General features: G+C 37.6%; 2 protein-coding genes and 1 non-coding gene across 4 annotated transcripts; 1 reads left to right on the top strand and 2 right to left on the bottom strand.

Moving 5' to 3' along the window:
* Positions 1-37,425: 37,425 nt before the first annotated feature.
* On the bottom strand, positions 37,426-37,534 carry LOC119870624. The gene has a single exon (XR_005356269.1). It is a non-coding gene; the product is annotated as a U6 spliceosomal RNA (small nuclear RNA).
* Positions 37,535-44,895: 7,361 nt separating this feature from the next.
* On the bottom strand, positions 44,896-89,848 carry KIF5B (kinesin family member 5B). Of its 2 annotated transcripts, none has more exons than XR_005355202.1 (26): positions 89,255-89,848; positions 82,348-82,435; positions 73,792-73,865; positions 72,777-72,881; positions 72,242-72,290; positions 71,642-71,697; positions 71,459-71,546; positions 71,175-71,299; positions 69,967-70,071; positions 69,415-69,560; positions 68,399-68,547; positions 67,778-67,971; positions 66,676-66,744; positions 64,787-64,993; positions 62,087-62,230; positions 57,512-57,700; positions 56,821-56,938; positions 56,239-56,300; positions 56,034-56,143; positions 55,209-55,310; positions 53,700-53,760; positions 53,517-53,588; positions 53,233-53,338; positions 52,122-52,338; positions 51,443-51,593; positions 44,896-47,732 (listed from the first exon to the last, which is right to left on the bottom strand). XR_005355202.1 is itself a non-coding variant. In XM_038529873.1 (26 exons), exons 1-25 carry the CDS (start codon positions 89,378-89,380, stop codon positions 51,463-51,465), a joined length of 2,883 nt encoding a protein of 960 aa, XP_038385801.1. In that variant the 5' UTR covers positions 89,381-89,848; the 3' UTR covers positions 44,896-47,732; positions 51,443-51,462. The 2 variants fall into 2 exon arrangements, 1 of the variants encoding a protein (XP_038385801.1); XM_038529873.1 differs by having other exon boundaries at positions 53,233-53,328.
* LOC608816 (phosphate carrier protein, mitochondrial-like) lies at positions 89,833-125,267 on the top strand. The gene is made up of 6 exons (XM_038532062.1): positions 89,833-90,003; positions 90,137-90,233; positions 100,847-100,971; positions 121,042-121,125; positions 124,019-124,029; positions 124,429-125,267. The coding sequence occupies exons 1-6, from the start codon at positions 89,833-89,835 to the stop codon at positions 125,081-125,083; spliced, it is 1,143 nt and encodes a 380-aa protein (XP_038387990.1). The 3' UTR covers positions 125,084-125,267.
* The last annotated feature ends 18,912 nt before the right edge of the window (positions 125,268-144,179 follow it).

The raw sequence follows: 144,179 nt of genomic DNA, 5'->3' as shown, positions 1-144,179 counted from the left end.
AGAATTACAGACCAATATCCCTGATGAACATGGATGCAAAAATTCTCAACAAGATACTAGCCAATAGGATCCAACAATACATTAAGAAGATTATTCACCAGGACCAAGTGAGATTTATCCCTGGGATGCAAGGCTGGTTCAACACTGGTAAAACAATCAACGTGTTGATCATATCAGCAAGAGAAAAAACAAGAACCATATGATTCTCTCAATAGATGCAGAGAAAACATTGGACAAAATACAGCATCCATTCCTGATCAAAACTCTTCAGAGTGTAGGGATAGAGGGAACATGCCTCAGCATCTTAAAAGCCATCTATGAAAAGCCCACAGCAAATATCATTCTCAATGGGGAAGCACTGGGAGCCTTTCCCCTAAGATCAGGAACAAGACAGGGATGTCCACTCTCACCACTGCTATTCAACTAGCACTAGAAGTCCTAGCCTCAGCAATCAGACAACAAAAAGAAATAAAAGGCATTCAAATCGGCAAAGAAGAAGTCAAACTCTCCCTCTTTGCAGATGACATGATACTGTACTTAGAAAACCCAAAAGACTCCACCCCCAAGATTGCTAGAACTCATCCAGCAATTCGGCAGTGTGGCAGGATACAAAATCAACGCCCAGAAGTCAGTGGCATTTTAATACACTAACAATGAGACTGAAGAAAGAGAAATTAAGGAGTCAATCCCATTTACAATTGCACCCAAAAGCATAAGATACTTGGGAATAAACCTAACCAAAGAGGTAAAGGATCTATACCCTAAAAACTATAGAACACTTCTGAAAGAAATTGAGGAAGACACAAAGAGATGGAAAAATATTCCTTGCTCATGGATTGGAAGAATTAATATTGTGAAAATGTCAATGTTACCCAGGGCAATATACACGTTTAATGCAATCCATATCAAAATACTTTCTTCAGAGAGTTAGAACAAATCATGTTAAGATTTATGTGGAATCAGAAAAGACCCCGAATAGCCAGGGGAATTTTAAAAAAGAAAACCATATCTGGGGGCATCACAATGCCAGATTTCAGGTTGTACTACAAAGCTGTGGTCATCAAGACAGTGTGGTACTGGCAAAAACAGACACATAGATCAATGGAAGAGAATAGAGAATCCAGAAGTGGACCCTGAACTTTATGGGCAACTAATATTCGATAAGGAGGAAAGACTATCCATTGGAAGAAAGACAGTCTCTTCAATAAATGGTGCTGGGAAAATTGGACATCCACATGCAGAAGAATGAAACTAGACCACTCTCTTTCACCAGACACAAAGATAAACTCAAAATGGATGAAAGATCTAAATGTGAGACAAGATTCCATCAAAATCCTAGAGGAGAACACAGGCAACACCCTTTTTGAACTCAGCCACAGTAACTTCTTGCAAGATACATCCACGAAGGCAAAAGAAACAAAAGCAAAAATGAACTATTGGGACTTCATCAAGATAAGAAGCTTTTGCACAGCAAAGGATACAGTCAACAAAACTCAAAGACAACCTACAGAATGGGAGAAGATATTTGCAAATGACATATCAGATAAAGGGCTAGTTTCCAAGATCTATAAAGAACTTATTAAACTCAACAGCAAAGAAACAAACAATCCAATCATGAAATGGGCAAAAGACATGAAGAGAAATCTCACAGAGGAAGACATAGACATGGCCAACATGCATATGAGAAAATGCTCCACATCACTGGCCATCAGGGAAATACAAATCAAAACCACAATGAGATACCACCTCACACCAGTGAGAATGGGGCAAATTAACAAGGCAGGAAACCACAAAAGTTGGAGAGGATGCAGAGAAAAGGGAACCCTCTTACACTGTTGGTGGGAATGTGAACTGGGGCAGCCACCTGGAAAACTGTGTGGAGGTTCCTCAAAGAGTTAAAAATAGATCTGCCCTACGACCCAGCAATTGCACTGTTGGGGTTTTACCCCAAAGATACAGATGCAATGAAATGCCGGAACACCTGCACCCCGATGTTTCTAGCAGCAATGTCCACAATAGCCAAGCTGTGGAAGGAGCCTCGGTGTCTATCAAGAGATGAATGGATAAAGAAAATGTGGTTTTTGTACCCAATGGAATATTACTCAGCCCTTACCCACCCTTTTGCTTCGACATGGAGGGACCCTGGAGGGTATTATGCTGAATGAAATAAGTCAATCAGCGAAGGACAAACATTATATGGTCTCATTCATTTGGGGAATATAAAAATAGTGAAAGGGAATAAAGGGGAAAGGAGAGAAAATTAGTGGGAAATATCAGTGAGGGTGACAGAACATGAGAGACTCCTAACTCTGGAAAACGAACAAGGGGTGGTGGAAAGGGAGGTGGGCGGGGGTTGGGGGTGACTGGGTGACGGGCACTGAGGGGGGCACTTGATGAGATGAGCACTGGGTGTTATGCTATATGTTGTCAAATTGAACTCCAATAATAAATTAAAAAAAAAAGAAAAACCCAAGGGAATGGAGCTTTTAATTTTAAGTCTGTGTGTGTTGCTTTGTTGTCTTACAGTCATACAAACTTGTGAGCACAGAGTCAGTCTATCTAGAATCTTTTTTTTTAAGATTTATTTATTTATTTGAGAGAGAGAGAGAGAAAGAGAGAGAGAGAGAGAGAGAGAGAGAGAGAGAGAACATGAGCAAGGGAGGGGCAGAGAGATAAGGGGAGAGAGAATCCCAAGCAGACCCTCCATAGAGCATGAAGCCTGATGGGGGCTCAGTTCCACAACTCTGAGATCATGACCCAAGCCAAAATCAAGTCAGATGTTTAACTGACTGAGCCACCCAGGCACCCTACACTTCCTAGACTGTTATCCAAGCTCTACCACTTCTTAGCTGAATGTTCTTGAGCAGGTCATGTAATCTCTTGCCACAGCTTCCTCAGCTATAAAATGAGAATAATAAAATACCTATCCTATGTAGTTGAAGATTAAATTATATGCATGGGAAAATATCTGGCAGAGTATAAATGTTATGTAAGTACAATTAGTTGGCCCTTGAACAATGTGGAGTTCAGGGGCGCCAACCCCCTGCACAGGCAAAAATCCTGCCTCCCCCAAAACTTGACTACTAATTGTCTACCATTGACCAAAAGCCTTATTGATAACACAGAAAATCAATGAACACATATTTTGTATATGTGTTATATATTGTATTCTTAAAATAAAGTAGTATAGAGAAAAGAATGTTACTAAGAAAAGCATAAGAGGAAATATATTTACAATACTGTACTATATTTATTTTGAAAATCCACATATTACCCAGCCACTAGAAATGACAAATACCCACCATTTGCTTCGACATGGATGGAACTGGAGGGTATTATGCTGAGTGAAGTAAGTCAATCGGAGAAGGACTCATTTGGGGAATATAAATAATAGTGAAAGGGATTATAGGGGAAAGGAGAGAAAATGAGTGGGAAATATCAGAGAGGGTGACAAAACATGAGCGACTCCTAACTCTGGGAAATGATCTAGGGGTAGTGAAAGGGGAGGTGGGTGGGGGGATGGGGTGACTGGGTGACGGGCACTGAGGGGGGCACTTGGTTGGATGAGCATTGGGTGTTATGCTATATGTTGGTAAATCGAACTCCAATTAAAAAAATAAAAAATCCACATTTAATTGGACCTTGGCAGTGTAAACTCATGTTATTCAGGTGTCAGTTTACTTTTTATTGTTCTTGTTATTGTTTTGATTCATACAGAAAAAAAATATTACCTGAAAAAAGTGAATTTAAAATTGCTTTTTAACCTGGGGAGGAGGACATTGAGAATCTGTGAAGGCCACTGTTGTTCTTTTCTCAGGAATTCTTTTATTTTTAAAGCAATCTCTACACCCAGTTTGGGACTTGACTTCATGACCTTGAGAGAGGAATCGTGTGCTCTACCAACTGAGCCAGTCAGGTGTCCCTTTCCCAGGAATTCTTAATTTTTTATTTATATTAAAGAAAATAGAATGATAGTATAAAAAGAATAGTCACCTGTATATATCCAATTATATTTTACATAAGCTAATCTCAAAATTAGTTTATTTTGCTTACTGTAAGTTAGTGGAATGGATTTGCCTTTGCCAAAAATAACGTATATCAAGGAAAGAGAAAAATGGGTCATCTGGTATGAAAGACTGGTTACAATTGGTAGATGTTAATGCTATAATTAACATTCATTGGGCATTCTTTGAGTGTCAGTCATTGTTCTGACTTGCAGTTAGTCTTTCAGGTCTGACAACACATTTAGGAGTAGATATTAGTATTATCTCTGTTTTGCAGGTGAAGGAACTGAGGCCCTGTGTATGTAAACTTTTTGCCAAAAATCATATAGCTAGTCACTGACAGAACCAGAATAATCAATGCATGGATCATTGCGGATTAATTTTTACATGGTGAAGAAAACAAGAATGTCATTAATTAGGAAAAAATTTGAATTTGAAGAAATTTAAATGTAATCTAGCTGAATCACTAAGATATTGGTGCCTATTTGATTTCAGATGATATTTTTCTGAAAGTTCAAGTACATAAATAATTGGATGCATAAAATTAATGCCTATTTCAAAGGGGTTGTTTTTTACATAGTACAGGTCTTCCTATTTTTGAAGACTCAGTTAATATTGTCAAGATAACTAGCCATTTTTCTGCAAATTGAAGTAAATATTCCTACTTCTGGAAGTAATCTTTCCTTTTCTTTTAGTTTTTATGTACTCATTTATTTTTTAAAGGCTGTTTGTTTGCTTATTTATTTTATTAATATTTTTAAGATTTTATTTAATTATTTGAGAAAGAGAGAGCATGTGAGAGAGAGCACACAAGGGGGAGGATGAGGAAGGGGAGGAGCAGAGGGAGAAGCAGACTCATCTCTGAGCAGGGAGCCCTATGGTGCAGGTGGGCTTGATCCCATGACCCTAGGGTCTTGACCTGAGCCTAAGGTAGCCGCTCAATCAACTGAGCCACCCAGGTACCCCTTATTTATTTATTTTTATTTAAAATTTAACTTTTTAAAAAAGATTTTATTTACTTATTCAGGAGAGACACGGGAGCAGGGGTAGGCAGAGACATAGGCAGAGGGAGAAGCAGGCTTCATGTAGGAACCCGATGTGGGACTCAATCCTGGGACTAAACCACTGAGCTACCCAGAAGTCCCTATTTATTTATTTATTTATTTATTTTAAAGTAAGCTCTACACCCAACATATGGCTGAAACTCATGACCCGAAGATTAAGAGTGGCACCCTCTACCAACTGACCCACCCAGGTGTCCTGATAATCTTTCTTTTGAATTGATGTGCTACTGGTAATATGTCACTTGAATGATCTGTCCTTTTAAAGAGTCCTTGTAATTGTTTCTGAACAATCCTGACTTCGTGTGTGTGTGTGTGTGTGTGTGTGTGTGTGTGAAAGAGACAGAGAGAGAGTCATTCTCAACTAAAGGCAATCCCCCCATCCAGGGGACATTAGACAATGTCTGGAAACATTTTTAATTGTCATAACTCGGAGGGGAGTGAGGTGCTACTGGAGTTTAGTTGGGGCCAGAGAGACTACTAACCATCCTACAGTGCACAGCACAGCTCTCCACAACAAAGAATGTTAATAGTACCAAGTTAGAAACCCTGATGTGTGTATGTGGAATATGTATGTATATTGAATGTCATTCTAAAACATAGGGATAAGAAATTAATTTTTAGGTGATACTTTGTTTTCAAATGCAAATATTGATTCTATTCTCTTTCATTTGATTATAGTTGTTTACAAACATACTGACATTTGATAAGATTCTATAAATATGTATTGAGCACCTATTCCTTGCCAAGCACCCTTTTAGACACTGGAAGTAGATGTCATTCCTGCCATTATGGAACTTAGTATATCTTCCCAGAGACCTGAACATTGATGTTTTTATATGCCTAGATAATACCATTTCAAAGATTGATCTTTTCCCCCAAAAGAGGGAAGATAATAGGTGGTAGACTGCCTCAAGATACAAATGTAAAATAAAATTAAATTAATTAGACTGCTCATTGTTGGCTTTAGTATGTTGTTGGAAAATGTTGGAAATGTCAAGACACTGATTTTTCTTTTCTCTTTCTCTTTAGGTAGTAAAATTTCACAAATATCATTGTTGTTGCTAAAAGCAGCGGTCTCTTAGGATAAAGTGGAACATTACATTTGGAATTTTAAAAATGGTCTTTTGGGACACCTGGGTGGCTCAGCAGTTGAGCATCTGCCTTTGGCTCAGGGTGTGATCCTGCGGTTCCGGGATCAAGTTCCACATCGGGCTCCCTGCATGGAGCCTGCTTCTCCCTCTGCCTGTCTCTCTGCCTCTCTCTCTTTCTCTCTGTCTCTCATGAATAAGTAAATAAAATATTTTTTAAAAATAAAAATGGTCTCTTCTAGTTCTGCTGTTTTTATTTAGTGACACTCATAATATGGTGCAGCTAGCCTTATGTATGAATTAAATGAGTGCAACAACTTAAAAACACTCAAAATATCTATTCCCATCATGCCTGAAATTCTGGCACTTGAGGGTAATACCTTTATATCAGGCATTATGCCTTTCAGAGTTTTTTTTTTATTATTAAAATGCAGGTACTTCAGAAAGAAAGAGAGGTAGGGAGAGGACATAGCAAAATGTAATGTTTGTAGAAGATTTTATTTTGAATTTTACTGCTGAGGAATTAAAAAAGATGTTTATTGGCTTGGAAGGATGTGGAGGAGGGTGGAAAGCAGATTACCATTTAGGAAGTAGTGGGTAAATATAAGATATATAATATGTATAATATGTGATATGCAGTATATCCTGACTGGCATGATTATAGATGATACTTATTATTCATTCGCTCATACACAAATATTCTGTTTCATGTACAGATACTAGTGGCCCTATTTGTTAGTTTTTTATAAAATAACAATTTAGATCAAAAAAAAGAAAGCACCAAGGCCTCACACATGTTTAAGCTAAGAATGCCCCAGAGATCTAGGGAGGGTGGACTGGGGAGAGGTGTCACATTTTAACAAAAAAAGAATATGTATGGCCCAAGAAGGACTTATAGAATCTCAGAGATCTGGGATGCCTGGATGGCTCAGCGGTTGACTGTCTGCCATCAGCTCTGAGCATGATCCCAGGATCCAGGATCAAGTCCCACATCGGGATCTCTGCAGGGAGCCTGCTTCTCCCTCTACCTGTGTTTCTGCCTCTCTCTCATGTCTCTCATGAGTAAAGAAATAAATCTTAAAAAAAAAAAAAAAGAATCTCAAGATCTAATTCTTGACAAATCTAAAGTTTTACATATATTTGCGCTGAGCAGCCCATGGAACTTCCAAGGGATATAATGCACAGCTAGATGTTGTGGTGTGACCTTGTTTGGAGTTTAGAGTCAGAGAAGGCTTACATGAGAAGCAAATCATGAGATTGTATGTTTGGCACGCTGTGGTTACATTATGCTCAGCATGAGCTGTAAATACACAAACCCTTTTTCAAAATCTATGACACACTGAAAAGATTTCATGCTCAATATGTGCAAACAAACCAAGTGCACAGACATGTGCCAAACAATCCCCAGCCCTCCTCAAAGAAAGGCTACGAATAGACACAATTCTAACTAAACCACTTTTGTTGAGAAGCATCTAATGGCTGAGAATTTTGCTAGTGACATACTTGATTCAAAGAAATGTAACATTAGAAATTCAGAATATAGATATGTTTAAATTATAGCTTATTTTACAGGTAACAGCTGATAAATACTCTGAAATAAATATTGACTATTGTTCTGTATTTTGGTATAATTGTATACAATGTTTTATTTATTTTGCCAAGCATGTGCTAAGCACCTGTTATGTTTCATCCCTGCTAAGTTAAAAGATAAAACGGTGAATATGGGGATCCCTGGGTGGCGCAGCGGTTTAGCGCCTGCCTTTGGCCCAGGGCGCGATCCTGGAGACGCTGGATCGAATCCCACGTCGGGCTCCCAGTGCATGGAGCCTGCTTCTCCCTCTCCCTCTGCCTATGTCTCTGCCTCTCTCTCTCTCTCTCTGTGTGACTATCATAAATAAATAAAAAAATTTAAAAAACGGTGAATATGTTATGATCTGTGGACATAGAACTTAGAGTTTTGTGAGGGGAACCAACTCAGATCGGGGTGTGTTTGATGCCATGGAGCACAGAAAAGGGATGCTGAACATTCAAGAGCCCAGGGTTCGAAAAAACTGCCAATAGTTCTAAAAGATCAAATTGGACTTCCACTTCTGACTATGATGGATTGAGAAGGAACTGGATTTACCTTCCTGTCATCTGAAACAACTTTAAAAACAGGAAGAATATAGAAAACAACTGTTCTCAGGCACTGCCTATCAGGCAACAGAGGGCAGTGATTTCTGAGATTGGGAAAATAAATGAGGGGAGTCCTGGGAATGTCCTAGCTTACTGCTTGGAGACAGTCTCCAGGGTGCCAATAAGAGAGTGGGAATCTGTGTGGGCCCTGTGTGTCCAGGGAGGCTGTAGTGTCATGAGTTCTCAGGCAGAGTAGCCAGGAGAGGAGCATTACACAAGACGAAAGCTCCAAAGACTGAGAAGGCCCCCAAGAGTCTTCAGCTGAGTACTGATCAGCACCTGAGTATGGGGAAACTACTCAAGGATAAGAACAGAGGGAATAACCCTAGAGTGAAAAGTCTTGTAATTTACAAGGTATTACAGAGAGTAGTCAAGAGCATTGCCTCAAGTAGTGTGGCAAAATTAGCTCTGAACTAAAAACGTGCTCATCCTGCCTAACAAAGCCTAAAAGAAGCTTTGACAACAGCCAACCATTTCCAAGGAATTCAACTACTTCCCTGACTAAAGCTCAAGGAAATATTCATGGAGATGAAAAAGGGCACCTAAGAAGGTAAAATTCATAATGTCTGGCATCCAGTGAAAAAGGGCCAGGCATGCAAACAAGTAGGAAAATACAATGAATCGTGACGGGAAAAAAATCAGTTGATAGAAACAAACCCAGGAATGATGCAGATATCAAAATATACAAAGAAAGAATTAGTAGACAAAGACATTAAAGCAGTTATTATTACTTTATTCCCTAAGTACAAGAATCTAAAGGAAAGATTGAGTATGTTAAGTAGATAAATGAAAGCTATTAAGAAAAAAACTGAACTTGTAGGCATGAAAAATACATTTGTGGTGGAAAATATACTGGCTGGTGTTACTTTCAGATTAGACACAACAGAAAAAGAGTAGTTAAGTTGGATACATAGCAATAGAAACTATCAAGAATGAAACACCCAGGGATCCCTGGGTGGCGCAGCGGTTTAGCGCCTGCCTTTGGCCCAGGGCGCGAACCTGGAGACCCGGGATTGAGTCCCACGTCAGGCTCCCGGTGCATGGAGCCTGCTTCTCCCTCTGCCTATGTCTCTGCCTCTCTCTCTGTGTGTGACTATCATAAATAAATAAAAAAATTTTTTAAAAAAGCACCCAGAGAAAAACAGTTGAAAGCAAAATGACCAGAGCATCTCTGAGCTATGGGACAATTTCAAGCTGCATACATTATAACTGTACCTGAGGCCAACGTTGATTGGTTTATGGGTGGACACCTTGACCATGGCTGAGCTAAGGACTTTCTTCCTTGGAATTTTGAATTTAGAACCCAAAGAGAATCAAGCCAGTCTCATTCTGTGAAGTAAGAACATAGAAATCTCCATTGTTTCTCACCAGGTAGTCTGAAAAGCAGAAGTTAGTCTGTAACAAGGGAAAAAAGAGGCATATAGAGGAACGTAGAAGTATAATCTGGGAAGAGAAATCATCAAGTTTTCCAGATCCAGGTCCTGTTGTTTCTGAGCTAAGTTGTATCCTTATCTGTTCAGCTTCATCTTAGATTCCACAAGGTATAAGTTTTTGTCACATATAATGAAAAAAGGTCTTAAATTATATAGAGATGATGCATTTGATTTTGGACATGTTAAAATGTATCCAATGATTTGTGGATGCATGGTTGGAGTGTCTATGGAATATCGATGTGGAAATATCAATTGTAGGGGAATAGATTTATCTGAAGCTCAGAGAAGCAGTATGTGCCCCAAATTTACATTTTGGTTCTACAGAATAGAGTACCTAAATCCATAAGAGTTTACCTAAATCCATGAGATTATATGAAACCAAGAATGGAGAATATATAGAGGGGAACACAAAACCAGTGATGGAATCTGGAAAACCACCATATTTAAAAAGACAAAAAGAGCATCCAGGGAAAGACTCTGAGAAAGAATGTTTACCAATTTAGGGTGAGAGCATGATTTTGAGAAAATTAAAGGAAGGGAGACTAGAGAAAAGAGACATTGGTAACATTGTCCATTTCCTGAAGGACCAAAGACATTCCTGACCCTTGGCTTCCTACATTTCTAAGCTTACTTCCTTTTATCTGCCCATATTTACCACATATGAGTCCATATTTCCCTGTTTCTCACCTCAATGTGCTAACTTAATAATAGTTATGAATCTCTTAGGATAGTTTGATTTGGGCTAGCTTAGCTGTACATTATTCTACAATACATAATAAGGATTAAAGACCCAATCAGAGCAGATCAACAGAAAAGATCTTTTCCCCCAGAAAGACAATTGTATGGCAGTATGACTGGAGGAGGCAAGGAAGGATCTGTAGAAAAACATATGGTCTCCATAAGAGGAAATGAGGCTCATCAGTTTATTAAAATTCTTTTTAGGAGGCACAAATGCATATGGACAAAGCTCATGAATAGCGTCTATGTAGACTTTCAAAAAGCCTTTCACAAAGTTCCACACAAAAGGCTATTTTAAAAATTGAGTCATCATAGTATGATGGAGACTGGTGTAACGCACAGGGAAGTTGCTTAGAGACAAGAAACAATGGTTTAGGATAAAAGGGCACTTCTTGGAGGAAGAAGTGTAAACATGGCTCTCAAACTTGCTTTGTTTAATATTTTTATCAGTTATTTGGAGGAGGGAAGACATAATGACTCAAAGTTCTGAGTATGAAAAGCTCAAGTATTTGGGGATAACCTGAAGTTAGTATGAGGCGATATGAATAGGCTGAAAATATTGAATTGAATGAGCAAAAATAAAGTATTGAACTTAGACCAAAATAATCTAAAGTATACTGAGAAGACTTATGTACTCATTCATTCATTAAATGGCTATTGAGGATCGGTCATGTGGCTTAGCTGTTATGCTACAATTTGGGGAGAAAATTGATAATTAAAAAGGCATTTCTCCTTGCTTTTAGAGAACTTAAACACAATCATAGGATTCTTTCTGAATCTTGGGAGAAGTACATTTAAGGTGAATAAAGGAAGTAGTTCACATGATAGGATACACATGGAGCTTAGGTTTCTAAGTTCAGCTGACAAAGTTGAAAAATGTAAATATTCTCAATATTTAGATAATTTCATAAAAGGCTTTGCTGTGTTGGTATTGTTAAGGTAACAGAATATTTGGCACTACATCCATAATATCTGGATATATTAGGATAGTAAGACTCTTTTTATTGGAAGTGACAAAAATCCAAATAATAACTAATTAAAACAAAACAAAAGAGTAAGCCTGGCTTTAGGGATAGCTGGGTGTAGAGAGGCAGGCCATGTTATGAGAACTTGGGGAAGCTCACTCACTTTCCACCTCTCAGCTCTGTTTTCTTCCGTATGATTTCATTCTAAGAATATTTCCACATGGAGCAAAGGTAGCCTGTATATAAGTACGGGAGATGGAAGAAATTTCAATTTTCAATGTTCTACTGCACCTGTGATCTTAGAAAACCCTTTATCTCCCAGCGCCCATAACAGTTCCTTAAAAGAGAAACAAAATGGCCCTTCCTTGAACCAGTCAATGTGGCCAGAAGTTGAAGTATTCTTACTGGTCAGGCCAGGGCACCACAATGCCTCCCACAAAAGCTAGGTTGAAGGGGAGTAGTCAGACTCTCAGAGCCATACAGACTTAGAATGAGGAAGAAGTCATTTCCCAAAAAGATGGTAGGCAGACAAAAAATAAGAGAGAACAATTACCCAATTCTCTAAAAGAGCATCATTGAACTGATTACAGTTATCATAGGAACCTTAAAGATACCCTGACTCCCATGATTCCCACCTCCTGGAATTCATGCACTTTTGTAATCCCCTGTCTCTCAAAAGTAGGCTAGATTTAGTGACTCACTTCTAAAGGAAAAGAGTATGATAGAAGTGATGGTATGTCACTTCTGAGATTTGGTTATAAAAGACTACAGGTTATCTGGGATGTTCCGATTCTTTCTAGCTTTCTCTTGGATTGTTCCCCCTGTAGGGAAGCCAGCCACCGCTTTGAGTCAGTACTGTGGAAAGGCTTATGTAAGTGAGCTTGGAAGTGGGTTTTCTTGATAATAACCAAGTGTACAAGCTTGGAAGTGGCTCCTTCTCCACTCTGGTCTTTAGATGAGACAACAGGCCTGGCTGACAGCTCAACTGCAACCTCATGGGAGACCTGGAGCCAGAGCACCCAGCTCTGGACCTGGCACCCAGCTACGTGGTGCCCAGAATCCTGAAACTGAGAAAACCTATGGAAAATCCAGAACCCATGGAAACTGAGAGATCATAAATTTTTGTTGTTAGAAGCCACCAAGTTTGAGGGCAATTGTTAAACAGCAATAGATAAAAAATATACTGGGGTTGGTACAAGAAGGAAATATTTATGGTCTTATTTACAAATGACCAAAAATAGATAAGTACATATAGGATAAGGCCAAAAAAATCTGTTCAAATATCAAATGTGATTTCTGTCATATTTGAATATTGTCTGTGTTGAATGTGAAGAAAACTAACTTTCTGCCCCTAGAAGAAACTATCAGGTATTATTTTTGTCCATGAACAGACTGGAAACATAGCAGCTACATTACAGCTAATTTATTAAATTTATCTTTTAAGTAATTTCTACACCCAATGTGGGGCTCAAACTCACGATTCTGAGATTAAGAGTCCTAAAAATCAAGAGATGCATGGTTTATCTACAGAGCCAACCAGGCACCATTAAATTTAAATCTTAAATAGAGATACAGCAATTATAGCATTTTGTAAATAGGTAAAGTCTAGAAGTACATTATTTGGTATGTTCTTTGCTGTTTTTCTATTTTTTTAGTCATTCAAATGAGGTTTCAATTGTCATCTGAGGTTAAAAAGAATCATTTTGCCAAGTTTTCTTTGACTTATTGTTTAAAAGATTTGAAATAGGGATCCCTGGGTGGCGCAGCGGTTTAGCGCCTGCCTTTGGCCCAGGGCGCGATCCTGGAGACCCGGGATCGAATCCCACGTCGGGCTCCCAGTGCATGGAGCCTGCTTCTCCCTCTGCCTGTGTCTCTCTGCCTCTCTCTCTCTGTGACTATCATGAATAAATAAATAAAATCTTTAAAAAAAAAAAAAAAGATTTGAAATAAATCACCGTGAAATTAAGGTCCATAGAAGGTCAACATGAATTTGTCTCTGAGATCTGTTTATGTCTTCATGTTTTTAGGTTACCTAAGTACCTCTCCCTGATGAAATGCCTAAAAAGAAATCACCAAGTGGAAAAAAAGAGGACTAAGTCCAATATCAAAATAATGTTTATTCAGTTTGGAGGTTCCTCAAAAAGTTAAAAATAGAGCTACCCTATAATCCAGCAATTGCACTACTAGGTATTTACCCAAAGTATACAAAGATACAAGTTCAAAGGAGTACATGCACCCCAATGATTATAGCAGTATTATAAACTGTAGCCTAACTATGGAGAGAGCCCAAACGTCTATCAACTGTTGAATGGATAAAGAAGATATGATACATAAATACAATGGAATATTACTCAGACATCAAAAAACAGAAATCTTGCCATTTGCAATGACATGGACGGAGCTAGAGTGTATTATGCTAAGTGAAATAGGTCAGTCAGAAAAAGACAAATGCCATATGATCCCACTCATATGTGGAATTTAGGAAACAAAATAGGTGACTATAAGGGAAGGGGGACAAAAAGGGGGGGAACAAACCATAAGAGACTCTTAATGACAGAGAACAAACTGAGGATTAATGGAAGAAGATGTGTGGGGATGGGCTAGATGGGTGATGGTTATTAAGGAGGGCACTTGGGATGAGTACTGGGTGTTGTATGTAAATGATAAATCAGTGAATTCTACTGCAGAACCCAATATTGCACCGTGTTAGCTAAGTAAATTTAAATTTAAGAAACGATGTTTATGAAAGCCAATTTTCATTAGCAGCAGTTTTACAAGAAACTAAAAGATATTAAAATGTATACATCTATAAACTTGGGTATAAACACCAAACTGATGTTGCCTAATAAAAACTATCAAGTTGTAACCTCTGAAAGCTTGAGTTGGTAATAGAAATGTTGATTACCTTCAACTGAAGTACTTATACCTGCTACTATTTTCAGAAGTTAATAGCTACCCTGGGGCATTTTTAATTTACATGTAATGTTGAGTGGGATTTTCCTGTGATGATTGCCCTAATATTTCAGAAAATTCTAATTAGCAGCTAATTACTATTCCACCGTGTCATCACACAACTCCCACACTGCTGCTGTAACTTCATTTCTTCAAATATGACAGATGGAGGCCCCACAAGTTCTGAAGGTGATTTTTTTAATAAATTAATTTTTTATTGGTGTTCAATTTACCAACATACAGAATAACACCCAGTGCTCATCCCGTCAAGTGCCCCCCTCAGTGCCCGTCACCCATTCACCCCCATTCTCCACCCTCCGCCCCTTCCACCACCCCTAGTTCGTTTCCCAGAGTTAGGAGTCTTTATGTTCTGTCTCCCTTTCTGATATTTCCCACACATTTTCTGAAGGTGATTTGATAATTATATAACACACAGAACAACACAACCTTTGATATTATTTCTATAAGATACAACTGTAGCCAGATAATTAGGGTGCTCAATGTAGAATCCAAAACAAAGTTGATTTGATTATGTATTTTGTGAGATCAGTGTCTCAAAGTGAGCCTAAAATATGCCTCCCATCTTCTTATAGGTTACAGGTTATATATTTTTTTAATTGAAGTAAAATTGATATATACCATTATGTTAGTTTTGGGTGTACAACATAATGATTTAATATTTATATGCACTACAAAGTGATCACCACAATAAATCTAGTCACCGTACAATTGACCCCCTACACCCATTTCACCCACCCGTCTCTTCTCAGATAACCACGAGGTTCCACATATAAGTGAAATCATGTCTTTCTTTGGCTTATTTCTTTTAACATAATGTGCTCAAGGTCCAGCCATGTTGTTGCAAATGGCAAGATTTCCTTTGTTTTTATGTTTGAACAGTAGTCCATTGTGTACACACACTCACACATGCACAAGGTAGACTACTACTGTATGTATATATTAAAAATCATATATCATACGTGACTTAACATATATAATATATACTGTATATATAGTATATGTAGTATATATCATCTTCTTTACCCGTTCACCCATTAATGTACATATAAGTTATTTCCACTGGCTATTGCAAGTAATGCTGCAATGGAACTTAGGGGTGCATAAGTCTCTTCAAATTAGTGTTTTCATTTTCTTCAGGTACTCAGAAGTGAAATAGGTAGATCATGTGGTAGTTCTATTTTTAAGTTTTTGAGGAGCATCCGTACTGTTTTCCACAGTGGCTGCACAAATTTACATTCCCTCCAAGAGTGTACAAGGGTTCCCTTTTCTCCACATCCTTGCCATCACTTGTTATTTAATGTCTTTTTGATAATAGCCATCCTGTGAGGTGGTGTCTCATTGCCATTTTGATATACATTTTCCTGATGATTAATGATCTTGAATATCTTTTTATGTCCTTGTTGACCATCTGTAGATCTTATTTGGAAAAATGCCTAAATCCTCTGTCCATGTTTGAATTGGATTTTTTTTTTTTTGCTATTGAATTGTTTGAATTCTTTATATATTTTGTATATTAACTTATTGGATATATGATTTGTAAATATTTTCTTCCACTCAGCAGGTTGCCTTTTCATTTTGTTGATGGTTTCCTTTGCTGTGCAGAAGCTTTTTAATTTAATGTAGTCCCAGTTGTTTATTTTTGCTTTCATTGTCTTTGCTTTTGGAGTCAGATCCAAACACGCAATGCCAATACCAGTGTCAAAGAGCTTACTGCCTATTTTTTTCTTCTAGCAGTTTTATCGTTCCAGGTCTCACATTTAAGTCTTTGATCCATTTTGAGCTAATTTGTGTGTGTGGCATATCATTCTTTTGCATATGGGCTGTCCAATTTCCCTAACATGATTTATTGACTGTCTTGTTCCCATTGTATATTCTTGGCTCCTTGGTGGTAAATTAATTTACCATGTATATGTGGGTTTATTTTCAGCCCTTTACTCTGTTCTGTTGATCTATGTGTCTGTTTTTATACCAATACAATACTGTTTTGGTTACTATAGCTTTGTAGTGTAGTTTGAAATCAGGGAGCATGATACCTCCAGGTTTATTCTTCTTTCTGAAGATTGCTTTAGTTATTTGGGGTTATTTGTGATCCCATACAAATTTTCGAATTATTCTAGTTTTGTGTAAAATGCTATTGGAATTTTAGTAGAGGTTTCATGGAATTTGTAGATTACTTTGGGTAGTGTGGACATTTTAATAATATTAATTCTTCCAAGCCATGAGCATGGAATATCATTACACTATTTGTCTTCTTCAATTCCTTTCATCAGTGTTTTCATCTGTATGAGTCTTTCACTTCCTTGGTTATATTTATTCCTAGGTATTTAACTCTATTTTATTAAGTAATCTCTATGCTCAAGGTGGTGCTCAAACTTATGACCCCCAAGACCAAGAGTCACATGCTCCACCAACTGAGCAAGCCAAGTTCCCTGGCATTTAACTCTTCTTGACACAATTATAGATGGGACAGTTTTCTCAATTTCTCCACCTGCTAGTTCATTATTGTTCATTATTAGCATATAGAAATGCAACAGATTTGTGTATACTAATGTTGCATCCTGCAACTTTATTGAATTCATTTATTCTGACAATTTTTTGGTGGAATCTTTGGGGCTATATATATATATATATATATATATATAAAATCATGTCATATATAGATATAGTTTTACTTCTTCTTTTCCAATTTGGGTACACTTTCCCCCTTTTTCTTGCCTAATTGCTACAGCTAGGACTTCCAATACTGTGTTGAATAAAAGTGGCAAAAGTGAACATCCTTGTCTTATTCTTGGTCTTAGTGGAAAGCTTTCAGTGTTTTATCATTGAGTATGATGTCAGTTGTGGGCTTGTCATATTAGGTCTTTATTATGTTGAAGTACATTCCCTGTATACCCACTTTGCTGAGAATCTTTATCATAAATGGATGTTGATTTTGTCAAATGCTTTTCCTGTATCCATTGAGGTGATCATATGATTCTTGTCCTTCATTTTGTTAATGTGGTATATCATGTTGAATGATTTGTGGGTGTTGATCAATAGTTGCATCTCTGGAATAAATCTCACTTGATCATCATGTATAATCCTTTTAATGTATTATTGAATTAAGTTTGCTAATAATAATTTATTGAAGGTTTTTTCGTCTGTGCTTATCAGAGATATTGGCCTGTAATTTTTTTTTTATAATGTCCTTGTCTGGTTTTGGTAACAAGGTAATGCTGGCCTTATACAATAAGTTTGGAAGACTTCCTTCTTCAATTTTTGGTAGAGTTTGAGAAGGACAGGTATAAATCTCCTTTGAATGTTTAATAAAATTCACCCCATGAAGCCATCTGGTCCTGGACTTCTGTTTGTTGGGAGGTTTTTGATTACTGATTCAATCTCCATGCTAGTAATCAGTCTATTCAGATTTTCTGCTTCATGACTCAGTCTTGGAATATTGTCTGTTTCTAAGAATTTATCTATTCTGTGTTTTTGAGTTTGTTGGCATGTAATTGTGCATAATAGTTTCTTAAGATCCTTTGTATTTCTGTATCAGTTGCTACTTCTCTTTAATTTCTAATTTTATTTTTTTCTGGGTGAATCTAGCTAAGGTTTGTCGATTTTGTTTATCTTTTCAAAGAACCAGCTCTTTGTTTCATTGATCTTTTCTATTGTTTTTTTAATCTCTATTTCATTTATTTCTGATCATAGCTTTGTTATTTCCTTCTTTTTCCTAATGTTGGGCTTCATTTGTTCTTTTTCTAGTTCCTTTGAGTGTAAAGTTCGATTGTTTATTTGAATATTTTTATTGAACAATTTTTCTTGTTTCCTGAGGTAGGCCTGTTACACTATGAACTTTCCTCTTAGAACTGATTTTGCTTTATCTCATAGATTTGGGATTATTTTATTTCCATTTAAAAAATTTATTTCCTATTTGATTTCTTCATTGATTCATTGTCCAGTAACATGTTGTTTATTCTCCACATATTTGTGACATTTTCCAGTTTTCTTCTTGTAACTGATTCTTAGCTTCACACTATTGTGGTCAGGAAGATACTTGATATGACGTCAGTCTTAAATGTATTGAGACTTGTTTTATGGCCTAACATGTGATCTATTTTGGAGAACATATATATGTATATATATTTTTAAAGATTTTATTTATTTATTTATTTATTTATAGAGACACAGAGGGAGAGGCAGAGACCTAGGCAGAGGGAGAAGTAGGATCCCCACAGGGAGCCAGGTGTGGGACTCAATACCAGGACCCCAGGATCATGATTTGAGCCGAAGGCAGACACTCAACCACTAAGCCACCCAGGCATCCTTCGGAGAATATTTTATATGCACATGAGAAGAATGTATGTTCTGCTGCTTTTGTATAAAGTGTTCTATTTATATGTACTAAGTCCATCTGGTCTAATGTGTCGTTTAAGGCTGATGTTTCCTTACTGATTTTGTCTGAGTAGTCTATCTCATTAATGAGAGTGAAGTATTAAAATCCTCTACTATTGGTCACCTGGTGACTCAGAGATTGAGTATCTACCTTTGGCTTGGGTTGTGAACTTGGGGTCCTGGAATCGAGTCCCACATCAGGCTTCCGGCAAGGAGTCTGCTTCTCCCTCTGCCTATGTCCCTGTCTCTCTCTTTTTGTCTTTCATGAATAAATAAATAAAATATTTTTAAAAATTAAAAAATAAAATCCTCTACTATTGTATTGGTGTCATCTTCTTGCTTTAGGTCTGTTCATATTTGCTCTATATATTTAGGCATTCCTTTTTTTAAAATTTTTATTTATTTATGATAGTCACACAGAGAGAGAGAGAGAGGCAGAGACATAGGTGGAGGGAGAAGCAGGCTCCATGCCCCGGGAGCCCGACGTGGGACTCGATCCCGGGTCTCCAGGATCGCGCCCTGGGCCAAAGGCAGGCGCTAAACCGCTGCACCACCCAGGGATCCCATATTTAGGCATTCCTGTATCAGGTACATATATATTTACAAATGCTATATACTCTTGCTAGATTGACTCCTTTATCATGTAATGACCTTCTACAGTCTTTGTTTTAAAATGTACTTTGTCTACACCAGCTTTCTTGCTTGAAATATCTTTTTCCATCCCTTCATTTTCAGTTTGCGTGTGTTCTTAGATCTGAAGTGAGTCTCCTGAATGCAACATATAGATGAGTCTTGATTTTTATCCATTCAGCCATTCTGTCTTGATTGAAAAATTTAGCCCATTTGTATTTAGAAAGTAATTATTGATAAGTATGTACTTATTGTCATTTTGTTCATTCTGGCTGTTTTTTGTAGTTCCTCTCTATTCCCTTATTCTTCTTTTGCTTTTTTCGCTTGTGGCTTGGTTCTTTTCTTTAGTGTTATGTTTAGATTCCTTTCTCTTTATCTTCTGCGTATCTACTGTAAGTTTTTGCTTTATAGTTACCATGACCATTTATTTGTTTATTTGCTATTACCATTTATTAACATTACCATGTTAATAAATAACAGCCTATACAGATAACACTCTATTTTAAGTTGATAGCATTTTAAATTTAAATGCATTCTGAAAACTCTACATTTTTGCTTCCCCAACCCACATTTTATATTCTTATGCATATTTTACATCTTTTTATTTTGTGTATCCTTCAACTAATAATTGTTGCTGTAGTTAATTTTATTACTTTTCTCTTTTAACTTTCATACTAGATTTATAAGGAGTTAATCTAATATCTTTACTGTATATTCTTCTTTACCAGTGATATTTTTACTTTCATGTATTTTCCTGTTAGTGCCTTTTAAAAACTTAAAGAAATCCCTTTAAGGTGCCTGGGTGGCTAATTCAGTTAAGTGGTTGACTCTTGATTTTGGCTCAGGTCATATCTCAGGGTCTTGGGATCAAGCCCAGTATTGGGCTCCATGATCAGAGAAGAGTCTGCTTTAGGATTCTTTCTCTCCCTCTTGCTCTGCCCCTCCCTCCACTTGCATATGCATGCCCCCTCCTTCAAATAAATAAATATTTTAAAAAAAGAAGTTTCTTAACATTTTTTGTAGGGCCAGTTTAGTGGTGATGAACTCCTTTAGCTTTTGCTTGTCTGGAAAACTCTTTATCCTTCAATTCTGAATGATAATATTGCCAGGTAGAGTATTTTTGGTTGGAAATACACTCTTTTCAGCACTTTGAGTATATTATGCCACTTTCTTCTGGCCTGCAAAGTTTCTGCTAAAAAATCAGCTAACAGTCTTTTGGGGTTCTCTTATATGTAACAAGTTGGTTTTTTTCTTGCTGCTTTTAAGATTCCTTTTTATCTCTTTAACTTTTTATATTTTAATTATAATGTGCCTCTCTGTGTGTCTCTTTGGGTTCATCTTATTTGGAACTGTCTTTGCTTCCTGGACTGGATGTCCATTTCCTTCCTTAGGTTAGGAAAAATTTCAGCCATTATTTCTTGGAATAGGTTTACTGCCCCTTTCTTTCTCTCTTCTCCTTCAGGGACCCTCTAATGCAAACCTTATTCTGCTTCATGTGCCTTATAGGTCCCTCAAGCTATCTTCATGGTTTTTTTCTTTTTGATGCTCTGTTTGGGTGAATGATGCTACCCATCTTCCAGGTTGCATGTTTGTTCTGCTTCATCTAGTCTGCTGTTGAACCTCTCTAGTGTATTTTTTGTTTTTCAGTTCAGTTATTGTATTCTTCAGCTCTGTGACTACTTTCTTATGTTTTCTGTTTCTTTGTGAAGTTCTCACTGCATTCATGCTTTCTTCTCCTGAGTTCAGGGAATATCTTTATGACTATTACTTTGAACTCTTTTCCTGGGGGGGGGGGGGTGCCAGAGAGCTGTGGTGAGACTAAGGGAGGGCTCAAAGGTGGTGTTTTCCTGCCTATGTTCCCCGAGAGTGCATCTGTAGCATCTAATGTGGGGCAAACTTGAAGGCTGTCCTTATGAATGAAACTCCAGGACAAGTAGATGGGCCTTTTTCTCATGCACACTAACAGTACATTTCAGTCTGCTATCTGTGCAGTACCCCAGTGTTATTGCCTTCCCAGAATTATGAGGGCTAGGCATGTCCACTGATTTGAGGAGATGTGGGAACACTGGGTGTGGAGTTTGTCCCTTGGCCATGTCCACACATGTCTGCCTGCACTGGCAGGGTAGAGGGAGAGTGCAAAAATGGCACTAGCCAGTGCCTCCATCCCCAAAGAATGTCCTGACTCATCCCTGCCCCTCTGGCAGATCCTTTAAGGTTAGAAAATGGATGCCCTTCACATATGATCCAGTCACCTCTCAAACTGCTATCTTTGTGTTGGTTCCTGGGATGATTGTGTCTGCGTATAAGCCCCTCCAAGGAATATCTATCTTGGATCTACCTAGCCCCAAGACTCCCCAGGTGTAAGCCCCTTTGATTTCCAAAGTCAGATGTTTTGGAGGTCTCATCTCTGGTGCAGATCCCAAGGGTTGAGGTGCTTGGTATGGGGCCTGAGCCTCTTACTCTTCAGGGAGGGGCTGCAGCCCTGTGAGGTTTCCCCCCTCCTATGGGTCGCTGCACAGGGCTGGGGTTTTGGTGAAATTGTGCCTCTGCCTCTCCAATCTGTCTCAATGTGGTCCTTTTAACCCTCGTTGTGGAGAGACCTGTCTCCATTCTCTTTCAGCTAGGTCTCCATTCTCTTTCAGTGTATATGTACCTGTAGGTTTGCTGTCTGGAATGAGAGGAGGTCAGGGGTCTTCATTGGCTGCCACCTTCAGGCTCCAGGTTTTCTCTCAGGGGCCCGGAAGCAGGGCCCTTTACTTGCAATTCATTGGAATTAAGTGAATAGTTGGAACATACTACTCATTACCAGTTAACTCATTGTATGGTACAAATTCATTCATCCTAGGAAATTCTCATTCATGTGCATAGAAAATTCCATTTTAACATATATTTCATTTGGTTGAGGTTTTTTCCTTCTTTATATAACAATATTACACTATTGTAGAGAACTATTTTAAAGCTATTAAGTTTTACTGTTGCTCTTCAGTCCTTTGGAGCTTTATGAAGAAAATTGCATGCTCATACAGACATACCTTCTTATTGCCTACAGTGCTAAAAACAAAATTCAACTAAGTTTGAAAATCTAATTGGCTTTATTCAATGATTCATGAATTCAATTTAGCAAATACAAAAGGGCCTTCAAGGAGCTATACAAAATGGAAGGCTTTTATAGGCAGAAGAGGGAAAAGAGTGGATTCTTTCAGGCACACTTTCCTTTAGGATACAAAAAGGATCCATCTGATGAATTACCTCACTAATGCCGATCAGGACACTCCAGACCAACTGGTTACGATTATCATCCTTGGAAAGTCGGGGCCGCCTGGGTGGCTCAGTTAGTTAAGCATCTGGCTCTTGATTTCAGCTGAGGTCATGATCTCAGGGTCACGTGCTGAAGCCCCATGTCAGGCTCTACACTCAATGTGGAATCTGCTTGAGATTCTCTCTCTTCCTCTGCCCCTCGTCTCACATGTACACACTTGCTTTCTCACTCTCTCTCTAAAATAAACAAAAATCGAAAAGAAAAAAGTGCAGCTGAAACTGCACTTAGGTTAAGTATTAACTCTCTTGGCTTGCTGATGTAGAGTTTAGCACAAGTGGCTCCACTTTGGAATCCTGGTATTTCATTTTTAACACACCCAAAGTCATTGACTCCAAGGAACTGAAGTAGTATTTGTAATGATAGATACTTTTCAGAGAGCACATTGCCAATCTGGAGAAGAAACAGAACTGATGCTTCCATCTTCTCTCCCAAAGTCAAGAACTTTGACATCCTAGACCCTTGAGTGCAGTAGATTGCCTTGGAGCAGTTGCAAAGTTAATCCAGTGCCATTACATGGAAATACAGAGATTCTGTGCACCACCTCCTTGATTTTACATTGGAAAGCCAGTTTTTATTCTACATCCAGATCATTCTATCAAGAAATGCTTATTATGTATGATTATTAGCCTACCTAAAGTAGAAAAGACTTTTACGTATAATAGCAAAGAAAAAAACATAAAAGGGAAGACTGATAGATTTTGTTAAAAAAGGGAACATATTTACAAGCAAAAAATACCTTAATAAAACTAAAAGGCAAATAAAAATAATGGAAGGCATTTGCAAACTATATGACAAAGGATTAGAGCTAATGTTTTTAATATATGGAGAGTTCTTTCCAACCTCTATAAATAAAATTAGGTTCTGATTTTTCCCTTCTGGGGAGAGTGTCAAGAGGCATTCAAATGATCCAGCATTTAACATACCCTATAGGCTACCTTACAATACAGTGGCCAACAAAACTAGGCTACCCTGAGCCTCTGGTATTAGAACTGTTTACCTTTATAACAAGAAGAGTGGGGCAGTACAAAATCCACATGTGGCATGCTCAGGTCAGCTTCAAAGGGTTTATGCCATGATATCTAAAGTTCTTATGAGATTGTCTAAAACCAAAAAACATGTCATCCAGGACTACGGTGCTTCCATGGTTGCTAAATGTGTCCATAACAGGATCAAGAGTGTTGAGGAGCAGAAAACAGGATCAAGAATATTGAGGAGCAGAAAATCATTACGAAAGTGTTGAAGGCACAAGCACAGAATCAGAAAGCTAGATTTAAAAATGGACCTTTTCTAAATAATATAAAAAATCAAAAGACTCCTACAAAAATTAAGTTTCTTCTATTACTATATCATGGAAAGTGGATGGGCACATTTTCAACAAGTTTGGTGTGATTTGACTTACAATATAGCTCATGTATTATACAAGGAATCCATTTGGGGAAAAAAACCAAGGGAGTCGGGCAGTCTTACTTTAGAGCACCTGAACTGGAGTTTCAAAGCAAGGCCTTGGCAGTGTCCATTGGGTCAGACATACTAGTCAAAGTATTAATGGTTTAAATACCAGCTATAGCATAGGGTTTTGTGAGATCTAAAGGAGATAACCCACATAAAGTGCTGAACTCAATGCCTGGAACATTCACTCATTTATTTATTTGTTTAGTCCAAAAATTTTTATTGAGTGACTACTGTGTATCAGGCACTCTGTTAGGTGCTAGGTGTGTGACTTTTATTAAACCAGTTGATAGAAGGCTTTCTGAACCTGACCCAAGGGTTTGTTCATCATATTAGGTAAATTATTTAGACTCTTTAAATTAAGGAAAATATTTTCCCAGCTAGAGAAATGACTCACTTAAATTCTCATTTGGGGAGATCATGTGATCTGGCCTACTTACATCAACTGAAATTTCCTTTTTTAGTGTTATTGGTTTTTTTTCTTCTTCTTCTTCTTTTTAGCTCAGCCAAATGTGAAAGTTGTGAATTTTGGAAAATCATTTGTAATGAAGTGTGAATCATGTTATCAAATTTATTTCACGGATGTTTCCCTCCTTATCCACCCCCTCAAAAAAATGCTAGGGATAGAGCAACAAACAAAATGACAGGAGTCTTTACCCTGTTGCATTTGACCTACACATAGTAAAAAATAATAAAACATAGCTAGCACTATAATATAATACAAAACATGCAAATTTAAAAACCAAGGTATTGGCTCCATAGTGCAATGGATAGCACATTGGACTTCTAGAATCAAGGTATATCTTTTTTCACCAGATAAATTGGCAAAGGTCCTCTGATAAAGGTAAGAACTTCATGTATGACCCAAGAGTATGGGAAAATAGGCCCTTTAACTTCTTTCTGGGGGCTGTATAAACTGGTGCTCTCAGGAGAGCTACTGACACTATGTATCAAAAGCCTTTACTCCCTCAGTTTCACTTCTCTTGATTTATTATCCTAAGGAAATATTTATGGATTATCCAACAATCTTTTCATAAGAAGGAAGTTAAGATCAGAGCCTGAGCAGTAGGTTCACAAGCTGGTTCTGCCATCTGCTAGCTGTGTGACCCTCAGGTTAATTAGTGACCATTGGTGGCTCTGTCTTCTTAGGCAAGTTTTTATAGCCCCATGCAGCGTCATCCTACTTCCTTATAATATCCCTGTTTTATTATGGGAAATAGTCTTTCTCCCCCATTGAGGAATCTTGACAGGACGGGCAAATTTTAGTTTACCCATCTCACATCCACCATCACTTATAGGAGCCTGGAGGACTCTGACCAAGGAGGCAGCACAAGAATGGTTGATCTTTTGGAGGATAGTCTTACTGTGGTGGTAGCACAGTGAATGTGGAAGTGGGTGGGCTGAGACTTCTTTGACCCTTGCCCTTTCCCAAGCCAGGAACTCCTCCTCCTAGTGCTCATAAGCCCCTATTATACAACCTTTATTTTTTATTTATTTTTTTTTTTTGCTTACATTAGCTAGAATGTTGCTTGACTTTCTTACAGCATGCTGGCTGGGTTTCACGAAGTGTCCCAACATAGCAAAGTGAAAGTGCATGGCATTTTTATGATATAGCCTCAGAAGTCACATAGTGGACAGTGTGGAACTGGCACAAAAACAGACACATAGATGAATGGAACAGAATAGAGAACCCAGAAGTGGACCCTCAACTTTATGGTCAACTAATATTCCACAAAGGAGGAAAGACTATCCACTGGAAGAAAGACAGTCTCTTCAATAAATGGTGTCAGGGAAAATTGGACATCCACATGCAGAAGAATGAAACTAGACCACTCTTTTGCACCAGACACAAAGATAAACTCAAAATGGATGAAAGATCTAAATGTGAGACAAGATTCCATCAAAATCCTAGAGGAGAACACAGGCAACACCCTTTTTGAACTCAGCCACAGCAACTTCTTGCAAGATACATCCACGAAGGCAAAAGATACAAGCAAAAATGAACTATTGGGACTTCATCAAGATAAGAAGCTTTTGCACAGCAAAGGATACAGTCAACAAAACTAAGAGACAACCTACAGAATGGGAGAAGATATTGCAAATGACATATCAGTTAAAGGGCTAGTTTCCAAGATCTATAAAGAACTTATTAAACTCAACACCAAAGAAACAAGCAATCCAATCATGAAATGGGCAAAAGACATGAACAGAAATCTCACAGAGGAAGACATAGACATGGCCAACATGCACATGAGAAAATGCTCTGCATCACTTGCCATCAGGGAAATACAAATCAAAACCACAATGAGATACCACCTCACACCAGTGAGAATGGGGAAAATTAACAAGGCAGGAAACCACAAATGTTGGAGAGGATGTGGAGAAAGGGGAACCCTCCTGCCCTGTTGGTGGGAATGTGAACTGGTGCAGCCACTCTGGAAAACTGTGTGGAGGTTCCTCAAAGAGTTAAAAATAGACCTGCCCTACGACCCAGCAATTGCACTGTTGGGGATTTACCCCAAAGATACCGATGCAATGAAACGCCGGGACACCTGCACCCCAATGTTTCTAGCAGCAATGGCCACAATAGCCAAACTGTGGAAGGAGCCTCGGTGTCCATCGAAAGATGAATGGATAAAGAAGATGTGGTCTATGTATACAATGGAATATTACTCAGCCATTAGAAACGACAAATACCCACCATTTGCTTCAACGTGGATGGAACTAGGAGGGTATTATGCTGAGTGAAATAAGTCAATCAGCGAAGGACAAACATTATATGTTCTCATTCATTTGGGGAATATAAATAATAGTGAAAGGGAATAAAGGGGAAAGGAGAAAAAATAAGTGGGAAATATCAGAAAGGGAGACAGAACATAAAGACTCCTAATTCTGGGAAACAAACTAGGGGTGGTGGAAGGGGAGGAGGGCGAAGGGTGGGGGTGACTGGATAGCGGGCACTGAGGTGGGCACTGGACGGGATGAACACTGAGTGTTATTCTGTATGTTGGCAAATTGAACACCAATAAAAAATAAATTTATATTTTTTAAAAATAGAAGTCTTTTTTATTTTTTACTACAAAGTCTGTAGTGTCATTTCTACATAATCTATTGGTTGAAGCAGTCATAAAGGTCTTCCCAATTTTAAGGCAAAGAGACTTTGCCCCCATCACTTTATAGGAGAAGAATCAACTTCACAACATGTGGAATGGAGCATATTGTAGTGGCTATATTTGGAAAATATCATCTGTACAGTAGGTCTGTGGGACCTGCAACTCTTCATTTCTAACTTCCAAGAAATACAAGAGCTGCTGATATGAGCCCACACTTCAAGTAGCAAGTGTCTAAACTACCTCGTGAAGCCAAATTTTATTATGTAGATTCTTTGGATTGTTTTGGAAGTAGACAGAAAACACATACATGCATACATGAATATTATGGGTATTCTTGAAAGATGACGTAATTTTTTCTTATTACTATTTTGATTTCATGTTTAAAAAATTTTTTTTAATTTATTTTTTGAGAGACAGAAAGATAGTGAGAGAGAGCATGAGCGGGGAGGAGAGGGAGAAGCAGGCTCCCCATGACCAGGGAACCTTGTGGAGGCCTCAATTCCAGGACCCTGGGATCATGACCTGAGCCAAAGGGATCATGACGCTTAATAACTGAGCCACCCAGGCGCCCCTATCTTTTTTCTGACAACAATCTTTTAGCCTAATCTCATTTACTCTTCTTTCTCCATTATACCCTTAAAGAAGGAAGAATTGCTTCACAAACTTTGGTTAGGTAGACCTATCCCTCTTACATGTAGAATTTTGTACCACACATTTCATAAAGGGTAGTTGACATTGTATTATAGTGTATTTTATTTAATGTATATGGAAATATTTATTATTGAAAGTCACAAATTGTTTCTTAAGGGCAACATTTATAAACTTGAAGGCTAGTTTTACACAGGGAACAAGAGATGTTGGCAAGGATGCGGAGAAAGGGGAACCCTCTTACATTGTTGGTGGGAATGCAAACTGATGCGGCCACTCTGGAAAACAGTACTGAGGCTCTTCAAAAAGTTAACAATAGGATCACCCTATGATACAGCAATTACACTAGTAGGTATTTATCCAAAGGATACAAAAATACTGATTTGAAGGGACACGTGCACCCTGATGTTTCTAGCAGCATTATTATTATAGTCAAATTATGGAACGAGCCCAAATGTCCATTGATGAATGGATGAAGATATCCCACACACATACACACACACACACACACACAGTGAAATATTCCTCAACCATCCAAAAGAATGAAATCTTGCCATTTGCAACAACACGTAGGAGCTAGAGAGTATAATGCTAAGCAAAGTAAGTCAGTTAGAGAGAGACAAATACCATAATAATTTCACTCATATGTGGAATTTAAAAAATAAGCCAGATGTACATAGAAGGGAAAAAAAGAGGGAAGCAAATCATAAGAGACTATTAACAATAGAGAACAAACTGAGAGTTGATGGAGGGAGATGAGTGGGCGATGTGCTAGATGGGTGATGGATATTAAGGAGGGCACTTGTGATGAGTACTGGGTGTTGTATGTAAGTGACGAATCACTAAATTCTACTCCTGAGACCAAAATTACACTGTATGTTAACTAACTAGAGTTTATTTCTTTTTTAAGATTTTATTTATTTATTTATGAGAGACACACAGAGAGAGGCAGAGACACAGGCAGAGGGAGAAGCAGGCTCCATGCAGGAAGCCTGACATGGGACTCGATCCCAGGTCTCCAGGATCTCGACCTGGACTGAAGGCAGCACTAAATCGCTGAGCCACCCGGGCTGCCCCTAACTAGAGTTTGAATAAAAACTTGAAAACAAAGCTAGTTAGTTTTAAATTACCTTTATGACATCAGTTTTTTTAAAATCCTGAGAAAATAATCTATTGTAGTCTCAAGGTTATATAGAACCATGAACCACTTGCATGAAGTGATAAGATAACTTTTTGGGATACCTCTCTTACAGAATCACTGAGGTCCATTCAGTGAACTAGTGATTATTGAGTACTTTCAGTGAGCTAGACACTGTTCCAAGCGCAAGGGATACAAGATGAACAATGTTCCTGCTCCTATGAAGCTTACATTCTAGAGGGGAGAGTTGAGAGGAGCAAACTATAAACAAGTAAATAAATAAAAAGTAAAAGTAAGTAGAAAGTCATCAGTTTTCAAGGTGTGGCCCATGAACTTTTGAGAATCACCAAGACTCTTTCAGGTGTCTGCAAGATCAATATCACACATGGGTGAAATATCCATCCAAAGTACAAATGAACAATGGATTGTAATAAAGTGGAGGACAAAGAGTTCATCAATATGATTTCAGATTCTACACTTGCAGCTGAACTTTCAGAAACTAATACTTGTCAAGGTTTGGTATCTATCAAGAATATCCAGTTATCTGAAAATGCTGTCTACCTTTTCCAACTACACATCTGTATGAAGCCAGATTTTCTTCACAAACTTAAACCAAAACAAGATACTGTAACAGACTGAATGCAGAAGCAGTTCTGAGAATTGAGCTTTCTGTTAAACCAGACTTTAAAGAGACCTGCAAATGTGTAGAGCAATATGCTCTTCCTGCTTACTTTTTTTGTCCTGGAAGATATATTTGTTTTTATATAAAATATGCTATTTATGTTTGCATATAATGAGTTCTTATTGATGTCTAAAATTAACAAATACTTTAAAGTGTTCTCATTTTTAATTTTGAATATGATAAATATGGATAGATGTAAACCATGTGAAAAAAAGCTTTTTGATAAAAGCTTTTTGATAATAGTGAAAGGGAATATAAGGGAAGGGAGAAGAAATGTGTGGGAAATATCAGAAAGGGAGACAGAACGTAAAGACTGCTAACTCTGGGAAACGAACTAGGGGTGGTGGAAGGGGAGGAGGGCGGGGGGTGGGAAGTGAATGGGTGACGGGCACTGGGGGTTATTCTGTATGTTGGTAAATTGAACACCAATAAAAAATAAATTAAAAAAAAAAGCTTTTTGAGATAGTAAGGGCAAATATTTCCCTTGGGGTGTTAACCCTCACACATCCAAGTGGCATCACCTGTCCTCTTGTGTGGCCATCTGGAATGTCAGAATCCATACCCTGCCATGTGGTCTCAACCGAGTCCAGAAGTAGCAGGAGCAGGTGGAAACTCTGCGCGTGTGGTTGGCCTGTTTATGTAGTGGCAGCAACAGGAGAAAGACTTGCTGTCCTAGCCCAAGTGTAGGTTGGGTTCAGATGGTTAGAACCATGCACTGAGGTGGAACAAGAAGCTGAAGGTCTGACAGGTGCTGGTGCCAAGGGAACTGGGAAGGCATATATCCGTGTGTCTGATACACGTATGTGTTGGTCATTTCTTCGTGGCAGTACATGTAGGCCTACTCATTTTTCAAAACGGACTTATGGCATTATATTATAAAGTTGAATGATAATTTTTAAAACCAGTTCCCGTTGTCAGGAATTGGGGTGTTTCCAACTTTTGCTTTACAAATGATGCTGAAATGACCAGCCAATGAAATAAACATTGGAAAAAACGAACAAGATAACTGCAGGAGGGATTAGTGCTTTGTAGATAATCACCAGAATATAAGCCTAGTAGGAGGGGGGATTTTCTTTATTTATTTGAGAGAGAGAGAGTACATGTGAGCAGAAGTGGAACAGAAGCAGAGGGGAAGGGAGAGTGAGAGAGAATCTCAAGAAGACTCTGAGCTGAGTGCAAGCCCAATGCAGGGCTTAATCCCATGATCCTGAGGTCATGACCTGAGTGGAAACCAACAGTTGGATGCTTAACTGACTGAGCCACCCAGGTGCCCCAAGGGTAAGGATTTTAATGTGTTTTGTTCTCCATTATATCCCCAGCAGTTAGAATAGGGCCTGTAATATATTAGGTGCTCAAGAAGCATTTGTGAAAAGTCTGGAACAAGACAGGATAGTGATTAGGAGCAGCACTTAGGAAACCCCTGCATTTAAGCTGGGACCTGAATGAGGAGAGAGCTTGGGAAGGGTAGGGGTTTCCAGGGGTTTTCAGGCAGAGGGAAGAGGCTATGCAAAGGCTGAGAGATGGAAATCTCTTTGCATGTTTGAAAGGCGGTAAGGTTCATGTGCTGGAGGGTTGTGAGTAAGGGGAGAGAGTCAGAGAGATGAAGTCAGAGAAGAAAGCTGGGCCAGATCAACAGGGCCTGGTCAGCCCTCATAATAAAGATCTTCAATTTTACAAGGCAGCTTTGTAAAACTGCAGTTTTACCAGGAAAATGAAATGATCTGATTTATGTTTCAAAAAGCTTACTCTGACCACCTCATACTTACTAGGATGGCTACTGTCATATATATATTGATTATAAAAAGTGTTGGTGAAAATGTAGAGAAATTGAGACCCTTTGCACTGTTGGTGGGAATGTAAAGTGGTGCAGACACTATGGAACACAATATGACAGTGCCTCAAAAAATTAAAAATAGAATTATAATTCTATTGGGAATGGAGGCATTCTTCCAAAATTGAAAGCAGGGACTTGAACAGCTCTTTGTACACCCATGTTCATAATAGCATTATTTACAATAGCCAGAAGGTGAAAACAACCCAAATGTCCATCATCAGGATAGATAAACTAAGTATTGTACTCATATAACTGGAATATTCTTCGGCTTTAAAAAGGAACGCCATTCTGGACTGCTACGGCATGGATGTACCTGAAGGACATTATGCTAAGTGAAATAAGCCAGTTATAAACGGACAAAGGCTGGTTCTGTGGTTCTACTTGTATGAGGTCCTTAGAGTCATCAAAGCCTTGAAGACAGAAAGTGGAATGGTGGCTGCCAGGGGCCGGGTGAGATGGGGATGGAGGGACAGAGTTCCAATTTGGCAAGATGCAGAGTCCTGGGTCATGGTAACAGTTGCACAACAGTGTAAGTGTACTTGGTGCCACAGAACTGTACACTTAAAAATGGTTAAAATGGAAGTTTTTATGTTATGCGTATTTTACCACAATCAAGAAACAAAAACATCCAAACTTTATTCTAGATGTGTTCTAGAGAAAAGTTTATAGAGGGGCATGGCTGGTTGTCCCATCAGTATCCTCCCTTCTTTCTGAGGGTATCTGTTTTCTTCTCTCTCCTTCCTAGCAGAGTATGACACGGCTCACGTACCCAATCCCTCTCCTCACAGCTATGATAGGAGAGAATGGTCTACCTCCTCCCCTGGGGTGGGCCTCCTTGCCTAAGGCAGAGGCTGCTTCTTCTTTTTTAAAAAATATTTTATTTATTTATTCATGAGAGACACAGAGAGAGAGTCAGAGACTCCCCTGCAGGGAGCCTGATGTGGGACTCAATCCAGGACCCTGGGGTCATGCCCTGGGCCGAAGGCAGATAGATGCTCAGCCGCTGAGCCACTCAGGCGTCCCAGGGCAGAGGCTTCAAAATGCAGCCAGAGCCCCTGGGGTTTCCTGAAACCCTTTTCATCTGTCTCTGAGTTTCTCCCTTCTCCAGCTACATATTTGAGTGAGGCAAGAGTTTTTTAAAAAAATACTACCAGCAGATTATAACAGATTGAATGAGTGCAAAAGCATATATGAGAATCCAACTGTCTTACACTAAGCCAAATATTAAAGTAAAGCAAAAATGGAAAACAAGACCACTGTTCTCATTAAATGCTTTCACTATGTCTAACAACAGAACTTCCATATGATCCAGCAATCCCTCTTCTGGGTATAAACTGCCCCCCACCCCGCCCATGAAAGCATATGCACTCTCGTGTTCATTGCTGCGTTATTCACAAGAGCCAAGACATGGAAACAACCTAGGTTTTTGTGGACAGGATGAAGTGATAAAGAAATTGTGGTACATACATGTGATGGAATATTCTCTAGCCTTAAAAAAGAAGGAAATGCTTCCATTTGTGACAACATGAATGAACCGGGAGGACATTATGCCAAGTGAGATAAGCCAGACACAGAAAAAAACAAAACAAAACTGCATGATCTCACTTGTATTTTGACTCTGAAAAAGCCAAATACATAGAAGCAGAGAGGAGGGAAGTGGTTTCCTGGGGCTAGAGTGGGGGCAATGGGGAGATGTTGGTCAGAGGGTGCAAAGTTGCAGTTGGATGTAGGATGAGTAAGTCTAAAGATCTAACTTGCAAATGACTACAGTTAATAAAACTATTGAATGCTGCAAATGTGCTGGTAGAACAGATAGCAGGTGCTCTCATCACACACACATGGTAACTATGTGAGGACAGGTATGTTCTGAGCTTGTTCGTCATAATCATTTCACCACTTGTATGTATATCGAATCATCATATATACCTTAAATACATCCAATTTTTATTTTAAAAACACTTTTCCTTAGGAACCCTGGGTGGTGCAGTGGTTGAGCGTCCGCCTTTGGCTCAGGTTGTGATCCTGGGGTCTGGGATCAAGTCCTGCATTGGGCTCCCCACAGGAAGCCTGCTTCGCCCTCTGCCTGTGTCTCTGCCTCTCTCTCATGAATAAGATCTTTAAAAAAATAAAAATAAAAATGCTTTTCCTTTGGAAAATATAGCTATGTTAACTTATGTTAACATTTAATGGGTTTATTTATTTTAAAATAAATCATTTTTATTTTTATTTATTTTTAAAAAATACATCATTTAAAAAATATTTTATTTATTTATTCATGAGAGACACACACAGAGAGAGAGAGAGAGAGAGAGAGAGAGAGAGGCAGAGACACGGGCAGAGGGAGAAGCGTCAGGGAGCCTGACGTGGGTCTTGATCCCGAGTCTTCAGGATCATGGCCCTGGGCTGAAGTTGGCGTTAAACTGCTGGGCAACCAGGGCTACCCTTAATGGGTTTATTGTTGTTATTTTTTAATAAATAATTATTTATAAATTTTAATAATAAATATAACTCATATTAACAAAAGCCCTTTGGAATCCTTAATTTTTAAGCACCGGACTGGTCTCAATAAAAAAGTTTAAGAACCACTGGGCTAACAGTAACTTCTTGCAAGATACATCCACGAAGGCAAAAGAAACAAAAGCAAAAATGAACTATTGGGACTTCATCAAGATAAGAAGCTTTTGCACAGCAAAGGATACAGTCAACAAAATTAAGACAACCTACAGAATGGGAGAAGATATTGGCAAATGACGTATCAGATAAAGGGCTAGTTTCCAAGATCTATAAAGAACTTATTAAACTCAACACCAAAGAAACAAACAATCCAATCATGAAATGGGCAAAAGACATGAAGAGAAATCTCACAGAGGAAGACATAGACATGGCCAACATGCACATGAGAAAATGCTCTGCATCACTTGCCATCAGGGAAATACAAATCAAAACCACAATGAGATACCACCTCACACCAGTGAGAATGGGGAAAATTAACAAGGCAGGAAACCACAAATGTTGGAGAGGATGCGGAGAAAAGGGAACCCTCTTGCACTGTTGGTGGGAATGTGAACTGGTGCAGCCCCTCTGGAAAACTGTGTGGAGGTTCCTCAAAGAGTTAAAAATAGACCTGCCCTACGACCCAGCAATTGCACTGTTGGGGATTTACCCCAAAGATACAGATGCAGTGAAACGCTGGGACACCTGCACCCTGATGTTTCTAGCAGCAATGTCCACAGTAGCCAAACTGTGGAAGGGGCCTCGGTGTCCATCGACAGATGAATGGATAAAGACGATGTGGTCTATGTATCCAATGGAATATAACTCAGCCATTAGAAACGACAAATACCCACCATTTGCTTCAACGTGGATGGAACTGGAGGGTATTATGCTGAGTGAAATAAGTCAATCAGAGAAGGACAAACATATGTTCTCATTCATTTGGGGAATATAAACAATATGAAAGGGAATAGAAGGGGAGGGAGAAGAAACGGGTGGGAAATGTCAGAAAGGGAGACAGAACATGAAGACTCCTAACTCTGGGAAATGAACTGGGGGTGGTGGAAGGGGAGGAGGGCGGGGGGTGGGGGTGAGTGGGTGGCGGGCACTGAGGGGGGCACTTGACAGGATGAGCACTGGGTGTTATTCTATATGTTGGCAAATTCAACACCAATAAAAAATAAATTTATTATTATTAAAAAAAAAAAAAAAAAGAACCACTGGGCTAGAGTAATGCCATTCCCTTTGCTGGAAATTGGCATGGGAGTGTTCATGGATCCCAGAAATGTCCAGTGAGAACAGAGAGGAAGTCTACCGGGAAGCTTCTGGGAAGGGTTTTTCTAGTCCTAGGAGTGAGCCCCAGGAAGACACTGTCTTCTTCCCTTGGATGTTGATGATCTGAATGTGCTCCCTGGAACTGCTGTGGCCACCCTCCTACCCACCTGAGGAGAAACACACCATGAAAGATGGCAGTGATGTTTTCAAATTTCATGATTACAGTAATTCCCTGAACATCTTTCTACATAATACATCTTTGAGAATTTTGGTGGAATGTCTTAGAATCAAATGTGCTGGATATCAGAATATACACATACAAAATTTTAATATCCATTGTTGGTAAGTTGTCTTCCCCAAATTTTTTACCAATAAATGCCTACCAATATTTATTTAACAAGCACTTATGTAAAGTATACTATGTGCTAGGCAACTGTTCTAAGGTTTTTACAAATATTAACTAATAGTATATGTGAATGCCTATTTCTCTATACCTTCGCTGAATTATTATTTATTCCTGCTTATTTGATAAGCAGAAAATATCTTACAATTTCAGGTTGCCTATCTTTGCAACATGCAGCTAATATGGTTGATTTAAAAATGTTATCTTTACTTTTTTCAAAGTTTTTATTTATTTATTCATTAGAGACACAGAGAGAGGCAGAGACACAGGCAGAGGGAGAAGCAGGCTCCATGCAGGGAGCCCAACACGGGACTTGAAACCAGGACCCCAGGATCACGACCTGAGCCGAAGGCAGACGCTCAGCTGCTGAGTCACCCCGCTGCCCCTCCAACAGCCTTCTTAAAGAAGGGTCATGCAGTGTTCTTCTCCCATAAAAGCTCTGTTAGAGGATCTGCAGGAGTTTCCCAGCCCCATCAGCAACCTGTGGACCCATCCTCTAGCAAGTGACTCAGACCTTGAAATGAGCAAACTATTGCAATAGTGGGTGTGGGAATAAGTTGGTCCTCGACACTGATACAGGACCAGAGGATTCCAGAAGGGGGTTCTTCCTGCTTATCCTTTCAGAAAGGCTGTGTTAGGAACCTTGGCAGGAGCGGTCAGAAAATACTTGCCAGGGATAGCCACTTTCAAAGACAGGACAGCTGGAACCTTCTAACCTGCCCACTGCAAAACAGCCTGTAAACAATTTACATCTGGTCTCCTGTGTAATGGAAGAAAAAGCTGTTTTTCCTTTTCAGTTAAATGTTCTCAGCCTTCATGTGTGCCTTTTGTTCATTCTAATTCGCCTACATCTGCATAAAACAAAAGTTCATTTTCAGAGCAGTGTGGAGGGAGACTGTGCACAATTCCAGTTATTGTATAGAAAAGCTGTGTGCCTAACTTTTTATTCAGCAAGAAAATAATATATCCAAGATGTTAACGTGGGTGTTTTCTGTAGCTCATACTGGTGATGTCTTGTCTCTCTCTCAAGAAACAATGGGCATTTATTTTGGATTGCTTAGATTTGGTTACACTACTGTTTTTTTTTTTTTTTATTTCAAATGGCTCCCAACTGTTAAGTGGGTGAAAAAATGAGTTAATTTCTCGAATATTTTAAATAGTTTTCATAGGCTTCGATCTTACCTACAGTGGAGACATTTGAAAGTTTATAATGTTAACATCATTTCTTCAAGCTAATATGAAATGAGGAACATTAAATAAATACATTGATATAGATCATGATACAAATAGTTCCAACCCTGAGCTAATTTCTGCTTACATTTTCTTTAAAAAGCACTTCTTCCCCAACACTACTGAATTGTACACCTAAAAGTAATTAGTGGTAAATTTTATTTTATGTGCCTTTTACCACAGTAAGAAAACTTCTAATTTTCAATATTTGGAAGCATTTCTTTAATAAAGAAGTACTTTTAAAAAAAAGTACTTTCAATAATTGTTTAATTTGAGAGAACTTGTGGATTTATTTTCATATGTAGTCAGTGATTATGAAGGCTTAATTTAAAATAAACTCTTTAGATATATTTATCTGTATTTGTTTAATATATTTGAACTCAGAAACATTTTACTTAAAAATATGGAATGCTTCATGAATTTGCCTGTCATCTTTGTGCAGGGGGTCATGTTAATCTTCTGTGTATCATTCCAATTTTTAGTATATGTGCTGCTGAAGGCGGCACCAGATGTTATATTTATAACTCTAGAAAAGGTTACTTGGCATCAAAGAATGATAGAGTGACAAGAGATGGAAGAGTCACCTTGAGGTTTTCAAATGACAATTGTTTTTTAAATGAGCAAGTTAAATTCTGTTAGGTCCAGAACCTGGGGCTAGCATACAAAGCCATCTTCAAAGGAAAGCCACTGAAGACAGAAGATAAAGTGGAGCCCTGAAAAGTCAAACATGCTCTAGAAAACTTGCTTCAAAAACCCCCAAATCAAAATAAAACAAAGCAAAAAAGTGGTCCCCTGCCCTACCTTACCTGTTTCCCACTCTCCAGAAGTAGCCACTTTCATTTTTTTCATCTCCAAATCCCTACGTGATTATTCACGGTTAAGCGCACGCACACCCTCTAGCCCCTCTTCCTCTCAGTGAGGTCCTATCATGAATTTAGTTAATAATCCATGTTTACATTACTATGACAATGAAACATGCCAATCACGGCTGAGTTATGTAATATACGGTGCTGACTTCTCCTTTCTCAGGATTCTTTTTTGAATCAGTAATTTTATTTTCACGATGTTCTATGTATCAATCATTTAGTCAACCTTCAACTACTCTTCAGTTATATAAATTTCCTCTCCGAATCTTCAAACACACTAGCTATTCTGTTTTGTTTTGGAAACTTCTCTCTGGTAGCTTTCTGACTGGCTCCGATCTGGACTGGTTGCTCTTTATCTGTCACCTCATGATTCACTTCTGTATGTCCCACATCTTCTTAGTCTAATCTCTCATTTTGGCTGACCAATAGTTTCCCAATAGAGGGTACTAAGAAGTAAAATTTTGAGAACTGTGTGTCTGGAAGCCTTTTTTTTTTTTTTTTTTTTAAACTTACCCTTACACAAATTAAGATAATTTTCCCTGAGAATTTTGAAGGTAGTAATACATTTTCTTCTAATTTCCAGTGTTGATGCATTCAGATTTCAATCCTTTGTGTGAAATCTTGGGGTTTTGTTTTTTTTTTAAAGGTCTTCTCTGTACTGGGATATCACAATGTGTACCTTAGGGTGGGTCTATTTGTACCCATTGTGCTGTGCATTAGAAACTGATGGCCTTCAGTTAAATTTTCTTCAATTTTCAATGATTTCATTGATTATCTGTTTCATCCTTGTGGAATGTTTATTATTCACATCTGAGTCCTTTTGTTCTAGTCTTCAAACTTATTTTCCAACTTCTTTTGGGTACTATTTTGTAAGCAATTTCTTCAACTTCATCTTCTAACCCTTCCACTGAGTTTTTCACCACTATTTCACAACCTGAGAAATTAGTGCTAGCTCTTTAAAGTGTTCTCTCCTTGTAGACTTATTTTTCTATTATTCTTTAAAACATTTTTGTTTTGATCCTTTAACTTTAAAGGCTTTCCTCAAATGCTTGATGATCCTTGGTTGTTTGTATATATTTAAGGAGACACAAAGAAACTGACTGGAAGCAACCGTTTCGTATAAATAGGATTTGTTGACTGACATTTCTGAAACCTTTTCCTTGGGTACCGCCATTACAGTTGTCCAGTTTTTCAGAGTAATCTTCTTATCTCCTGGATGGGCAACATAGCCTGGCTGCCAGCATTCAGGTAGCCAAGTGAGGGGGACAGGCTTGAAGTTCTAAATATTCTGATTATAGACTTTCGTATTACTTTCTGTATCAGTCACAGCCCAAAGGCACTAAGTGTACATGGGTACAGACAACTATAAAGAACACTCTAGGGCTAAAAGCAGAGTACCTGAGAAAGGAACAAACTTGGAAGGGGGCCCCCTCTCCCCATGTCTGGGATTCAGATCTCATTGGTGAAGGTGTGACTGCAGCTCACCTGCAGCTCACCTGATGGTGAAGTTTGCTAGGGCTCCCAGGCAAGTAGAAACCATCTCCCTGGATTGCAGTCAGGACAAGGCTGGCAAGCAGGGAACCATGACTGGGACTGGAAAGAATCCATGTCACTGGGATACAAGATGGCTGGGCAGGATATGCCTCTCCACAGGCGGAAGGGCAGGCTCACAGAGGAAGTCAGGGCTTTTGTCAGTCCATTTGCTGGCCAGAGAGGCGGTCACAGGGCCAGGGCTGCAAGGTCACTTAAAGATTGTCTAAGAGCCACTGGATGTCTCCACCCGAAACCACAACAAACACACCACCGACAACGGTATGGTATTAACAAGAAAAAGCAAACGAAAGTATGGTAGCTAAGAAAGGAGAAAAGGACATATGCTTAGAGGGTCCAGCTCAATATTGCAGTGTAGCAATTGTATTAGTCTGCTAGGGCTGCCATACCCAAGTACCACAGCCAAACTTACTTAACAGAAACTTAAGGTATCATAACTGACAAGGCTGGAAATCCAAAATCAGGGTGTTGGTAGAGTTGATTCCTTCTGAGGGGTGAGGGAAGGATCATGCCAGGTCTCTCCTTGGGTCGTAGATGGCCGCGTTCTTCCTGTGTCTCCTCACACCATCTTCCCTGTCTTTGTGTCAAGTTCGTCTTTTATAAGGACCCCAGACACATTGGACTAGAGCCATCCTGGTGGCCGTTAACTTGATTACCTCTGAAAAGACCCCATTGTCTAACTAAGGTCACATTCTAAGGTACTAGGGGTTAGTTCTTTAATATAGGAATTGAAGAAGGGGGCACAATTCAATTCCTAATAGCAATTAAAGTGAACTTGGGGATGAAAGGCAGTAAGTTGATAATTGTCATGCTCCTTACTCCTCCTCAGTAGGTCACCTTACCTTCAACTCTTCCTGGTGTTTACTAGCATAAAGACCTTCTGTTTTATTCCTTCTAAGGAGACACATAGGCTTACACAAGGATGTTGGAGAAGCAATGCCAAGTTGTGTAGTATTGAAGACCCCATCTGGCAATCAGTCAGTCCTATATTCGGGCTCCTTCTGCTGGTACCTGAGGTCATATTCATGAACATTTGGCAGTTCTATGGGGGGATATTGGTTTGCTTCTTGGCATTCCTCAATGTTGGCTTAGGAGTCAGGTTTCTGGGGTCTGCTAAGTTTTGCTTTCCAGAATCCAGGATGTTATTGCTGTCACCTCCATTTCTTGTGGCTTTATAAATTATTAAATAAACTTTTTATCTCAGAATAATTTTAGACTACAAAGTCATAAAGGTAATAGAGGGAATTCCCTTATGCCCTTTACCCAGTTTCTCCTGATGTTAACATTTTCCATCACCACTGCATCAAAACCAAGTAATTAACTGGTATGTTATTCACCACTGATGTCTTTTTGTTCCAGGATCCAATCTAGGATATCACACACTGCATTTAGTTGTCAAATCTTGGTCTCTGGTGACTTGAGTTTGCCTTTCCTTGTTTTTTATGACCATGACACTTTGGAAAAGGACTGTTTAGGCATCTTGTACAGTGGTCCTCTATTTGATTTCTCTGGAGTTAGGAGTTTTGTGGGAGAATAAGGCAGTGAAGTGTTCTCACATGAGGGATACAAGATGCCCACATGCACTTTGTTAAAGTAAAAAAGTTCAGTGGTAGCTCTCTTCTGTAAGGCAGGCCTGATGCATTATGGTAAATAAGGCGGTTATAGAACTAGATTCACTGATAGCAGTGGAAAGGATGAAATTCTCCCCACCCTCGCCAATATAAAGGCCGGGTGGTGGTGCCTAACTATCAGAAGACAGATGGATACCATTATCATACTGTGCAGCAGGGCTGACCTGGAAGTCAAGGGAGCTGGACTCACAGAGAACTTATGGATAGGACTAATGGAACACAGTATGTCTAGGGGCAACATATCTGGGCAGCCAATAAAAATAGTATTCAGTTTTTTTTTTACCATCAGAATATTAATGATGGAAGACAACAAAGAAGCTGAGGCCAGTTGCCCTAATAACGTCACAATCCCTTCCCCAGTTAGCCAAGCCAGTTTTCCAACTCAAAACACACAATGAAGAGGTTGAGTATCCAGAAGGAAGAACCTGGCAACAACACATCATGCACAGACTAAAGCAATTGCCTATCTGGCCCCCAAAGGAATTAAGGCCATCTACTTAGCACTGTATAATGTAGAAAGAGGGATACCCAAATGTTTTGAGGGAGGGCTGTTGGACAGAGGTTGGGCCTGACACTGACACCCAGAAATCTGAAGCATCACGATGGGAGGGAAGAGTGCAGGGGAGGAGAGCATATATAGGTACAGTAATACAGAAGTGCTGGCCAAGTTATAAATGTATATGTAAGTGCACATATTACAACTGCATATGCTCATGGATTGGAAGAATATTGTTAAAACATCTGCTACCCAAAGCAATGTACAAATGTATTGGAATCCCTATCAAAATACCAAAAGCATTATTCACAGAGCTAGAACAATCCTGAAATTTGTATGGAACCACAAAAGACCTTGAATAGCCAAAGCAATCTCGAAAAAGAAAAACAAAACTGGAGATATTACAATTCCAGACTTCAAATTATATTACAAAGCTATAGTAATCAAACAGTATGGTACTGGTACAAAAATAGACACACAGATCAATGGAACAGAAAACCCAGAAGGAGGAAAGAATATGCAATGGGAAAAAGTCTCTTCAACAAATAGTGTTGGGAAAACTGGACAGCTACATGCAAAAAATGAAAGTGGACACTTTCTTTCACCATACACAAAAAAGAAACTCATAATGGATTAAGGACCTAAATGTGAGACATGAAACCATAAAAACTGTGGAAGAGAGCAGCCAGTTTTTCTTTTGACATTGGCAGTAACATCTTTCTAATTAAGTGCTTTAAGGCAAGGGAAATAAAAGAAAAAAATAAACTTTTGGCAGTACATCAAAATAAAAAACTTCTGCACAGGAAACAGTTAACAAAACTAAAAGACAGCACAATGAATGGGAGACAAGTGACATCTAAAAGGGTTAGCATCCAAAATATAAAGAAAAAAAAAAAAAAGAACTGATATGGGGCACCTGGGTGCCTCAGTTGAGTGCTTGACTCTTATTTTAGCTCAGATGATGATCTCAGGATCGTTGAGAACACTGCATCAGACTCTGCACTCATTGGGGAATCTGCTTGAGATTCTTTCCCTCTGCCCCTCCCCTAACTTGCCCATTTTCTTTCTAAAAATAAGTCTTAAAAAAAAGAGACAACCCAACACTTAAAAAATAATCCAATTTAAAAATATGCAGAAGACAATTCTCCAAAGAAGACATACAGATGGCCAACAGACACATAAAAAGATGCTCAACATCACTCATTGTCAGGGAAATAAAAATCAAAACCACAATGAAGGATCACCTCACACCTATCAGAATGGCTAAATTCAACACAAGAAAACAGGTATTGGTCAGGATGTGGAGAAAAGGAACCCTCTTGAACTACAGGTAGGGATGCAAACTGGTGCAGTCACTATAGAAGAAAGTACGGAGGTTCCTCAAAAAATTAAAAATTGAACTATCCTATGACCTAGTAACTGTACTAACAAATGAGTATTTACCCACAAAATACAAACACATTAATTGAAAGGGACACATGCACCCCTGTTTACTGCAGCACTATTTACAATGGCCAAACTATGAAAACATCCCACGTCCAATGATAGATGAATGGGTAAAGATGTAGTGTGTGTGTACATATGCATATGTATATATATAATAGAATATTACTTATCCATAGAAAAGAATGAAATGTTGCCATATGCAACATGGATGGAGCTAGGGAGTGTAATGTTAAGCAAAGTCAGAAAAAGACAAATACCATAGGATTTCACTTATCTGTGTTACTTAAGAAAATGAACCAAGGAAATATGAGTGAGACCAACTAAGAAATACTCAACTATAGAGAACTGATGGTTACCAGAGGGGAGGTGGGTGAAAAGGGGTGATGGGGATTTAAGAGTACACTTATCATGATGAGCAATGTATAAAGTAGTTTTTAAAAAATTGCATATGTTCTGCAGACTCACGAGTCATTTCCCTGTCCCTGCATGTGTAACTAGAATTGACATACTTAGTGGCAGGACTCCCTCCATGCTACTTTGGCCTGTGGGATACAGGCTATGCCAGTGGCCAAACAGAAGCCTCTGAAACTACTGTGCCCTCCCTTCGCACAACTTCCAGCCAAATCAATATATAATGTGTTCCTTTCAGATTCCAAGAGGACCAAGAACAGCGTACATTTACATGTAGCAGACAACATGCATGTACAACTTTGCTCCGGGGCCATGTAAACTCTCTTACCCTTGGTCCTAAGTCTGAAGAGCTCTGAATGTCTGCTCACTCCACAGAACATCACATCGACTGTTAAGCTTATTGAGTTAGATGAGACAGAAGTGGCTAGCACACTGGAGGCCTGGATAAGAGAGACTGCACCAGGGTCCAGTGTCTGTTTCCACTTAAATCTCTCCAAAAAGGGTGGTAGTGGGGGAAGCAGAAACGACTTGGAGGCTCATGGAGCACACTTAAGGATAATAACCAAATAACATACAAAAACAAGGAAAAAATGCACAACTGGTTACCATTGGAAGAGGACAATGAAATGAACATTTTGAAACTTGTAAGTAAAGGAAAAGAATCATTTATTCTGATTTTCCTACACAAACTATACCACTGGGTAACCAAATAGTAGATGAGGGCCAAGTTCTCTATCCCAACTAGCAAATGAAGGAATTATCAAATTAGAATATTGCTATTCTGTAACCCCTAATAAATTGATGGATAAAGGGACTGATCATCAATGGCAGCTAATAATCCAGTAAGAGACTCAACATTATGTGCCACCAGATGGAAGAATACCACCACCTATGAATTAATGCTGCCCCCTCCCAACAAAGCAAAAACTCTGAATCTGATGAAGTATTTGGATTCAGAACAAATTGACAGGAAATACAAGAGACAGAGGAGTTAATATCAAAGGAATGCAATCAGAAAAAATTGGGATTCTACAGGTTGAATAACTTGTTTTCCTCATTTGAAAAAAATGAGAAAGAAATGGAGGGGACACTACTGTAATACATGGATTTTAACTGGATCTTGATTCAGTTTATAAACGTTGAAATTTTTTTGGTGCGATAATGGTATGGTTTTTTTTTTATAATGGTATGTTTTAAGGAGCATGTATTTTAATATATATGCTGAAATACTTATGAATAAAATGCAAATGGTATCTAGGATTGCTTTAAAATAATGGGGAAGGGGACACATAAGTGGGGTTATAGATCAAATCAGCCACGAGCTGATTAATTGTTGAAATGGAGTGGTAGGTACTTGAATCTTCATTTATCACATACTTTTATATATGATTAAACATTTCTATAATTAAGAATTTAAGATTATCCCTCCCGCCCTGCCCCAACAAAAAGCCAAATCACCACTAGAATTCATGAACAATCTTTCTTTAGTTTTCTCCAGCTAGGCCTGAATGACCATTCAGGACCACTGAGTAAGTATTGAAAAACAAACACTTCTTATAAAGGTGAATAACAATCAAGCTCAGGTGAACAGAATCGTGTAGCAGGGAGGCTACACTAAAATAATGTAGGTGAGACAGAGGATTCATTTCTGGCTCTTAATTTTCAGCCTACATATTTAATACCCACTGTCCAAAGAATAAGCAATACATCAGGAAACAAAATACACATGAATATAACAACTTATTAAGTCACTATCTGCAAGACAAGAGGCCATTTAGTCATATAAAATCAACCTAATACTTCATCAAATAAGTTTTAAGAAAGTTATTACATTTCAAAAAATTTTTCCACTTTATTTAAACATGAAACACATTTACAGCATGCAGGTTAACTTAAAAATTATATGGCGTCTTCCCAAACCAATTAGCTTTGAGTGTATCTTCAAGCACTGGAAATAAACCAACATATTCCACAGGTATACTCAGATTCTTTTCTGTCACATCATGTCAAATGGAAAAGTTATGAACAGTAGCTTGCTTAAGTTAGGCAAATAATTTAATTGATCACCATGAATAAATATTACTTTTATTTCACTGAGTTTCTCTTCTGAACCATTTATCAATACCATTCAGAGGAACGTTAATAGTAAAAAAAAAAAAATGACTGCAAATTGAAATAAGCGTCAATGTTCTAGAGGATCAGAAATTTTCATTTCTAAGAGTAAATGCTGTGTTTAATGACCTACCATAGCAAAAAGAGCAGTTCACTGAAAAGTAATTTATGAAATTCTCTGTACACTTGTGAAAGTTTGAAATTATAAATAGAAAAGAACCATTTCGATATTTAAAAAACCCTAACAATGTGTATTCGGAACCACATGCTAATTACATTTGTTTGTTACACAGCACCAATACCCGTGATACATCTTACAATGAAACTACCATATTCAGATAAAAGAGAAAAAAAATTCTGCTTCATTTAAGAATACTGCCAAAGGAGCAAGCTTTCTTTTGAAAACAAAATATAAATGTCTATGTGAATGCAGCCCAGTATTTCTCCATTTAGAAAAGCTATCCCCATAAATAGGCTATAGCACTTTTTTTATTTTTTTAAGTTAACTGTATTACTTCAATCTTGCTGCATACCAAGGTTTCATCTCAATTTCTGGAGTGTTTCTTTTTGACCAATCCTAAAAGCAACACAATCATTTTAAAGGTCGCAGACTGCAACAGCAAGGATTTTTGACTGTTAAAAAAATAAATAAATAAATTTATCTTTTAAATCAAAACTATTATAAAAGTGGAAATTACAATAGTTAAATAGAAAAATAAGCCAATTATGATCTGAGTCTTCTGACTATGGCTCCAAATTTAATACAAATATCTGTGTATAAAACTTTTTCAAAAAGTTAATTCTGCCAGCCAGATCCTAACACAGAACTTTCCAACTTTCTCTACTGAATCACCTTAAATCATCATTCTCTGCAAATTTCTGCTCATATAGGTGCAGTCACCCCACACACAGATAAAGCAAATATTGAAATCTATCTCCCTATTACGTTTAGAGCTTTCGAAAATAAAGTTTTGACGTCATTTAATCAGCTGAGGAAGTAGTGGCAAAAACAGGTACACCTAGTACGAATTACAAAATTATGGGTATAGCCAACAAAATTTCTTTGAAGATAATTAATCAGTGACTTGCAATTTGCTATTTCTAGACTAAACAAGCATAAATTATAGTGTATGACTTAGTGTAGCAGGTTAAAAACACCTCAGGGATTTCAGACCAAAATTCACCTATAGATTCTTAAGTTCACTGTTAAGTTCTTCCACACTTTTCTCAATTTCCATAGGCTATCAATTTAAATCAACCAATACAGTACTAACAATATAAATGCTGTTTAATGCTGTAGTATCTTAATTCATTTCACCATATTAAGATGACAAATAAACATCTGTCCAACTCTTATATTAATTAACAGGATCACCAGGATGAAGCAGAGTATTTTCATTCCATCACACCATTTTGATTACAGAATTGGGAAGAGAAATGGAAGTCCTTCTCCAAACCCTTTCTTAGACAGATTTGCTTGTGACATTATAAAATATTTCTATTCAAGATAATTCGGCAACAGGCATTTCATGAAGAAAATTAAGTAGCCGTGCTCAGTCTCAAACGCCTCGTTATGCAGTTTTAAGGTTTCAGTGCTCAAACAGTAGTTTTCAGAAGCAAACTTTAGACACAATACAAATAATTTTAACTCTGAAATCATTTCAAGGGATTTTTAAAGTACAGTACTGACCTGATATATTTGTGGGCATGTAGTGTTGTAAGTGGTGAAATTTAAGAGATTTAATCTAAATGTTCCATTTTCCCTAAAGTAAGGAAGACATTTTACTAAGAAAAGAAAAACATGCAGTAGCAGCTAGGTAACTTAAACTGAGATTAAAAAATAAACACAAACAGACAAAAAGTACAAAAAGCACAATCCTATATGGTACAGTTAGCTTGGCACAGTGAAGACTAAATTTAAGACACGAAAGACAAACTGTGTAATAAATAGGACCACAGTTGTAAACTGTCATTTTCCCCCCTCCTAAGACGCCAAAATTGCACTCTAGTTGTGTTTGGAAGCAGCAGAGTTTACAAGAAGAGTGGGTAGGAAACGGCTGTACAGGCCAGGTATAATTTATACATTTAAAAAAAGTTATAATTCTACAATTCTCAAGGGGGTAGAGGTTATAGTCACTGAATGACTCTGCTTGATATTACATCCTCTTCATACTTCAATTATTTTCAATGCCTGAAAATAGGTGAAACAGAGAAAATATTTTTATACAAAACTGGTTTGAAATAATGAGAATGAAACAAATATACCAATATATTTAGAGACACTTTAGCCAACAGCTTAAGCCACTTCTCTCAAATTAAAAAGATGCCAATATTAAATGATTTGATCCCTTTTCCTTATATTTAGCTTCTGAGTAGAGTTATGAACAGTATAATGCTTAAAACGTCAGTCCTTTGTTTTTATTCTCCCCAAGAGAGTTATGAGTGAGCCTATGTAGGAATTACATTTTTCTTTTTAAGATTTTATTCATTTATGAGACCCAGAGAGAGAGAGAGAGAGAGAGAGAGAGAGGCAGAGACACAGGCAGAGGGAGAAGCAGGCTCCCTGAAGGGAGCCCGACATGGGACTCGATCCCGAGTCTCCAGGATCACGGCCTGAGCCAAAGGCAGATGCTCAACTGCTCAGCCACCCAGGCATCCCTACATTTTGTTTAAAAAAAAAAAAAAAAAAGACGGTTAATAAAATGAAAGTCAACAGTCAGTGACATTCTTAAGCCAAAGACCATGATCTAGCAATGTTATATTCCTGATAGCTGTAAAAAACAAAAGTCGGGGTGGGGGAGGGGGAGAGGGATAGTATAAATAAGAGGTACACGTAGTAAGAAAAGTAACAGTGAAATAAGCAATTCCAGCTCTTGTTACCCAGGGGCAACCTTGTATTAAACTATTTACCTATGTGTTTAGGAAAACTCAACTTGTCAAGGTATTATGCAAGCCAGAAGACCAGCCATATAAAACTGGGTTCTAAAAGAATCAATATTATTCATACATTTTTATCTTCCCAGAAACAAACCCAGTGTTTTTGAAATGTTTTGCTTGATAATTAAAAAATAATTTAAAAGTTTCTCTACATATTATTTAATTTTCCAACAACTTATAACTAATGAGGCTTATATACTCCTCAATCATGGTTTAAGACTGACTGATGTAAGGCTTTAAAAACTAAAAACCACAATCCTTTGGATCAGCAATGAAACAAACCTGTAATTAATTATACTTTTATAGTTAATTACTTCAAGTCTTAAAAACCTAGTCTGGCTAGGTTAGCTATCTCCCTCATGTGCTGAACAGCTGTCACTACACTGGGATCAGTGAAATGCTACAACTTAGTTATATTTAACAAAAGGCCCTGGTCTATCCTCTCTGCAAATGAGATAGGAGTTCAAAGGTTACACATGAATCCCCACCTCCCTTTTTTTAGATTTTGAGAGAGAGAGAGAGAAAGAGCGAGCGCACACACAAGTAAAGTGGAGGGAGTAGGAGAGGGAGAGAAAGAATTTCAATCTGACTCTGTACTGAGCATGAAGCCTAATGTGGGGCTTGATCTCATGACGCTGAGATCATGACAATGAGCTGAAATCAAGAATTGGATGCTTAGCCAAATGAGCCATCCAGGTGCCCCCACACATGAATTCTAATGTGAGGTGAGGACAATACCCCAAAAGAATAAACTTTTATCTGTACCTATATTTATGCTTTAAAAATCCCTTTGCTCACTTACACTTCCAGAAAAGACAGCTTGCCTCTACTGAACACCTGCTCTGTCCTAGGTAACAACATTTTAGCTTGTATAATTCTCAAGAGTAACTTTTATTTCACAAAGGGGCTCAACAAGCCATTACTTCAAATGGGGAAAAACAGAGGCCATCTCTAATTGGCAGGAAAACTATCTACTATATGTAACACAAGATTAAACACCTATTACTTTGACAGTCTTGTTAAAAATGATATGCTCCATCTAATAAATGCTTTCCTTATATGGGAAACAGAGGAACAAGGCTACCACACAACATACATCCAGAGGAAGCACATGCTCAAGATAACTGGCCTAGTCTCTTCAGTAAGTCAATGTCATTAAAAAGGGGAATTTTTCTAAATTAAAAGAGAACTAGGAGATCTAACAGAATGTAAACAGTGGTTGCGGATTATACGCTGGTTTTAGGTAAACCAGCTGTTAAGGACTGGGAGGGAAAAATTAGAGAAATCTGAGTATGTATTAAGATAATACTAATTATCTAATTAGATAAAATATTATTATAATATCAGGTACAATACTGTTATTGTGGTTATGGAAAAAAAGTTGTTTTATAGAAATTATTAGTTTTAGACCATAAATACATAATTTGTTTTCATGCTTAATTTAAAAGGAGTCAAAACAAGAAAGAAATTAAATATTAAAAAAGTAACTTGCTGGAGGTAGAAAAGTTAGGATTCAAACTTAGATGGAACTCCAGTGTCTATATTCTTTTCACAATGTCACTCTCTTTTAAAATCCTATGCTGTGTGGACAAAAAATTTCATTAGATTGTTGGGAAATGTGATTCCTTCAGAATATTGCTTAATTCTCTACTCAAACTTAGAGTCAATCTTACTCAATATGTCAAAGTAAAAAAAGTCAGTTTATTTGCATCTTGCTTTAGTATTTGTCTGAAACAGTTAACCATCATAATTATTTTAGTATTTTTAGTATCCAAAGCACAGTATCTGGGACTTTTCTAAACCACAAAAACCAGAGTTTCTGCTCTATGATGAAATACTAGGCAGCTTATTAATTAACTAGTTGTGCTGCTTAAGAAAATGTTCAGAACACACAAGCAGGCTAGGGACGTCTGGGTGGCTCAGTGGTTGAGTGTCTGCCTTTTTGGTTTAAAGACTGATCCTGGAAAAAAAAAAAAAAAAAAAAAAAGACTGATCCTGGGATCTGAGATCAAGTTCTGCATTGGGCTCCTTGTGAGGAGCCTGTTTCTCCCTCTGCCTATGTCTCTGCCTCTTTCTCTGTCTCTCATGAATAAATAAATCTTTAAGAAAATAAATAAAAATTAAAAAGCAGGCTACAAAGAAACATATGTACTAAAATAGTATATTATTAGAGTATTCAATAATTTAAGATTAATTTAAAAATCATAATATGCAAAGAAAGCACCTGAAAGATATACATAATATATTGGGTGGTATTTCTGGATGATATATATCTCATACTTTGTGGTAAGTTTTTTGAAAAAAAATTCAAGTTCTTATTAATAAATCAAAGAGATACTTATTTTGGACCATTAAAACAGAAGCTTAAGAACTATCAATCAATATTAATTGCTGGCAATGATACAATAATAATGGACAGTATCCTTGTCTAAGAGGCAATCTGTCCTAATCTTGCTGGAGAGCAGTGTATTAACATGTATCAAGAGCCTTAGAAATGTTCTGCTTTCTTGTAATTTCACTTCTGGGAATCTAAAAATAACCTAAAAGGTGAGGGGACACAAAGATATTTCACACTTGAAATTTTCCAAACTGAAATTTCCATATATGAAATTTGAAATGTGAGACATTTTATATTAAGTAGAGAAAAAATTGACATAAATTAATCCTATGTCTAATAAAAGGGAATAATTATCCATGGTGTATATCTATTAGATTAACTATAAGAGCTCTGAAAAATAATCCAGTAGGTTAGTTTACAAATGTTAACACAAATTTGAAAATAGAGTATGATCTGAACTATGAAAAAAGACCAAAAGAAATCATGCCAAGTTATTTTTATAATCACATACATTAAAAAAGAACCCAGTTAATATGAGAATCCAAAAAAAAAGTAGTATTTAACAACCAATGGCTGAACATTTCCATGTAGAACTATGATTCAAAAGCCAGATATAAACTACGAACCTGTGGGTAACGTGTAAAGATTATACTTGTTTGCCTCCTCCACCTCGAACTGCTACTGGCTGGCTATTCTGGACAAATGCGCCTCCTCCACGAATTGCACTTGGATGAGTTGGAGAAGCTGCTGGATGTTGCCCGGGACGAATAGGTTTAGCTAACATGAAGAACAAAAAGTGACTTTAGGATAAATCTTAACACATGATTGTAGTGATGTTTTAGGAGACGTCTCTTCTCGATTCACAAGAATTCCCAAATGTGGTTTTCCTTTTGCCTTTCTGTTACTAAGTCTTCTCTTTTCTGTTGTATCTTTTTCTCCAGGACCTATATAATCCCTATTCTCTTAAAAACCTTATTCCTGTATGAATGATTTATTCTGAAGCATGTCATATTACTCCTGGCAACTTATTTTCTTGCAAGTCAGTCTTTAAGAATACTCATCTCTATAGTTTCACCTCTTCTGATCACTCTTGCATGCTTGTCTAGTTCTTACTTATCTTCTTGTCCTGTAAATGTGGCTATTCCTCATTTTGCTTGTTATTCGCAACAATGCCACTCTTTGGTAAGTTAGAAATAAAGACAAATACCAACTTGACAACACATAATCACCAATTAGATTGTTTTCAAGTAAGTAAAAACATTCAAACCAAGCAAAGTTTAAATGGTTTTAAGGTATTCTACTAACCAATTTGTGCAGAATGTCCTCTTCTGGCCATATTCTTTGACCTGACTGCTTCCTTTATACGATCTACTTCTTGCTGATAGCGTTTGCGATCACGAGATGCATTTTCTTTGGCTTCCTTCAGTGCTGACTCCAAAGCTTTCACTCTTTCAGCAGTAGCTCTAAGTCGCTTTTCCAACTTAGGAAGTTCACAGCGAAGATCTGCATTATCACGTACCAACTAAAGGTACATTAAGACAATAAGGATTTTAGCTTTAACAGGATGATTTGAAAAATATCAACATTTCATAATTTCTCTTTAGTAAAAAAGTAAAACTACATTTAATATTAACATTTACCATTTAGCGAATTTAACTTAGGCAGCAACATGCAAAGAGTACATACATCCATATATGTTTCTCACAAAGATATAATTTCCCTCAATTTTTGGGGGGTCTAGGCGAAGATTATTTGGTCTCTCCATTAGGCAATGACAATAAGCTATAACACAGTGTTAGATCTCTTCAGTAAGGTACTAACTGGTAAGTATCATTTTAAGTGTTAAAATAAGTCTAGAAAGCAAAAAGGCCTAAAATTCCCTTTACTCTAGTGCAAACATCGTATTTACAATTACAAAAGATGTACAACTGAATATGCTGAGAAACATTAAAAATAATCAAATCATGTATCAAGCCACAAAAAAGCAAAACAACAAAAACAAAGATCCACACAGTAAGCACAATTTTTTAAAAAAACAAACTGCCTCGTTATTTTATACATTTCATACAAATACACATTCTGGGGCAATGAATGACAAAAGAAAAAAGATTGTACTTTAACTGCAAAGTCCTATCTACTGAAGATTTAAAAATCACCATGAATAAAAAAATGAGAAAAACTGACAAACCGGAAATCCTAGGAGAAATAAATAATAACACCCATTTTCATTGACTTCTTGATAAAAGGGTTGTTAAAATATTAACTGTCCTAAAAACTGCTAGTGATTTATTTATATAATTAATACAACGGCTCAGGTATGAAAAATCCTTAGGCCTCTGAAATCTTCAAACACTTGCTATTCCTCAATTTTTTGTCTTACAATGTTGCAGCTACCATAAAATAGACTCTTTATTACCTGTTTGTGCACTTTTGTGAGTTGTTCAAGGTTATTTTCAAGAAAAGAGATCTTCTGCTTTTGAGCAGCACTGCCTCCAGTGTCATCAGAATCAATCTCAGGCACTCTAAGAAAAGAAAGTCAATAAATACTAAGAAAACATTTAAAGATTAAAAAAAAAAAATCTAACCTTAACTACACAAAAATCATTGTGACAACGTAAAATTACTTCTACTACAGATATAAGCAATTAAACATAGTAAGCACCATTTATGTAACTAACCTCTTCAGTATTATTTTATTACCTTCTTAACTCTGGTGGCCAGGTCCTGAACAAAGAGCTTCCGCAGGTTGTGTAAAGTTTGAAGTTCTTTGGCCTTAAATAAGAACAGCAATGTTTTTGAAATGTAGTCTTTAAGTATTTAATGTAACCAAGGGGAAACCCATTCAACATCCCACTATCTTATTTATTTTTAAGTTTTTCTTACCACCGTCTCTTCCAAACCCTTCAAGTCTTGTCTTGCTTGTTCTCGTCTATCTTGCATGACCCTAAACAGAATATACATCTATTTTGAATTCTAATAATCTTATTCTAGATCTATAGTTTATTAGGGAAAAAAAACTCCTATTATAGCAGTGGATGAGATGGAATAAAATGTAGCAAAATTCAAACAAGAAGAAGTGGTTCTTAGAATATGCCATATAGCAGGACACATTACTGTTTATCCAAAATAATTCTGATTAACTGAGAATTATAAATTATTGAAGACTAAAACACTTTACGTATTTTAATTAAAATTATTCTAAATAGAACTTTGGTATTCAGCAGATTCAGCAGAGTTTGTATAAAATCAACTATAAGCTGATCCTGACATGTGACCATCCTAATAGTAACAGTTTAATTTATAAATCCTATCTCATGGGACGCCCTGGGTGGCTCAGTGTTTGAGCATCTGTCTTCTGGTCAGGGCATGATCCCATGGTCCTAGGACTGAGTCCCGCATCAGGTTCCCCATGGGGAGCCTGCTTCTCCCTCTGCCTGTGTCTCTCATGAATAAACTAAAAATCTTTAAAAAAAATTTTTTTAAATCATAACTCATAAATTCACGATGTGAAAACTTATAATCATGAGTTTTCTACCTGCTCAGATTCTAGAAAACTGAGTACTGACTAAACTGTCAGCACGTTAGGAAAAGTAAATGGTTGAAAGTTTCTGTTCAAAAGACAAGGCTGGAACAATAATGTTCTTTTATCCAAGATTAAAGGTGACAAAAAAGTCAGTCTGTATGGCAGATCCCAAAACCTTCTAAATAACTTAGTGTCATTTAAAGTATATTTTTATAGTGAATCTTGAAATATTATGGTGGCACAGAAATAGCAAGCAGGTTAATACACAGAAATCTGAATCTCAACCATCAGTAAAAAATACAGGATCCTGCTTTTGTTAAAGTACAATATATTGCAAATTTTAAGGTATATATTAAATCAACTCAGAAGGCTTAAGAAAAATACACTTCAGCCTATACAAACTTAAAAATACGTCTACTGAATACAACCAAGAGCAATGCCTGTAATCCTCTAGTTTTTATTTTAATTTATTTATTCATGAGAGAGAGAGAGAGAGAGGCAGAGACACAGGCAGAGGGAGAAGCAGGCTCCATGCGGGGAGCCAGACGTGGGATTCGATCCCAGGTCTCCAGGATCACACCCTGAGCCAAAGGCAGACGCTAAACCGCTGAGCCACCCAGGCGTCCCAGTTTTTACTTTTATTTTAGATTTTATTTGAGAGAGACAGTGCGCACACATGCATGCACAAGCAGCAGCATGAGACAGAGAGAGGGAGAAGCAGGCTCCCTGCTGAGTAAGAAGCCTAATGTGGGGCTCAATCCCAGGACCCTGGAATCATGACCTCAGCTGAAGGCAGATATTCAACTAACTGAAGCCACCCAGGCACCTTTAATTTTTATTTTTAAACTTGAATTAAAACATTTACTCACGTAAGTTCATGTAGTTTTCTGCTCTTTTCCTGATCTGTAGCTTTCAACTTCTCATGCTCTACTCTCAGACGTTCCTGCTCTAACATCATTTTCTGGTTTTGGCTGACAAAAGAAAAAAACATAATATCAATGTCATTTTCTGAATGGCACCATTAAAATTTTTTCAGATCCTTAAATTCTGTAATTTCACTACTGAAATACTGAGGATGACTTGTTATCCTATCCCCATAAGGGGATAAAAGAAAGGAAGAAGATCTGGCTACTTCTGGTTATATATAGTGTTTTTCATATTTTGGTTTGAAACCATGAATCTCATTCTGTATCATTAAGGTATTAAGACCCATATACCACAATGTGTCATCATTTTTTGTTACTCTCCTCTGGTTCCTACTCAAATCATGATTAGTTATAGACCTCCAATTTCTATAAATTCTAGGCTATGTATGCATATGGCTATGGAAATTGCGAAAGTCTTTCAGAAAAACTAAGACAAATATTAAAGAAATAAAAAATTATCGAATTAAAATAAAAGCTTTAAAAAAATCTCAACCTTTTAAACTCCATTAATTTCTAGTAATGTTTTTCTCTGTTAAGAAATTTCTAAAAAGGAAATTAACTTTAAAAATTTCATCTGGAACTTAGAGGTTTTGCTAATAAATGAAAAGATTCTTTACATTCAAGTCAAAATAGTAATTTCAATGAAAAAATGCATGTTTCTAGTAAGAATATATTATCTGTCAGTAATCTATTATTTCTTCTTATTAAATAGTCAATCTTTCTGAATTAGCTTCTAATAACTTAAGAGTGAAGAAAAAGTATACTTACTCTTGAAGATCAGTGATAAGTTTTTCTTTTGCCTCAACTTCATCTCTCAAACTACTTATTTGTTTTTGATGTGTTTCTCTGTGGCTTTGGATCTGCTGTTCAACCGCTTGCTAAAGTTATTGGGGGGAAAAGGATTTAAGTCAAGTAACCAAGATTAAGAATAATGGGCTTAAGTCATTAGTAGCCAATGTTACATGAAACTTGCCTTAACTTCATTTGCAGTCTGAACCTTATTTAAGTGCTCCTTTTCCATTTCATGCACTTTCTCTGTTTGGGTAGAGAGAAAAAAACAGAAGAAATAAGCCTTAACGTTCTTCCAATAAACCAAGGAGCAAATAGGTTTTATGAGGGATCTGTTTCTTAATAGTACTTGACTTTAAATTATCTAAATGCTACATAGTAAATCTTGCTCTCAGCTCATGTTGACTAATAATATAGCTATATCCTTTGTATTGCTATTATGGTTGCCTTTATTTTCTTTGCCTAATCCTGGAACAGATGGGTTAGGGCATGGTAGGGACTAAAATAGCTTTCTACATCCCCTATGTTAAGATTTATACACACATGCACACACCCCCTGATAACTTTGTGGGAAATTCCTAGATTGGCCACTTCAATATTCAAACACAATTTGAAAAGTGGGTTTCAAAGCCAACGTTAAAATGTATTATTTGTTTACATTCTAAGTTATCCATATTCTTATTCTCTATCAGTGTGAATATAAGTTTACTACAATTATACTAAAAGAATTAATATAGGTAGAACTCAAAAATTCAAAAGCTAATACCTTGTGCTCGAAGCTGGACTAACTCTTCACTGAGGGAATCAACAGATTCCTCTAGCTGTCTTTTCTTTTGTTCCACATTTTGAAGGTATTCAGTCAATGATTTGATTTTGGCTTCATGCTTTTGGGAAAAACATATTAATATGAAGTACAAAAATAACTCATGCACAAATTTTATTGTTAAGGATAACTTGAAAGTAAGCAATTTTTCTCTATATATTTAAATATATAATAATACAATGATAAAGTATTTGATTAATGAAACAATCCACTGTATAGCTTGTAACACTTGCAAAACTAAGGTAATGAAGGCTGAAGTATGATGTATTCTTACTATTCTAATGTTTCTTTCTTTCTCTACTACAACTCCTACCTTGGTGAATGGCCTCATCCATTCAGTTGCCAAAGCCAGAAAACTGGTCCTGCACTTGTCTACCCTAGAATTCATCTAGATTTTTAATAGCCAAATCAGTCATCTTTCTAAGTAAATTTCTACATGTAACATTTTAAGTAAATATAACCCAGTTAAATTCATTCATCTCATTGCACAAAGTAGGAAAATTAACTTTTTTAGATCAACTAACCTTTTTATTGTTACCCAAAATAACATATAGAAAAGTCATTTCTCTTAAAATTTTTACAATTTACACATGGCTATTCAAACAACAAAGGAACTTTGTTCTGTAACACATACTTGAGAGATACGAAGCTGGCATGCTGCTAACTCCTTTTCATTTTCTTCCATTTTTTTGTTGCTCTCAGTTTGTGTGCTTTCTAACTGTTTGCAGCGTTTTACCATTGTTTTTACTTCTGACTTCATTTTGCTAATGTAGAGCCTTGCAACAGTGAACTCTTCGTCTATCATGCCAGTTCCCTCAGGTTGCTATAAGAAAAAAGTAAAATAAAAAGTTAAAAACAAAAATGCCCAGTTTGTGGTTACTGGCATCTTTTAAACAAATAAATATTACTTGATATTCATAAAAAGTATGGAGTATTCTTTCATTAAACATTATTTTTAATAAAACTTAATTTTTGCTTTTCTTATTTTCTAAAACTTGAATACATGTTTACAAGGGAAACAAATGCAGCCTAAACAAAAGCAAAACTGATGGCATCTGCCTCTTTCAATTTCTGGATTTTCTCTTCATATGCAAGCTAATCATATGCAAGCTCAGTTTAAACTTAAATAATGTTCAGGGAGAGGGAAAGGACAACTTTCAAGCTTGACAAGGAAAAATATCATGGTGACTGTACATTCCGTAAGTTTCATGGATTTCATTACAAAATTCCAGTACAATATTCAGTGTCAAAATTAAGGGGAGCTTGAGAAGAAATAAGACTGTCTTTGTTTGCAGAAGATACGATTGTTTAAGCAAACAAACTCCTAGAATAAGCCATCAAAGTTAACACTGCAGAATTTAAGATTAACATAAAAAAGTAACTGTCCTATATCCCAGCAACAAACAAGGGAAAGTGAAATTTAAAACCCAATGGTACGGACATTAGAATGAAAAGAAAAAAGAAATACTTAGTCATAAATGTAATAAAATAGGTATAAAATCAATATGACAAACCAATGAAGAACTAAATAAACGGGAGATATTCTACATGCATGAATAGAAAGACTCCATATTAAGATCTCAGTTCTTCCCAACGTGATCTACAAATTTAAATATAATCTTAATTAAAATCCCTGCAAATTTATTTTATGGATATCAACAAAACTGACTCTAAAGTTTAAATGGAGAGGCAAAAGACTTTTAAATAGCCAAACACTACTAAGCAACAACAAAGTCAGAGACTTCAAGACTTTCTCTAAAGCTACAGTAATCAAGATGGTGTGATACTGGCAAAAGAACAGACAGGTAACTGGAACAGAACAGAGAGCCCAGGTACAGACACATACACAGACAACTGACCTCTGACAAGAGGGCAAAGGCAATTCAATGGATAAAGATAGTTTTTTCAATAAGCTGTAATAGAAAAACTATCTATCCACAAGTAAAATAATGAAGCTTGACAGACCTTCTACCTTGCAGAAAAATGAACTTCAAATGAATCATAGATCTAAATGTAAATATAAAACCAACAACCTCCAAAATAAAGGAGAAAATCTAGGTGACCTTGTGTTTGATCATGAGTTTTTAGATACAATGCCAAAAACGCAATGCTGAGAGAAAAAATCTGTAAGTTGAACTTCATTAAAATTTAAAGACCTCTGCTCTGTACAAGTACAATGTTGAGAATGATAAGATAGGCCACAAATTGGAATATTTGTAAAACATGTATCTGATAAAGGATGCTACCTAAAACAGACAAAGAATTCTTTAAAACTCTAGATAAGAAAAACCCACTGCAAATTAAAATGAGACAATGCTATACAACTCAAACCAAAAAAAAACAAAAAAAACAAAAACAAAACTGATGACATCAAATACTTGTGAGGATGTGGAGTAACATTGTTAGATTGTTGGAATACAAAGTGCTATAGCCACCTTGGGGGGTTTCTTACAAAGCTAACTCTTAACATATGACCTAGCAATCATGCTCCTAAGTATTTTTCCACTAACTGAATTGAAAAGTTATGTCCACAAGAAAATTCGCCCATGAATGTTTACAGTGGCTTTATGTATAATTGCCAAAGATTGTAAGGAACCAAGATGGTCCTTGATAGATGAACAGATAAACAAACTGGTACATCTATACAGTAGAGTATTTGGTGGGGAAAAAAAAAAAAAAAAAGAGCAATCAAGTCACAAAATGACTTAAATGTTGCTAAGAAAAAGAAGCCAGTTTGAAAAGGACATACACTATATGATTCCAACTATATGATATTTTGGAAAAGGCAAAACTATACAAATATTCAAAAGACCATGGCTGCTGTTCAGGGGAGAGGGATGAACAGAACAAAAAGCAAGAAGGATTTTTTAGGGATTCTGGGTGGCTCAGCAGTTTGGTGCCTTCCTTCAGCCCAGGGTGTGATCCTAGAGTCCCAGGATCAAGTCCTGCATCGGGCTCTCTTTGCCTGTGATTCTGCCTCTCTCTCTCTCTCTGTCTCTCATGAATAAATAAAATCTTATTTTATTTATTTAAACAGAGATGAAACTGTTTTAGATATGTAACTATACTGTAAGGGTGGATCTATATAAATGCAATTGTCAAAATGCATGAAATCATACAATACAGAGTGAACCATAATGTAAAAAAAAAAACAAAGTTAATAAAACTCAAGCAGTGCTTAATGATGATGTTAAGAGGAAAGAATTACATACAAATGAAAAAATATCGAGAATCCAGTTTTGGTGTTTTGTTTTGTTTTTAAACCTATTTGTAAGGCCGATTTGTTCTCAAAACGCTCTAACGGTAAAGTGAAAAAAGCAGTAATAAGAGTCAAGGAACCTGCATTCTATCACTGGTTCTTGCCACTGAACATAAGCATAAGCCATTTCTACTCTTTTCTCTATCTTTACCACTTTTTCACTTAAATTAAGGCTAGTTGAACATAAAATGGAAAAGATTTTTCTAAAAAGAAAGTGCAAATCTACAGAGTAAATTTTGAACACCTCTTTAGTGTTTAATGCTATGAAGTAAATTTACTTTTCCATCCCCCAAAGAAAACCCCACACAGATCTATCATATTAGTTTACTCTCAACAGAATAGGGCAGAATGTACAGATGGAACATTCTGAAGAGAGAAGAGACTGAAGAGAGAACAGGTCGAGTCACCCAGTATTTAACATTTTTCCTTTGTCTCAATGGCATGAGCCAACATTAAGAAATGATGTATGAGGAAAATGAATCCTTGCTGCCATCAACACATAGCAGCTTTGAATAAGTGACAGAAGGAATGCATGCTCTGTATTGAAAACTTTGATTTCATATCTTGTTAAACTGGGCTTCTCATTCTTTGTAGACTGTCAACTATAAATCCTACTATAGGGGCAACCTGGGTGGCTCAGTGGTTGAGCATTTGCCTTTGGCTCAGGTCGTAATCCCGGGGTCCTGGGATCGAGTCCCCCATCAGGGTTCCTGCAGGGAGCCTGCTTCTCCCTCTGCCTATGTCTCTGCCTCTGTGTATGTGTGTCTCTGATGAATAAATAAAATCTTAAAAAAAAAAAAAAAAAAAAAGCCAAGTATAAGTTTGTTCTCATTATTACCTAACTAAGCTTTAATAAAGATAGATAGGGGGATCCCTGGGTGGCGCAGCGGTTTGGCGCCTGCCTTTGGCCTAAGGCGCGATCCTGGAGAACCAGGATCGATTCCCACGTCGGGCTCCCGGTGCATGGAGCCTGCTTCTCTCTGCCTGTGTCTCTGCCTCTCTTTCTCTCTCTGTGACTATCATAAATAAATAAAAAAAATTAAAAAGAAGATAGATAGGGCAGCCCCGGTGGCTCAGCGGTTTAGGGTCGCCTTCAGTCCGGGTGTGATCTTGGAGACCTGGGATTGAGTCCCATGTCAGGCTCCTTGCTTAGAGCCTGCTTCTCCCTCTGCCTGTGTCTCTGCCTCTCTCTCTCTCTGTGTCATGAATAAATAAATAAAATCTTTAAAAAAAAAAAAATAAAGAAGATAAAGTCCACACAAATACCTACTCTGACATACAATCTTTCATGTTACGTACATATGCTTGCAATTGAGAGTCTTAGTTTGCTTTTTTTGGTCTAAGTTTTCATTTAATTTACCAGGTCACTATCTTTCCTTTTTATCACATGCCCAATGTTAAAATAACCAATGCTAGTATTCTAAAAAAGACTTGAGAAGAAAAACAGGCACAGTTAAAATAGGTATAGCAAAATATTGACTACTAACTCTTTCATGCTATTATTCTACTGTTTTATGTCTGAAATTTTTCATAATAAAACTTTAAAAACATTAACAAGCAGTGCTCATCTTTCATCTTTTCAAACATTTAAAGGCAACCAGACTCATTCATTCATGATTTTACTCCCTGAGCTAATCTCTGCTGTTGTCCCAGTTATACACTTTCATGTACAGTAATTTATTAACATAACCTCTAAATGTAAAATCTTTACATGATGGAGAAAAGAACCAAACATGGGATCCAGATAAATGATATTTATTGATTATGCCTTTTGAGTGCCTCTTTTCTTCTTTCCTCCCTGATTTAAAATGAAGTTAAATACCATTTATAACACATTGCTGTTGTGAATGAGATAATGGATGTGAAAAGAACTTTGTAAAAAGTAAGCAGTAAACAGAAGTATGAGTTGTCTACTGATACTTATACGTAGCATTTGGCTATTTTATTTACCTTTACATCATTATTTCCCACAGCAATTCCTATTTCTGCAAGGTCTTTTAGTAAAGATGCCATCATCTCAGCTGCTCGTTTTTTCTGGTGGTTGGTCATTTCCTTAAGTTTCTGAAGTTCAGCATCTATACTTGCTAAAGTTGCCTAATAGAATCCAAAACAAAAGATACAGTTAAACCTATTAAATGAAAGATTACTTTGAATATTGACAGGTATTTCAGTTTACCTAGGACTCAAAAAAATGCATTATTTTCTACTTTCAGTTTCTGAACTATCTCATCTACAGAGTTCCGGGATAGCTCCTAGCTCAAACTTAGAAAATATTTTAGATCTAAGAGAGTCTGTAAAGTAGCCATATTATGCTCTATGAAGAGCACGTCATTTGTACCATTTCCCTAATATTTGAGACTGGGTAATGTTTCCTGCCTAGAAGGGAGAAACTTCTAAGGTAATTAGCCTGAATTTTCTTTCATTACCATAGTATGGCTTATCTTTTGAAACGGAGTCCAAACAAAATAATGTTAGAATAGTAATGAACTTTCTAGATGGTTTGTATGTTTTATCTCCTTTCTATATACATAGTCATTGAAAATAGTCTACCTGATAATTACTACTACTTTGATACTATGATATAAAAGCAATTATTTAGGAGATAGTGATGAAGTAGTGTTATTGAGTGTTAACTACTCTAAGTTTATAATAATAGCTAATTGACCAGCAACAAAGTCACCACAATTTTGAGAAGTCCAACCCAATTTGGCCACATTAAAACTTACCATTAGGGCAGCCTGGGTGGCTCAGCAGTTTGGCACCTGCCTTCAGCCCAGGACGTGATCCTGCAGACCCAAGGATCAAGTCCCATGTTGGGCTCCCTGCATGGAGCCTGCTTCTCCCTCTGCCGGAGTCTCTGCCTCTCTCTCTCTCTGTGTGTGTGTGTGTGTGTGTGTGTGTCTCATGAATAAATAAATAAAATCTTAAAAAAAAAAAAAAAACTTAAAAAAATAAATAAAATAAATCTTACCATTATAACACAGTCAGATATTAAAAGTCAGGAAGTTGTATTAAGAATACAGTAGCTTTTTGTAAAGATATCATTTCAGTTTATTGTTTCTTCTGGTCATTTCCCTAAGTTTCTGAATATTAGTTGTATGCTTATCCAGTTTAATCTAAAATACCAGATATCTTTCAAGTCCCAGAAGATAGCATGCTTTAAGGTCTAAATCATTATGTATCTTCTCTAACAAGTGAGTAACAATATTGTACACATATAAAAAGATGCAGAGGGCAGCCCTGGTGGCGCAGCGGTTTAGCACTGCCTGCAGCCCAGGGCGTGATCCTGGAGACCCTGGATCGAGTCCCGCGTCGGGCTCTCTGCATGGGGCCTGCTTCTCCCTCTGCCTGTATCTCTGCCTCTCATTCTCTCTGTTTCTATGAATAAATAAATAAAATCTTTAAAAAAATATAAATAAAAATAAAAAAATAAAAAGATGCGGAATGCTGTAAGGTTTTCCCAACTTCTATTACCAACATAGCGTTGACAGACTCAGCTTCATAACTGGGACACACCCACAACTGTCTTAAAGACTAAAATCGGTGACTGAAGACCAACTTACAGCTTGTGGAGTTTTAAAAAACTCCTATTGTTCTCCAAATAGCAATTAGGTTTGCTAATACAACTCAATAATTCTTAATAGTAAGAATTATAAAGGCACTTTGATCTCCATGCTATTAAACTGTACCTTTGGAGATTAAAAGGGGAAAATGAATTTTGCATCAGGGGCATGAAACCTTTAAAAATAGTTCTTGACTGCTTTCCTTTAGATAGGTGAACATGGATAGGTAAATAGTAGTGAACACGGATCCTGAGTCCAACTCTAGATGCAATTTCTGGACAAGAAGTTGGTACTGACAATAATAAAACATTAATAATAAGACAGCTCATCTGTGGTGATGCTGCAAGTATAGCAATCACAATCCCACAGTTAGATACTACCTTTAGCATCATTCTAGGAAGGTGGCAAATCCTGCTTTATAGCAATAACAAATAAAGACCCTTATCTATGGCAGAATTACAAGAAGAGCCTTCTATATTGTGCTAGGTAGGCTTTACTCCAGGAGCTAGGAATGTAACAGAAAACAAAAACCAAATTATAGGGCAGCCCGGGTGGCTCAACGGTTTAACACCACCTTCAGCTCAGGCCATGATTCTGGAGACCCAGGATCAAGTCCCACATCGGGCTCCCTGCATGGAGCCTGCTTCTCCCTCTGCCTGTGTCTCTGCCTCTCTCTCTCTTTTTCTGTGTCTCTCATGAATAAGTAAAATATTTAAAAAAATTATATGAGCTTATATATCCTCTTATTTTTATGTGCACATTTCTTAATTTACAGTTTGAACAATCATCTAATAATTTTATTGAGTAACTAGGAGCTAACTTATTTTCTCTTTAACTTTAGAATATTAAGAATAGCCAACAAGTCTTCAAATGGCATTTTAATTACCTTTTAACAGACCGTCAGGACCTAAAAGGATAACCTTCTTCCTTCACCTCTAAGGATTTATATAAAGGAGAAACTGAATTTGAGGCTTGGAAATGCTTAAGAATGGATACTATCAGCACTGAGCTTAGATAAAAAGAAGTTACTTAATTTCAATGAAGAATATTTGTACTAAAGTATTAAGAAAACAGAATTATATCCTACCGATTTCTGATTTAGTTCATCACTAAGCAATTCATACTCCTTAGTTTTATCTTCCACTTCCTGAGACTTCTGATCATAATTGACAGCAAGTTCCTCTAAGGCTTGTAAAACTTCTTTTACTTCTTCTTTAGAGGCATCGTTTTCTGCTTGCAGGCGATTCAGTTCAGCTTGCATATTATCTTGATCCCTTCTGGTAGATGCCAAAAGCTACATACAAGAATAGAAGTATACAGAGGTTTTAAAAAGGTATAAAGGCTTAAAAAATCTATTTGCTTCACCATGTGCTAAACAAAAAGGGAATAAAATGTGGATGCTATTAACTGTGTGAACGTTTATTCATTCAATAGACTATCTACTATGTGCGGGCACTGTGGATGACAGCAAAAAAATAAAAAATAAAAAAATAAAGACTTTGCTTTGAGGACTCTAATAGAAGAAACAAAGACACATAAATAAATGTAATACAGGATGGAATGTTAACTAAGAGCCAAAAAGGAGGGACAGGACATGACAAAGTGCTTGGTAATATTTAAAACAAGAGAGTTATTCATGAAGAAGGCTAGAATTGGCAGATTTTTAGTTATGTGCAAATTCATGTATTAGAAAACAAAATGCATACTAGGTTCATGAACAGTGAGTACAGAACAAAAAAATTAGTAGCTGTCTAGAAGACATGCTTAAAAGTTCAGATCTTCTTTGGTCAACAAAGGGTGGCACCTGACCTATGCCTCAGGAAAACTTAGTATCAACATATATAATTTGACTGCAGAGAAGCCAACAGACTAGTTAGGAGAAGAGGGTCAGTTGCTGTCAAGTAGGAGCATCTAGAAATTTGTAGGAGTATTTCTAATGGGGCAGAATGCTAAGGACACCTAGAAGCAGGGGCCATGGATGCTAAAGGTCCTGTATGTAACACACAGCACAGAATAATATAATGAAGAATTGTGTAAATGTTACTAGTGCCCTCTTTGAGAAAACATGCTATAATTGAAGTACAAAGGTGATGTGACCAGGATCATGTTGACTGATGGTGGCTATCTCTTCCTTATTGAAGCTGTGTAACCTTTGCCTCCATATCCAAACCAAATCTTAAATGAAGTATCATTTTTAAATTACCCCTCTGTTCTGCCAGGTAAGATAAATTGAGGGTCCTAAACCAGGTGACAAACTAGAGAACTTGAAAGAACTAAGATGAAAGTAAAGAAGGCAAAAATCAGCTGGTTCGATGAGGGCAGACATGGTAAAAGAGGAGTAAAAAAAGATTTCATTCACTGACATCCTTATTCCCACAGTAGGTCATACCTCAAATTATATAATTATTAAAGATAGGTCAAAGCAATTCAGTTATTTTTTCTTCAATCATCCCTTGAAACCTGTTTCTGTGTGTTTAAGTGAACAAGTAACAATAAAACACTGTTTTTTACATTTCTTCATTTCCATGTGGAAATACTCTTCATAAAGGAACTGACAGTTTAAAAGTATAGTTAAGTCCATCTCAAGGATTAGTAAGACAGGTTTTGGGGAGAATAAGGAGATAAAACAGCACTATATATAAAACAAGGAGAGTAGAAGACAGTTAAAAAGTACAGTAGAACTATATTAAAGAATAGTACTGAAAAGTTATCCTCTCCTCTCCAGTTAGATAGAACTCAAACTTAAAAAAAGAAAAACCTTAAGAGGAAGTCAATCTTTGCTTCACTCATGATGTATCATATCCACAGTGAAGCATGGGCATATTAAAGGTACTCCCATATTGCAAATGTACTCCAGGATATTCTGAGCTCTCTGTTGGTTCATCTTTTATGTTTATTTTTTCCATCTCTTATGTTTAAATAGTCATGACAAACTGTAAGCTTTTCTGACAGCAATATGTACAATATTCACCTTACCTCTTCTTGATCCAACATTTGTGTCTTCAGTTTCTCTACCAATTGGCTCTGTTGATTAATTTCTTCATCCTAGAATTTTAAAGTAACAAGTCATTGTAAGATTATTATTTCCCTGACCAAAATACTTCAAAACTGTTTCTCCAAATTAAACATAGCTTATTTCAATCTCCTAAAAAAATGCTGAAGGCTAGTCATTTGTTTAAATGCTAAGAAATAATAAACATGTTTAAATTTATTATTGAAATAATGGCAATGCAGTTACTTCAAACCTGCCATATTTGCTTAAAATACACATAAAACACCACCTAAAAATAAAAACAAAACAAGAACTATTTACTTCTAGTCTCTTTACTGCTCTCGTTTTTCCCTTTCTTGATTCATAATTTGTTATTTTTCACAATAAAGCTGAGATAATTAAAGCAGGAAAACATTATTTCCACTTTATTTTGTTCCCTAATCTCCTGCATCACCTTTATTATTGAGTCTAAGATCCCTGATTCTTAGAGAAATCATTTCATTAAGATTCTCCAATGACCCAAGGTCTAATTCTCTTTCGAAAATTCTTTTAAAGAAGAGAAGAAAACACAAGTATGTCTCATACACAGTTCCTGCACAGAAACAGAAACTGTGATTTTGTATTTTTTATCAATACCATGACCCTTAAAACAATGTGAGAGTTAGGGGTGCTAACCGCCCCCACCATGGAGTTGAAGATCCACATATATATAACCTCTGACTTCCCAAAAACTTAACTGTTGCTAGCTGTTGAATGAATGGAAGGCTTACCAATAAAGATAATTAACACATATTAGCACACATTTTTACGTTACTGGGTTACATAAGGCATTTTTACAAGTACAGTAAGCTAGAGAAAAAATGTTATTAAAATCCTAAGGAAAGTTTGTTTATATTATTGTACTATATTTGTTTTAAAAATTCACCCATGCAGTTCAAACCAATGTATCTGAGGGTCAACCTAACAATCATTTTCAAAAGAAACTAAGGTAGATATATATAGGTTCCCTGGATCCATAACATTAAAATTAAAAATAAAAATACCTATGTCATAACATTCCAAAACAAAACATGAACAACAAGCTACCTTGTCATCAAGCTGTTTGTACAATTTCGCAATTTCTTCTTCACACTTTCTTCTTTCAGCATCAGTAAAGTTTCCAGTAACTCCAATTGTGGCTGCTGGTTTATCATTGGTAATAGTAACATCCTTATCTACTGCAAAAGCTTCCAAGTTGGCTTTCTCTTTGTCAAACTGTTCATCAACAGGCACTGTCTCTCCTAAAATAAGGCAATAACATGGTTAATAAACATCTACCTGTCTAAAACAAATTATAATTTTATTCAATTTCAGGAGCTCTCGCCAACTTTATCTGCTCAGTCCAAGATTTGAGAAGCTACAATTACTTTTGACTCATCCCTATCTTCTAAATCCAGTCACCAAATCTTGTAAATTTTATTGCTTCTACCCCACTGTGGAACCTTTCCATCTTGACTTTTATAGCTTCTAAGATGGCCTCTGTGCCTCTATTTATTATGTCAGGTAAAATCAGAATTTAAAAGATTTTCATCATTTTTAATTGATGATCCTTAATGCTTAAAAAGTAAAAACGGATATAGTTTATATTCATAACAGAGTCTCAAGTTTGTAAAATAGCTTTATATTCATACTCAACAAACTCAAAATGACACATTCATAAATTATTACCATTACGCCACCGGTTGAGTTCATTTTCAAGCCACTGAATGGTGTTCCGCAGGGTCTTATTTTTTTCCTTTTCTCTTTCATATTTCTTTTTCCACTGTTCTGCAGTTAATTCTACATTTACACAAACTGTGTTCTTAATTGTTTTAGCCCTAAGAGAAGTAATTGCAGAAAAAAATTTTTGACTAAAATTAATTATTTTCAATTGATACCTACAGATCTCTGTTATATATACACACATATGGCATTTTTGGCTAAGTAATTTAACTTGACAATTCTTGTTAAATTATCTCTATGACTAAATACAAAGAACCATAATTACTATAGTGCTTATTCACAAGCTTAATAAATTTGGGTCAGTCACAAATTGGTGATTATCTTAAAATTTAAAAATCAACCTGATAAGGATAAAGAACAAGGGCCCATATTTCCCCAATTCATTTGGAAGGCTAAATTAATATAAAAACAATTACTGTTGAAGGTCAAAAATAAAATCATCTTTGACTCTCCTAGGTTAACCAATTCATAAATGGTTATCTCATTATATGAACCTGTCACATATGTCTACAGACTAATACAGAATTATATTTGTCAAGTTTTTATTATCTGAATGCAAATACTTATTTTCTTTAATGCTAAATTAAAGCTTCTCAAATAAATTTGAGTAAAGTTAACATCTGACTTTCATAATTCAAATCTAAGCACCTTTAAAAATGGACCTTGTTTGTATTATCTCTCAATTAAAAAGTTGTGTCTGGCATACTAACAATATGCACTGATTTGAATATCTACCTACTTTTCCTAGACTTAATAAACAAAAGACCTATCTATCATTTAGACTGGTTTTTTTTTTTTTTTTTTTTTTTTTTTAAAGATTTTATTTGAGAAAGAGAGAAGCACAGAGAGAGAAGGAAACTCCCCGCTGAGCAGGAAGCCTGACTTGGGGCTCAATCTCAGGATCCAGAGATCATGACCTGAGCCACTCTGGTGCCCCTAGACTTTGTATTCTCTTAACAAACCTTTGACCAAACAGGAGTGTAGATTTTGTTTCAGATTCATTGTATGACGATGGAGAACAGCAAATTACAATAGTGGTTCTACAGTTTCCACCTAATGAGTCTTGAAGGATTCTCGTCATCTTACTATCTCGATATGGAACATATGTCTATGAAAAAAAAAAAAAAGACCAATGGGTTTCTATGCAATAAAATTTGTTATATATGGGTGACGGGCCCTGAGGGGGGCACTTGATGGGATGAGCACTGGGTGTTATTCTATATGTTGGCAAATTGAACACCAATAAAAAAATAAATTTATATATAAAAATTTGTTATATAAATATGTTGGACTTTAAGTTACAAAGGAATTTTGGTTATTTTAACTGATTAATATTAAAATGGGAACTAAAATCTACATACAAATACTATAAATTCCCAAAAGACAACTAATTCACATATACTGATTGAAACACACCAAATCTTTCACTCAAACATCCATGCATACACATATATTGATATTTGAATAATCCCCCATAAGATAACAATAGGGAAAGAGAAGACATGTATACTTACACTTCCCTCAGCCAAAGCAGAAATGACATTGCCAAGAGCAGAAAGTGACTTGTTGATGTTCTTAGCTTCATCTAGTACAGCACCTTCAGCTCCAGTTTTACTAACCTACATACACATTAAGATTCCAAAAGAATGAAACAGAATTTTAAGTTTAAATGATTTTCTAAAAAAGTTCAGAGGTCACCAATAACCAGCAAACAATAAAATGAAAAGCTTCATGATTTTATTCACCAATTATTTACTCTAAGCTATCACTATTTCTTAAGTATTAATCGTCTGAGAACTTGGTCAAGTAACTAGGTGCATGAGAAGAATGTGATTAAGGAGATACCAAATTTTATTTTTAGTTTATGTTCCTGAAAATAATAAGTTTACGGATACATTTACAATATACTATTTGTTAACCTCCTCTGCTTCATTAAGAGAGGAACCTTTTAAAATTTGCTAAAGCTTATTCTTGATATTTTAACTGTTACTGATTTTAAATACATAAGCAAATTCACTTCTTTTAAAAATGTGAAATATATGTATTAAAAATAGGATAAAAGTAATATTTTAGCATTGTTGACTGAAGAAACAGCCTCTCAGAATTCACAAAATTAAAGACAGGCTTTGAAGGATGTGTTTAAGACTTAAGTAAAAGGGAATTGATATGTTACTTCAATCAGAAGAAACAAAATTAGCAAAACAGCAAAAATAGTTACAGAGATCAACATTAAAACATTTGAACTTATTTTGATTTTCACATAAACTAGAATCAGATTAGTTTACTGTATAGTCTATGATAGTTAAATAATCACTGAAAGGAAAAGAAGTAGGTACATCCAAACCAGAAGACTAATGGATAGTTACCAGTTTTCACAGGGAGCCCCACTGTCAGTATGGTAAAATAGATATCAAAAATTGGAAGATGGTACCTAATAAAATTTATAACTACATATACTGAACAAAAGTCTCAATAAAAACACACTTGAAGTCAAAGGTAACACCTATTGGGGTTGAACTGGACTATGGCACAAATAACAGTAATTTGGAACCAGTTTTTCAGTTTAAGTAATCGTAAGCACTGGCATCAAAGCTTTTCTTTTTTTTTAATCTCTCAAATCTGATTTAATAGTTTTTAACATGTTAACAACAATGCTGAAGTCCAAATTCAAACTAAAGTTTATAAAAATGCTTAAGTATCTACTAGAATATAAAGATTTTACCTTTTCACTACCAGCTAAATCAACCAGATAAAGTTTTCCACTCAGCTTTTGTTCCGTTTGCGTGTTCTCTTGTTTTACATTAATAAGAAATATACTGTGACTCCTAGAGCTATGTTCATTCATATCTGCAATGAAATTACACAAACAACTATAAACAAACACGGCTTTCCCTACTAATAATTTCTAAAGCGTTATTTACATAAAAATCCAATATAATTAATCAAGTTGATAAAGGTATTTTAAGGCAGTTTTGTGCCTAACTAGTGTTAAGACATTTTACTTACTTGTAACTGCTACATGTCTGTTGGATTTTCCTTCGTCAATGGTATCCATAACTTCATCTGGACTACATACAAAACGTTCTGTGCACCCCTATAAAATAATTTTTTAAAGTATGTCAATAGCCATATTGACAATTGACAATTTATTACTTTTTAAACAAGCATTCTGTATTATTTTATAAATACCTTTACATAAGGAACTCGATTTTTATCTTCATGAACTGAAAGGTTGGTCTTTGAAACTGAAAAAAAAAAAAGTATCAGTAACATTCTCCTAAACTCTAAAACTAGTTATGAAAGAGCTAATTGTTGATTATTTCTCTTCCCAAGTGGCCTAATAACAATAGGTAAATTTTTAAAATGACACATCACTATTAAAGAAAAGACTCTGTAGAAACAGTAGGAGATTTAAACAGAAACTAATGCAGCAATATAAAATTTGAGGTCCAGGGTAACCTCTATTACCTACATTTTGAAAATAACATTATACCAGAGTAGTTTAATAGTTTCCCAGGGCAATGAATCTAACTGACAGCTGCTGAGAGAAGACGAGGACTCAGGACTTCTAATTATAATCTAATTTTCTACTTACTACTTAAACATAAGCAACCATAAATATGTGCTTTTTAAAGAAGTTATTCAGCGTGTCAAAGGCATTCAACTAACTTTAAAATACACCTGTTTCTTATAATTTAAGTCCAGTTCATTTGGTTACTTAAAAATGGCCTTATATCTGTTATTAAAAAAGTAATGTGCTTTTTAAAATGATAAAAGAATTTAACTTACCATCTAACAGGTCCCTTATCTTATCCAAATAAATTTCAAAATATGAAACCTGAAGGGCAAAGAAATAAAGGGAAAAAAAATCAATTAAAATTTTAAATTCATTCATTTGTTCATTAAATTTATTGGGGTCTGAGGGCTAAACACGATCTAGACAAGAAGGCAGAGTTATCAACAACTCAGTCACAGCTTATGTTCTAATGGCATAATCTGAATTATCTAAACTGCTCATGTAACTAAAAGCAATTTCCATTACATATCCTCATCTAAAATGAGTTAGACTCATGAGAAGAGTAAGAACCTTTGAGTTCAGTAATAAACTCCTTCATTTTATAGAGAAGGAGGCTAAGACAAAAGAGAGTTTGTGATCTTGTTTAAGGTCATCTAAAGGCAGAAGAACCCCAGTTTACTAATTCTAATGATTTTTCTACTATAATTTCCATAAAATAGTTTTTAAAAAGGAAGAGCATTTATTATTTCTTGGAATAAAATTATTCTAGCTATAAAACAAAATACAATCTTTCCCCAAGGATTCTACCTTAATATGAAATTCCAAATTTTCATCCATGGAGTAAATGTAATTAAAAATATCTTGCACTATTCTTGGAATAATCCCCATGCCTTCTGGATCATGAAGTTTACCCTAAACAGAAAACAAAATGAGACTTTAAGAAGTATGAATTAAAAGTAAAAACTTTCAACCTATAATTTGTAGTCAATAGAGAATAGTAATTGTAATTGTTGCCATTTTTTGGTGAAAACAACTCTACAAGGTATCTAAAAAAATCCAATTCAACTATTATGTATTAGTAAGTTACACATAAATACTGCAGGTCAACAAGGGTTATCAACTGATCTTAGCCTTTTATTTAATCACTAGATTTAGATTATCCATGCTTGTGCAACGAACATATTTTTGAAAGGTTTGTTTCTACTCATGTAAGTCTTTATTGTTCCTTCAGGTCAAATCCACGTAAATACAAGAAATGTTTTTGTTCTCTGTAACTTTATGGAAATGAGTAATATGAATTTATTACAATAAAATAAGCATTTATACAGAATGCTCAGATAAATGATAAAAGATGTAGCAACAGCATAAGATAACAAATACACTGTTTTCTAGATGCAAAGTTTGGACAGGTTCACATCTTATTAATAGCAGCACTGATAACTGTGGAGACATTCATATTAAAGAAGAGTAGTAGGTATTTGAAGAGAATTAATTGCTCTGAACAGAAATGAAAACATTAAAACATTCAAAATTTCAAATTCCTCATTATTATAAGGTAGTAGAAAATTCCCTAATTCTAAAATGCTATATATTGTGGTTATGCTGATAAAACAAAGCTAAATATGATTTCAAGTATATAACTTCATTATTCAAACTCCAGAACTGATTAAATTCCAATAGTGATGTTACCTGTATATTATTTGTACTGGAGAAAGTAATAAAGAGTAAATAAAGATGTTTAAGCATGGTAAAATCATTTACCAAATAATAACTGAATATACTATTTTGCAAACCACATGCAAGTATAGTTATGAAATGTTACCTCCATTGTGTGTGTCTTCCCAGAGGATGTTTGTCCATATGCAAATATTGTTCCATTGTATCCCTCAAGTACATCTATGACAGAATAAGAAATTTTATACCTCAGGGGATTTTTTTTCCTTAAGCGAGATATTTAAGAAATTACTTAAGAATGTTAGAAAACATTCTGAAAAAATTAATATAGATATTAACCCTGTTCCTCAGCATAATCAAATCTGCAAAACAAAATATTTGTGGGAAGAATGGTGAGGAAGATGGACTTTTTTTACACTAACATGAAAGATTCCGTCAAAGTCGAAGTTCAATTCATGAAAGATTTATTATAAAGATACTGAAGAAAAAAATAAGAATACATCAGTAGTATTTTCTTAGTGATGATCCACCTGAGCAATTATTTTCTCTCCAGCCCAGATTACTTTCTGTGGTCAATAAAACACAAATTTTAAATTCCATTGTTTATAACCTTTTATGGAAGTGTAGATCTCAAATGCCTTTACACCTGTATTCCAAACCTTTATGTGACCTGAAAGAAAAAATTGTTCTGCAAATTTACATACAGATATGAATTCACTTTTATAAACAGGACTAGTGATTAGCGGTTAAGTGGTGGTTAAAGCTTACAAATCCAAAGAACAGTCTTCCCTATACAAGCATAACAAGCCCAGTTGTACCTCAAAAATAAATTCTCTGTGAAATTAAAAATAAATCTTTTTTCTAGCTTTGTGTATACTCCAAGATTTATCTTTTTTCTACAATTTATTCTAGAAGGAAGCCAAAGTAAAAAGAGAAGCCTCTATTGGAAATAGTAGAAGCTAAGTAAATGAGAAAGCAGGACAATCCTGGTTCTTTTTCTTAAATTGATTATTTAAAAAAGAATAAGAACAATCCCAACATTGGGTACTAGATATTAACAGATTTCCTACAGAAACATTTATTAATGGGAAAAAGAAGGTACTTAAATTTTAAGAGCTCTCAAATCACATTTAAAACAGATGACACTGGAGGCACCTGGGTGGCTCTGATGGTTAAGCATTCAACCTCTTGATTTAGGCTCAGGATCATGATTTTGGGTCGTGAGATCAAGCCCCACATTGGCTTTAGATTCTATCTTTCCTGCTGTCCCCTTCACCACCTTCAAAAATATAGATGGCATTGCAGTATTTCTGAACAAGAAATCATCTTGAGAAAAAAAGTACTGGATCTTTTCCAATTTACTTCTTTTACATATAATTGTTCTGAGTATACCTATATCATACCTTCTGCTTAAGATCTTTTAATCAGTCAAGTAAAACCTAAGGATAAAATCCAAGGTTTGCTATAGCTATAAATATTGGTAAGTGAATTAACACATGACTTTCTCAAGATCACATTAAGTAGCATATGTCCATAGGGAATTACAGAATATTTGTGGTTATGTGAAACTGTATTCTAACATGAGGGGACCCAGGATAATAAACATATGCAATACATTTGTTTTGGAGACTTCAAGCGTAACTTTAAAAATTTCATATGATTACAGATATTACGGAATATACAACATTCAAATATTTACTGAGCACCTGCTATGATCTATCCTCTGCACTTGGTGCAAGGGATATTAACAATGACTGATGAGGTGTTTTCTAGACATGCCACATTATCACTGAAGTAGTTTAATAAACGTTTTTATCAATTAGGAAAGTATTTTTGCCTACCTTCAAATCCAGCCCTGCCTCTGCTTTCTATAGTGACTTATCCCCAACAAATCTAAACATACAAATAAAGATAATATATTTTACAGTGAACACCCTATAACCATCACCAAGATTCTATCTTAACATTTTGTAATTTTAATGTTTAATCATGTATATAACCATACATCTGTTTTAATGCATTGCAAAGTAGACTGCAGACTTCAACACACTTTCACCTAAATACTTTACCATATATGTATCGTTAATTAGGATTCATTTTTTAGTTTTATTCCTGAGTTAAAATTTATATACAATGAAATGTCTTTATCTTAAGCATGGATATTTAAAAAAACAAAAGCAGGGCAGCCCGAGTGGCTCAGTGGTTTAGTGCAGCCTTTGGCCCGGGGCGTGATCCTGGAGAGCAGGGATTGAGTCCCACATTGGGCTCCATGCATGGAGCCTGCTTCTCCCTCTGCCTGTGTCTCTCCCTCTCTCTCTCTCTCTCTCTTTCTGTGTGCCTCTCATGAATAAATAAATAAAATCTTTAAAATAAAATAAAATAAAAAATAAAAAAACAAAAGCAACACTCATCTATTTGAAAATCCTAGAAAGCATACATCTGTAATGAGAAAAAATTAGGCATTTTTCGACCTGGCTCTTGTTTGCTTTTCTCAGCTCTACCTTCCACCACCCTTCCTCTCATACTGCTGTTCTGTGTCAGTCAAAATGATCAAATCTGACAATTTCAGATGGTTCAATTTCAGTCACACCATAATGTATGTTGTTCCCCACACATTGTGACACTCTTCTCATGTGGGTATGTCTTGGCACATGTACCATCTCTGCCTGAAAGGGATCCCTCCTCCTTCCTACTCTTTGTGCATCCTTTAAGACTAGCTTAGGCTTTACTTTTTTTCTCAAACCTAACTATACAACTACTCCCAAATAAATTTGGAGGAGTCTCATCCTATGTGTTCTTGTAACATCTACATTTAAACATTATACATATCACTGCATAGTGCAACTGCCAATAGATTTATATGCCGTCTTTAGCAACTTTTAAACTCCTTGAGGCCAGGACTGTGCTCAACTCCTTACAGTGCCTGGCACTTAGTAATAACTCAAATGCTTACTGAATGATTATTACCATTACTAACACACAGCATTTTTCTAAAGCCTCCCTCCTTCTATAAAACATACATTTGCGGGATCCCTGGGTGGCACAGCAGTTTAGCGCCTGCCTTTGGCCCAGGGCGCGATCCTGGAGACCGGGGATCGAATCCCACGTCGGGCTCCCGGTGCATGGAGCCTGCTTCTCCCTCTGCCTATGTCTCTGCCTCTCTCTCTCTCTCTGTGACTATCATAAATTAAAAAAAAAATTTAAAAAAAATTAAAAAAAACATACATTTGCTGTTCTTGTGAGAAACAGAGAAGAACAACTATGGACAAGTATCACTTCTCTCATACTTTGTAAAAAAGAAAAACATTATTTAGTAAGCAAGACAATAGCATAACACTGTCTAAAAGTCACTTATCTCTTTGAACTTCAGTTCCTCACTGGCAAAGGGGAAGGCTTAGAAGGCTACAAGAATTGAAAGTCCTCATATGGAATTATTATTGCTAACATTTGAGAGTATACATTGTGCCAGGCTATAATAATTTTTCATATACTAATATATAATCCTCACAAAAACCCTGTGAAAGGTACTATTTTTAGTCCCACTACACTGAAACTAAGAACAAAGAGATTAATTTGCCTCTACTTCCACAGTTGGCAAGATGGAGCTGGGATGCAAACCCAGACAGTCTTGGTTCTAAAGACATACTCTTAACCACTGCACTGTATTATATAAAACACAGAAACTAAAATAAATACATGGCAAGCCACATCTGCAAAAATTGTAAGTTAATATAGTGGCAGACAGTTCAGGTCAGGAAGCTATGGTAGGAAATCTATGAATGCCTGTTATGATGCATAGCATATAGCAAGTATTGAATAAATGCCAACTACTTCATACAGGGAAGTGAAAAGACATCACTCAGATTTGGAATTCACTAGAGAATACAAGTGGGTAAGCCTCGTTCAAAATAAAGAAAACCTAAAAAAAAATTAAAAAAAAAATAAAGAAAACCTATCTAATGAATCTACAGAAAGGGGAAATAGCTTTGTACAAAATCAAGTTTTATATATATATATATAAACTTGTATAGAAATTTATGAAACAGGGATGCCTGCCTAGGTGGCTCAGCAGTTGAGCATCTGCCTTTGGCTCAGGGCGTGGTCCCGGAGTCCCAGGATTGAGTCCTACCTTGGGCTCCCTGCAGGGAATCTGCTTCTCCCTCTGCCTATGTCTTTGCCTCTTTCTGTGTCTCTCATGAATCAATCAATCAATCAATCAAAATGAATGAATGAATGAATGAATGAATGAATGAATGAATGAATGAAAGAAAGAAGAAACAGTACTTTAGCCAACTGTCAGGAGGAGCCCAGAGAATACTAGCTGCTTCAGGTCATCCTTGGCAGCCTGCTCTTCAAATCTGTTTCAGAAGAAATACCAACTCACCCATCATTTTGCTAATTGCTGCCTACCAGAAGTTTCTAACTATGGCCTTTCACTGGATGTGTTTGCCAGTGACTGTCCCAAGTATACCCTGTGATGTATTTAATTGGTTTTCTGTCCTATCTCACCAAGCACCCACGACCTATCCCCACCTCATCTCTTTCCTTAAATCTATGTATTTAATGGTAACTTCTCCACATTCATAATCTTCTCCAGGACGACTCTCATTACCTACTATATCTAGTCTCCTCAAAAGGGGTAGAGAGCATTTGGGTAAAGATAAAAGGAGTAAGTCATAGCCAGGTGATACTTTTCTTACATAAATTATAAATCTAGCAAAGAAGCTGGAAAGACACATTGATAGAACTTCCCATTGTAATAGTTGCTTGAAGCCTAATTTTGTAGTGAAAATACTATAGGCTATGAATTATCCCAAGCACAACATGGTTGATTAAATCAAGAGAAAAATTAATTTTCTTAGAAGAGAGGAAACAAACAGCAATTGATAACTGTTGTGTGCTTGCTTCTCTATACCAGGCCCTGGATGAAAGTTCTTTTTCATGCATCACCTTTTAAAATCTTCATAGCACCTTTATTTTGCAAAACAAGAAACAGATGTAGAAAGGTTAGGTAATTTGCTAAAAGTCACACAGCTAAAAGTAGCAGGGTCTAAGTTTCAATCTAGGTTTGTCTGACTCAAAGCCCACGTTCTTATCCACACTGAAGATAAAAGAACTGCTATTCAGAATTCAGTTCCAAACAGTAAAGCAGGAATTTGCTGTGAAATCTAAGGGACCTAAGTTTTGAGAAGAGAAGGGAAATTTCACTAAAAGAATGATGTCATCGGGATCCCTGGGTGGCGCAGCGGTTTGGCGCCTGCCTTTGGCCCAGGGCGTGATCCTGGAGACCCAGGATCGAATCTCACGTCGGGCTCCCAGTGCATGGAGCCTGCTTCTTCCTCTGCCTGTGTCTCTGCCTCTCTCTCTCTCTCTCTCTCTCTCTCTCTCTCTGTGACTATCATAAATAAATAAAAATAAAAAACTTAAAAAAAAAAAGAATGATGTCATCTTAAAACTGTAAACAGTAATGAAACAGAACAGAAGGTAATAGAAACATGTACCTTAACACTTCAGGACAATAGATTTCAAAGAGTTCTGAGAAAGACAGGTGTGAGACTATTATTAAGAGCCAATGGGGCACCTGGGAAGTTCAGTGAATTAAGCAACCAACTCCTGTTTTTGGCTCAGGATGATTTCATGGTTGTGGGATCAGGTCCCACATCAGGCTCTATACTCAGCACACACAGTCTGCTTCAGATTCCCTCCCTCCCTCCCTCCCTCCCTCCCTCCCTCCCTCCCTCCCTCCCACTTATGCATTCTCTCTCAAATAAATAAATAAATAAATAAATAAATAAATAAATAAATAAATAAAATCTTAAAAAAAAAAAAAAAGAAAAAGAAAACCCACTATATGGCCAAGGATGTGTGAGATAAAAATCCCTAGAATAGTATGAGAAAAACGAAAGCCCAGATTAAGTAAGTCTAACCAAAACAAAACAAAAACTAAGCTCCTAAAAAGAGCTTTTAAAATATTCAGAAAAAGACTAATGTCTGACTAGACTTGCACTGCCCAGAGAATAAAATGTTAATAAACAATATAAGACAAAGCAATGATCATTTTATTACCACCTTCTACAATATTATCTTCAAAATGGAACATAATAACCACTGTAAAGACAGACTTTAAGACTGAGGTGGGTAAGAGCAAAAGAACGATTTTAAATGAGCTCAAGTTTGTAGTCACAAGAGAATCACATTCCATGGATAAAAATTTCAGCTACCACAGCTGATTTTTAAAAGCCATGGAGAACAAAAACAATAGAAAATGACTAACTTGGTAAATGTTATACTCATTTTCAAAAAGGAAAAATGGTAAGGTAATTTTTGGTCACCAAAATTTCACTAAAAAAAAAAGCTATGGTTGAACTAACCTCATTTCCTGCTTGGATAGGGTCACCCAACTAATACTTAGGGGAAACACCAGCCTGGTGTATCATGACTTCATAAAGAGATCCAAGTTTTCCATCATATCCTTGTTCATATGTTGACAAACTAAAAACTAGGTAACTGCATAAGAGAATGTGAAGTCAGCTGAATACCTCGTGTGACTTAATTAACAGCCAAAAACCTTATTCAGTTTTTAGAAGACCAGGCTAAGGACCATCCCATTAAGCATTTTATAAATGATGTGAAGTAATAGTTTTCAAATAACAACGTCTATAAATAAAGAGTTTAACATAATTTCAAAGTCCTTGACACCATATTAGGTGTATCAAATACACTGATAGCCAACATACATATCTAATAAGATAACTGTAAAAACAAAATTCAAAATATAATCAAGAGCTAAAATGAATAAGATGGAACCCAGCTTAAAAGCTTATATTCAAATTAAAAAACTCCAATATTTAAGTGTGGAATGGGGTTTAATGCTGGCTACAGCAGATGAGAAAAATACCTACCTGTACACTTAAATTGCCGATGAGTTCATGAATCAATACCTTAATATTATTTAAAAAACTAATGTAAAATCTTAGGTTGAACTGATGAAAAAAGTATGTCAAAATCAAAGAATATAATTACGTTCTAGAACAGATCTACCTGGAAAACTATTTGATGCCTACAAACAAAAGATGACACTCCCTGTTCCTCTTTGTTACAATCATTTATAGAATCAAGTTAATTTTCCATCACCTTCCATGACTATTTCAGTATCCAGTCCATGGTCTCTCACTAATACCACTCATGTTGTAATTCTTGGTGGTTGCAAAGTCCATGTAGTAGACAATCCTACTAAAATACCCTGGTCTCTCAGTTCCTGGATCCAGCTATCTCCATGATCTTGTCCTTTACTCTTTCAGATGCCAACTCCATAATCATACTCTAGACCTTTTCATTACTACTGACACTGCCTCCCTAATGTCAATTATGTACTACCTCCTATTATTCCTTCTAGTACCCAGAATCCAACAAACCTTTGACCCCACTCAGACTGTAACACACTAATCTTACTTCTTTTTACTGTCCCTCAAACCCATTCCCCCCACCTATATTCTCCTTCCCCTCATTCACCTTAGATTCTATAGTTCACTTGTACCATCATTCTCTTGACCCCATCCTCAATTGTCTTGCCCTTCTCTCCCTCTTTTGTAACTGCCTAGCAAAACCGCAACTAGGTCAATTTGACTCTTCTGGCAGCTAACCTCAAAATGGATCCTTGGCAATGCTGCCAGGCAATACTGCCACATTTCCCTAATTCACTCACTTCTACTGCCAGACAACTTCGTTCCTTTTCCTAGAACCCCCTATCCCATCCTCATGCTGGAGTAACTTTGCACCCTGTATCAGAGACAAAACAAAATTAGTATGAAGAGAACACCTACATTTTCTTCCATCACACTTAGAGATTTAGTGCATTCAAAATCTCTACCTTTTCTCCACTTACTGGATGAACTGTTTATGCTCCTACTTAACCCTAACCTGTCCACCTTTATACTGAATCCCATCCCCTCTACCCTAGTGAATGCTCTAAGAAGACAGGCTTTTGCCTCAATCTAAGAAGTACTTTTTAACAATTAGAGCTGACCAGAGATAGAGTAAATTATATCACAAAGTAAATGCTATTTAACTATAAGATCCTTTTGACAAAAGGGATTTCTGTAGTAACTCGAAGTCCAGAAAATCACTCATACCCTCTCAGCTCTAGGGTTCTACGGGTTTGGAAAATATAAACCCAGAAAAATGTTAATATAAATTAATAGTATTAACTGGAATGTACACACTTTTCTCACCCTTGGTAACCTCTAGTAAATTCCTCAAGTGTTTTACTGTTGAACACAAGAGGAGTCTTTGGAGAAGAACAATGGAAATGGAAGAATGATAGACTTCTATTATTTTCTACTACTTTTTAGAAACCCGCCTAACCGTTTTGTATTCATTCTCATGCTGGTGTATTGCCAGAACTGCTAACTTTAGAAACTCTCCTGGGAATATCTAATAAAACTGCATCTTCCAAGAACAAATATGTAACACTAACACTCTTATAATAGCCTTCACTAGGTACTGTATATAAATTAGATCATGGAATCTGAGCAATAATGTATTTACTAATTGGATTTGATCTTTGTATTACTTAAACTGTCTTCTACAATTAACTAAAAAGAGGGGGCATTAAAATGAAAAGAAAAAAAAAAAGTGCAAATGGCAAAGATCCCAAACAAAACTTCATTTATTGTTGAGACTACAACAGGTTAAGTATCCTTACCTTTAACAATCTTCTTTGCACAGTCATTATACACTTGCTCTTGAGAGGTGTTTGACTGGAATACTCGGTCAAATGCATAAGGCTTGGACTGAAAAACAGAAAGAAAGGGTTTCAACTACAGAAATTAAAGGTGAATGGACACTTCTTGAAAGTCCCTTTAAAGATGTCATCATATATTTAACTTTCTAAATAGGGTACCTTCTATGCATTACTTCATGTCATAGAATCTTGCGGAAAGGACCCTAGGGATCACCAAATATAAATCCACTAGAATAAACTCCACAAAATCAAAAATGTCTATTTTAGTCTTTGTTATATTTCCAGGGCCTAGGTCTATTACAACAGGCACTCAAATATTGCTGAATGAATTTTTATTTAATGAGTGTCTACTCTGGCAAGTACTTAGACTCTAATTTCAATAATATCATCTTGCAGGTAAGAAAACCAGAATCCTGAAAGGTAGAAAAGGTGTTAATGACAAAATTTAAATTTAAATTCAAATCTCCTGTCAGTTCAGAGCTCCTTCTACTATTCTCATTAAGCTTTCCATCTTACACCAAATTTTTCAATCATTTCATTCATTTAACAAATATTTATGGAATGTATGATATACTAGATATACATCTTGCTAGAATGATGACCAAGACAGACATACCCCCTGCTTTAGTGGAAGGTAATAGTGGGGCAAACATCAAATAATTAAACGACTAGAATTCTGACTCATGCAACAGAGTGCCATGGGAGCATATAAGAGAAGAACCTGCATCTGGGAGAGGGCAGAAGAATGCCAGGGAACTACTCTGGAGAAGGGATGTTTAAGAAGTGAAAAAGAGTAGCACCTAACTCACTGCCTGTCTCTTCAATACTAGTCATGGGAGGGTGAGTGCAGGAAGTAGCTTAGGTATTGGACACCTAAAGATCCTAAGACAGAAAGGAACCTGCAGGATGCAAGAAAGCAAAATAATTTGAAAGTAAAAGGAGCAAAGATTCAACGCAAATGACAACATAGTGAAAAGATAAATAATATCTTAGTGTTATTTTGAAAAGTTTTGACCTTGTGGGTCCCCTTTTCAGGGGGATCCTGAGGATTCATTTAGAAAAATAACATAGTCTGAAGAATGAACCAGAGGAATGGAATGAAAAAAAAAAAAATCAGTGTACAGTGTCCATGCAAGTCAAGGAAAAATTATCAAGAAGGGAGTGATTGTGTCACATTGAGCTGTGAGGTCAAGGCAAAACTGAAAGACAACCAATGACAAAGTAGAGCAGAAATGTGGCTGTGGGTCTAAAGAGTTTTTTTTTGTTGTTGTTTATTTATTTAAACCACTATTGTCTACCCTCTGCAGCTGAAAGCATTCCTAAAGAATATGCTATAACTTTACTTTAGTATCAATTAAAAGGAGGCATCTTTTTTTTTTTTTAAGATTTTATTTATTTACTCATGAGAGAGACACACATACAGAGAGAGAGAGGGGGGGGGGGGGGCAGAGACACAGGCAGAGGGAGAAGCATGCTCCATGCAAGGAGCCAGACGTGGGACTCAATCCTGGGTCTCCAGGATTATACACTGGGCCGAAGGCAGCACTAAACCACTGGGCCACCGGGGCTGCCCGAAAGGAGGCATCTTAATGTCTGATTATTCTTTGACTATGGGATACATAAAAGTGTCCTTTTGCTAAGATTCTACAAAGACATTAACATTCAATTTTACAGGTACAACTAAAAAAGAGACAATCTTTTACTGATTGTACAAGATGTATTTGTGACAATTTTGAAAACACAAGTACAATCAAATAACAATCACCAGCCAAAGATAAACCACACTATTTTTTTTCTACATGCAAAGTAAATTTTCCTCTTCATGTATCCAGCAAACATGTATTATCTGTAAGGTATCAGATATTATAAATGAGTAAAAGAATTTTAAAAATGGAAAAAAAAAGAATTTTAAAAATGTTATTTAATTTATACAGACTGTAGGGTTCAAAGAACAGAGAATAAGGCTGGGTAGAATCTTGAAACAAAACTAAGAAACTGTATGCTAGGATCTAATATAAATGGTCAAGTAATATTCACTGAATTGAAATGGAGACAATCTCTAGCATTAAGGAACTCGTAAGTTGGTAAAGGAGTCAAGAACAGACTGAAAGTAGCTAAAATATACATTTAATAAAAAATGTAAAAAAATAAATAAATAAATAAAAATAAAAATAAAAAATGTATAAAAGTACTATGAAAACAAAAATTAAATAATGATTAATGCAAATTTTGCTTGCATGAAACAAAGTAACCAATAGAAGATAGGTAATATTATGAAGACCACTGCATCCCTCCAAAAGAATAAAATTTTGTTAAAAAAAAAAAAAAGAATAAAATTTTGTTAAAATAAACATTTAAAAATATAAAGAACAAACAATACTGAGCTTTATAGAAGTCACTGCCATTTTTAAGTCATCAATAAAAAGTTTGTTATAAACCATTTAGAAATAGATATACCAAAACCAGTGGATAATAGTAAAACCTGCCTAAAAAGTGCTTTATGCAGCTGTTTACTATAGCATTCCTTATGGCAAATATGCAAACTAAAAAATAAGCTGGATTCAGAGATTTTTTTTTAGATGTTACATCATTGCTAAATCAAAAATTAACTTAAGTGCTAAGCATTAAGTTGACAAAAATCTTACTTTAATTCCAAAACTAAACTTTAATTCTGTTAAGTAAGGTAAATGTTTTAATTAGAGATCTAACCATGAAGTTACTAACTGATCATGACTCCCTGGAATGAAAAACAAGACTCGTGAAACGTAACTACTACTTGTAATGGTCTACAATGAAGGGCCATCTCTTAACTTAAAAATCTTCCAAATAAAATAAGCCAAGGAAAATTCATGATCTGGATGTCCATATCTTAAAAACCTGGTTCTTGGCCTTGAAATGTACATTATGTAGTCTTATTTTTATGAGACTTCAAAGATACTCCAAGTCATAAGATGCATTCACATCTGACTCAGGCTTCAAGGAGACAAAACCAAATACAAATAAGCTTATATCTGAACTGCAACTATAACTTAAATTTTTCTTTAAGATTTAATTAATTCATTCATTTATTTATTTATTTATTTATTTTTTTATGATAGTCACAGAGAGAGAGAGAGAGAGAGAGAGAGAGAGGCAGAGACACAGGCAGAGGGAGAAGCAGGCTCCATGCACCGGGTCTCCATGATCATGCCCTGGGCCAAAGGCAGGCGCCAAACCGCTGCGCCATCCAGGGATCCCCTAAGATTTTATTTTTAATAATCTCTGTACCCAATGTAGGGCTGGAATTCACAACCCTAAGTTCACAAGTCCCAGGATCCATTCCATTGACTGAGCCAGCCAGGCAATTCATCCATTAGATTTCTTAAGTGAAATGGTTCCTGTTTATATCTGCAGAGACTGGACCAAACACCAAATCTGGTTATAAAGGACACTCTCTTAGCAGGAATATACCTTTCTCTGGAATACTGAATACAATGATCATCAGATCACATCAGATTTTCCTTAGTTTGACTACGATTGTTAGCTAACATTCCACAATTGTACAGATAGGAGAGCTGCTTCTTCTCTCTTTTTAAAATATTTATTTGAGAAAGAGAGAGAGAGAGAGCACCCACGTGCTTGTATGCAAGGTGCTCACCTGGGCGGGCAAGGGTCATAGGGAGAGAATCTTCAAGCAGACTTCCCACTGAGCCTGAGGCAGGGCTCACTCTCCGGACCCATGAGATCATGACCTGAGCCAAAAACAACCACCCAGGCACCCTCGCTTCTTCTTTTAATTTTCACTCTTAAGGTAATCAGGATCAAACACTGTATCATAATTCATTTGAAAAGAGAAATTGTATTGAGCTGTAGGCAAGGAACTGGACAAGATGATTTAATTAGATTTTACTTTCCTCCAATTTCAATTAACTACAACAGCCTGTTTTGGGTTCTGACAGCTTCTACAGTATACCATATAAGGAAGGATGATTAGTTAAGACACTTAGCAATACAAAAAGGCATGTTTCACTTTTACGATGCAAAAAAGTAATTTTTTTCCATTGATTTTTTTCTGGAGTTTTCAGCAGGCTTATTTCAACTACATAAGGTGTTTCTCTTGTCCTGCTGTGGATAAATTATCTTATTTAAAGCAAATTCTATCTTTATCAAGTCAAGGTTTTCCTTTAATAATCTATTTATTTCATTCAATATATGATATTTATACCTCTTCAACAAGCACTTTATTACCCAAAAAATCTTTATAAAAGGCTGTACACACAGAGAAACACTATAGGATTACAAGATTTGCCTGCCACGGGATCATATTTTATTAAAACCACTGACATAACAGGAAAAAAAGCTTGGAAAAAATACTGGAAACTGAACTTAGATGAAAATAAGAATCCTTAAAAATTATTTTCTATAGGAGCACAGATTATATCTCTCATTCAGTAACATTATAAGCTAAAATAGCTGTCCTTTAATTTAACCAGAAGATCGTGTACAAGTGTTTTAAAAACATGTTTAAAATAATTTAGTTTTAAATGCCGCATTGCAGCAATTCCTTCTTAAAACTGTTGATTTTGAATCAGGATTTAGTAAAATGAACAAAACAAACCAAGACATGACTTTACCTAAAGATTTTCAAATTTCACTCTCCCAGCTATCCCTTATAAATTTTCAAACAGCCTTAAAAAATTCATTAAAAAAATTGAGACCTCAGAGTAATCAATGACTTTGTATATCAAAAGACCAGTTCTTGAAAATATGAACTAAACATGGCCCCTTTAGGGCCATGTGACTTCGTTGTATTTCTGCTTAAACTTAAAAAAGAAAAAAGACTAAAAATGGTTACCAGTTTACCTAAAGGCCAAGTGTGTATTACTGATTCACAATTCAATCACCTATCCTTTATTTCTATTATCATTTAAATTTATTTACATTGTTAAGAAACTTAAATAAGGAACTTTTAAGAACTTTATCCAAAGGAAATAACCTAGTATACAAGTGTGCTTCCTGTGGTAATTAATTTTTTTCTTTTAACTCCTCATATGTCGTATTTGGGCAGAAAGTTGCTTTCTCAACATAGTTTGTGAATCCTAAATCTTATCATTCCTACAAATGAATCTTGATAATACTTATAGATTTGTTTGAACACCGACGCAAATCTGCAAAAAATAATACATTCTTAATACAAGTCTAAAAGGAAAATTGTTTTGTGTCAATTACTGCCATAGTTCAATAATCACAAAAATTCTATGAGAAACTAGTATCCAGTTTGCCAACTAACCCAGCCCTTGCAAGCTTCCTGATTCCACGTCAGAGAGCATTCTAAAGGAAAAGGTGACTACTTCTGTGCTTCTTAGTGTTAACACGTCATTTATAGTTTCTCCCAAGAACTTGTTAACAAAAAACCAGCCCCCCCAGTCTTCACACAGTAGCTGGCAGTTATTCGTATGCAATTTAATGACTTGTTGCCAAAAGCCTACCCAGCAACAAAGAGCTATAACATTCATTTTTCTAAAGCTGAACTTTGCAAACTGTCACACAAAAACTTTTAAAGAACTTCAGTCTTGTTTTATAGATCAATGCTTTTAATTATCAAAGTCCCTTCTCCTGTGACCTTCTTTGTCCTATTTCCAAACTAAACTGTGCAAACAATATGCTAAATATGGAATGCCATGGGAGAAAAAAAAATTAACATTTAGATTTTGTACCAGGATAGCCATGTAGAAAAAAGTTCTGCCACAATGGCATTACCAAGAAATATAAATTTAATTTTTAGTCACAATTCAGTATTCTGTAGGCAGTGTCCTACAACCCATTTTAATCTTGAATTACGAATGCAAAATATTTTCAGAGACCTTTCAATACCAGATATCAAACCTCAAAAAAAAAAAACCAATAAAAATAAAAAATAAACCTTACATCTAGGTTTCCCTGACAACAATCAGCCAACTCTGGCTATGTTTTATACTCCAAACGACACTATTTCTCCATCCTCGAGATTATCAAAATCAATTTCTCTTCAAGATAGAACTAGGGATCGAATACTAAACAAGAAATCCAGTTTACTGATTAAATTTTATTTTTTTAAAAGCCTGGTTTATGATACTTTGATACACACACAATAAGTTAACACTCTTCGCTATACTGTTACCCCATAAAACCCACTAAGAGATTATATAATTCTGGGCACTTACTTGACCCAATCTGAGTTGGCTAGATGTGCTAGAAACCTGAACAAAACTGCTCACTCCCATTTCACAAGAAAACTCAGGTCTTTTAACAGTCCTCGATTCGCCGCTTGTAGTACTTCATAGAACGTTCATTCATCACTCAAAGGGCAGGTGGGTGAACTCAGGAAATACATGCATATTTGTAGTTGTTTGATAATTTTCTTCCTCCCGAGAGGCAAATATAGTCCATAAGTAGCTAATCTTTCATTTCCATACAACTAAGTATCTTTACTATTTAAGGTACAGGAAAGCCGATCATTAAAGCTCAGCATTCCTAGCTGAACTTCCATCTTGCACGTGTTACAAATAGTAAACTTGGAGGTAGTCCAAAGCAACAGTAACCGCGCACACGCGCAAACACAGGCAGACGTGCACCCCACTCACTCCCCGGACGGTTCCTGCAGCGCCCCAGGTGGGGGAGTGTCCAGACCCGGACCGGGAGCCTCCCTTCTCCCGGCACTTGGGGCCGGGGTGGGGGCGATCCAGGAGCATCCCTCCCCACCGCCCTCTGAACCTGCAAATGCTGCCGGGGGGCGGGCTGCGGATACCCCTGTCCGCTCTCCATGTTACACCCCGCCACCCACTCTTTGAACCCCGCGTCCAGCCTGGCCCAGAGGAGCTGGACGGAGGGGCGGGCCGGGGGCACTCACCGCGATCATGACCGTGTCTTCTCCCTGAAACTTGGCGATGTACTTATCGCCGCGGTTGACCTCAGACTCGTTGAGCGGTCTGAAGCGACACATCACTTTGATGTTGCACTCGGCCGGGTCCGCCATCTTCCTCACTGCCGGGGCGGGAGGCCGGGAGCCACTCCCCGCCGCTCAGTCTGGAAGCGAGCGGGCCCGCGCTGACGGGAAGGGTCGCGGAGGCCGAGAGAGACCGGGGTCTCCGCGTCGTGCTTCGCCCGGCGGCAGCTGCCGGGGAGCCCGGACTGGGAGCGCCGGCGCCGGTAGCCGTCGCCCGGAGGCTCACTTCCGATCCATCATGGCAGCTATGGCGGCGGCGGCGGCGGCGCGGCGGGGAGAGGCGGCGGCTCCTCAGCTTCTCCCTCTCGGCTCGGGCCCGCTGCTGTGGCTCGAAGGGGGTCTAGAGCACGGGGAAATCGCTCCCTCCTTCCTCGGAGAAGGCAGGCCGGGCACGCCGTTCGCCCGCCCGGCAGTGCGCTCGCCGGCTCGCCGGCAGCTGCCCGACCACTCCTGAGGCCGTAGACCGGCGACCGGGCGGCGGGATGGGCGGCGCGCGAGGAGCAGGGCGCACGCGCGACGGTCCCGGCCGGTGCCGACCAATCCGCGCCCGCCTGCCGCGCAGCCGCCTTGCCGCCGCTCTCCGCCCGGAGCCGCCGAGCCGAGTTTTACCCGCGGCTCCTTACGGACCTAACTTGGGCTCCGCCGGCTGCGAGGTGTCTCGGAGCCAGGGCACACGCGCTTGGCTTTCCTTTCTACAGGGGTCACGGGGTTTGTGAAAACTACCTTATGTTGTAGTCAACTTAAATGCAGTGCTGTATTCCTAATAAGGAAGTGTTTGGTCTGCAGATAAAATTGGTTCCTAGTTCTCAGGGCGCTTTGCCAGAGAAGGGAAGATTTGAACCTAGGGCGAGGCCCGGCTCTGCGGTTGAAGCTGTCGTTCGAAGTGCGTGGGAAGGGGATCAAGAAAGATAAAGGAAGTTTCTGTTAAGGAATGAAGAAGATTGAGCGCCCGGGTGGCTCAGTGGTTGAGCGTCTGCCTTTGTTTTGTATATATGTATTTTTTATTGGAGTTCAATTTGCCAACATATAGTATAACACCCAGTGCTCATCCCGCCAAGTGCCCCCCTCAGTGCTGGTCACCCCCCCCCCCACCTCCCCTTCCACCACCCCTTGTTTGTTTGCCAGAGTTAGGAGTCTCATGTTTTGTCATCCTCTCGAATTTTTCCCAATCATTTTCTCTCGTTTCCCCTTTAATCCCTTTCACTATATTTTATATTCCCCATATTAGTGAAACCATATAATGATTCTCCTCCAATTGACTTACTTCACTCAGCATAATACCCTCCAGTTCCATCCACGTTGAAGCAAATGGTGGGTATTCATCGTTTCTAATGGCTGAGCAATATTCCATTGTGTATATATATATGATATATATATATATATATATATATATCATATATATCACAGATTCTTTATCCATTCATTTTTCGGTGGACACCGAGGCTCCTTCCACAGCTTGGCTATTGTGGACGTTGCTGCTACAAACATCGGGGTGCAGGTGTCCTGCCATTTCACTGCATCTGTATCTTTGGGGTAAACCCCCAGCAGTGCAATTGCCGGGTAGTAGGGTAGCTCTATTTTTAACTCTTTGGGGAACCTCCACACAGTTTTCCAGAGTGGACTCACTCCCCGGACGGTTCCTGCAGCGCCCCAGTTCACATTCCCACCAACAGTGCAAAAGGGTTCCCCCTTTTTAAAGATTTTATTTATTTATTCATGAGAGTCATATATATAGAGAGACGCAGAGGGAGAAGCAGGCTTCATGCAGGGAGCCCCACGCGGACCGATCCAGGGTCTCCAGGATCACACACTGGGCTGAAGGCCGCACTAAACCTCTGAGCCGTCCGGACTGCTGCAGGGCTCCCCTTTTTGAACTTGGCGACAACAGCTTTTTGCAAGACATCTATGAAGGCAAGTGAAACAAAAGCAAAAATGAACTATTGGGACTTAAGATAAAAAGCTTCTGCACAGCAAAAGAAACAGTCAACAAAACTAAAAGACAACCTATAGAATGGGAGAAGATATTTGCAAATGACGTATCAGATAAAGGGCTAGTATCCAAGATCTATAAGGAGCTTATTAAACTCAACAGCAAAGAAACAAACAATCCAATCATGAAATGGGCAAAAGACATGAACAGAAATCTCAGGGAGGAAGACACACACATGGCCAACAAGCACATGAGAAAATGCTTTGCGTCATTTACCATCAGGGAAATACAAATCAAAACCACAATGAGATACCACCTCACACCCGTGAGAATGGTGAAAATTAACAAGACAGGAAAGAACAAATGTTGAAGGGGATGCGGAGAAAAGAGTGTCTGCCTTTGGCTCAGGTTGTGATCCCAGGGTCCCTGGATCGAGTCCCACTTCAGGCTCCCTGCTTCTCCCTCTGCCTGTGCCTTTGCCTGTGTGTGTCTCTCATGAATAAATAAATAAAATATTTAAAAAAAGGAATGAAGATTACTGAACAAATATGGAAAAATACGGTGAGCTGGGGTAAGACCCCCGTCAGTGGGAGGTCCCACTTGCCTGGTAATAAATGTGTGGGATTCATCCATCTCAACCCCAAAGGAACGACTGATCTGAGTTTAAGATGGTCTTAAAAGGCAGATCGATTTGTGGATGACATGTCTCAGGAAAACCACTCCACAGTTGAAGTGGTTTTTTAGGAAGGTGGATACCATAATGACTCTCAACTGGAGGTCACTCTGAAGTGCTGGGAAAGGAGAACTGCAGGGACAATCAGGAACCCTTTGTCTGGTTCTCAATTTTAGTTTGCAAAATGAATGTATTCTAAAAACAAACAGTGCTCTCTGTCTTCACCCAGTTATCCACATACCTCCAGAAATTAATCCATACTCCACCAGTTACAGATTTGTTGATCCATTGCAACCAACAGCTCACAACTGAGGAACTGTGGGGCATCTCACCAAACAAAGGAGAAGATGGAGTTACACAGCTCTGGGGGGGGGGGGGGGGCTGTGGAGTTGGGGTAAAGTTTTTTTTTTAATAATAAATATATTTTTCATTGGTGTTCAATTTGCCAACATACAGAATAACACCCACTGCTCATCCCGTCAAGTGCCCCCCTCAGTGCCCGCCACCCAGTCACCCCTACCCCCGCCCTCCTCCCCTTCCACCACCCCTAGAACATTTCCCAGAGTTAGGAGTCTTCCATGTTCTGTCTCCCTTTCTGATATTTCCTACCCATTTCTTCTCCCTTCTCCTCTATTTCCTTTTACTATTATTTATATTCCCCAAATGAATGAGACCATATAATGTTTGTCCTTCTCCGATTGACTTATTTCACTCAGCATAACACCCTCCACTTCCATCCACGTCGAAGCGAATGGTGGGTATTTGTCGTTTCTAATGGCTGAGTAATATTCCATTGGATACATAAACCACATCTTCTTTATCCATTCATCTTTCGATGGACACCGAGGCTCCTTCCACAGTTTGGCTATTGTGGACATTGCTGCTAGAAACATCGGGGTGCAGGTGTCCTGGCATTTCACTCCATCTGTATCTTTGGGGTAAATCCCCAGCAGTGCAATTGCTGGGTCGTAGGGCAGGTCTATTTTTAATTCTTTGAGGAACCACACAGTTTTCCAGAGTGGCTGCCCCAGTTCACATTCCCACCAACAGTGCAAGAGGGTTCCCTTTTCTCCGCATTCTCTCCAACATTTGTGGTTTCCTGCCTTGTTAATTTTCCCCATTCTCACTGGTGTGAGGTGGTATCTCATTGTGGTTTTGATTTGTATTTCCCTGATGGCAAGTGATGCAGAGCATTTTCTCCTGTGCGTGTTGGCCATGTCTATGTCTTCCTCTGTGAGATTTCTCTTCATGTCTTTCGCCCATTTCATGATTGGATTGTTTGTTTCTTTGGTGTTAAGTTTAAGAAGTTCTTTATAGATCTCAGAAACTAGCCCTTTATCTGATACGTCATTTGCAAATATCTTCTCCCATTCTGTAGGTTGTCTTTGAGTTTTGTTGACTGTATTCTTTGCTGTGCAAAAGCTTCTTTATCTTGATGAAGTCCCAATAATTCATTTTTGCTTTTGTTTCTTTTGCCTTCGTGGATGGATCTTGCAAGAAGTTACTGTGGCCGAGTTCATAAAAGGTGTTGCCTGTGTTCTCCTCTAGGATTTTGATGGACTCTTGTCTCACATTTAGATCTTTCATCCATCCATTTTATCTTTGTGTATGGTGCAATAGAGTGGTCTAGTTTCATTCTTCTGCATGTGGATGTCCAATTTTCCCAGCACCATTTATTGAAGAGACTGTCTTTCTTCCAATGGATAGTCTTTCCTCCTTTATCGAATATTAGTTGACCATAAAGTTGAGGGTCCACTTCTGGATTCTCTATTCTGTTCCATTGATCTATGTGTCTGTTTTTGTGCCAGTACCACACTGTCTTGATGACCACAGCTTTGTAGTACAACCTGAAATCTGGCATTGTGATGCCCCCAGATATGGTTTTCTTTTTTAAAATTCCCCTGGCTATTTGGGGTCTTTTCTGATTCCACACAAATCTTAAAATAATTTGTTCTCTCTGAAGAAAGTCCATGGTATTTTGATAGGGATTGCATTAAACATGTAAATTGCCCTGGGTAACATTGACATTTTCACAATATTAATTCTTCCAATCCATGAGCATGGAATATTTTTCCATCTCTTTGTGTCTTCCTCAATTTCTTTCAGAAGTGTTCTGTAGTTTTTAGGGTATAGATCCTTTACCTCTTTGGTTAGGTTTATTCCTAGGTATCTTATACTTTTGGGTGCAATTGTAAATGGGATTGACTCCTTAATTTCTCTTTCTTCAGTCTCATTGTTAGTGTATAGAAATGCCACTGACTTCTGGGCATTGATTTTGTATCCTGCCACACTGCCGAATTGCTGTATGAGTTCTAGCAATCTTGGGGTGGAGGCTTTTGGGTTTTCTATGTAGAGTATCATGTCATCGGCGAAGAGGGAGAGTTTGACTTCTTTGCCAATTTGAATGCCTTTAATGTCTTTTTGTTGTCTGATTGCTGAGGCTAGGACTTCTAGTACTATGTTGAATAGCAGTGGTGAGAGTGGACATCCCTGTCTTGTTCCTGATCTTAGAGGAAAGGCTCCCAGTGCTTCCCCATTGAGAATGATATTTGCTGTGGGCTTTTCGTAGATGGCTTTTAAGATGTTGAGGAATGTTCCCTCTATCCCTACACTCTGAAGAGTTTTGATCAGGAATGGATGCTGTATTTTGTCCAATGCTTTCTCTGCATCTATTGAGAGGATCATATGATTCTTGGTTTTTCTCTTGCTGATATGATGAATCACACTGATTGTTTTACGAGTGTTGAACGCCTTGTGTCCCGGGAATAAATCCTACTTGGTCATGGTGAATAATTTTCTTAATGTACTCTTGGATCCTATTGGGTAGTATCTTGTTGAGAATTTTTGCATCTGCATACATCAGGGATATTGGTCTATAATTCTCCGTTTTGGTGGGGTCTTTGTCTGGTTTTGGAATTAAGGTGATGCTGGCCTCATAGAACGAATTTGGAAGTACTCCATCTCTTTCTATCTTTCCAAACAGCTGTAGTAGAATAGGTATGGTTTCTTCTTTAAACGTTTGATAGAATCCCCAGGGAAGCCATCTGGCCCTGGACTTTTGTGTCTTGGGATGTTTCTGATGACTGCTTCAATTTCCTCCCTGGTTATTGGCCTGTTCAGGTTTTCTATTTCTTCCTGTTCCAGTTTTGGTAGTTTGTGGCTTTCCAGAAATGCATCCATTTCTTCTAGATTGACTAATGTATTGGCGTATAGCTGTTCATAATATGTTTTTAAAATCATTTGTATTTCCTTGGTGTTGGTAGTGATCTCTCCTTTCTCATTCATGATTTTATTAATTTGAGTCTTCTCTCTGTTCTTTTGAATAAGGCTGGCTAATGGTTTATCTATCTTATTAATTCTTTTAAAGAACCAACTCCTGGTTTTGTTGATCTGTTCCGCAGTTCTTCTGGTCTCAATTTCGTTGAGTTATGCTCAAATCTTTATTAACTCTCTTCTTCTGCTGCTGTTTTTTCTCTAGCTCCTTTAGGTGTAAGGTTAGCTTTTGTATTTGAGTTCTTTTCAGTTTTTGGATGGCTGCTTGTATTGTGATGTATTTCGAGTTGGGGTAAAGTTTTAATGAAGTTGTGCTTCAATAGGCTCCAAACAAAGCAGATCTTTGACATCAGGTCTAGATTACAAGTGGACCCAAGGTCCTGTTTCCTTGGGAACTACAAAGTTAAGATAGATGTGGAATGGTGTCTTCAGAAACCCCCTGTCCCAAAACTCTGCACCTGTCTTGGAAGTCAATCAAGGCTGCTTCTCTATGTCTTAGATCTGCCAGGCAAGAGTAGGATGTTTTATTTCTACTTATATAGTTTCAAACAGTGATTCTTACAGTCTATAATTTTAGAGAACAAAGTTTTCAGTGAAAATAGAATAACTGTCACTCAAAGAAGGAGGTTGTGGCAGGTGGGCCACCCGGTCCGCAGCCCTCCAATCTTAGCCCTCTGCTGATTACCAGTATCAGCATTCTTCCATACTCCCAGATTTAAAAAGTCCCAATCACCTATAACTCCACCCTTTATCCTCTATATATGAAGAAGAAAAATATGGTAGTCTGTATCTGGCATTCCTCAACTTCCACTCCACCGTTCCCGTGTGTTTTTACCTCAGAAGATCTGGGGAATGATTGGTCTGGGCAGGGATTTTCAAATTCTTCTCCATGGAGTAGACATTCCAAAAAGGTGACTCAGGAGATTTCATGGGTATGGTGACGGAAAGGAGGTTGATGGAAGGGCCAAGGAATTAAGTTCTGGAAACATCTGCTATTCAAGGCACTTCAGTTGCAACTCTTGCCTCTTCCTTCCTTCTGCACAGCGGATTCTGGAAACTCAGACTTTATGAAAACAAAATCCAGAAAAGGAAGTGTCTGCAAGAACCTTCTGCTTTCAGATCTGACATATATACTTTTTTTTCTGGGCAAGGGAAGGTAAAGAGTCTGACCCTGTACAGGACCAGGAAGGAGAAAAATGCTATGTGAAAAACAAAGTATTTCTAAAAATTCTCCTGTCACATTAGGAATAGTGATATCAAGCAGGCTTTAAGAATTATTTTCAAAAAAAAAGAATTATTTTCATAGTGAAACAAAAGATTGATTACCAAAAAAAAAATGTTTAATCCCAGTTTTTCTTCCAAATATAGGAAAGATTGCCATTATTCAACATTAGCAATGAAGCAGGTTTCCTTGAGTGTATAGTTTGAGACTCATTAGTCCAACTTCTTTTTTATGAAAATGTCAGTGGTACTTGTACTGATACAGATTATTTATTGAGATTTAATTTTTTTTTGTTTACTAATGCTTAAGTTTTAAAAAAAGAAAAACCCCAATGTTGGCACAATGGAGACAGAGATATTCTTTTTTTAAAAATCATATTAAATGTACTCTTTAATCCTCATCCCCTAATTCCCTATTCCCCCACCCTCTATCCCCTCCTCTGATAGCCATCAGTTTGTTGGCTATAATTAAGAGTCTTTTTCTTGGTTTGTCTCTCTCATTTTTTTCTCCCTTTGCTCTTTTGTTTCTTAAATTCCACATATGAATGAGATCATATGGTACTTGTCTTTGTCTGAATTATTTCATTTAGCATAATAGTCTCTAACTCTGTCCATGTTGTTAAAAATAGCAAGATTTTATTCTTTTTTATGGCTGAATAATATTCCATACATATCTCACATCTTCCTTATCCAGTCGTCTATCTGTGGACACTGGGCTTCCATAGTTTGGCTATAGTAAATAATGCTGGAGTAAACATAGGGGATATCCCTTTGAATTAGTGTTTTTGGGGCACCTGGGCGGCATCCACCTCTTGGTTTCAGCTCAGATCATGATCTCAGGATCATGAGATCACCCTAGGTCAGGCTCCAAGCTCAGGGTGGAATCTGCTTAAGACTCTCTCTCTTCTCCTTCTGCCCTCCCATAATCCCCCACTACTGATGTGGACATGAGCATATGTGCCCTTACACTCTTTCTCTAAAATAAATGAATAAATCTTTTTTTAAAAAAGGATTAGTGTTTCCATATTTTGGAGGTAAATACTCAGTAGTACAATTACTGGGTCACAGGATACTTCTACTTTTAACTTTTTGACAAACCTCCTGTTTTCCACAGTGGCTACACCAGTTTGCATTCCCACCAACAGAGCATGAGGGTTCCTTTTTCTCCAGATCCTCCCCAACACTTGTTATTTTTTACATATTTGTTTTAGCCATTCTGACAGGTATGAGGTGACATCTCATTGTAGTTTTGATTGGCATTTCCCTGATGATGAGTGATGTTGAACATCTTTTCATGTGTCTGTTGGCCATCTATATGTCTTCTTTGAAGAAATGTCTGTTCTTGTTTTTTGCCCATTTTTAATTTAAAAACATTATTTATTTATTTATTCATGAGAGACACATAGAGAGAGGCAGAGACACAGGCAGAAGGGGGAGCAGGTTCCCTGCGGGGAACCCAAGGCAGGACTCGATCCCAGGACCCTGGGATCACAACCTGAGCCAAAGGCAGATGCTCAACCACTCAGCCACCTCAGCGTCCCTTGACCCATTTTTAAATTCGATTGTTTGCTTTTTGGGTGTTGAGTTGTATAAGTTCTTTAAATATTTTGGATACTGGGGGAGGTGGGTGGCTCAGTTGGTTAAGCATCTACATTCACCTCAGGTCATGATTTCAGGGTCCTGAGATGGAGCCCCACATTGGGCTCTCTGCTCATCAGGGAGTCTACTTCTCCCTCTCCCTGCTCATGCTTGCTCTCTCTCTTTCTCTCTCTCTCCATCAAATAAATAAATAAAATCTTTAAAAAACATATTTTGGGGCAGCCCAGGTGGCTCAGCGGTTTGGCGCCGCCTTCAGCCCAGGGTGTGACCCTGGAGACCGGGATCGAGTCCCATGTCAGGCTCCCTTCATGGAGCCTGCTTATCCCTCTGCCTGTGTCTCTGCCTCTCTCTCTCTCTCTCTCTCTCTCTCTCTCTCTCTCTCTCTCTCTATATATATATATATATATATATATATATATATATATAATGAATAAATAAATAAAATCTAAAAAATATTTTGGATACTAACCCTATATCAGCTATGCCATTTACGAATATCTTCTTCAATTCAGTAAGTTCCCTTTTAGTTTTGTTTATTGATTCCTTCACTGTGCAGAAACTTTTTATTTTGATTTAATGCCAAAAAGATTTTTTTTGAAGATTTTATTTTCAAGTAATCTCTACACCCAGCATGGGGCTTTAACAACCCCAAGACCAAGAGTCACGTGCTCTTCCAACTGACCAGGCAGGTGCCCAGGAATGCAACAGATTTCTTCTGTACACTTGGTTTTGTATCCTGTGACTTTACTGAATTCATGTATCAGTTCTTGTAGTTTTTTGGTAGAGTCTTTCAGGTTTTTTATATAGTATTATGTCATCTGCCAATATTGAGAGCTTGATTCTTCTTTACCAATTTTAGATGCCTTTTATTTCTTTTTGGTGTGTGATTGTTGTGGCTAGGACTTCCAGTACTATGTTGAATAAAAGTAGTGAGAGGAGTGCCTTAGTGGCTCGGCTGGCTGAGCTTCCAACTCTTGATTTCAGCTTAGGACATCACCTCAGGGTCATGAGACCAAGCCTGATGTTGGGCTCCATGCTCATCAGGGAATCTGCTTGAGATTCTCTCCCACTTCCTTTCCTTCTGTCACATGTTCTCTGTCTCTCTCTCTCTCTCTCTCTCTCTCTCTAAAGTGAACAAATATATTTTTTAAAAAAGTGGTTAGAGTGGGTATCCTTTCTTGTTCCTGGCTTTAGGGGAAATTCTCAGTTTGATGTTTGAGTTTGGTGTTTGCTATGGATTTTTCATTTAAGGCCTTTATTATGCTGAAGTACGTTCCCTCTAGACCTACTTTGCAGAGGGTTTTTATCAAGATGGATGTTGAACTTTGTTAAATGATTTTTCTGCATCCATTGAAGTGATCATATGGTTTTTATCCTTTCTTGTATTGATGTGATGTATCACATTGATTGTTTTGGGAATATTGAACCATCTTGCATCCCGGGAATAAATCCCACTTGATCGTGGTGTATGATTTTTTAATGTATTGTTGGATTCAATCTGCTAGTATTTTATTGAGGATTTTTCCATCTATATTCATGAGAGATATTGGCCTGTAGTTCTTTTTTTGTGGTGTCTTTACTGGTTTTGGCATCAGGGTGATACTGGGTTCATAGAATGAATTTGGAAGTTTTCCTTCCTCTTGTGTTTTTTGGAATAGTTAGAGAAGACTAGGAATTAAGTAAGCACAGATTTAGAAGACTGAATCTCCATTGTGGAAGATAGCCACAAAACAGGTCCTCCAGTACACCATGCATAACTGGATTTAGGCCTCTCTTCTTGATAGCTGGCCCTTTGATTTACTTATAACCATATAATGTGACAGAACTGTAGACACACTGCATGCTATCTGAGACTAGGTGAGAAGAAGTAGTGTAACTTCCACTTATATCTCTTTCAGAGAGGTCTGAACCACCACATAAAAAAAGACCAACTATCCTGAGAACACCATGTTAGACGGGCCATATTTATGTAGGCACTCTAACCAATAGTCCTAGCTGATCCCACTCTTCCAACTATCCCTAACAGGCACCAGACTTGTAAGGGAGGCCACCTTGAACTGTTCTGACCAGCACATCCAGCAGATGAATATCAGTGAGTAATCTCAATTGACATCCTTGGAACATAAGAATCACCCAGCCTGCCCAAATTCCTCCCATAAAATCATGAGATGTCATAAAAATAATTACTCAATTTTGAAAATTTTGTTACATGGAAAATAGACAACTGGCATAAAAATTCACAACTTGGAACTTAAAATTTATCTTCTGAAAAAAATTCTATAAAATATTACTTTTGCATAATATATATATACTTAGATTAGACTATATTTTAGATTAATTATAGTTGGAGGGGGCCTAAGAATATAACCATTGTTTATAGCACTATTACTATAGGAAAACTTGTTTTTTATTTAATGTGAAATGACTTTTTAAATGGACATTTAGAATGGGAAATTACAGTATTTCTTTGTATTTCTTTTTTTTTAATGTGCACAACAGGGGGTGGGGTGGGGGTGGGGGGCACCTGGGTGGTTCAGTCAGTTAAGTGTCTGACTCTTGATTTCCACTCAGGTCATGATTTCAGGGTGGTGACATCGAGCCCCCCCCATCAGCCTATGCTGGGTGAGAAGCCTGCTTGAGATTCTCTCTCTCTCTCTCTCTCCCTCTGCCCCTGCCTCTCTCTCTAGCTCGTGTATGCATGCTCACACACGCATGCACACTCTATCTCTGAAAAAAGGGGGGAAATGTGCACAAGAGACACTTGTTCCTTTCCATTTCTATTATGTTTTTTTACTCTCAGGCTTTACTCCTGCATGCCTGGATGACTGTGACAGTGCCCAGCTCTTTCCCATTGGATCATTCAGTAACTATGGATTGAACTTGTACTTTGAGGTAGACACTGAGATACATGCCGAGGATACAATGGTAAAAGAGACTAGACAATTTCTTCTTATGTCCACTATTTCACATACAATAATTTTCACATTAAATTTCCTAAAACCTTGCTTTTATTACATCATTTCATTATTTAAGAACCTATAGCAACTCTCTTTTCTCTTACTTAATCAAGTTCAAATTCTTCTGCTTAGAAGTGTCCAAAGCCTTCTACCATCTGACTTCACTTATTTAAATAGGATTTTCACACTGTTCAATATCTTACTTTTTTGACTCCTGGCAACTGGCCTTTTCACTGCCTCTTATATTTTGCTAATTTCAAAGTCCTGCGATTTCACTCTGAATTTCTCTACCTTATGCTTACCCAAATCCTATTCATCCTTCTCCAAGTGCCACCTTCTGCAATTAGCAATAATCGCACCTCAGATAAACCTCATTGGCTACAATACTGCCACTGTGCAAAGCTAAGTGCCACCTTCTACAATTGTTTTTTCAGAATAGATTTTTTTCAAAAATCAGACAGAAAAACCCTGCATTCTATTTGATGCCATATCTTAATTCTTTAGAACATATTTTAAAAATGTTTTGATCAAAACAACACATGCCCATAGTTTATTTTATGATTTTTAAGATTTTATTTATTTATTCATGAAAGACAGAGAGAGAGAGAGAGAGAGGCAGAGACACAAGCAGAGGGAGAAGCAGGCTGCATGCAGGGAGCCTGATGTGGGACTCGATCCCTGGTCTCCAGGATCACACCCTGGGCCAGAGGCAGCACTAAACCGCTGAGCCACCTGGGCTGCCCCACATGCCCATAGTTTAAAAGTAAAATTACAACAATAAAAAACAGAAGTTTCTTGCTCCACCCACTCCAATCCTCATTTCTGTTCTTCAGAGTGATCACTTTAACTCTCATAGCAGTTTTTCTGGTATTTACCTCCATGTCCTAAATAGCATTCTTTTATTACTGCTTTTTGATTTATTATTCTTATTAAATGAAATTTTAACTCTTTACTGCCCCTTATCTGAATCAATACACATAATTTCTTCCCTTACCTTCCCAATATATTTCCATCACCAGTTTTAGTTAATTAGCATACAGTTACATTCTTTTACTTTTTAGAAGATTTAATTTATTTATTTTGAGAGAGAGAGAGAGAGAGAGAGAGAGAGAGAGAAGGGGCAGAGGGAGAGAATATAAAGCAGACTCCACACTAAGCATGGAGCGCAACTCGGGTCTCCATCCCATGACCCCAAGATCATGAACTGAGCTGAAATCAAGAGTCAGTCACTTAACTGACTACCAGATACCCCCACTGTTTACATTCTAAGTAATTTTTATTCATAGCTTAGCTAAATTGTGCTTTATAATTACATTGTTTATCTAGTACAGCTTTTTTTTTAAACTGTCTTCTTACTTTTGTTGTTGTTGAGAAGTCTGATTCCTTCTGGTCCTGATCTTCTGTATGTGATCTGCATTTTTCTTCCAAGCAGCTTTTAGTTTCCTTTTATCTATTCTTCTCTTGTCTTTCTTATTTGCCATCTCTGGTTTTTGTTCTTTTTGGAAGATTCTCTCACATTTATTTTTAAATCTTTTTTTTAACTCTTAGGTTTTGTATGTGTGTGTGTGTGTGTATGTGTACACATATATGTGATTAAATTTCTTTGATATCCTAATGTTTTTGGTATGTTGATCCCAAACTGAAATGTGTATATGTATATATACATATATATACATATATACACATACATATACACACATATACATATACATATATATACATATACATTTTCTAAATTTGTATTTTCTAAACAAATGTTTTTATTTAAATTTGTCCTTGCTTCGTAGAGCAATATATTCTTATCATTCTGAGGAACTATTTTGTTATTTTGTTTTTGCTTTAGTCTTTTTCCATTTTCTAAATTTTCTGTTTTTTTTTCTCTCTCTCACTCATGTTAGAGCATTTTCTCAAATGTGTGTGACCCTTGGTGTTCTAACATCTTTGAGTAGAAATCTAAAACACTTACTGGAAGCTCTGTGCATGCAGATTGTGTTTGTAGATCAATGGGTCTCACCACCCTGTGATTGGGCAGGATCTAGCAACTTCATCAGGGAAATGATGAATGCCATTTTACATAGACAACCCCTTTGAACTGGTTAGTTTCTCCACAGAGGAATTCTCCAATTTCTTGCAAGGTGAACATAAGTCTGGTGGCCAGTTTTCTTTGAAATGGATAGAATTGGGTGATTGCAGCCTTCAGTTTGTACACTTTCATCTCCCTGTTTTCAGCAAGACAGTTCACTTACCACATGAGCTGTGTCTGGTGTCTCTGAGTCCATGGCCTCTCTGGCTCAATTTCTTCTGAAAGTGAGTTTTCTTCCTTCTGTTGTGCTGGGCATTTTAACAGTAGTTGCATTTTAACACTCCCTATATAATCTTTCAACTAATTCTTCCTATTTTTCAGCTCTATGCTGCATCCCTGCCTCCTGGCGTCTACAATTCCTGAGGCTTTCTGTATTCTGTGTGCAGAATTGACTTACTTTTTGGCTTTCTGCCCTGCAAGCTTAGGTTTTAGCATTCTCCAGCTTATTTAGGAAGTTATACTTCTTCTTCTTCTTCTTCTTCTTCTTCTTCTTCTTCTTCTTCTTCTTCTTCTTCTTCTTCTTTTAGATTTTATTTATTTATTTGAGTGAGAGAAAGAGAACATGAGCAGGGGTTGGGGAGGTATGGGGGCACAGGGAGAGGAAGATGCAAACTTCCAGCTGAGTAGGGAGCCCGAAGACATGGGACTCAATCTGAGGATCCTGGGATCATGACCTGAGACGAAGGCAGAAGCTTAACGGACTGAGCCACCCAGGCTATTACAGATTTTCAACATTTTGTTGAAATCCTGTTTACTGATGATTTTCTTTCAAGTTTTCTTATTCACTTGTGGTGTTGAGACTTTTATATTTCTTTACTGTTATTTTAGTGGAGCATCAGGGGAATCAAAGATAAAAGTGAATATTCAACTTGCCATACTTAATTGGCCAGTCTAGATGTTTAAGTATATTTAACCTCAAGAATATAATAAATTCCTTGAGAGCAGTAAGTGTGACTCATTTTCTCTAACAATGTTTTTAGCTCAGTGCTCAGAATCTCATAAGTGCTAATAAATCCTATACTGATTAAAATTGGAATTCAGTGAATGACTATTAATTATGGTCCTCTGCTCAAGAGGTGGTGGGATACAAATGTGAATAATTTCTCACTGAGGAAGTCCTAGTCTAGTGGAGGAGTTAAAATTAAATACAAATCATAGGTATAGATTCTGTAAAAGCAGTGCCATGAGAACACAAAGAACAGATGTTTTGGAGAAATTTCCCAACATTTTGAAAATGAAATCAGATGACAGTGAAGATCTTGTCCAAAATCTGCCTCTCATCTACACAACGTTAGGGTGGATGTACTGTGGGGTTTTAAAAATGTTTATTTATTCATGAGAGACAAAGAGAAGCAGGGACACAGGCAGGGGAGAAGCAGGCTCCATGCAGGGAGCCTGATGCTGAACTTGATCCCAGGACTCCAGGATCATGCCCTGGGCCAAAAGCAGACGCTAAAACGCTGAGCCACCCAGGGATCCCGGATGTATTGTGGTTTGACCAGGTATATCCTGGTCATGTCTTCAATGCCCTAGGTTTCATTCTTATTCAGCTAATATTAACAATTATATGTGATAATATATATTTAACATGTGAAGTATTGAATATATATTAACATATATTAAATATATAAAATTAATATGTTAGTATTAAATATCTATTATAACATGTAATTATAACAACTGTAAGGAGAATTCACATAATTGAAGAGTCTCATATTCATGTATTTACAGTGATTTGACAAGCTTGTTAATTCTTTTTTTTAAAAGTCTTGTATATATTCTGCAATTTTTAAAAAAGATTTTATTTATTTATTCATGATAGAGAGAGAGAGAGAGAGAGAGAGAGAGAGAGAGGCAGAGAGACACAGACAGAGGGAAAAGCAGGCTCCATGTCGGGAGCCCGACGCGGGACTCATCTCGGGACTCCAGGATCGTGCCCTAGGCCAAAGGCAGGCGCTAAACCGCTGAGCCACCCAGGGATCCCATATTCTGTAATTTTTTAATTTTTTCAGATTCCTTCTTAAATAAACATATATGCAACCAGGTCTCCATCCCTAGGAATAAGCAGCCTGGTCCACAGGAAAACCAACAAGAATTTTACTGCAGCCAGTCCATCTGCTGAAACCAAATTAATAGAGCAATAATCTACAATGGTATAAAAATAGTTCTTTTTAAATCTGCCAAAAATTTTTGCCGTATGTCTTAGGTCGGGTTTGATGGGGAAAAGTCTTTAAGGCAGAAATTTGCTTTCAGGAGGTTAATTGGAGTGTACTCTCGGGAAAGCCACCTGCAAGAAAAGGAGCAAAGTGCATTAAGCAGAGAATTTGAATCATGATGCAGTTGCAACGAAAACCTCAAATGGGAAAAGCTGTGGAGGAGGGATGGCCCATCAGAGTTCTTCTAATTGAGACAAAAGTCTAGTCATTGAATGTTGGTTACCCTTGATGAAGAGTCATGATCCTAGGTGAGGCAGCTCTCTTTTGTGGAGGGCAGTTCCCAGGGAGGCTGGGAATCACCACCAGACTTCATCATAAATCGGGAATTTGAGGCTTTGGGTGGCACATCGCAAGATCCACTACACCAATGTTGCAGGGCATTTAAGAAGTCTTTTTATTGTGTGTCTCTGCAAAGACTTGATTTTTTTTTAAAGATTTATTTGACAGAGAGGGAGAGCGAGAACAAACAGGGGAAGCAGCAGGCAGTGGGAGAGGGAGAAGCAGGCTCCCCACTGAGCAGGAAGGCCAATGTGGGGCTCTGTCCCAGGACCTCCAGGTCATGACCTGAGCCAAAAGGAAGATGCTTAACTAATTGAACCACCCAGACCCCTCAAAGACTTGATTTTTAATATAGTAGGAACTGCTGTTTTCTTTACCAAAAACAAAATGAAAATCAAATGTCTAAATAGCTGAATTGAAAAGCAGACAACTTAAAATTCATTTTCAGTGACTACTTTCCCAGGGTTCAGGTATTTCCAGCTTTTCTAACTGATAGGCATAAAAGATTCCTTCTAAATGTGATTCTCAATATTAAAGAAACATTGAAAGCTTGAACCTTGATGTGTGTCATTACTGCCCACCTGCCTTTCAGCTCTTTTCATTACTACCACTCCATGAGATCTGAAGTCAGGGCAAATCTTATTTAGAAATGTCATGAAAGGGACTCCTGGGTGGCTCAGCAGTTGAGTGTTTGCCTTTGGCTCAGGTCCTGGGATTGAGTCCTGCGTCAGACTCCCCCACAGGGAGCCTGCTTCTCCCTCTGCCTGTGTCTCTGCCTCTCTCTGTGCCTCTCATGAATAAACAAATAAAATCTTTTTTTAAGAAGTGTCATGAAAAATTCTCTCTTACTTTGGAGTACCTGGAATATTGTTGATAATATAATTGTTAGTGATATAATCTGATATTTTATCATACACATCTCAGTTAAGGACAGGATTAAAGTGGAAGACTCTTTCAGTCAAGGTGAGTTTCTGTCATCCTAATCCCAATCATGTCATAACACGTCTCTTCCAGGGAAGCCTGCAGGAGCATGCTACTTTAATCAAGACAATGGCATCATCACCTTTAGGTTTCAGCTGTACAAATACACAACATAATTGAGTATGGCAAAGCTGTGTAAATGCAATCCTTATAAGAATTGTGGCCTTTTTTTTTCAAGACCCTGGAACTGTAAATATATCATTTATGGGTAGTAATTAAATAGTGCTGGCAGTAAAATAGTGTTACAATAACTTTTCTGCTAGATGAACCTATTAGGCACCAAACCGCATTCACAACACTAGAATGGATATGTTTGTTTGATGTTTCTAAAAGTGATTTGTACTCTGCACATTTGCCTTTGGTAGTTCTAAGGCTTATGAAAATAAAGAGCTTTCTATTGATAGGTGAGGAAATCACTAGAAAGAAAATGTGTTGTTATGTTGGGGAAAAACTGAAGTTCTTTAGAGTACTTTTATTTGGGTTATTTCTCTGCTTTTTAAGATTTAGTAGACTTATAAAAATGTCAGACTGTATTGAAATGTAAATACTAATGTTTTGATAAAATGGAATAAAATACACTTTGATTGATTTAGCAAGTCAAGTGGAAACTCTAAGTATTTATCTATAATTCACATGCAGCTTTTCCATTTTATCACTGGTGTGCTGACAGTGAGCACATGATTTACTAGCATCAGAGTACAATGCGTATCCTGACTACAAAAATCTTCAAATCAATATAGGAAAGTAGTTTAAAGTATCTTTTGCCAAATATGACTCACTGTAAAATAACTTGCTCTCCTTTTTTGGGACTCTAAAGAAAATATAAGATCTGGCTAAGTTCATAATAGAATTCTTTTTTTTTTTTAAGAATACTATCTCTTTACATACACACATACACGCTTACACACACAATGCAGCATATGTCTGTACATCTGTAATACATATATCTGTAATACATATTTTATGTATATGTAATCTATAATTTTCATATTACATCATTTATGTCTAAATTATTATTATTTCATCCTCACTCCCCTCAACCCAAATCCTACTACCCTATCTCACTTATCTATAGCCTTAAGGAGGAGTAAATAGTGACAAATTATTTTCTTCCAAGTCTTTTATATATATATATATATATATAAAATATATATAAATACATATATAAAAATATATATATTTTTTATTGGAATTCGATTTGCCAACATATAGTATAACATCCAGTGCTCATCCCACCAAGTGCCCCCCTCAGTACCTGTCACCCAGTCACCCCACCCTCCACCCATCCCTTCCACTACCCCTGGTTCGTTTTCCAGAGTTAGGAGTCTCTCATGTTCTGTCACCCTCACTGATATTTGTCACTCATTTTCTCTCCTTTTCCCTTTAATCCCTTTCAATATTTTTTATATTCCCCATATTAGTGAAACCATATAATGATTGTCCTTCTCCAATTGAATTACTTCACTGAGCATAATACCCTCCAGTTCCATCCATATTGGAGCAAATGGTGGGTATTCGTAGTTTCTTCTTTTTTTTTTTTTTTTGTATTCGTAGTTTCTAATGGCTGAGTAATATTCCATTGTATATATAGACCACAGCTTCTTTATCCATTCATTTTTGGATGGACACCGAGGCTCTTTCCACAGATTGGCTATTATGGACATCACTGCTTAAACATTGAAGTGCAGGTGTCCTGCCATTTCACTGCAACTGTATCTTTGGGGTAAATCCCCAGCAGTGCAATTGCTGGATCGTAGGGCAGTTCTATTTTTAACTTCTTGAGGAACCTCCACACAGTTTTCCAGAGTGGCTGCACCAGTTCGCATTCCCACCAACAGTGCAAAGTGTTCCCCTTTCTCCACATCCTCTCTAAAATTTGTTTCCCGTCTTGTTAATTATCACTATTCTCACTGAAGTGAGGTGGTGTCTCACTGTGGTTTTGATTTGTATTTCCCTGATGGCAAGTGATGCAGAACATTTTCTCATGTGCTTGTTGGCAATATCTATGTCTTCCTCTGTGAAATTTCTGTTCATGTCTTTTGCCCATTTCATGATTGGATTGTTTATTTCTTGGGTGTTGAGTTTGGTAGGTATTTTATAGATATTGGATACTAGCCATTTATCTGATATATCATTTGCAAATAATTTCTCCCATTCTGTAGATTTTTTTTAGTTTTGTTGACTTTTTCTTTTGCTGTGCTGAAGCTTTTTATCTTGATTAAGTCCTTATAGTTCATTTTTGCTTTTCATTTCCTTGCCTTCACAGATGTATCTTGCAAGAAGTTGCTGTGGCCAAGTTCAAAAAGGGTGTTGCCTGTGTTCTCCTCTAGGATTTTGATGGATTCTTGTCTCATATTTAGTCTCACATGTAGTCTCACATTAGTCTCACATTAGTCTCTCCTCTAGGATTTTGATGGATTCTTGTCTCACATTTTGTCTGTTTCATCCATTTTGAGTGTATCCATGTAAATGGTGTAAGAGAATGGTCTAGTCTCTTTCTTCTGCACATCCAATTTTCCCAGCAGCATTTTATGAAGAGACTGTCCTTTTTTGCAGTGGATATTCTTTCCTGCTTTGTCAAATATTAGTTGACCATAGAGTTGAGGGCTCATTTCTGGGTTCTGTATTCTGTTCCATTGATCTATGTGTCTGTTTTTGTACTAGTACCACACTGTCTTGATGATCACAGATTTATAGTACAACCTGAAATCCAGCTTTGTAATGCCCCCAGCTATGGTTTTCTTTTTCAATATTCTCCTGGGATTCAGGGTCTTTTCTGATTCCACACAAATCTTAACATGATTTATTCCAACTTTCTTTGAAGAAAGTCCATGGTGTTTTAATAAGGATTGCATTGGACATGTAATATGCCCTGGGTAGCATTGACATTTTACAATATAAATTCTTCCAATCCATGAGCATGGAATATTTTTCCATCTCTTTGTGTCTTCCTCAATTTCTTTCAGAAGTATTCTGTAGTTTTTAGGGGACAGATCCTTTACCTCTTCAGTTAGGTTTATTCCCAAGTATCTTATGCTTTTGGGTGCAATTATAAATGGTATTGATACCTTAATTCCTCTTTCTTCAGTCTCATTGTTAGTGTATAGAAATGCCACTGATTTCTGGGCATTTATTTTGTATCCTGCCACATTCCCAAATTGCTGTGTGAGTTCTACCAATCTTGGGGTGGAGGCTTTTGGGTTTTCTATGTAGAGTATCATGTCATCTGCTAAGACGGAGAGAGTGACTTCTTCTTTGCCATTGTGAATGCCTTTAATGTCTTTTTGTTGTCTGATTGCTGAGGCTAGGACTTCTAGTGCTATGTTGAATAGCAGTGGTGAGAGTGGACATCCCTGTCTTGTTCCTGATCTTAGGGGAAAGCTCTGAGTGTTTCCCCATTGAGAATTATATATGCTGTGGGCTTTTCATAGATGGCTTTTAAGATGCTGAGGCATGTTCCCTCTATCCCTACACTCTGAAGAGTTTTGATCAGGAATGGATGCTGATTTTGTCCAATGCTTTCTCTGCATCTATTTAGAGGATCATATGGTTCTTGTTTCTTTCTCTTGTTCATATGATCTATCACGTTGATTGTTTTATGAGTGTCGAACCAGCCTTGCATCCCAGGGATAAATCCCACCTGGTCATGGTGAATAATCTACTTAATGTACTGTTGGATCCTATTGGCCAGTATCTTGTTGAGAATTTTTGCATCTGCATACATCAGGGATATTGGTCTATAATTCTCCTTTTTGGTGGGGTCTTTATCTGGTTTTGGAATTAAGGTGATGCTGGCCTCATAGAACGAGTTTGGAGGTATTCCATCCCTTTCTATCTTTTGGAACAGCTTTAGTTGAATAGTGTTGTTTCTTCTTTAAATGTTTGATAGAATTCCCCTGGGAAGTCATCTGACCCTGGACATTTGTGTCTTGGGAGGTTTTTGATGACTGCTTCAATTTCCTCGCTGGTTGTTGACCTGTTAAGGTTTTCTATTTCTTCCTGTTCCAGTTTTGGTGATTTGTGGTTTTCCAGAAATGCATCCATTTCTTCTAGCTTGCCAAATATTGGCGTATAGCTATTCATAATATGTTTTTAATATCATGTGTGTTACCTTTGTATTGGTTGTGATCCTCCTCTTTCATTCATGATTTTATTAATTTGAGTCTTTTGTCTTTTTAATAAAGCTGGCTAATGGTTTATCTTTCGTATTAATTCTTTCAAAGAACCAACTCCTGGTTTTGTTGATCTGTTCTACAGTTCTTCTGGTTTCTATTTTATTGAGTTCTGCTCAAATCTTTATTAGCTCTCTTCTTCTGCTTGGTGCAGGTTTTATTTGCTGTTCTGTCTCCATTTCCTTTAGGTGCGAGGTTAGCTTGTGTATTTGAGGTTTTTCCAATTTTTTGAGGGATGCTTGTATTGCGATATATTTCCCTCTCAGGACTGCTTTTGCTGTATCCCAAAGATTTCTTTTTTTATCCCAAAGATTTTAAATGGTTGTATCTTCGTTTTCACTAGTTTCCATGAATCTTTTTAATTCACCTGTAATTTCCTGGTTGACCCATTCATCTTTTAGTAGGATGTTCTTTACCCTCCACGTGTTTGAGTTTCTTCCAAATTTCTTCTTGTGATTAACTTCTAGTTTCAAAGCATTGTGGTTTAAAAATATGCAGGGGACAACCCTAATCTTTTGGTATCATCTGAGATCGGATTTGTCCATGTGCACTTGAGAAGAATGTGGATTCAGTTGCGTTCAGATGCAAAGTTCTGTATATATCTGTGAAATCCATCTGGTCCAGTGCATAATTTAAAGCCCTTGTTTCTTTGGTAATGTTGTGTTAGGATATCTGTCATTTGCAGAAAGGGCCATGTTGAAGTCTACTACTATTAGTGTATTATTATCTAAGTATGTCTTTACTTTGGTTATAATTGATATACTTGACAGCTCCCACATTAAGGACATAAATATTCATGATTGTTAGGTCCTCTTGTTGGATAGACCCTTTAAGTATGATATAGTGTCCCTCTTCATCTCTTACTACAGTCTTTGGGATAAACTTTAACTTATCTGATATGAGGATTGCCACCCCAACTTTCTTTTGAGGACCATTTGAAGGGTAAATGGTTCTCTGCCCTTTCATTTTCAGGCTGGAGGTGTCTTTAGGTCTAAAATGACTCTCTTGTAGACAGAAAATAGATGAGTCTTGCTTTTTTATCCAGTCTGATACCCTGTGTCTTTTGATGGGATCATTTAGCCCATTCACATTCATAGTAAATATTGAAAGATATGAATTTAGTGTCATTGTAATACCTATTCAGTCCTTGTTTTTGTGGATTGTTTTGTTGGGCTTCCTCTTTCTTTTATAGGGTCTCCCTTAATATTTCTTGCAGAGTTGCTTTGTTGGCCACGTATTTTTCCAGTTTCTGGCCATCTTGGAAGCTCTTTATCTCTCCTTCTATTCTGAATGAGAGCCTTGCTGGATAAAGTATTCTTGGGTGCATGTTCTTCTCATTGAGGACCCTGACTATATCCTGCCAGCCCTTTCTGGCCTGCAGGTCTCTGTGGAGAGGTGTGCTGTTAATCTAATATTTCTCCCCGTATAAGTTAAGGATCTCTTGTCTCTCGCTGCTTTAAGGATTTTCTTTTTATCTTTGAAATTTGTAAGTTTCAGTATTAAATGTCGAGGTGTTGAATGGTTTTTATTGGTTTGAGGGGGGGACCTCTCTATCTCCTGGATCTGAATGCCTGTTTCTCCCCCCAAATTAGGAAAATTCTCAGCTATGATTTGTTCAAATATACTTTCTGACCCTCTCTCCCTCTTGGCATATTCTGGAACCCCAATTATACATAAATTTTTCCTTCTGAGGCTACCATTCATTTCCCGTAACCTTTTCTCGTGGTCTCTTCATTGTTTTTGTCTTTTTTCCTCAGCTTCCTTCCTTGCCATCAACTTGTCTTCTATGTTGCTCAGTCTTTCTTACACCTCCTTAACCCTAGTCGTTAGGACCTCCAGTTTGGATTGCATCTCATTTAATTGATTTTTAATTTCAGCCTGATTATACCCAAATTCTACAGTAAGAAGCCTCTATAATCCTTTATGCTTTTTTTTTCAGAGCCACCAGTAGCTTTATAATTGTGGTTCTGAATTGGCTTTGTGTCATAAAATTGTAATCCATATTGTGTAGCTCTGTGGCAGAGAGTACTGTTTCTGCTTCTTTCTTTTGTGGTGAATTCTTCCTTCTTGTCATTTTTCTCAGGGCAGAGTGGCTGCATGAACAGGCTGAGTCAAGGATATCAACAACAACCTAAGTAAATTTCACCCTAGAAGATTCTTGCTAGAAGTGAAAACCCTTCTCTCTGTAGCTTTCCTGGCTGTTTTCTCTTTAAATATCAGGTTGAATTTGTAGGTGTTCAGGATGTTTTGAAAGTTATCTTGGGAAGTTGGTGGGACCAGGTGAGTTGAGATGCCCTACTACTCCGCCATCTTCTAGTACCCTGTTCTTGCAAGTCTTGCAGGGAGCTCTATCAGCCACTGAAGAAGTCTAGGACAACCTCAGAACTCATCCTTGAACTTGCTTTTTTGCAATCAGGAGTCAGTATGATAGTGTTTTAGCCCAGCTTATGACAAATAGGCCTCAAGACTCAGCTCCCTGGTTCCTGCTACCAACCCCAGGCTCAGCACAGCTTACAGGAATCCCACAACCTGCAGTATATCTTCTAGGTCTGAGGTCTTCATTCCTATATTATGCATGCAACAAATATTTGTTGACCACCCTGTAAGAACCAGGCCCTGGGGTTACAATAGAGAGAAAAAGCAGAATTAGATTAGTTCACTATAAAGGACTGGACTATAGAATTTACTGAGGTAGAAATCAAATTTTTTTTTATGGACAACTTCTTTTCCCAGCACTATGTATAAATGATCAATTATTCCCCCCTGCTGTATATTACTACTGTCATTCCTATACATTCACAGGTATGTTTCTGGGCTTTCTATGGTTAAGGATTCTATTGACCTATTTGTGTATTCCTTCACCTTTAGTTTTTAAATTTACAGAGAGTTTTAAAAAATACAAATAAAATTTTAAACTTAGAGCAAAGTCAAAATTTTGTAGCAAACACCTGTGTAACTATCATCTAGATTTTACATTCACTAACATTTCACTATACTTTTTTTGTCATGTATCCACCATATCCATTACTCTATCTCTCCATTGTTCCATCTTCTTTTTGGTATGTTTCCAATTAAATTGCAGATATCAGTACAAACCTAAGTACAACACTATGCTTTATTTTATTTTTTTAAAGATTTTATTTATTTATTCTTGAGACACACACACAGAGAGAGAGAGAGAGAGAGAGGCAGAGACACAGGCAGAGGGAGAAGCAGGCTCCATGCAGGGAGCCTGACATGGGACTCAATCCCAGGTCTCCAGGATCAGGCCCTGGTCTGAAGCCACCCGGGCTGCCCTACAACACTATGCTTTAAAAATAGTTTCACTGTTATCGCAACTGAATTTCTCAATTGTATATCTCAAGAATTTTGATATTTAAAGTAATTTCCTATTAAAACTATGAAAAATGAAAAAGATAGAACCTCAAAGACTTGCTTAGCCAGGTGTAAATGGAGCTTATGCCCCTCTCAAACCTAGGGTCTTAATTCTAGACCAATCCAAGGAGGGGAGCTCAGATAACTTCACCCTAATTATCTGGGCCCTGGGTCTTTAAAACTGTGGAATACTTATAATTTCAAAGATTTAGCTTCATGTTGTCAGAGGAGAAAATTTAAACATCTCTGAGAGTAGACAATTCCCTTGTTCTCCTACTTTTAGAAAAATAGGTTGATGGACATTTTATTAAAGATGCTATTTTGTAATAAAAAGATCAAAGAAAATGAGGAGCAATCCTGTTCTCACTAATATTTCCAACACTTGTCTTCATTGTGGGAGTTATGACCCTGAAAATTATTATTTCATCAGAATAATGTCTCTTTCCTAAATATGGATTTGCTTCTTCTGTCCTTGAAAATTATTGATTATTTATGCAGATATATATAAACAAGATGTGTTCTTGTTTGAAATCAAAGTACCTGGCATACAATATTGTACTCAATAAAAGTTAATTATTATTAATAAAAATACTGGCCTTCCATACAGAATGGAAGCTCAGACTCTTCATATTTTGATATAAAAAGAAGTGAGCTCTTGCAAGCCTGAAACATTAGACCTCTTAGTTACAGATTACTACAGGGCATTATTGCCCTGGGTAATGTTTATGGTTATTTAATTTTCCAAAATAGTGAACGCTAACTAGCAGGATATCATTGGTTAGGGATTCCTACTTGAGGTTAAGCAAATGGACAAAGGAAAGCTTTGAGGGGTGGATAGAGGATTATGGGAAAAATATGGAAAACCCCTGATTTCCCACTCTTCCAGCTCCCAATATCTCCTCTGCTTTCCTTACTTAGATGCTCTAGCTTTCCATCTCAAAATCTCTCCTTAGGAGAGCTTTTAAACTTAGTCACAATGAGGTACAAACTACTTTAGACAGTTGGAAGTATTAGCCTCTGCCAGGGATACTAGCATTTTCACTGGGCTTCAGTTTTAATTTAACCTCTCTAGGGATGTTTGCAAGGGACTAGGTTGGTAACATAAATGAACAAAACAGCCAGATCTTGGACCATAGGGTCTGGTGGAGACTGTGTAAAAATTCAATTTTTAAAAAATTATTTGCTAAATCAAACATGTCGGAGGATCAGATTCAGTTGGTAGCCTGCTGGTTTATAACTCATTAGTTAAAAGAAATTCTGTAAAATTATAATTATTATCTGGTGGGAGGCTGAAAATAGTATGTATGTGGGGCTTTCTTTCTTTCTTTCTTTCTTTCTTTCTTTCTTCTTTCTTTCTTTCTTTCTTTCTTTCTTTTTAGTGTGTGTGTGTGTGTGTGTGTGTGTGTGGAGGGGGCAGTGACGAAAGGGAAAGGGTAGCAAAAGCAAAGGGCTTAATGGTTTTTCCAGGTACACACGTGGTTCTTTGTGGTTCCCTACTCTTAATCACTGGGAAAAGCCCACGTTTGCAAGACCATGTACCTCTGGTTTCAAATTCCTATGGGGTGTAGCCACTTCCTTGCTGCAGAATCTTGAGCAAGTAAGTCACTGAAGCTCTGCAATTTACTCATCTGTCTAATGAGACTGATTCTTACCCTTTGGGCTATTGAGAGGGTTTAATGAGATAACATGTAAAATGTCTGCCACATTAGGTAGTACCCAGCACGTTTAATCAATGGTTGTTTGTTGATTCCTAAACTTGTCAGTAACCATAGTAAATAGCACATACATGTCACCTTTTAATGTGGGATGCAGGCTTTAAAACAAATGCTTAGATAAGGAAGCATCCCATATAATATGTGGTCACCTCAATCATGTGTGTGCACAGACACATTTTATTTGTCAACACATGTGAATGAAAATAAACTCCACTTCCCTTGAGATGTTTCATTCTTACAGTGGCATCTATTAAAAAAAAATAACTTCAGGGTGCCTGGGAGGCTTTGTCGGTGGGGCTTCCACCTCTTGGTTTCTGTTCAGGTCATCATCTCACGGGTCATGCATGAGATTGAGCCCCGTGCTGGGTTCTGTGCTCAGCAGGGGGTTTGCTTGAAGATTCTCTCCCTCTACTCCTATGTTCTCTCTCTCTCTTTCTCTCTCTCTCTCATGAATAAATAAATCTTTAAAAACAAAATAACTTCTATGGTTATTATGAAAACCAATTGGAATGAATTCTAACAGGAAGAGAAGGGTACCCACCAGTAGCTCATTTGTGACATCTCTCCAGGCTCCTATGGTTTCTTTCTTTCTTTCTTTCTTTGATTGTACTTATTTAAGAGAGAGTGAGAGAGTGCATGAGGCAGGGGGCAGGGTTAAAGGGGAGGGAGGGTAGAGGTAGAGGGAGAAGCAGGCTTCCCACTAAGCAAGAACTTGATGTGGGATTCAATCCCAGGACCCTGAGATCATAACCTGAGCCGAAGGCAGATGCTTAACCAACAGAACCACCCAGGCACCCCTCTTAGAGTTTTCTTAACTTGTCCAACTCAATTCTTCTCTGTAAGCAAGGATAATATCCTCTCCTTCTCAGAGACTGGAGGAATTAAAAGAGATGATGGGTGTGAGCACTAGCTATTTAAATTGTCATTGTCTTTCTCCAGTGTAGTTTGAAATCACCCCTGTCAACCCACTAGCTCTTTGTTCAAACTCTGGCCTGTTCTTGCCTGGACTTCTGCAATTGTCTCTGTGCTGATCTCATCTCCAAACCATTCTCTACCCTGCTGCTAAAATGATTTTCCAAAACTACTTACACAACAACTTAAGAGACTTTCAACATCTTCCCATTACCTCTTTTATGAAGGTATTATTTACATACAATGACATTCACACTTTTAAAATGTTTGATGAAAAAAAAAATGTTTGATGAATTTTGGTCATTGTGGGCAATCCTGTAACCTCCACCACAAGGGTTTCTTCCCCCCCCCCCCCCCCCCCCCCCCCCCGCCAACTGCTCCTTTGCAGGTGATTTGCTCTCTCCATCCCCACCTCTAGGTAACCATGGAGATTTCTGTCATTATAGTATCTTAGAATTTTATATATTTCTTCCCATTCTTTTTCAAAAATTAAACTTCAAAATTTTAGGTTTACAGAAAAATTGTGAAGCTAATACAAAGTATTTTTGTGTATCCTGCTCCCATCCCCCATTTTCCCCTATTACTAATGTCTATCATTTCTATAGTGTATTGGTTATAATTAACAAACCAATATTGATACATTATTACTAACTAAATTCCACACTTTATTCAGATCTTCTTAGTTTCTTTCTTTTTCTTTCTTTCTTTCTTTCGGACGGTAGTGAGGATGTATGATTATTCTCTTCCTTCCTTACTTCAACTTCATTAATTCTTTCTTCGTCTGTTTATTCTAATTTCTTTCTTCTTTCTTTCTTTCTTTCTTTCTTTCTTTCTTTCTTTCTTCTTTCTTTTTAGATCTTCTTAGTTTCTACCTAATATCTTTTTTTCTTTCTAGGATCTCGTCTAAATACTACCTTACAGCTAATTATTATATTCCTTAGGCTTCCATTGGCTGTGACAATTCCTCTCAGACTTTCCTTTTTGGAAGGGGACCTTGACAGCTCTTCCCTTAAAAAAAAAATTGTCAGGTACATCTTAATTTTAATTAGGGTCTACCAAGCCTCTAATAGCGCCATCCTACCTGTATTAGCTTGCTAGGGCTATTGTAACAACATACCATAGACTGGGTGGGTTAAACAACAGAAATTTATTTTATCATGATCTGGAGATTAGAAGCTCTAGATTAATGAACTGGTTTCTTCTAAGGCCTCTCTCCTTGGCTTGCAGATGGCCACTTTCTCCATGTATCTTCACATGGTCTTCGCTCTGGTTGTGCACAGGCCTGGTGTCTCTCTCTGGGTCCAAGTGTTCTCTTCTTATAAGGATACCAGTCAAATTGTATTAAGAGACCACTCTAATGGCCTCGCTTGAACTTAATCACCTCTTTAGAGACCCTATCTCCAATGCAGTCACATTCCAAGGTAGGAGGGTTGAGGCTTCCTGTGTGAATTTGAAGGAGCACATTTTAGCCTCTGGTGGTCTTATCTTTCACTCCTCTTCAAGCCACAGCCCACATTCCTCACTCCCCTTCCCAGCAGTCTCTCCAAATGTCCCATGTTTCAGCAGCTCTTCAATCATCTTAGAAACCAATAAAGATGACTGATGGGGAAAACATGTCACTTATGCCCTGTCCCAGCCACTAGTCAGGGGTGCGTTGTCACTTAGGACTGCTTAAGAAATGGCTTTATTTATCTCTTTGTAAGAAGAGGAACTTCCGTATATAGAATTACCATTCTTCTAGTTTGCCAAGCCATGGAAATGTAACCAACTATTCCCTTGAAAGTGTTAACTTCTCAGTCTCCCTCCAGAACAGAGAAGAGTATGAAGCTGTGTGGGAAGTAGGAGGAAGGGAAGATTTGGGGCACTTTCTAGGAGTGGGTGATGTCCATGGTGGGAGATCAGGGCAGTGACATAGACATGGTTACACATTTTCATGGCCACACACACCCTGGCAACCCTGGGTAACATACCTTGCTGAATATCATTCAAAATTCCATGCTTTAGAGGAGGGACTGGGAAAGACAAATTCTCAGTTTTCCCTTTGACTCATTCCTGGCACCCCTTTCTGGTTTTACCCCAGGGCCACTGTCCCAGATGCCTCATGGGAATTCCATCCTGGCCAAGGATTGGCTGCTTTGACAGCACAAGGGTCATGCCCAGCGGGAAGCTTTTCTCTTTATTTTTTTTCAAGTTTTATTGAGAAATAATTGGTATATCACTTTATAGGTTTAAGGCATACAGCATTATGGTTCAGTTTACATATACTGTGAAGTGATTACCATAATAGGTTCAGCTAGCATCCATCTTCTATAGATATAATAAAATTTCTTTTTAGAAAGATAAAGAGAATAAAGGGGGAAAAATTTCTCCTTGTGATGGAATTCTTCGGATCACCTCTCTTAAGAACTTTCCTACATGTCACACAGCAGTATTAGCTACACTATCATGGCGTACACTCCGTCCCCAGTGCTTGTTTGTCTCATAACTTTCACCTTTTCTTACCTTTTGATCACCTTCCTCCAACCTTCAGCCTCAAGATTTACTCTTTAATTCACCCATCCTGAAGTCCAGAAGCACAATCCTTAATCAACTTCTCATAGTTTGGGACGCCTGGGTGGCTCAGCAGTTGAGCATCTGCCTTTGGCTCAGGTCGTGATGCTGGAGTCCTGGGATCAAGTCCCGCATCGGGCTCCCTCCATGGAGCCTGTTTCTCCCTCTGCCTATTTCTCTGCCTCTCTCTGTGTGTCTAATGAATAAATAAATAAAATCTTAAAAAAAAATAAGGTGGATATTCTCTATCATAAAAAAAACTTCTCATAGCTTCATTCATTCATTCATTTGTTTATCTGTATGCACATGTAAAAGATATGTACCTCTCACTAGTACAGTGGTGTCCTCAGTACAGCTGGTATAGTAATGTTGGTCCGGTGAGTACCCATGGCTAGAAATGGAATTTGGGAAGTTGGGTTCCAGAGGAGGTACAGCAGAAGACAGAAAATATATGGAGCAAAGAGCAGAAATTTGAAGGTTGCTACTTCCAAACTAGTTGATTAAGAAACTATCCTCCTGGTTGCCTGGGTGGCTCAGTAGTTTAGATGACTGACCCCTGGTTTCCACTGGAATCATGATCTCAGGGTCATGAGATTGAGCCCCACATGGGGCTCTGTACTGTGGGGAGTCAGCCTGAGATGCTCTCTCCCTCTCCCTCTGTCCCTCCCTCCTAGTCCCTCCCTACCCCCGCACCCCCGCCACACACACATGCATGTGCTCTCTCGCTCTCTAAAAAAGAAAAAAAAAATATCTTCCTGGTTGCATCAGATTTGTGGCATTCAACATAAATGTTAAACTTTACTAGGGAAAAAGCAGTTGGAAATTTGGTATAATGCAGTAACTCTTACAATGGTGTGTGTGGTAAACATATTCAAGTGCGACTTTTCTGAGGGTCTATAAACAGTTGTGGTTTTCTGTCAAACATGGTTTGCGATGTATTTTGCTCTCAAGAAACATTTTTAAACAGTTGCTTCTTTGAATAAAAACTTAATAAATAACAGTTTGCAATTGATAGAATGAAGTAGTGTGTTTTAGTACTAGAGAAAACCGTTAATGGAATACAAGATTCTGTGATTTTTGTTACTTGATATTTTGACACTTTAAATGTATATCGGGTGGGGGTGCCTGGGTGGCTCAGTTGATTAAGCTCTGCCTTTGGCTCAAGTCATGATCCCAGAGTCCTCTGATAGAGCATCACACATAGGGCTCCCTGCTCAGTGGGGAGTTGGCCTCTCTGTCTCCCTCTGCCTTTCCCTTTGCTGGTGCTCTCTCTCTGTCAAATAAATAAATAAAATCTTCAAAAAAATGTGTATAGCAAACAAACAAACAAAAAAACAGTAAAACTGGGGCACTGGCTGGCTCAGTGGGTAGAACCTGCAACTCTCTATCTCAGGGTTGTGAGGCCAAGCCCCACACTGGGCACAGAGCCTGCTTAAAAAATAAATAAATATACACAAATTTAAGAATAGTAAAACTAACATTTAGCACATGAGAAATATTAAAGATTAAAGTGTTTTATTTCTTTATGAAAATTTATCAAGAATAATTTAGATAGTGTTTGCCTTCTTGTCATGAACTTGCAAGCCTGGGTGAACTGCCACATCCCTAAGCTAGAATCAATATGCAACATTTTATGCTTTGTGCTTTTAATGTGGTGTAGCGCCTCTATGAATTCCTTTACTGTGAATTTTTTGCTAGCCTCACTTCCTCTGGGACCTCTTTATCTTTTTCATCGCGACCTCTTTCCCCATTTAGTTGTCTTCACTGAAGTCCTCTGGCTGTATCTCTGGAGGCATCCGTGAGAACACAGTCACCATTCCTGCTGCTAGCTCTTCTTCTGTAACTCATGTGCTCAATCCAAGTTTCACTTTTAGCTTTATCACTTATTGCTTCTTTGTTACACTTTCGTCTTTGTTGGCCAATTCCTTCTAGTACTCATTTTTTTTTAAAGGATTTATTTATTTGAGACACAGAGATAAAGAATGTGCAGTGTGCTGGGAGGGAGAGGGCAGAGGGAGAGGGAGAGAATCTCAAGCAGACTCTCCGCTGAGGGTGGAGCCCCACACAGGCCTCAGTCTCATGACCCTGAGATCACCACCCTGAGGTGAAATTAAGAGTCGATGGTCTTACTGACTGAGCCACCCGGGCACCCCTCTGTTGCCCATTTTTGTAAAATGACATATGAGTTTGATTGCTGGGAGACGAAAGGATTACACAACTCCATACTTTGCTGTTTGTGCAAGAACTGAACAACAGATGTGCAAGGACTGATAACTGATAGACTCGGAGCAAAGTGGTGTCATGACCACCAGTTGTATCACACATCTGCTACGTGCATAGAGATCTGTGGACTGAACACCTGGTAGTAGTCACTGCATGCAATTGCTCCACACTATAAAGTATGGTAACTGCAATTTGAATTATGTTGCTGGAGAACTGGTGTTACTTACCTAAACCATGGTAACCGAAATTCATGCACGTTGGAACCACAAAGTGGGGGCTGCTTGTAGAGACTACTATGGGGAAGCCTTCCTCTTAGACACAAGTTATATTTAGCCACTTTATAGAGTGCTTTGGAAACGTCACACTGAAACATTAAGCACCATGTCAGTGAGGATAAATAGAGGACATATAAGGAAAAGAAGCTATAAAATGGCAGTGTTTAGGCAGATCCTAGTATGTTGCTGGGTGCTCATGGAACAATTGAAACAAGACAGATCTACTCCGTGGAACTGCTACCAGTAATTATTGTTATTGATGCTACCTGTCTTTTTTCAATTTATCTGAGAACCAAAGACCGTGACATATCCAGGAATATCTAGATATTAGATAGCCAGAAGAGTGGAAAGCGCTTAACATCACAACACTGTGTATTTAAGGAGCCATTTCTAGAATCTTGTTTGCTCTGTTAATGTAATGAATGAATGGTATAGCATCTCTAATGGAATGATGATTATTCTCCCTTCTCCAGGGGTGAGGTTTTAATTATTAATTAAAAAAATACTGCAAGATCTCAGTGTTAGTTGGAAATTTTCTTTAGGAAATATAATTAACTTCAAAGCCACTAATTTCTCAAGGTCTTTGTCTAGGAAGATTTTGTGTATCACACAGGCAGGAAGAATCTATAAATAAAATCTAAATCCTTTTAAAAAAAACTTAGGTCTATTTTGCCTTGAGGACTCCTTGACAGCTCTGTAGAAGCTTCCTTGCACTATATAGTGGTGTAAGATGCCTCTTTGAAACTTTCTCTCTCTCTTCTTTGCTTAGGGTCAGATTTGTGTGTCTGGTGAGTGAGTGATCCTAAGATTTCCTAAGCCCCCTCCCCACTTTCCCGTACAACATCATTTTCCTTAATAAAAACCTTACACATTTCATCCCATCTTGGCATCTGCTGCTCAGTGCATCTAGACTGACACATCTTCCTAATGGCATTTCTATTTCCATTTTCATTTCTATTCTCTTAATTTTCCATGAGCCTATGTCAGCCCATTATAAAACTGGAAAGAATGTGAAGATTTTGGAGTTTCAACCATCTGGAAGGATTTTACTCTAATCATAAAGGGTTTGAAGCAAGCACTCCCATTAGAAAATACTACAAATATAAAAAGACAAATATTTTTATTAAGACAAATATAAAAAGACAGCTGCGTGCTTAGAGATTTGGGAAACATGGAGATGAGTGGGGTTTTTTTTGTTTTTGTTTTTTTTTTAGCAGTTCCCATACTATGTTGGTATCAAAACAACGTGCGTGTGTTTAATGCAGATAACGGTTCCTCTCCTCCACTCCACAAGATCTATGGAAACAATCTCCAGAGATGGGGCCCAGGAACACTCACTTTTTACAGAACTTATTTTTTTTAATAATAAATTTATTTTTTATTGGTGTTCAATTTGCCAACATACAGAACAACACCCAGTGCTCATCCCGTCAAGTGACCCCTCAGTGCCCGCCACCCAGTCACCCCAATCCCCCGCCCTCCTCCCCTTTCACCACCCCCAGTTCGCTTCCCAGAGTTAGGAATCTTCATCAGAACTTCTTTTTTTTTTTTAAGATTTTATTTTTAAACAATCTTTATACCAATATGGGGCCCGAACCCACAACGTTGAGACCAAGAGTCGCACCCTCTACTGACTGAGCCCGCCAAGTGCCCCTCACAGAACTTCTTCATGATTCTAACTTACAGCGGTGTTTGAGAATCATTGAACACTGCTTCTCTGTTGCTCCAGAAGTTCTTTTCCTGGGAGTAATAATAATTCAAAAGCTTCTGACCAGTTTTCCCTCTTCCTTTTACTGTTGTGTCTCCTTATCCTTGTGTCACCTGATCCTTTGTAACCTGAGATTTTTAAGACAGCTGAAGTAAAGAAAAACCAAGTTTTTCATTCTCATTTGTTCTCGAAAAGCTGTATATTTATCTAATTGTCTTAAATGCAAAGGTAAACAAGGATGAAGAATCACATCTTTATTTAACTATGTCTTCAGATTTCTACAAACAGATTTCTACATCAGATTTTCCTAAGGTGAAGCCCACATGCATGTATTTTCAAATAGTTTGTGCACACCACTGGTGCTTTACTTTGAACACATCACGCTCTACAGAAACGGTGACTCTGGGTTCTAGGAATGGATTCACCTTCATGTCTCTTCACAGAGATTGCCACATTTAGGATCTTGGTAGAAGTGGAAAAGGAGAGGCAAATTCTAGCCAGTTTCTGTGTTGACTGTTGGATTTAGGTGGATGACTGGTAAGGCCTCTAGATCCCCAGACTGTTCCTGGGTAGGAGGAATGGAAAGTCACCAGCTCGGTAGACAAGAGGCAACAGTTTTCCATCAACCTTTCCTTCTAACTCAAGAAAACTCATATGTTGCCCAAGAAATATTCCTAAATTTAAAAGCTTTTAGTATAGTATATAGTTCCTTTTTTAAAAAAAGTGTGAGCTCTCACATTAACTTAGTCTTTCGATGAGAGGAACAGTTTTCAGTGTATTTGTAAGATTTTTTTTGAAGTAATTTGCAATGGCTTGACCCCTTTTAGATAGTAAACATCCATGATAGTACTACCACCAGAGCAACCTGTCTTAGGGAAATCTTTGGTTATCACACTCCCTTGCTCAAAAACCTTCTGTGGTTTCTTGTTGCCTTAGGTCAAGCACAGATTCCTCACATGGAGAGGAGAATGCCTATCTCTGGCGCACATCACTGTATTTGGCTGCCTCTGCCAGTGCTGAATTCTTTGCTGACATTGCCCTGGCTCCTATGGAAGCTGCTAAGGTTAGAATTCAAACCCAACCAGGTTATGCCAACATCTTGAGGGATGCAGCTCCCAAAATGTATAAGGAAGAAGGCTTAAAAGCATTCTACAAGGGGGTTGCTCCTCTCTGGATGAGACAGATACCATACACCATGATGAAATTTGCCTGCTTTGAACGTACTGTTGAAGCATTATATAAGTTTGTGGTTCCCAAGCCCAGAAGTGAATGTTCAAAGGCAGAGCAACTGGTTGTAACATTTGTAGCAGGTTATATAGCTGGAGTCTTCTGTGCAGTTGTTTCTCATCCTGCTGATTCTGTGGTATTGGTGTTGAATAAAGAGAAAGGTAGCAGTGCTTCTCAAGTCCTTCAGAGACTCGGATTTAAAGGTGTATGGAAGGGACTCTTTGCCCATATCATCATGATTGGCACTCTGACTGCACTACAGTGGTTCATCTATGACTCTGTGAAGGTCTACTTCAGGCTCCCTCGCCCACCTCCACCTGAAATGCCAGAGTCTCTGAAGAAGAAGCTTGGGTTAACTCAGTAGATTGATCAAAGCAAATGTGGACTGCATCTGCTTGTTGATCAGTGTTGAGAAAAGTGCAAGAGGAACTTTTATATATTTGACAGTGTAGGAAATTGTCTATTTCTGGTATAATTACTGTAGTATTCTTGCCTAAGGCAAGAGTTTCAAACCCACTGGTGAAATAAACCCAACTATTAATGAAAAAAAAAAAAAAAAAAAAGCCCAGGCTGCTGTAGCTCTGTGGGAGGGAGGGGGCCTCTCCTGGGGGAGGAGAAGGGGTGGCTTGTACCATCCTGAACCAACTAGTCCTCATCCCGCTCAAGCAGAAACCCTGGAGAGGGGGTCTATTTAGCCATGGCCCATCGCCTGCCTCCCTTGACCTGTGTAAATGCTACAGCACTCAATAAAGTGGACTCTGAAAAAAAAAAAAAAAAACCCTCAGACCCCAGACCCTCTGCAATATATTCCCAACCACTTTTGTAGGTTTTGCTCCTTCCACTCTTATATGTACCCCCATTGGGCCTGCTTTCTGCTTCCAAATGTTCGGTGGCTTCCCGCCTGCATGTCTGTGCCCTCCGTGTGGTGTGCTCTTCCCCAGCATCTCACTCCGCTGATTCTACAAGTACGGGTTATGTGACTCCCATAGTTTCTGGATGGCACCCTGTGGTACTTTGCTGCAGTATGCTTTATAGTAGCATAAAGTGAGTATTTGTCATACTTGGTTATATTTGATTGAAAACTCTTTGAGATCTGCAATAATTTTTTATCCAACCTTTAGCTTGCAGGGACCAGCACACTGCATTACCCAGTTTGTTCAGTTAAGTTGAATACCTTCAAACAAAGCCTTCAACCCATTGTGATAGCATCAACAAAGGCCTTGAGATTCTTTACTTCAGTGTCAGTTCTTGAAAGTATCTGGTAATTGAGAATGATAACTCTAAACTTATTATTAGGGTAGTTGAGCACAAAAACAAAAAAAGAAAAAGGAAGACCAATACTTTGAGTAACTACTGTATACCATACATTATTATGTCTTTTATATCATTCTTTTACTCAAACAGATATTTACTGAGTACCCAGCACTCTGCTAGTAGATGGGAAACAAAGATAGAAAGTCATGATTTCTGTTCATAAGGACCTAACAGTCTAATTACAGCAAGTACATCAATGAATTCAGCATAACATGATGAAAGACATGGTAAATGGACATATGAAGTACTTTGGAAATGCAGAAACTAGGTAAATAAATTCAATGACGTTGGCAGCCAATTCTTTCCAGAGGAAATACTCTCTCTTTTTTTAAGATTTTATTTATTTATTTGAGTGAGAGAGAGTGAGCAAGAGAAAGAGAGCACAAGCAGGGGGAACAGCAGAGGCAGAGGGAGAGGGAGAAGCAGGCTTCCCACTGAGCAGGGAGCCCCATGCAGGGCTCAATCCCAGGACCTCAGGATCATGGCCTGAGCCACAGGCAGACACTTACCTGACTAAGCCACCCAGGCACAGAGGAAATATTCTTCAGGTGAGTTTCAAAACATAGGGAGTCAGCTGGATAAAGAGTTGGTAAGGGCATTCCAGAGACAAGGAGCAGTATGTACAAACAGTATGCCAGGTGACATGCAGCAGCACGATGCAATGGGGAGTGTTTGTAGTCTAGGGCAGGAAATGAGCTGCAGAACAAGGCAGGGGCCAGTCTATGAAGGTCTGCAAATGAGCTCAGGATGTTCTGAAAGCTGGAGGAAATCTTTGAAGGCTTAATTTAAAAAAAATTATTTATTTATTCATGAGAGACAGAGAGAGGTAGAGACACAGGAAGAGGGAGAAGCAGGGTATCCGAAAGGAGCCTGATGTGGGACTTGATCCCGGTCCCCAGGATCACATCCTGAGCCAAAGGCAGATGCCCAACTGCCGAGCTACCCAGGCGTCCCTCTTTGAAGCAGGAGAGTGATGTGAACACATTTGCCTTCTAGAAAGATATTACTGGCAGTGATTCGGAGGAAGACAGGTAGGCTAGTTAGGATAGACTAGTTAAGATGCTTTTGCAGTCATCTTGGAGGGAAGAGAGGAGACATAAAACAGGACTGTGGGAATGCAGAACAGAAGAGCAATGAGAGAGAGGGAGAGTAGAATCTATGAAGTTTGAAAATTGTTTAGATGTGAGAGGTGGTTCAGAATGAGGGATCTAGGAATATTCCCAGGATCCCCCTTTGGATAATGATGCAAATTGTAGAAAGAGCAAATGCAACCAGTGCTGAGTCCGGAGTGAGAAAGTGAGGCACTTGTCTCAGGCATAAATGGAGGGGGATTCACAAAAACTCAGTAATCAAATAAATAATAATACATTTTAGTGCACTATTTTAAAAATCCAAATTAATGCAAAGAAATCCATGCTAAACCAAATAGCAACAATTTAAATAAATATTTATTTATTTTAAAGAGAGAGAAATAGAGAGAGCACAAGCCTGGGAGCAGGGTGGGGAGAGGCAGACTGAGAGGGAGAGAAAGAATCTTCAGGCACACTACCTCCTGAGCGCAGATGCGAGGCTCCATCCCATGACCCTGAGATCATGACCTAAGCCAAAATCAAGAGTTGTCCATTTAACCAAATGAGTCACCTAGGTGCCCTCTAAATATCAACTCTATAAAGTCTTATTTTTTTTAAGTAAAGAAAGACTCCGACTCTGTGCTTTCAGACATGAGCCCCACCAATGCCTTCTAGACAGAGCTTCTCTCTGAAGGCTGCTATAGAAGAACCCATTTTAAGTGGCTCTTAGTAACAAAACTCCTGGTGCTGACAATAGTCCACTCAGTGACCCAGGTGGACCACAATTTTGAGCCCATGAAATGATAGCTTTGGCCCATTGCAAAGGTATGGAATGTCACTAGATCTACATTTTTCATATTTTTCTTCTCTTGTAAAGTTAATCTATTATATTGCACTAATAGGTTATTGCTGTGAAGTAGCTGTATTTTTGTTTTCCATGATGGCTATTGCATCCCAAAATTAATATAAAAACAACTTATATCATCAGGGAAATGCAAGTCAAAACCACAATGAGATAGCACCTCACACCTGTCAGAATGGCCCGAATAAAAAACACAAGAAACAAGAAGTGTCAGCGAGGATGTGGACTGTGCACTATTGGTAGGAATGGAAGTGAGTGCATTCATTGTGGAAAACAGTATGGAGGATCCTCAGAAAATTAAAAATAGAGTTACCATAGGATCCAGCAATTCCACTACTGGGTATTTACCCAAAGAAAGCAGAAGCACTAATTTGAAAAGATATAAGCAACCCTGTGTTTATTGCAGCATTGTCAACAATAGCTAAGGTATGAAGGCAATCCAGGTGTCCAACAATAGGTGTATAGAGTATTACTCAGCCATAAAAAAAGAATGAAATCTTCCCATTTACAACAACACGGATGGGTCTAGACAGTATAATGCTAAGTGAAATTAAGTCAGTCAGAGAAAGACAAATACTATAGTGGTATTTACAAAACAAAACAAATGCGTAAAGAAAAAGGGAGACAAACAAAAAACCAGACTCTTCACTATAGAGCACAAACTGCTGGTTGCCACAGGGGAGCGGGAGGGACAGGTGAAATAGACAACGGAAATTAAGAGTACATTTAGCATGATGTGAGCACTGGGTAATATGTAGAATTGTTGAATCACTATATTGTACACCTGCAACGAATAGAACACTGGACATTAACAATACTGGAATTTTAAAAGTTAAAAATGACTTATTGGTAACTTGCTTGTTTAATCCAGCAAATGAAACATTGTTAGCACAGCAAATGTTTTCCCACAGATACATATAGTTTTTGAAGCACAGAGAGTCTGCAGAGGACTGTGACTTAATTTCTGGAAATTATATTAAACAAACTCATGAAAATCTAAAATGTGTAATAGGTTAATGTATATGTAATGGTTAATGCCTTTAGAACCAAATGATATAGCTAATTGCAATGGAGTTATCCAACTTGGCCAGTTGTTAAAATGGCTTTTTTTTTTTGGCATCTGGTTGACACAGTTTCATTAGTTTCAGGTGTTCAACATAGTGACTTGACAAGTTTATACATTATGCTGGGTTCACCACAGGTAGAGCTACCATCTGTCACCGTACATAGCTATTACAATATCTTAAAATAGCTTTGAACTTGTAAAATTCTGCCTTTGGAGTTAGGATTACAAGGTGTGAACATTTTTCAGTGTAATTTGAATCAGTCTAGTCATTCTTTTTGGATTAAGACCATCTTTCTTATCAGGGAGAGTTTCTCTTCCTTCAAGTACAATTGCAAATTTGTTTTTTTATGAAATATTTCAGCACAGAAGAATGTATGGAGTATAATGTTGTAAACACCTCTTCACCCATGAGCCCAGTTGAAGTAATAAATGTGGCACAAGGAAGACCTCCTGTCCTCTTCCTCATCCCATTGCCCACTGAGCATTGTCATCAGTCTAAGTGACTCCTGCCACATGTCCCTCTCATTATGTTTATATTCTTTAATGCCCAGGAGCTTTGGGACATGGAAGGAATACTCATAACTATTTAAACTTTGTTTAACGCTCAGATTGTTAAAACTTATATATCTAATTAAGTATCACTGAAAACTAAATTTTTTGAGCATTTAAAAATGGGGTGCCTGGGTGGCACAGTCAGGTAAATGTCCAGCTCTTGGTTTCGGCTCAGGTCAGGATCTCAGGGTTATGAGATGGAGCCCCGCATCAGGCTCCTTGCTCAGCATGGAGTGTGCTTGAGATTCTCTTTTCCTCTACCTTGGGCCTTCCCCTTGTTCATTCTCTCTCTCTCTCTCTCTCTCTCTCTCCCTCTTTCTAAAATAAATAAATAAATCTGTTTAAAAAATCAATTTAATTAATTCTCTTAAACATTTTAAACTATAATTATGGGTGTATGTATTACTAATGCTGATTTTAAAAAACATTTGAATCCTTCAAACAGTTGATGAAACATACACACAATTATAAAATGTATTATCACACTGAAATTATTTCTGAGACATCAACAAATGGCCCTATCTTATTTCTTCATTTTTTTTCCCTTTACTTGGTTTCATACTGTTGTCAGGTCATAGCTATTTTTTATTTCAATATCCTTCTAGGGTTTTTTATTTCATTATTTGGACACTTTCCCAGGATTTTGCAGTGATCTTCGCAGACCCAAAAGAATATTCCCCAGGCCAGACCATTTATAAGATGGGGCTTGTCAATTAATTCTTGGTCTGAGCGTGAGACCTGATGTGAGTCACACCTGAGCCCCCGGGCAACAGGACAGAGGTTCTTGCTGACAGTCTAGATCCATTTATCAGCTCCACTTGCTAATAAAACTTTCCAAGATCATTTTTAGCATGTGTTTTAGTTTTTTTGTTTTGTTTTATTTTACAACTCGGTATCTTCCTTCAAAATGGTTTACTTTTAAAGTCCTGCTTGGCTAGTATTAAGTAACATGTTTTTCTGTGATGATAGATCCACTCGTCTGGTACTATTATTAAAACCATATTTATTCCTTTTTATTATTTCATTATAACTAGTTGGGACCATCAAGAGGCTTAGATACCTAGAGGCATAGTTACCTTTCCTTTAGGACATATGGCTCATTTATCACTAAAAAAAAGTTGAACTTTTTTTTCCGTCTTATGTATGACTACCTGTAATGATTTGATGTTAAACCGCTTTCTTCCCCGTTTTTACTGTGACTGCTATAAATGAGTAATCTTTCCTGTCCTTTGTACAGGCTCCACAATTTCTGAGACTTTTCACAGTTGCTTGTATTCACTGGGGTTTTTTGTTGTTGTTGTTGTTTTTCTGTTTGTTTTTCATTTTTTGAATGTTTTATTTATTTATTCATGAGAGACACAGAGAGGCAGAGACACAGGCAGAGGGACAAGCAGTCTCCCTGCGGGAAGTCAAATGTGGAACTTGATCCCAGGACTCCAGGATGATGACCTAAGCCAAAGGCAGACACTCAACCTCTGAGCCACCCAGACGTCCCTGTTTTCACTCACATAGAAGCAACTATATATCCATACTTTATAAATATTCATAAATTTAATGAAATGAAACACACGCTTTCATTTATTAAAATCGATACAAATAAACCATATCCTCTTCTACCTGTTTATGTACTACGATTATCTTTTGTATGATTTATGTCAATATTTCTTTTGGGGTATTGTAAATTCATGACCTTTCATAGATCCAACTTGTCCTAATTATATTCCCAATAACATTTCTTGTTCACTGAAGCTCTATTTTACAGCAGGAGACCATCAAGCACATTGCCGTGCCCTTTCCCCTCTGCTTCTGGAATCCTTAGAAGCATTCTTGCTTTTTGGCAAGATGTGATGTTCTAAAATCATCCCAATTTTTCTTGTCTCAAGATGTGGAAGTAGGCACCCTGCATGAGTCCTTTCTCCTTTGGGTAGAGAATAGTAAGTAATAAGGGACCAAAAGTTGTGATGAGTAAATGTGCTGCTGCTGCTGTTGCAGTGGAAGCAGAGTTAATAGTGTCAGTACTAGAAAATGTGTCTTTTTTTAAACCCTAAAGTCATACTGATTCTTCTATTTTAGCATAACATGTTACTATACTCTCCTTTTCTGATAGTAGGAACTTGCATCATCGTCTGGCTGAGAAAAGCCACTTCAGAAGGAAAATCTCATTCTAATTACTAAAAACTCTATTCACTGAATACACCCCTAGGAAACAGCAGCCCCTCCAAAGTGACACATTTTGACTTAATATTCTATTTAATTAAACCAGTGCATAACTGAAGCGTTCTGAGCTCTCTGAAGCTGAAGATCATCTCCAAAATCATGAGTGCTGCCAAAGTTGCAACAACTGTGCTTTAATTATTTTCACTCTGTTTTCTTGGGGCCCTGGGAGCACAAGCAACGAACATTTTAACTTGCTCAGAGGATTCTGCTTCATTTAAAGGCTAGTGTTTCTTAACAATTTGGGGTTTCTTAATCATCCTAAAACTGAAGGCTCTGAGTCATTCAATTGTTTCTTTCATAACATTAAAAATTTAACACTTCCATTTTTAGAGCAAGCAATTTACTTTTATTGAAATTTCTTGAGTAGCCTTCAAATACCCAGGCAAAGCAACCTATCTGAGCGATCACACATTATGCACTTGTGCTCTCCATTTGTGAGCTGACCAGAGTGGGAGTTCTACTCCGTTTGACAATGCCCATTAATTGAGTTTTCACCATACACCCCACCCAAAGACATATAAAAAATAGAAGTTTGGAATGAAATTCATTTGTTTCTTTCCTTTAAGCCACTTCCAAAAACTAGTCTAATGTTTCAGAGCCAAGGACTTAGTTCCATGCTATCTTTGTAAGAGTTTCCAATTCGACTCCTGTGTTCCATGGGAACGGGGACAGTCCTGGAGATGACTCATGGTTTGAATCTGGCCTAAGAGACATCAGCAGTGGCCATGATTGTGTGTTTGTTATATGCTAGGGGAAGAAGAGTGCAGAGATGGAGAGTAAAGAAGAAAATCAGGAAGTAATAGTATCACAGACTTCCAGATCTGGCTCTACGATGACTCCTTTGACAACTCTGAAACAGACTCAGAACCCCAAGGCAGGAGCTTTGTTCCCCTCCAGGGAAGGCTGGTGTGCATAGGCTGTTTTGCGGCTCATCTCACTTCATTCTAGTCCAGACCAGCCCAGGCAGCTGCTCGCAGTAGGACTTGTCTTTCCTGGGATCAAGTACTATATCCATCTAGGACACATTTCCATGTGTTGAAAGTCTTTAGTTGGCAACTAGGAAAACAATTATTTCTGTTGTCAAAGAAATCACGTTTGGCGATCATAAACAAGTTTCAGCATTTAATCCTTTGACATTTCCAGATCATGAGCTTCTCTTCCCTTCATTCATTCCTGATTTAGTAACTAATTCATTCATTTAGCAAAATATTTTTTCAAGATCTTCCTCTATACATAACAGTAATTAAGAAGCTGAGAGATTTTTAAGCACAAAATGTACTCTGGGCATAGGCCGCTGCAGGTATTATATAGTCTGACGGACTGACAATTTAGGACAAGTTTTGAAAATGACACTTTCTGAATTTGAAGTTAATTGGAACAAAACATAAAGTGCAGAAAATTAGCCATTCACAGAAGATACTCAACCTGGATGATATGAGTGTATCAGTGTCTCCTAGCAGATCAGCTCTCACTGTAACTGTATTTTATGTCTTGGGAATACATGATATAAAGTTATGTTGTAATGCTGTCATAAAAGAAGCATTAGTATCTGGGAAAAAAAGATTGGAAAATAAAGTATTTGCCAATGTGTCTTGAGTACTATCCAGGGAATAGGAAATAACAACTAATATTCCTTATCTAGAAGAGAAGGCATTATTCAGAGAGAAGGCAAATAACATTTGCATAGCACTTTGGTTTACAAAGTGCCTCTCTGGATATTATCTCTTTCTCTCTCTCTCTCTCTCTCTCTTTCTTTTCTTTCTTTTTTTTTCTTTTCTTTCTTTTCTTTTCTTTTCTTTTCTTTTCTTTTCTTTTCTTTTCTTTTCTTTTCTTTTCTTTTTTCTTTTTCCCTGTTATCTCTTTCAACATTCACAATTGCCCCTTAAACTCAGTGTCATTGTCATGGAGAAGGAAATAGTCTAGAAGGCTAAGTGACTTTCCAAGGTCACACTGCCAGTGAGGGGCAAGAGCGAATGATCTGACTTGAAGGTGAGCGTACTTCCCTTAGCTGTCACACACACACCAGATCAGTAGGAAACCTGCTGTGCTGAGTTCCTGAGACACAAAGACCTTCTCAGCAACAGCTGCTTTCCTTCATCTGACTCGAGGTTCATCAAGTCATTTTTTTTAAATTATGAAATGTAATTGACATAGATTATATTAGTTTCAGGTGTACAGCATGTTGATTTGACAATTCTATGGATTACTCAGTGCTCACCATGATAAGTGTAGTTCCCATCCATCACCATACAATATTATTACTATATTATTGACTGTTTTCCCTCTGTTGTACTTTTCAACTCTGTGACTTATTTATTTTATTAACTGGAGGTATGTACCTCTTAATTTCCTGCACCTATTTTGCCCATCCCTCTGACCTCCTCCCCTTTGGCAATGAACAGTTCTCTGTATTTATGAGTTGTTTGTGTTTTTGTTGTTGTTTTCACTTGCTTTGTTTTTTAGATTCTACATATAAGTGAAAGCATATAACATTTGCCTTTCTCTCTGTCTCAAAAAGGAATGAGATCTTGCCATTTGTGACAACATGGATGGACCTAGAGGGTATCATCAAGTCATCTTTTGATCAGTAATTTGGCCTCTTGGAAGAGATACATCTCCAGAACATAATCATTGCACTCAGGACTGGCTTCATGGATGTGTAATCTGTGTAGTTCAACAGGGCCCTCAGTGCAAGGGTTCTCTTTTGGTTTAAAATTTTACTGTCACCGTCTTGAAATTTTAAATAAATTTTGAACAAATGGCCCAGTATTTTCATTTTTCACTAAGCCCTGCAGATTTCATAGCTGGTCCTGACTGCACAGATGATGGCTACCAGCTCAGCATGGGTCACTGGGTAATCAAACGATGCCTTGGGAGTTTGAAGGGCATACGGGATTTGGAAATGAGGACAGAAGAGGATATGGAAGACATTCTTTCTGGAGGAGAAACTTTGGGAAATGAAGAGTGGTGGAGGCTACAAGGCATGCTCTCAGAAGTAACACTATCTTTCAAGCCTGCTTCCTTTGGTTCATACCAAAACCACTGATGAAAGAGTTATTACAGCAGGTCTATATGCTTATTCATTCCATGTCTCCAAAGGAGACGTAATTGATCCTTGGCCAACACCTAGAAATGTGGTCCCTGGAATCTTTTTTTTTTTTCCTGGAATCTTTTTTATGTTAATGATTGATAATTTTGTAATATACATTTGGAGCTATGGACCATGCTGTACTGGTTTATCAGGTTGTTTCTCCCAAATCTCAAGAGTGATGATGTGCATCTGTGTTTGTTGTCAGAGTTTTGAGTTTGGTTGCCATGGCTGGTTGTGTAGTAGATTTTACCTATGGGACTGGCCCCTGTAGAGGCCTTGGATTCTGACACTCAAATGGACTTCCCTAGACAGAGATATTCCACCTATAAATCTGCCAGAGAAAGTGCTCCTGTATGCTCTTAGATGGTTAAGGACATCAGAAGCCTGTATTGAACCTCTCAGGACTCCACTGATGCACATCCATTTCTTTCTGCTTTTGCTCAGTATACTTTGCTGTCATAAATTTTAGCCCTAAGTATAACCTGCCATTGAGTTTTGTGAATTATTTTAGCAAATCAGCAAACAAAACATAGTCTTGCACAAACTTCAAAAATAGCCCAAAGTGTGCTATTTTCTGCTTTTTAGTAACAGAATTATGTGCCTTTATGGGATATCCTCATTTAACAATACTAAAAACAAATAATGATAATATTTTAATGATAAACTCTGGTCCCGGTAGAGCCTTTTCCTTAAAGCCCTTCCTAAATTTTGAAAATAATTCCTTTTACTAAATATTTTGGAGAATCTTGTTGGACTTGAAATGATTTTAAAAGACAAAAGAAAAAAAAGAAAGAGAAAGAAAGAAAAATAAAGAAAAACAAACAACAACAACAACAACAACAAAAACCACTTATATGATCCAGATGCCAATTGACCATTTGGAGAGTATCTTTCATTTTGGAAACATGTGCACTTGCTAAAATAGACTTGGAACAGCTCATAGAGCACATGCCTTTGTGTCCTCTTAGATTGATTACTGCCATTCTTTCTCCTCCAACATTCCAGGGGTACTGACTCATAGATTACAAGTGTTTCAAAACTCTATCACATGCATCTCTGCCAACATAGCTCAGTTTTTATATCTTTGCAAAAACGTGGCCTATAATGAGGTCTTAGGTTTATTTTATAATGCATTTAGCTAAAAATAACTAGAGTTAAATTTCCTTTATATAGCATTTGTCTGTATATGAATTTAGCTCTTACAAAAATGTTTAAGACTTATACAATGAAAAAATTTAAATGCATATCTAGAAAATTTTATTTTCTATATCTTTAAATTTAATTTCTTTCATTCTATGTCTCTTGGCCATCAAGGATGATCTTGTTTATATTATTCATATGGTTATTTTATCATTTAAAAACTTTTAATTAAAATCTTTGATTGAGTATTAAAATATAGTTATATACTTAGTTACAGTCTTGCTTTGCAGAATATCTGTTTTCTAATCATTGACTATAATGACAAATTTCTACAAACTAAATATAATCTTTATACATTTATCATCACAAGCTAGGTTTGTATAAAACATTCATTATTTTACTCGATCTTTCAACCAATCTAGGAAGCAGTTATTATGAGAGATAAAGGAAATTGTCACTGTCATGTAGTCATTCACTGGAAATACTGAAGTCCATCCTGTCACCTCAAAGCTCAAAAATCTTTAAAGGTTATCGATTTTTAATTGAATCAAGTTTAAACTTTGCTATGCTTTTTTTTTTTTTAATGCTTTTCAATATATTTTGTAGTTTGGCCCCATCTAACTACTTGACCTCATTACTTGTTGTTCCCTGACATGGGCATTTAGCTTCTCAATGGTAAATACATAATAAGTGTTTAATAAATTGCTTATTGATGGATTTTTAAAGATTAAAAACAGTATGTTCCCACAAACTTTCATCAATAAGATGAAACCTTGGGGCTGTTATAAAAAACATTTATAAGAATAATTGGAAAAAACTGGACTTTGACAGAATATTTTATTTTAAGAGATTATTATTGTTACTATTTTACACATTAGGTGTGTAATGATATTGTATTGTATGTATGTATGTATGTATTTATTTTAAATATTTTATTTATTTGAGAGAGAGAGAGAGTAGGAGCAGGGGGAGGAGCAGAGGGAGAGGGAGAAGCAGTCTCCCCACTGAGCAGGGAGACCAACTTGGGGCTCAATCTCAGACCCCTGGGATCATAACCTGAGCCGAAGGCAGATGCTTAACTGACTGAGCCACCTAGGCACTCCAATGGTAGTATTTATGTTATTTTAAAAAAGATTTTATTTATTTATTCATGAGAGACACACAGAGAGAGGCAGAGATGTAGGCAGAGGGAGAAGCAGGCTCCCCGTGGGAAGCCCAATGTGAGACTGGATCCCAGGACCCTGGGATCATGATCTGAGCCAAAGGCAGACGCTCAATCCCTGAGCCACCCAGGCATCCCATACGCTATTTTTTTTAAGATTTTTTTTTTTTTTTGAAAGAGAGAGCACGAACAGGAGGGGTGGGGGGAGAGGGAGAGAATCTCAAGCTGACTCAGATCAGAGCCAAGAGCCCATCACAAGGCTCTATCTCATGACCATGAAATCATGACTGGAGTTAAAACCAAGAGTTGGAGGCTCAACGGACTGTGCCAGTCAGGTGCCCCAGGAATTTTATTTGTGTTAAAAAAAATCTCTGTGTTTGGATTGAATTATGCCCCCCGCCACCACCAAATCCAAATGTTGAACTCCTAATTTCCGTGGGACTGTATCTGGAGATGGAGCATTTAAAGAGGTAATTAAGGTGAAATGAGACACAGGGTGGGGTCCTAACCCAATAGGACTGGTGTCTATATAAGAAGAGGAAGAGACATAGCAGCATACCAGAGAAAAAGTCATGCGAGTACACAGTGAGGAGCAAGCTATTGGCCAGTCAGGAAGAAATGTCTCACTGGAAAACCAGCCTGCCAGCATCTTAATCTTGGGCTTTCAGCCTCCAGAATGAGGAGAAAATAATTTCTGTTGTTTAAATGACCCACTCCATGGCATCCTGTATGGCAGCCTGAGAAGACTAACTACCTCGTTTTTAAGATCTATTATTTATCTATCAATCAATCAATCTAATCTATCTATTTATTTATCATCCATCTGCCATCTATCTAATGATGTGATGTCTGGAATTTGTTTCAAAGTAATTTTTAGAGCAGATGGTGGTCTAGATGAAATACTGACAATTCTTGGACCTGAGTACTTGGCAGTTAATTACACTGTTCTTTCTACTTCTGTTTATCTTTGGAAGTTTTCATTTGAAATGTTTTTAAAAATGAAAAACTAAACACAAAGCCTTTTGGCTGAGGAGAGGCTGCCACTGCTGCCAGGCCAGTGACATATGGTGGAGGGTGGGGGGTTGGGCTGGAAAGACTTTGGGGCTTTTTGTCTTTGGGAATGTTTAGAACTCACCTGACTCTAGGAGTTCCTTTTCTTGGTAATTCTCCAGCATATCTGTTTATGGGCCTTTCTTCTCATTCTATCCAGCCAGTTACAAGACAGAATGGAATTGGCCCTGGCATATCAGTAAAATAGTTCGATAACTTCAGAAGTAGGTCAGAAAAGTCATTTTACAAAAATATATATATATTCTTTGCTTTGCTCTGTCGTTCATGCTTGAAGTCCTCTGAACTACAGCAATGGACACCAATTAATGTGCTGCCCTCAGTAAAAATCACACACACTTATACAAGCACCCTCACACATACCATAATTGTTTCTCCCTTTTGGGGCACAAATATGATCTTGTCACATTTGTATAGTTGATTGCTTTAACCCCAACATGCTCCACTTCTGGGCAGACTAGTAACGGTTTCTTGAGGGTTCTTTCTATCTCCAAGTGTTCAGATTTCCCAACTTACTAGGAACCAAGCATCCCCCCTACACATACACTCACACACATGCACACATGCACAGCTGTTTCCACACCCACCAGAGGAGATGGAACAGTCCCTCTCACCACCCTGTCCTCTTCCACACTGCTTCTTCCAGCCTTGCCATGTCGCAGCAGAAGGCTTGCCTACCACATCATCCCATCTAAAGGATGGATTTACAAGTGATTTTTATTTTGCTTGTCTGTACTTTCTAATATTTTCTTTAATAAGCATATATTTATCATGAAATAAAAAGTCAGTATAAAACAAATTTGAGGGATGCCTGAGTGGCTCAGTGGTTGAGCACCTGCCTTTGGCTCAGGTCGTGGTCCCGGGATCCTGGGATTGAGTCCTACATCAGACTCCAAGCTGGGAGCCCGCTTCTCCCTCTGCCTATGTCTCTGCTTCTCTCTTTCTGTCTGTCATGAATAAATAAATAAAATCTTTAAAAAAAAAAACAAATTTGAAGCACATAAATAAACATAAAAGTCACAGTCTCTGATCACCTTGAGCAGGTCCAAGGAAGTACCAAGGTTGGGGGGTTTCTTGGCAGAATTGGACAACCAGAGAAAAATGTTTATAAAATATGTTAGGAAGATAACAAAGGCAAATATTATCTATGTTGATATTCTTGGACCAGGAATAGACAAATGACTTCACTACTATTTATAGACGGTAAAATGTTAATAAACCTAACCCCATGTCAATAAAGACAACTCGTGACTTTTTATGTCTTTTAAACTACAATTCCCTTAGAAATAGTTAAGATGATTTTGATGTGAAATGATCACTTCAATAGAAAGTTCTTTTTCTTGTTTTGTGTCCTTGGTGGTCTTTTTCACAACTAAGCTTAGAGTCTTTCCCATCCATGGATGTAGATTTCTTAGGCAGTTCTTAAAAAGAAAACAAGAGGTTTCCAGAAATACAGGGTGAAGTACTCTCGAGCTATGCTTGGTAAGCAAAGGTCTCTATAAAATTTCTCTTTATAAATAAGTTATAACTACATAGAAAACAAAATTGCTTGTTGATGAAAGAGAACACAAAGTCCAAATAATGATGGTGTCAAAGTTCACATTCCGGACTGCTTCTTCGCAAAGCTTTTTGAAACAAAGGACAAAAATTTGATAAACTTCCTCAGGCAACTTTACACATGGAATCTCTTTCAAATCAAGTTTTCACATTTCAGTTTTTTAAAAATAGAATCTTACTTTGCCTTTTTTCAATGCATTCTTTTCTTTTTAAATTTAGTGTTTTGGCTTTTAAATTCAGTCCCATGGACCATGAAAGAGAGTGGAGGCCCAGAATTTGTTATCAAGTGGATCAGGAAACTGTTCCTTTTTGTTCTTTTCTAAATAGCTGAGGACTGTGATTCAACCAATCTGGAAAAAAAAACAACACTCCACCAAATTAAAACATAAAGGTTCCTTCACATCAGGTTTGTTTATATTCTGCTTGTGTACTACCTTCAGAGCGCCCTCAGATTGAAAGTACTGTCTTAAGGGATAAAATGCAATCTAACTTGAGTTGTTAGACATAAAACAACACAGAATGCTGAAGGCATTTGTTGTCAGGAGCAAAGAGGTAAATTTTGTTCCCACCACGGAGGCTTCACCTTCACAGAGGCAAGGCATTCAGTGCCATGGACTCCCGCAGTACCCAAGCACAGGCCTCCTTGCATACCAAGTGGGGGGAAGGGAGCCCTTGCTGTACAATGGCGTTGGGTGGGGAACGACTGGTCTCTGCTTGCAGTACAGTCTTCAGTACAGGGAACAATAGTGATTGCAGCTCGAAGCAGAACGTAGCACGCCCAGAGAGCCCTTGAGCAGGACTCAGAAGGAGAGAGACTATAGGACTGTCTTTGTTCATTAATCTTTTAAGTTTATGGGGGCCAGGTCTGATCCTGTTGGGAAGCTGTTCTCTGGGTAGGAGCATGTGGAAAGTTGCAGAGAGAGAGAGACGAGGACAGAACACAGAAGTTTGTAGCAACTCAAAAGCACAGATAATAAGGGGATTTTGAAGGCAAAGGCTGGAGGTCCATTGTCTCACTTTATCGTTTCTTACTAAAAACCCACTGACAGAAAAAAAAAAAAAAAAAGACTCTTGAAGTCTGACAAAGAGGGAGGTGGCTCTTGATCAAGCTGGGATCAAACTGTGGAGTCATCAAGCTGGGGACCAGTATGGAACTGTGAAGGGCACAACTTGATGCTTAGATATATAACATGGAGAACCTTGAGAAGAAGGCAAAACACTACTGCGTCTACTCAATGTCATTTTATTTCTTTTTCCATCTAGAAATATGGATTTTCATGTCATTATGATGAGGGGTAGAAAAATGTTCACCTTCAGCCCAGCAGGCTGACTTAGAGCCTGCATAGTTTTCATAAGGATCAAATAGGAGCTGGTTGCTACATTCTTAGAGGGTCTCATGAATGTCTGTATACCTCACTGATTATTGAACTGAAAGATACACACCAGAGAAATCTTGCAAAAGTAGTTTTATGAGTAGAAATGTGAAGAAGACATTTATGATCTAATGCTTCCTGCATGTCTCCTCCCCCATGAGCACTAGGCATGTAACCACCAGTTTCAAGCAGCAAAGGGGCAGCCCTTTCTGCCCACAGGTCCTGTCCCTGTGCTACTTAAATAAACTTACTAAGGTGCATCACAACACATCTCAAAAATTCCCTTCCTTCCTTTCCTTCCTTTTATTTATTTATTTTTTTTAGTAATACCTATACCCAATGTGGCGCTTGAATTTAGAATCACGAGATCAAGAGTCATGTGTTGCCACTAAGCCACTAAGCCAGCCAGGCACCTGTCAAGGATTCTTTCTTGACCATCACACTCAACGATCTGGAAACAGTCATAGCTCCTTCTTTGTTTGATTTAAAATAAAATAATGATGTGGTCGAAAACTCTTTGTGGCAACCCCTAAATTTGTCAATGTCATGGTAATTTGTGTGGGAGGTTTGGCAGTCCACTTTGTGAGGAATTGAACTTCTGGGTCAGATGTTCTAGTTTGACTTAACCTGGTACATATTTTTTAAGCCCCTAGTAGGTGCCAAGGCTGGCAGTGGAGAGAAATCTGAAAGATTCAGGTTGTGATTAAGGTGGGATTCAGGGACTGGGTAAGGGAAGGAAGGACCCAGATATGCACTGGGGCAAGATGGTGCTTGCTGCCTTTCATAGGCTGGATCTCTCCTTCCTGAGTCCCAGCATCATTTCTCTTTTTGAACTCAGTAAGATACCCTAGTGTCCTTGAATAACCTTTTTGCTTTAGCTAATGTAAGTTGGGGACCTATCACTCCAACCAAAAGAATCCCGACTAAACCAGTACCATTGTTTACTCTCATTAATAATCTCATTGGGGCATCTGGGTGGCTCAGTCAGTTAAGTGTCTGCCTTGGGCTCAGGTCATGATCTCAGGGTCCTGGGATGGAGCCCAAGTTCAGCTCCCTGCTCTGCGGGGAGTCTGCTTCCCCCTCTCCTTCTGCCCCTCCCCCCACTTGTGTTTTCTCTCTTGCTCCGCTCTCTCAAATAAATAGGTAAAAAAATCTTAATTAAAAAAAAAAAGAATTATTCTATCTTCTAAACTACTTTACTCTCCTTCCCCCTTCTACTCCTCTCCATTCCCCAGGGATTCTCAACAAAGGCTGTGACTCAAAGACACTTGAGACAAAGATTTATTCATCAATTTAGTGGAAAAGGCAGCAAGGTATTTGCACAAGTAAAGAAAATAATTGTGTGATTTTTTTAACATTTCAAATCTGTGTTGCTAGTAGACACAATCTCAGTGATGTCCCTTAGTTCTCAAACTTGAAGAATTTAAGAATGTGCTTTTATATCCTCACCTCTCAGCTATTTTATATTTCAACATCTGTCACATTCAAGTTGATCCCATTAATTTATAGCAGTGAATTAAAAAATTTTAAGTGATCATAGTTTTATCTCTTTCTTTATTCTTTATGGTTTTATTATGTATCAAGGCCACATGCTGGCTTCTTATTCCTCACCTCCTATATTTCCCAAGGCCTTGACTATTTACTTTTATTTGCTGCTGGAGAGGAGAATATGCTACCCCATGATACACCATTTGGGCATATCGATTATTTTGAGTTAAAGCTGCTTAAGAAGCAACTGGTACAAGAAGGACACTCTGACCCCCATTTGTTCCCCCCCAAAAGCAGGAAAGGCCCCATCCCTGTTCTAGGAGGATAGAAGGCATCCTTGTCATCAGAGATAGGGAATTCAGGGCCAAGAAGGCTGTGTAAACAAATCTTGTTAGTTTTTCACTAATTCACTTCCCCAAGCACAAACGTCGTTGTCTGGTTGATTCCTCACAAATGTGTCACTTCTTTGTTTAAGTGTGTAAAAGCTGCCTGCTTTGGTTACGTCTGAGTCTTGAAATTTTGTGGGTTTCCCATACATATGACATTAAATTTGTTTTTCTCCTATTAATCTGTCTTATGTCGATTTAATTATTACATGCTTTTGTAAATATACTTTATTAAGAATGCAACTCACATTGTGAAGATTCGACTTCAAGGGTGCTATCCATAGGGTCAGCCCCACCTTACCAGGCTGATGGTCAAAGTAGGATCATAACTTAAACATGACCAAAACATTACCCAGCCCTTTCCGTGAAAGGCAATTAATAAAATAAAAGGAACATGCAGCTTCAAACCACCCAGAAGTGTTTGGCTGAGATCCTGATGCCCAGCTCTGCCTGTTTCCAATCCAATCACCAGCTCCTGGACCCCTGCCTTAGTTGTGATCCATATCGGTACATCTCTATCTCTTCTAAGCAGATGTTCTGCTGTGAGTCCAGGTATCACTGGAGAGCCAGTGCTAACCTGTCCATACCCGGTAGGTGCACAGTATAAGCTTCATTGAGGGTTTTGTTTCAGATTTCTCTCACCTTGTGTGCCCAGACTGCTTTTGCCTAAATGAGCTCTCCTTGCAAACTGGATTCTCAGCTTCTCTGATTCTCCTATGACATTCAATATATTGGCCTGGTTTTCTGCAGTTGCTTTGTAGTCGTCAGCCTGACATCATGAATCCCCATTGAAATTTCTTTTTTCCTTCACCTTCTTGTGGTCAACCACCCTAGCTTTTCTACATGATTGGTGAGTGGTTTTCGATCATTTATGTTCTTTATAGGCTCATTTATTCACATAGGAAGGTTGTCTCCCCAGATAACATTCTAAATTGCCGGCAGAAAGGAGGGGTCTATGTGTTCTTTGTATCTTTCTCTGACATCTTGCATGGGGCTGAGTACATTTGAGGACCAACTAAGAGGACACATCAACTGGAAGAAGTTATGGGATAGACAAAGGAATACAGAGTAACTTTCTAATTGTTAAAAAACAAAGATAGAGAGGGAAAATAGA

The sequence above is a fragment of the Canis lupus genome, chromosome 2 (assembly GCF_011100685.1).
Source record: "Canis lupus familiaris isolate Mischka breed German Shepherd chromosome 2, alternate assembly UU_Cfam_GSD_1.0, whole genome shotgun sequence".
Lineage (NCBI taxonomy): Eukaryota > Metazoa > Chordata > Mammalia > Carnivora > Canidae > Canis > Canis lupus.
Note: the sequence above shows the minus strand (reverse complement) of the source record. Positions and strands in the feature narration are given on the sequence as shown.

Coding starts and splice junctions, on each gene's coding strand:
- KIF5B (XM_038529873.1), bottom strand. CDS start 89,380: ATGGCGGACCCGGCCGAGTGCAACATCAAAGTGATGTGTCGCTTCAGA. Junction 67,972..68,398: donor ACTCAACCGGTGGCGTAATG/GTAATAATTTAT, acceptor GCCTTATTTTAG/GAGAGACAGTGCCTGTTGAT. Junction 64,994..66,675: donor AAATGTTGGATCAAGAAGAG/GTAAGGTGAATA, acceptor TCTTGTATGTAG/CTTTTGGCATCTACCAGAAG.
- LOC608816 (XM_038532062.1), top strand. CDS start 89,833: ATGGGCGGCGCGCGAGGAGCAGGGCGCACGCGCGACGGTCCCGGCCGG. Junction 90,004..90,136: donor TGGGCTCCGCCGGCTGCGAG/GTGTCTCGGAGC, acceptor TTTGGTCTGCAG/ATAAAATTGGTTCCTAGTTC. Junction 90,234..100,846: donor GGTTGAAGCTGTCGTTCGAA/GTGCGTGGGAAG, acceptor TTTTACTCTCAG/GCTTTACTCCTGCATGCCTG.